At 43.7% G+C, this 139883-nt stretch overlaps 9 protein-coding genes across 15 annotated transcripts; 7 read left to right on the top strand and 2 right to left on the bottom strand.

The window, feature by feature from the left end:
* Positions 1 to 7932: 7932 nt before the first annotated feature.
* GRWD1 (glutamate rich WD repeat containing 1) lies at positions 7933 to 12931 on the top strand. The gene is made up of 7 exons (XM_007432144.4): positions 7933 to 8176; positions 8836 to 8953; positions 9221 to 9383; positions 9480 to 9693; positions 9898 to 10040; positions 11450 to 11647; positions 12267 to 12931. Exons 1-7 carry the CDS (start codon positions 7960 to 7962, stop codon positions 12576 to 12578), a joined length of 1365 nt encoding a protein of 454 aa, XP_007432206.2. The 5' UTR covers positions 7933 to 7959; the 3' UTR covers positions 12579 to 12931.
* Positions 12932 to 13054: 123 nt separating this feature from the next.
* On the bottom strand, positions 13055 to 19862 carry TSEN34 (tRNA splicing endonuclease subunit 34). Of its 2 annotated transcripts, none has more exons than XM_007432143.4 (5): positions 19734 to 19862; positions 18115 to 18371; positions 17100 to 17268; positions 16203 to 16457; positions 13055 to 15363 (listed from the first exon to the last, which is right to left on the bottom strand). In XM_007432143.4, exons 2-5 carry the CDS (start codon positions 18361 to 18363, stop codon positions 15176 to 15178), a joined length of 861 nt encoding a protein of 286 aa, XP_007432205.1. In that variant the 5' UTR covers positions 18364 to 18371; positions 19734 to 19862; the 3' UTR covers positions 13055 to 15175. The 2 variants fall into 2 exon arrangements, with proteins under 2 accessions (XP_007432205.1, XP_087998801.1); XM_088142675.1 differs by lacking the exon at positions 19734 to 19862 and adding an exon at positions 19529 to 19681.
* Positions 19863 to 19922: 60 nt separating this feature from the next.
* LOC103066761 (membrane-bound acylglycerophosphatidylinositol O-acyltransferase mboat7) lies at positions 19923 to 29360 on the top strand. The gene is made up of 8 exons (XM_007432142.4): positions 19923 to 20161; positions 22859 to 22939; positions 24888 to 25017; positions 25771 to 25897; positions 25985 to 26141; positions 27018 to 27378; positions 27813 to 27995; positions 28580 to 29360. The coding sequence occupies exons 2-8, from the start codon at positions 22864 to 22866 to the stop codon at positions 28959 to 28961; spliced, it is 1416 nt and encodes a 471-aa protein (XP_007432204.1). The 5' UTR covers positions 19923 to 20161; positions 22859 to 22863; the 3' UTR covers positions 28962 to 29360.
* Positions 29361 to 36682: 7322 nt separating this feature from the next.
* On the top strand, positions 36683 to 47478 carry LOC103066652 (membrane-bound acylglycerophosphatidylinositol O-acyltransferase mboat7-like). Of its 3 annotated transcripts, XM_088142674.1 has the most exons (9): positions 36686 to 36890; positions 38182 to 38300; positions 40519 to 40599; positions 41430 to 41559; positions 42559 to 42685; positions 42785 to 42941; positions 43943 to 44303; positions 45127 to 45312; positions 46433 to 47478. In XM_088142674.1, the coding sequence occupies exons 4-9, from the start codon at positions 41477 to 41479 to the stop codon at positions 46812 to 46814; spliced, it is 1296 nt and encodes a 431-aa protein (XP_087998800.1). In that variant the 5' UTR covers positions 36686 to 36890; positions 38182 to 38300; positions 40519 to 40599; positions 41430 to 41476; the 3' UTR covers positions 46815 to 47478. The 3 variants fall into 3 exon arrangements, with proteins under 3 accessions (XP_087998799.1, XP_087998798.1, XP_087998800.1); XM_088142672.1 differs by lacking the exon at positions 38182 to 38300 and having other exon boundaries at positions 36684 to 36890; XM_088142673.1 differs by lacking the exons at positions 38182 to 38300; positions 40519 to 40599 and having other exon boundaries at positions 36683 to 36890.
* A 127-nt stretch (positions 47479 to 47605) lies between these two features.
* On the top strand, positions 47606 to 71884 carry LOC103059060 (membrane-bound acylglycerophosphatidylinositol O-acyltransferase mboat7-like). Of its 4 annotated transcripts, none has more exons than XM_088142669.1 (10): positions 47606 to 49276; positions 49680 to 50044; positions 53386 to 53696; positions 54526 to 54655; positions 55882 to 56008; positions 56108 to 56264; positions 57265 to 57625; positions 58479 to 58664; positions 59791 to 65678; positions 66082 to 67007. In XM_088142669.1, exons 3-9 carry the CDS (start codon positions 53528 to 53530, stop codon positions 60170 to 60172), a joined length of 1512 nt encoding a protein of 503 aa, XP_087998795.1. In that variant the 5' UTR covers positions 47606 to 49276; positions 49680 to 50044; positions 53386 to 53527; the 3' UTR covers positions 60173 to 65678; positions 66082 to 67007. The 4 variants fall into 4 exon arrangements, with proteins under 4 accessions (XP_087998795.1, XP_087998794.1, XP_087998797.1 ...); XM_088142671.1 differs by lacking the exon at positions 47606 to 49276 and having other exon boundaries at positions 49333 to 50044; positions 53386 to 53470; positions 53616 to 53696; XM_088142668.1 differs by lacking the exons at positions 47606 to 49276; positions 66082 to 67007 and adding an exon at positions 71827 to 71884 and having other exon boundaries at positions 49330 to 50044.
* Positions 65475 to 80650, top strand: LOC148215705 (membrane-bound acylglycerophosphatidylinositol O-acyltransferase mboat7-like). Its single transcript, XM_088142392.1, has 9 exons — positions 65475 to 65487; positions 65634 to 65678; positions 71827 to 71907; positions 72739 to 72868; positions 73867 to 73993; positions 74094 to 74250; positions 75251 to 75611; positions 76152 to 76337; positions 77465 to 80650. The coding sequence occupies exons 1-9, from the start codon at positions 65475 to 65477 to the stop codon at positions 77844 to 77846; spliced, it is 1482 nt and encodes a 493-aa protein (XP_087998518.1). The 3' UTR covers positions 77847 to 80650.
* A 138-nt stretch (positions 80651 to 80788) lies between these two features.
* On the top strand, positions 80789 to 98339 carry TMC4 (transmembrane channel like 4). The gene is made up of 16 exons (XM_007438805.4): positions 80789 to 80892; positions 83356 to 83590; positions 85226 to 85374; positions 85468 to 85629; positions 87587 to 87672; positions 87760 to 87905; positions 88014 to 88161; positions 89070 to 89243; positions 89615 to 89778; positions 91062 to 91188; positions 91861 to 91958; positions 92511 to 92697; positions 93804 to 93934; positions 94397 to 94552; positions 94816 to 94894; positions 96050 to 98339. The coding sequence occupies exons 1-16, from the start codon at positions 80841 to 80843 to the stop codon at positions 96101 to 96103; spliced, it is 2148 nt and encodes a 715-aa protein (XP_007438867.1). The 5' UTR covers positions 80789 to 80840; the 3' UTR covers positions 96104 to 98339.
* Positions 98340 to 100242: 1903 nt separating this feature from the next.
* Positions 100243 to 105687, top strand: LENG1 (leukocyte receptor cluster member 1). The gene is made up of 4 exons (XM_007438806.3): positions 100243 to 100479; positions 102295 to 102468; positions 103065 to 103324; positions 104207 to 105687. The coding sequence occupies exons 1-4, from the start codon at positions 100348 to 100350 to the stop codon at positions 104439 to 104441; spliced, it is 801 nt and encodes a 266-aa protein (XP_007438868.2). The 5' UTR covers positions 100243 to 100347; the 3' UTR covers positions 104442 to 105687.
* Positions 105688 to 106047: 360 nt separating this feature from the next.
* On the bottom strand, positions 106048 to 139010 carry CNOT3 (CCR4-NOT transcription complex subunit 3). Its single transcript, XM_007438808.4, has 19 exons — positions 138887 to 139010; positions 128957 to 129004; positions 127671 to 127745; positions 127187 to 127254; positions 126888 to 126962; positions 125947 to 126036; positions 123527 to 123655; positions 121344 to 121439; positions 120411 to 120630; positions 119209 to 119342; positions 118754 to 118810; positions 117477 to 117792; positions 116985 to 117087; positions 115993 to 116170; positions 114411 to 114510; positions 112782 to 112983; positions 108894 to 109026; positions 108587 to 108712; positions 106048 to 107304 (listed from the first exon to the last, which is right to left on the bottom strand). Exons 3-19 carry the CDS (start codon positions 127693 to 127695, stop codon positions 107206 to 107208), a joined length of 2151 nt encoding a protein of 716 aa, XP_007438870.1. The 5' UTR covers positions 127696 to 127745; positions 128957 to 129004; positions 138887 to 139010; the 3' UTR covers positions 106048 to 107205.
* Between the last annotated feature and the right edge of the window lie 873 nt (positions 139011 to 139883).

The following is a 139883-nucleotide window of genomic DNA, read 5'->3' as shown; positions in this document are numbered from 1 at the left end:
CATGTAATGATCAGCTGGATTTTTGTGACTTGAATGGGTAGTGCTTGTCTTAAGTAACCTCCCAGTTCTCCTGACAGACACTGATTTGTTTAGGCAGAATGAAGCCATTCTTTCATATTCTCTAGTGCAGTGTTGTCCAAACTTGGCCACTTTAAGATGAGCGGACTTCAACTCCCAGAATTCCCCAGCCAGCATCTTAAAGTGGCCAAGTTTGGACAACACTGCTCTAGTGCCTTTTCTGAGTACCAGCAGCACTTTAACATCCCCAAGACTGGGTTTTTCTCAGTAGAGCTATTTGAAATAACTAGGATTAAGGCTGGGAACTTCTAAGTGGGCTCTCCAACTAAGATATCCTCCAATGGATAGGTTCACACATTATCCTAAACCAATATCTGGTTTGGCTGTTTCTTAGTGTGTTGTATGAACCCAGCCATTTTCATTGGTAAACCAAATATTATGGCTTAACGTATTGCTTGAACCCAACTGTGGTTTATTTGACAAACCATGGTTAAGCAAACCAGGACTTAGTTCTATGCATCAACCCAGTCAGTAATCTTAACTGTCAATCCCTATTTCCTGTTGCCCCTAACAATTGGCCATCTTAGTTCAGGTGATGTGCATTGAAATTTAATAACAAGAACCAAGGTTAGGAACCCCTGCAAATCAGAAAATGTGCCACAAACTGGTTGTAGAAAATATCCCAAGCTGTGCTAATTAAGGAAGATGTACAAGACTTGAACCATTATTTCACTGTTTTTTTAAGTAAAATAAGGTAATTCATAGAGCAGTGAGGTGGGCTAAAAAACTGAAATCACTTTTTTCTTCCTTTTTTGTTTTGTTTTGGTTTTCTGCCGTGCAGTTTCATTTATATTCCTCTTTCAGTGCCCAGGTTGTTAACTGCTTGCTCTTAACCCAGACAAAGTTTTTCTTGGTTTACTCTAATTGGACACAGGGTGCTGTGCGCTCAAGAGAATAAGCTGTCAGCTTTAGGGTACCAACTCTTTGGAGGCCTTTTTCCCCCTTAAATAAGGAATTCATTTAAATTTAAATCAGGAATTTATTCTCATGCTTCAAAGGGTTTTGCATTTAAGGCAGGTATCACTGCAATTCTCCAAGAGAGGAACAAATCTTCAGACAAGACTGCTAGCAGCCTGGAATCCCTGGGAGTCAGTGATCTGGCGCTCAAGCAAGATTCTGCTTGCACTGGTTTGGGGATTCGAAGAGCCCAGTCAAGGGTGGCCTGGTTTATGCATCACTGGATGGGCATCAGGGTAGTGTCAAAGTCACTTTCACAGGAAATCTACCTCTCCCATTCATGTGCAGAGCTTTTCAGGAATTATAGTCGGCACACAGCCTGGAATATGATCTGTTCTTCAGCTCCCTGCTCTGCCATGTAGCACGCAGGATGACCTTGGGGAAGCACATGGCTTCTCAGCCTCGCCACTTGCCTTCGTAGGGAGCTTATAACAGAAGGACTGCAAATGCCATGCTATGCTGAACATCTCTATGGAACGGAGAGCAAAGGGGGAGCTCACCTATGAGGAACAAGGCAAGATGAAATCCAGCAAAGCCTTGTCTCGAAAATTTTGTTCATGTCTTTAACTAGCCAGTTTTTTGTTCTTGTTTTTTTACTAAGGAGTAGCAGGTGCACCACTTCCTCAGTGCAACCAGTTTCAGAACCTGGTTTATTAGCAATATGAAAAGGGCAAAGATTACCTGATATTTTTTCTACTTGGGTCCCATCTGGTGCCCTCCAGATGTCTTGGACTTTTTAAACTCCTGTCACCCACAAGCAGCCTGGTCAATGACTGAGGATGATGGAGGCTGTAATCCAATGTATCTGGAGAGCACAAGAGTAGATGGCCATGTCTGACTGAACGGCTCTCCCAAACTCTCACGGGCAGATTTCCCCTGTGACAGGAGATACTGGAAGCTTTGCGCGCGCGCACACACATGTTTATTACAGCCCTAAGGCCAGATACTACTGGAAGTTTTATCACTGTCCTGCTATTATAGGAGCTGGTGTGATTTTTAACAGCTGCCTCATAGGCAGAAATTCAACTATTCCCCATCGCTGTAATCAAACTAAGGAAGGTCTTGTCTTTGTGTGGTTTATGGCATTTGAGCCTTGCTGAAAGAAAGAGAAGCATTCCAACGGCTGAAGCGCTTCCAACCTTTTTGGTTACTAACGTCGAGCACCGTGTGACACCTCACCCTCGCTTTGCTCTCTGAGACAGAACTACCAAAAGGTGTCATCCTGGGCGATAAACTTATAAAATGACACAGTTAAATTACCTTTTAATGGGATGTAAAATCTGCCCCCACCTCGCCCCCTTTGGACGTTAGTGCCGGCATTCTGAGCTCTGACAAACAGCCACCTTCCTGTCTTCAAGGCAGGGCTGTTTTCTGCTATCGGTGTGAAAAGTAGCATGATCTCTGTGCTGCTTCCACTGCAGCAGCCCCCCCAGCCCCCTCCCCAACCTCCTTCCTCCCTGGCTGTCGCTCTTTCCCCCTCTTTCCACATACCCCCACTCTCCATCGCTGGCTTACTATCGCGCCATCCAATCGTTGCCGCCAATGGCAGACAGCTTCGGCTGCCTGCCATCAGAACCCGCCCGTGTGCTGCCTGCTTTTTCACATTAGGGGATGCAACCCTCCCGCTCGACTGCACATGGAAAGTCTCTGGCTGAGCTGCAGCAGCCGGCAGGCTTCGAGACATGCTTGTTAGCAATTTATGATCCTGCTGAGGATAGATGGCAGCCTGCAGGGCTAGGATTCATGAGGAACAGGCAGGGCTGTGATCTCCAGAACAAAAGCAGGAGGGAAAGAATTGTCTTCGGGAAGCGTGGGGAGCAGATGGTTCTGCAGTGGAAATATTTAGTCAAGATGGAAATTGGATTCAAAACAAGGAGCCATGGGGACTGGGAATTCATCTACCTGGGTGTGTTATACACGCGTGTGCATTTACACGTACCAAACATGAATTCTTGTTAGTACATCTGTATGTCGTTATTCTCTAAGATGCCTATATTAGTATTAGCAAGGAAATTATGTGGAGAGACTTGGCTCTAGGAAGGATCCAGGAATGCTGGGACAAGAATTCCAGGGGAAGTTTGTTCTTTAGTACAGTTTGATAAGCTACACAAGGGCCCCAAGGTGGGTCCAGATGTAGTTACGTTTAGAGTAGATTTGTTGAAGGAAAGAGGTAATGTTAATAGGTTGACTCAAAATATGATTAAATCTGGAATAATCCCTGACCTCTATGGTCTGTAAATTCTTGATGAAATGCTGATGGTGAGTTAGGATCACCAGCAAAGCCCCCAGAATTTTTTTAAGCTAGTAGACAGTAGTTAATTTGGATTTTCCCCCTAACCCTAAATGGGTATACTACATCTGGGCTATAAAAATCAGGATGATCATTGGCAGAGATACAGAAAAAGTGCTTTGCTATGTAATGGCTGTTCAGATCTTTGCAGCCCAGATATAAAATGCCTATCCTAAGAGTTTGAGGAAAGGCATGATATTTTAGTAGGCTATGAATTCTTATGGACTTATTGGCAAAGGTGTTTTATTATTTATGAATAGGATTCATTATGGTATACAATTTTCCTCTGAATTATTTCAGTTGAGATTGGAATACGTAGGGGAAACCAACAAGTTCAGGGACTTGCAGAACTGCAAGTATGTCCCTATTTTCATCTGTGAAATGTAGGATAGGCAGTTTGCCGCCTACATCCAAAAGACAGGAGTTGGAGGAAGCAGCTGCTGTCTTCTGCAACAAGGAGCTCTTCCTATGTGGCTTTCAGCAAATCAGCTGAGAATTTGGGGAGTTGCAGTCCAAAATGTTTGAAGATACCATATTGTGGATAGCTGAACATATATTTGGTCACACAGCATGAACATTTTATGTTGCCATCTTTCTTTTTATTGGCAAATATTCCTTGTGCCTTTAACAGTTACATGACAGGGAGATATTCAACAGGGCCAGCTTTCCCCATCACTGAATTGTAAAGAAAAGCTGTCCCTGATTAATGTTTCCCTGTCGCACAGCTGTTAAAGACATACAGATTAGGGTTTGTTCTGTATGATCCGCTAAGCATAGGCATGAAACACCTCAGCAGATGCATTGAGAAAGCTTGAATGGATGACAGCAACCTCGACTCACCTCTGTCTTGACATGGAGATAGCCTTCCTGCTCTGCTTCAAAAGCTGACTTGGGTCAGCAGGAGTCCAGCCATGCAATTTCTCTGCCTTGCTTTAATTTGATCTAAGGAAAGCCTGCCCTCCTCTTGGTCACTGTACAGAGCTGCAGGCATGTCCCCTTCCCTCTCCTTAGGGGTCATCACCCTCCATGGTAATTTTTGGATGTTTCTGTCCAAGGAATATGCCATATAAAGCATTGCTGTGTTTTATGAGTTAGAGCAAGCAATAGCTGGTCAGGCAGACCAGTGAACGATTAGTCTTTTTCCTTCCAATGGTGGACCAGTGAAACCAGTCTTCCTTCTCCTCGTCCTCCTTATTCACAAGTTCTGTCAGTTTTGCCTTCCAGGCCAAGTGACAGAAAGGGAGACAAAACTGTGGTGTGTGTGCACACTTTTTCCAGTTAACCCGCTGGATGGAAAAATGTGAAGTATGAGGGGAATCAACAGAGGGTGGCTCAAACAATGGAATCCAGGGGTCCCCAAAGACTGTCCCATGAAAACAATTGTTGCTTGCTTTCCCAGCACAGGTAGGTGGGTAGTGGTCAACATTGTTGCCAAAACAGAACAGGTTATCTTGACCACGATTCCTTAAGCTGGCTTCTTTTCCAGCTGGTCTGAACAGTGGAGACAACTGCTTGAGGCTGCCATATAGAAGAGTCCTTGGTACAATGAGAGCAAATTCCTACTTCTCTCATTCCTTTTTGTGCCATTCCAATTTGCCATGTTTCTCTTTTTGCCAGGTCTCCTGCCCTCTTTTTATTTATAAATCTGAGGGTTGTTTCAATCCCCCAAAGTGCCTCCAAACCACTATTTCTAACGGTTGATGATAATTCACCAGGCTCTACATCCAGCACCAAGAATGTTTAATGTCAAGAGACAGAAGGTCTAATTCAGTGTTTTTCAACTTTCGCAACTTTAAAATGGGTGGATTTCAACTCCCAGAATTCCTCAGCTAGCATGAGAAACACTGCTCTAATTCTATGTCTATAATTCAGCCAGGGTTAGGTGGTCATCCAGAAATATGATTAACATAACATTGTCATGAATAACCTCTAAACCCCACTACTTATACACAACCCTAATCACTGGCAACGTGTTAGTTTCCTAATATAGCGTAGCTCAACAGGGAACAAACCACCTCAGCTGATATGTCCTGCTTGAATTCACAAGATGGATCTCTAAACAAGAAAGGGGGAAACACTTGTCAGAGACTAACATAGCATATACATCTATAAGAAGTAAATGCCATCAATCAGGAGAGCTCACTCTTGGATAAATTGCCAAGACTGAAGCTTAACATGGGCTTTATAGGAAAGAGGATAGCTGTTCTTTAGATCAGTGTTTCTCAACCTCAACAAGATGGGTGGATTTCAACTCCCAGAATTCCCCAGCCAGCATGCTGGCTGGGGAATTCTGGGAGTTGGAAGTCCACACATTTTAAAGTTGATAAGGTTGACAAACACTGCTTAAGATTTTGCTGGAAGTAGAAAAAAATGAGCATTTTCCCCCTTGCAATAGCAGCTTCATTTCTCAGAAGATAATAGGGTGGGTTCAAGCTTTCACTGAAAACACATCCTTCAACCTTTCTCTCCAAAATATCTGGAAATTGTGGTTGTATAGGGACACACTGTACAGCATATATCCGGGGACACATATTCCCCCATTGCTGCTCATGTGCATTATGAAGCTTTTTGTCTCTTCCATTGATGCAGTTTGCTAATTTCGTCTTTCTGTCCCAATGGTTTGTACACGTGTAAGAAATCTTGGCAACCCCTGCCCCTTTGATCTGGGCTTTGCTGTTGGACACAGAACAATAACCAAAAAACTAGCCCTTCGCTTGTCATACTATACAATTGGCTGCCTTGTCAGAATTGCATTTCGATATCTATTATATTTTATATATAGCATTTTCCGTTCAGACCCGGAGAACTAGCTTAGAAGAAAGGAAACCGCTGCAAGATGATGCTAAAGCAAATAGAGAATTTCTGGTGTTATTAATGCAAAATGTTTAGCTGGAAAACATTAACAGCTGAGCCTGAGAAGAAACGTCTCAAGCGGGAGATACCGCAAGCCATTCGGCAGCCGTTTTAAACCTGATTGATATAGCTGACCCGAACTCTCCGTTACCATGGAGACTAAACCAAGTGCGCTTCTCGGGGGTAGCTAAGCTGCGGTGGAATCATCTGCCCTTTCCAAAATGCCGTTTCCTGTCTTTGCCCACATTGAAAATGGCCTCCTTGAATAATTATCGGGTTCTTTTTTTGTAAGAACAGCTTTTTTCAAAGATGGCCGCCTACTGCCCTTTTCTAAGATGGCGGTCTTCCAAAACGCGGCAGGCTCCACCTGCCCATAGTCAAAATGGCGGTAGAGCTTTCAAGGTTTCGAAAATGAATGGGAAGTATTCATTCCAGGAGGAACAGGGCGATGTCTTTTTGAGGACCGTCCTATGCTTTCCTTGAACGAAGATCTCTGCTGTGCGAAGAGCTTGCCGTAAGAAATAGGATGCTCTCGCTCTTTCTTTAGCGACTGCTAAAAGCACAGCCTTCAAAGTAAATGTACCTCCTTGAAAGCCTTAATTGGAATCTCGGGAGGGAGGGAGACGAAGCGATGCTTTATTTCCCTTCTCCAAAATTTATAGACAGCCATGGGTTACGTTCAGAGCGGTTAATTCCGGGGATCGGGGATGAAACCCGCGGGGAGGAACAGCGCAGGAGTTCGGGGTGGGGGGCTGAACCGCGTCTCCCAAACTGAACGAGAGACTCAGTGGCCCCGCGATTCAGCTCCGCGGCTGGGTCGGAAAAGCCTCCGGCGCTCGTCCGCTGCAACTCGAGCTCCAGCCCGTCTCGGTTTATGGTGGCCGCGTGAGGAGGCGGCCGGGGAAAGGACGGGGCTCCCGGCCTCTCTCCGATGGGAAGAGGCGCTGCCGCCCGGGGCTGGCGCGCTGGAGCGCCGGAGGGACGCCGCGAGCGATGCCGACTCCGCCGCTCGGGCTCCGACACGAGAACCGGCGTTCAGGATGCAAGGAGCGGGAGCCCCGGCCACGCCCGGACCTGCTCAAGTACGTTCAAGTGGGTGGCCTTAAAAATCACCCGTGAATGCACCCGCCCGTCTAATACTACAGGGTTTTTTTTACAACACACACACACACACGCACATACAACAATAATACTCTGTGTGCGTGCGTATGTATACATACATATATACATAGACACACACATATATATGCATATGTATACACATACATATATATACACATATATGCATATGTATACACACACACATATATATACATATGTATACATATGTATACGTATATGTATATACACTGTATGTAACATTTATATACAGTATTGTATATACATTCCATATCTCCCTCCCTCCCTCTCCTTCACTGGCAACAAAATCGCCACTTCAAAGGACTTTCCACAACTCGGGGACTTAAAAAAATTAGACGCGCCTCACCCTCCGTTCATCGCACTCCCTGCGTTAATCCCGTTTGTCAGGGAAAAGAGGAAGCTAATATGTCCTTTAAAGACTTCATCAAACCTTTGCACCTCTATTGTGAAATATGCTGTATAGCTATCTTGCGGGAGCTAGTACTCCCTCTAAAGTCCTGTAGACTCTAAGCCTTCGTATCTCGGTGGTCTGTATTCCGTCCCTATTTGTTGTTATTCTCCAGTGCGTCGTATCGCTGCGTTGTTCGGGATACTGAAGTCAAAGCGCGACGTGACTAGGAAGAGCCCTGCCCTTTCTCAAGATGGAGGAATCCTGCACGTGGGAGAAGGAGGACTCCGCTTCCAGCAGCGGCGGCAGCAGCGATGAAGCGGAGGACATGGACGTGGAGGAAAAGGAGAAGAAGCAAAGAAAGGCTCAAGGAGGAGCTTATGTGCCGGGAAAAGGTCCCCCACCAGCCCCCGGAGAAGAGCTGGTGATGGACGAAGGCGCATATCGGCTCTACCATCGCGCAGGCACGGGTAGGAAGAATCCGGCAATACCGACGTTAGACTGGAGAAGGGCGCGATCGCGGGCAAGAGAGAAGAGGAGGGCGTGTGAACCGCTAGCAGTGCAAACCGAGGACTAGGATTTGGCACTTGCTAGGAGTCTAAATGTAGGAATTTAGTTTAGGGTTTTTGTTTCGGCCCCAAAAGAGTTGGTGATAAATATGTCCATGACCCTCCTGAGAAGACTGGCGCTTACAATAAAATTTAGCAGCAGGGAGTGGTCCAGAACTGATGATAGTTTCCCCAGTGCAATGGCCTTTAGATCTGTTGGACTTCAGCTCCCATAATGCCAAGGAATATAGTTTTGGATTATCCTGGCTGGTAATTACAGGACTTGAACTCCAGAGCATCAAGGAGGAATCAGATTGGAAAAGGCAGTGATAGAAGTTCCTTAATCCCCAAGTATCAGGCAGAGGGTAGGGTAAGTGCTTTCCAAATGCTTTGGAAGATATAGAAATTGCATATAGAATCTGAGAGCTGTTTTGCAAGACTACGCGCCCTCATGTGTTTGATAAAACGCAACCAAATGTTTGCCTATTACAAAGGAAGATGAGGTTAAGCTATGAGCAGGACAACAACAATGAGAAGGAAAAAGCTAGATAAATGAGGTATTTCTGTTGCTATCTATTCAGGGGCTCCTTGCTTGAGCTTCGACATCTTGCAAGATGCCCTTGGAGACAACCGAACTAGCTATCCACTGAGTCTCTTCCTTTGTGCGGGAACGCAGGCTGAAAGTGCCCAGGCCAACAGGTGAGTGCCTGGGATGGGTTGGTATTGTAGGCTAAGCTGAAATCAGCTGGATGAGTGTGGAAGAAAATCTTCGCTAGCCCAATACCTTCCAGAGGTGTTCGATTTCAACTCCCGTCTTGCCCAAACTGGCATGGCCCATGGTACGATGGGGTCTGAAATCCAGCACAACTGGGAAGTTCCAGGTTGGGGGAAGCTAACTTAAACTTACCAACCCATTTAATAACATCACACTTTTTCTCCTCCCTCCCCCCCATAATAAACCCACAGGCTGCTAGTGATGAAAATGCACAATCTCCATGGAACCAAAGCAGCTTGCAAAAATTCTTCTGGATCAGAGAGTAGCAGTGAGAGTGAAGGTGAAGATGAAGAAAAGAAACCCCAGCTAGAACTGGCCATGGTTCCCCATTATGGAGGGATCAACAGAGTGCGGGTAGGGAATACTTCCTGCTGGTCCTTCCAATTTTTGCTCCCTTTGATAAAACGATCTTCCCCTTAATGCTGTCCTGGTATTTCCCTTTTTTGATAGGTGACGGATCTGGGTGAGACTCAGATAGCAGCAGCATGGTCTGAGAAAGGACAGGTGGATATATATGATCTTCAGCGCCCCTTGGTGGCTGTTTCTGACCCCCAAGCGATGGCAGTCTTCTTGCGAGAAGAGCAGGCCAAGATCAAACCCATCTTTTCATTTACTGGTCATATGTCAGAGGGCTTTGCCATGGATTGGTCCCCCAAGAATCCAGGTGATGGGAGAAAGTAGGGGAAGGGAAGGGAAGGGAAGGGAAGGGAAGGGAAGGGAAGGGAAGGGAAGGGAAGGGAAGGGAAGGGAAGGGAAGGGAAGGGAAGGGAAGGGAAGGGAAGGGAAGGGAAGGGAAGGGAAAAACAGGTACAGAAGATGAAGACAGATGGAGTTTACTTCAGGATATTTTGGATCTTGTTTGTTGTAGGCACTCTTTTGACTGGTGATTGCAATAAAAATATCCATCTGTGGACACCCAAGGAGGATGGCTCGTGGTTTGTGGATCAGCGGCCTTTCACAGCCCACACAGCATCAGTGGAAGACATACAGTGGTCCCCAAATGAAGCTACAGTACGTGCAAGTTTGCAAATAATCTTGTGTGTAGGGAGGAGGAATGTTCAATAGACTTTAACCTGCTTTAAGAGACACTTTAATCAAAAGTCTTTTAACTGATTGGTTAAGCCATTGTTTTCCCACCTCATCAATTTTAAGATGTGTGGACTTCAATTCCCAGAATTCCCTAGCCAACATGGTTTAAGCCTTTGGTCCTATAGATTTTTACTTGGGAGTAAATACAACTGAACACAGTGGGACACATTTTTGAGTAAGAATGCATAACTCGGCTGCTTTATGTTGTAGTTTTATTTCCCCCTTCCTTCCTGAATAAACTTCCTAGTACACACCAAGAAGGTGCAGTTGATATGGGCCAACAATTAGTCTATCTTATTGTTGTATAAAACTAATACACTAATCCATTGAAATTAGTGGGTGTAGTTTTAAGATATTAAGGACTACCTACCAGAATCAAGTTGGATTTTTTTCCCATTTGTGTGCAATTTCTCTTTCCACTCCACAATCTGTTATCAGAAATCTCAGATTCTGCAAACACTTGAAAAGTTTATGTTTACAGTACAGGAAGAAAGCTGCATCAGTGTGGTTTTACATCTAGGGGAGGGGAATGGATTTAGATTTAAAGGCTGGATCCAAACCTTCATCTAAGCCAGTGGGCTTGGATGGCATAGAGAGTGACATCATAAAATGGGTTCTGTAAAGCCCCCCGCCATTAACATTCAGTGAGGAAATCCATCCATGCCTCCCATAACTGGGGAGGACATGTCAGATGAACTAGTTCATCCTGGAGTCACCTAACATGATCTCTAATTAGGGAACGTGCTGAATACTTTCTACATGATTCCACTGCAAAGGTAAATCATGGGCCATGAGCAGGGTGGTCTAGGGCCTGCAAGAATCTGGGGAATGGGGAAGGAAAAGAGCAGTGGAGGAGGGCTACCCTTTCTGGGCAGGTTAGATCTGCAGCTGAAAGTTTCCTCATCACTATCTTATGTATTTTTTTCTGGCCTATGTATTTCTTTCTGAACATGGACATCTTCTCATACATAGTAGGGAGATTCATACTTCCAACCAGTGTAACTGGTCTGATTTGGAACAATAGGGCATCAGTTTTAGTAATAGGTTCTAAAGGAGGAAATGGACCAGGTTAGATGTGCAGTGGCAGTGTTTTTCAACCTTGGCAACTTGAAGATGTGTGGACTTCAACTCCCAGAATTCCCCAGCCAGCCTGCTGGCTGGGGAATTCTGGGAGTTGAAGTCCACATATCCTCAAGCTGCCAAGGTTGAGAAACACTGTGCAATGGCCTTCATAATGAATGTTTTTGAATATGCAGCAGAGAAAGCCTATTGCAGGCATAAGAGGACCTAGCCCCCATTTTTGAGAAACATTTATTTTATCCATGGGTTAGGTTTTTGCTTCGTGCTCTGCTGATGCCTCCATCCGGATCTGGGACATACGGGCCGCACCAGGAAAAGCCTGCATGCTGACCACCAGCCAGGCGCATGATGCAGATGTCAATGTGATCAGTTGGAACCGAAATGAGCCCTTTATTGTCAGTGGTGGTGATGATGGTATCCTAAGGATTTGGGATCTGAGGCAGTTCCAGGTGAGCCAACAGATTTCTGCAGTCAGATGGTATATGGGATACTCATGACTTACCCTGAGGCACCTGGTTGGCTTAGCACAGTGTGAGAACAGAACCATTATAAAAATGATGTATGGCTTAGAGCGGTTTTTCTCAACCTTGGGGACTTCAACTCCCAGAATTCTGGCTGGAGAATTCTGGGAGCTGAAATCCATAAGTCTTAAAGCCCCCAAGGTTGAGAAGCACTGGCTTACATTCTCCAACTGCCCCACCCCCACACACACACACACCAAGCGTGTGCACTCCAAAGTCTGACCTCTTGAATTTGAGGACTTAGGACTTGCAGTTGCCACTGTACTGATTTTGCTCCTTAAAACGCCCAGAGTGGGCCCCAGCCCCACCACTTTCGGAGTATGGCTCTCAATGTGTCCCACGAAACCTGGTGCGGCCCTCAAGCTGACGGAAGGCACATTCTTGGCTTAAGTGTGCTATGTGATCCCAGAGTAACTCTGGGTTATTTAACGAGCTGTACTTCAGCGAACCGTGGCTTAGCACAGCATGAGCGCCCTTTCCCCCGCATTCTTCCTTGTGATCTTTGGCCTTTTTTTTACTCAGTGCTACCATGTTCTTCTTCCCACAGAAAGGTTCAGCTGTTGCCACCTTCAAGCAGCACACCGCACCCATTACATCGGTTGAATGGCACCCCACCGACAGCGGCGTATTTGCTGCCTCTGGGGCAGATGACCAAGTGACTCAGTGGGACTTAGCCGTGGAACGTGACGAAGGAGGAGTGGCTGAGGACCCAGCGTTGGCTGCCATCCCACCCCAGCTGCTCTTCGTTCACCAGGGAGAAAATGATATCAAGGAGCTGCATTGGCATCCACAGTGCCCTGGCACCCTCATCACCACCGCCCTATCAGGATTCAACATCTTTCGAACCATCAGTGTCTGAGGGAGGCTTTCAAAATGGTCACCTCCAAAATTCAGGTGGCATTTGCAGGGGTGGTCAAAAGAATCGAGATGGTGCCCACCGCCATGCCATGGAAGCCCTGCGCACCCTTTTACATGTTGCACGGGCTGTACGTGCATAGAGAAGCTGTCATTCTGCTGTGGAAAAGAGAAAATTCGAAACAGGCTTTGGGTTTTTTTCTATCTATGGAACTGCCCCAGTGAATTTATTTCATGAAGCTCTTATAGCTTTCTGTATCACGTCTAGTATATCCATAATGGGCAACAGGAAGGAAGCGATTTTGAAATAGTTGCAAAAAAGAATGTGTTTAAATATAAATTATTTTGGAAGTAAAACTGCAGTCAATCCTTCCTGAGCTGTGAGAAAGAGCTGGGATGGGTGCAATAAAGCTCCCGTGCTTTATGTTCAGAAATGCTAAGGCTGTGCACAGAAGACATTCACCTGATTGGAGAGAGAAAGAGATCCTCAGAAAAGGAAATGGGCTTCCTGCTGAAATGCTTTTATTTGGTACAGAGGATAAACACTGGCTTTTGTGCGTTACATTCCCACCCTTTGATCAGCATTAGATTCAAGCTTCTGCTTCTTGCAGCATGATCCCTTTTCTCCTATTTCTCCTATTCATTAGGTACAAAGGTACACTTTAAAAAGACCAAATGTCTTTTATGTTGCTGCAGGAGTCCATCTAATCTATCTAGATCAGCCTTTCCAAGCTATTGCCCTGGAAATGTGTTGAGCAATGTCTCTCTTTGTTCACAACCAGCAGGAGTCATGAAAGATGGGAGTTGTGGTCAAATAAGTGGTCAACTTGGAAAAATTGCCTCCAAGCAGATCTACCCTTCAGATCAGTGTTTCTCAATGTTAGCTATTTTAAGATGGGTGGACTTCAACTCCCAGAATTCCCCAGCCAGCCATGCTGGCTGGGGAATTCTGGGAGTTGGTCCACACATCTTACAATGGCCAAGGAATTCTGGGAGTTGAAGTCCACACATCTTACAATGGCCAAGAAGTCCACACATCTTACAATGGCCAAGGTTGAGAACACTGTTCTAGATCTTGTGGACTTCAGTGCCAAGTGACATGGAACAAGGGATTGTAGGAACTGTAATCCAAAATACTGGGAGGCACTAGGCTGCCTACCCCTCTATTGTAACATTTCTGTTCACACAGATAGTAGTGCTGAACCTGAAACATTTCTGATATTGTTAATGGAGAGCAACACTTATTAGTCTAGTAGGAACTACTTGGAGCTGTACTTCAGCAACATCTTTAGGATATCATATTCCTAACCACCATGCAACACAAATAACGTATACTGAGATAGCTAAGGATACTTTTATAATTGATATGCATAAGTGTAATGTCGATTATAGGTAGTCCTTGGGTTAAAACCACTCATTCAGTGACTGTTCAAAGTTATGACGGTGCTGAACAAGGGGTGCTTATGACCAGTCCTCAAAGTTGTGGCTGCTGCAGCTTCCCCATGGTCATGTGATCAAGATTTGGGTGCTTGGCAACCATCTTGCAATTATGACAGTCACAGTGTCCTGTGGTCACGTGATTGCCATTTGTAACCACCTCTGATGTTTTCCCACAAGCAAAGTCAATGGGGAAACCAACAGGAGGTTGCAAGTCGCTCCCACCGCTTTTTTGCCCACCCACATTCCATAACATCCATCTGCAGCACCTGCCCATGACACCCACCTATGCTCTGTAGCACCCACCTGTGGCACCTGCCCACCCATGCTCTGTAGCACCCACCCATAGCTCTTGCCTGCTGGCCTGGGACTCCCGCTTCTTCCCACGTTGTGGTCACGTGAGGTCCTTGCTTAGTGACCTGCATGGTCCTGGGGTTACGACAATAAAAGGGACTGCTGGGATTGCTGTCGCTAAGCAATGCAGTCATGTGACATCATGCTTTACAACTGCATCGCTTAGCAACAAAAATTCCGGTCCCTACTGCTGTTGTAACCCAAGGACTATCTGTATTACCAACCTCTGGTAGTCCTCAACTTACGACCACAATAAGGGACTGGAAAGTTTGTCAAGCAGTGTGGTTGTTAAGCAATGCATCACATGACTGCACCTGATTTTACAACCTTTTTTGCCGCAGTTGTTAAGCAAATCACATGGTTCCCCATTGACTTTGCTTGTTGGAAGCCAGTGGAAAGATTGCAAATGGTGATCACGTGATCCCGGGATGTTGCAACTGTTGTAAATAACATGCCAGTTGCCAAGCACCTGAATTTTGATCACGTGGCCGCAGGGACACTGGGATAGTCATAAGTGCGAGGACCAGCTGCAAGTCACTTTTTAGCACCATCGTAACTTCAAATGGTTGCTAAACGAATGGTCGTAAGTCAAGGACTACCTGCATAACATCCTCAATTCAGATGTATTGAAACTACAACTCCCAGAATTCCCAGTACTTTTACTCATGGTGGCTGAGAATTCTGGGAACTGGAGGATGCTGAGCTGATGAATACGAGACAATAGTTCTTGTCAAAGAATATCCTAGCAATTCCAGACCTCACCACAGCTGGAAATAGGAATCCTAGGGCCTGTGCCTTTCCTCCCTGTTCTCACTGCATCCCGCTCCACTGTAAGGATGTATATGCTATAGTTCCCCCCTGGTCCACTGAACAGAGCAAGACAGTCTTCTTGACATTGGTGCCAAGGCGTCCAGCGCTGATGATGTCACACAGAGAGATGGGTGCATCTTTAGAAAAACAGAGTGCGATGTAGTGGGCGTGGAACCTCATGGGGTCACCTATCAAAAGAGGAGAGTGAAGAGTTAGCGCGGCAGTAAGGCTGGTCTCTTTTTTAAGACATGGTGTCCTCAACGTTTGCTCATTAGTCTGGAAGAAAACCTGTTTTATATACTTCCCATCAAGAGAAAAGCAGAAATTGTTCTCTAGGTATTTGCCCTGCCAGGAAAAATGCTGCAGCAGTTTGCTGAGGACCTCTTCATACAGTCTGCATGTGCAAACCCATTCTTAAGATGTCTTGGGGAAGCCCAGTTAAATGGGCAACTTTTAGTATCCGGAGACAGGTAAATTAAAGGTGGGTGTCCTTTAACACACGAGCTTTGGGGAATCACCTACTCTGAATATCTTTATCTGACAGCCATGTCCACTAGAAGATTATGAGGTCTCGGACATCTGGGGAATACCAAATTCAGGAAGACTGATAGAAACAGTCTTTGAGGAGGCCTATTTTACTCCGTTTGTAGGACAGCCTCCCTATCCCCCATTCCCACCTCAATCTTCTTTTTGCTTTTCCTGTCTGTACAACTCACATACAGAATGAGAATAACATATCGCAATAAGCCATAATGTGGTTCTGGCTTAGCATGTTGTAGTTTACAACCCGTGTGCTGTAAACCATGATTTATAGCTCAAAACGTTATATGAGCCCAGGATATCATGGCTTCACACTTGGGCCAGAGACAACAGAGAAGGGACACCTGTTTAGCTGTATTTAACTTCCTTTCCTCACGTATACAAAGCTTAAGCCATCATTCTTCACTTGAAGAGGCTCCCTCAACAGACTCAATACTGCTCCAACACACACACATTCTTGTAGAGTTCCTGAGAAGTCTGCCTCCACCTGGATAAATGAGGAAGTCGCCTCCGAACTTGCTCCCAGTTGTGACATAATAGCCTCTTTCCCAGAGGTCTCGGAAAATGCAGTAGCGCATCTCATGGTTCTCTTGTCCAGCATAAGGCCAGAGCTGGGATGCTACGTGCCAGTTTACTTCCTCTTCCTCAGTTCTCTGAGTCTGTTCAGTGGGGAGCTGGATCATCATGGATTCTCGCGGAAGTACAAAACTGGAACCTGACTCTACAGGCTGTACAAGGGGATCTGGAAAAGGAAGAAGGGGTGATCTGATTTACTTTTGCACATGAATATGAATATGTAAATGAACAGGCCTCCCCACAGACAAAATAGGCTAAAAAAAATTTTTTCCCCAGGATACAGCTGAACGAAGTCCCTAGAATGTCCACAATTATATTTTTCTCTCCATAGAGAGTGATTTTTGTTCAACCAAATATTGAAAAACAAGAACTTGTCACTCCATATAAATAAAATTCCACTTTGCATGCCCAGCTGTCTGCCACTTAAATGCAAGGCTAGCAATAGTGAGATCAAATAAAAGAAAGCGTGGGCAGAACTGTAAAGCAGGAGGTTCTGTGATATTATTAGTAGTAAATACCAACAGCTAAATTTAATCTTGGATCTATTGCTGTTATGATTCAGAGGATTTTCCTGGGCATGAATATTATATCACGCCACTCATAATGCTAAGAACTATAACACCTCAGGAGCATAGGTTGGGGGCAGAAATATTTAGGCACCTCAAGCAGAATCCTTGGAACAGCCTACTCTACCCAAGACCCTGCTTCTTTCCAGCAATGGAAAAATGATTTGGGATTGGTCCATCCTGTCCAAATGGTTTCAGGGTTTCTAAACATAATAATAGCCAAATAACACACACTAGCTCACCTCCTCCTTCTCCCTTCTGTTGCCATTTCTTTGCTCGGCCCTGGGCTATACGGTCTGCAAGAGAGTCCAAGACGATCTTCCTCTGTTCTGCAGAGAGTCTCAGCTGCTCCTGGTAGTTCTCCTCTAGTTCTTTCTCGTAGGCGGCCACTTTCCCTGGGAATAAGGGATCCTGGAGACACGAGGCAGCAAGCTCAACGTGGGCAACATGGGCCCACAGTGAGGACCAGACAGGTTGGCCATGCTGGTAAGGGGTACTGGGAGGGGACCGGATTGGCAAAAGCCACCTAGAACAACCTTCCTATCTCTGGGCTCCAGAATAATCCAATTCAGAGCTCTAAAATAAACCTCGCCTTATCTGCAATGAAGTGAGATACCTCTCAAACACACCTACACACTCAGGATCATACATGGAAAAATTCACTGCCAGCTGAAAAGTAACATAAAATCAAGGGGCTCTACTGAAATTGCTTTGGTACTTTTTACTAACTTCGTTTTTTCCCCAAAACACAAGAGAACTTTTGGAAAGGATAATTCCTATCAGCAGTCTGAAGTGATACACCCCCATCAGCATTCCAGTACTCAATTCTGCTGCATGTGTAGGCCAGGAAGAGAGACTACAGAACGTAAAACCAATGCCTACTTCCTGGATTCTCCAATTGTGGAGTTACAATGATATCTGAACAGCCTAGGGAGGAAGGGGAAGAAAAAAGGGACATGGCTGTTTAGAAAAGCTAATACTAAGTCATAATTTTGTTGCTGGAAGAGATTAGATCAGGGTTTCTCAACCTTGGCAACTTTAAGACGTGTGGACTTCAACCCCCAGAATTCCCCAGCCAGCAATTCTGGGAACTGAAGTCCACACATCTTAAAGTTGCCAAGATTGAGAAACCCTGGATTAGAGGAATGCCTCAATGTGTCTTGCAGACTATTGATCTCTGCACTCTGCAGAGTTTGGGAACAAGGGAGCATATCCTCTACTTTTAACCCAAGAATCAAAAACCAGTTAAACCATTACCTGGCTCCTGTCATCGCCAAGGGACTGGGATGTTGGGTTCTTAACCAAGGTTGCCAACCCCTTTTCCAATAACAGCCGAGCCTCTTCAGGAAGCAACTCTAAGGGAAGTCCAAGCCGCACATTCTGCCGTGGCTTCCGAGGCAATGCCCCCACCAGCACACCGACGATGCGATGTTCCTCTCGGATTCGCCGCACATCTGTGTAGTTCCATACAAAGGCCTTTCCCTCCAAGGTGTAGATTCGGATCATGCCTGAGCCTGGGACATCAGAAAAGGATTGAGGTTAACAGGCTATTCGCGTATCTTTGAAAGGGTGGAAGGCTCAGCTATTCCTGGGGACTTCCTAGTAAGCTTACAGGCAGATGGCCATTTTTAACACAAACAAGGACCTCACATTCTTCTTTCCACTTGCAAGCTCACTAACGGGGCTACAGATGACCACTGCGGTCTTGAGACTTTTGCTAAGGAGGCCTTCAAACCCAGGTTAGGCTTAGCTGAGCTAGACTGGAGTCAGTTGTTCTCAGCGCTGCCTTGTCGAAAGTTCTTTTCTGAGAAATAGGCAACAGATATTTCAAAGGGAGTCCACACATTCCACTAAGGGCAAACCACGGTAACAGTCTTATGGATGGGGGTTGCACCAGATGGCTTGGTTGCACTGCTAACCTCTAAGCAGGTAGAGGAGGAGGAGGAGGAGGAGGAGGAGGAGGAGGAGAAGAGTCTGCAACTAGATCGTCCCAATTTGCACATTCACCTGAAAGTAGGGCCCACTGAACTTTGGAGTCTGACTTCTGATTAACTGTTTGTAAGACTGTGCATATATTTGCTTGTTAGCCATTTTGCAAAATCAGTCAATTCATCCCTGCATCAGCTCCAGTTTAGATGGGACTTTAGTAAACTCTACTAAACAAGCAGGGCATTCTTTCCTTCCCTGTCTCATCGCCATCACGCAAAGAGCCTTACCCACCCTGTTGCCCTCCAATAATCCAACCCTTGTGGTAAAACTACCTTCCCAATTCCTGTAAGAGAACCCCAGACCCCTCGTTCCTCCAGGCCCAGCTCAAACCCTAAGCTCCGCTACACTTACGGTGACCATATCTCCTTTATTATAAAGGACAGTCCTTTATTTCAGAAAGCTGCCCTTTAATTTTTTTTCAAAAGCTCACTCTGGCCCTTTATTTTGGTCCTTTAATTTCTACCGTACAAACGGTGCCACATAATGCACACTTGTGTAATGCACAATTGCAGAACCCCTTTTTAAAACTTGCTTCTTATAACTTCACAGCTTTTTATGCTTTTCTGCTGTTTTTATCGGAATATGCGTCTTTGTAAAGTTTTTCTTGGTTTTGCTCTTGAATTCTCCTTTGCAAAGCAAAGTTATTATAACCATAAACATTTTTTTTTTTACTCTTATGCACCTCTTTCGGATTTGCCCCTTTTTCCGGTTTGTCTTTTATTTTTTTCCAAGAAAGGAGGGTCACCGTCGCTAGGCTCTCCTCTCTCTCTTCCCGTTATCTCAAGCCTCTCCCGCGCCGATAACGCAGGCTTTCCGCGCGTGCAAGCCGCAGATCCCGGCTCTGTCCGATTCCCGCCCCCGCCGAGCTAAACAGATCCTCCAATCACCTTTTAGCCGCCGGCCGGGCGGGTGGAAGGATGTTTCCGCGAACCAATGCGCAGTGCAAGAAAAGGCCGCTGGCTTGCTTCGAGAGGCAAAGGAGGGTGCAGACGAGAGAGGGAAGTGAGCGGGGCGGAGAGAGAGAAAAATACAGACACGCTCACTTCCAGGCACGCTCACTCGCGAAGCAAAGGAAGCAGTTGCGAGAGAGACAGGAAGCCGGGAGGCGCGCAGGCAAGCGCGCGAGGGAGGGAGACCTTCGCGCGAGGCGTGTTGATTCTGGCCGGGGAGGCGGGTCTCGCTCTGCCCGTCCTCGCAATGGATGTCGCAAGAAGCTGAGCCCCCCCGACCTCGCTTGCCCCCCCTGCCAGCTGCCCCGCTCCATCCTCCCTTTGGGGCAGAGCTTGCACGTGGCGGAAAGGGTTCCTCTCGAAGGGTGAGTGCAGGCGCGGCGGGGAGATGAAGCAAGGGGAGTGCGAGATAAACAAGATTAATGGCTGGGAGTGGTTGCGGGGTGGGGTGGGGTGGGAGGCAGCCCGGATTCCTGGGTTCTCTTCGGCCGGGGTGGTAACGCTGGGGGACGGGGATGGTATGGGGCCCGGCGGCATAAGATCCAGGGGAGGGATGCAAGCGTCGGGTTGATTTAAGCAGGCTTCCTCCAAGTACCCAGCATCCTCCAGGTGTGATGGATTACAGTGCCCTTCGTCCCCAGCCAACCAGTGCGACGGGAGGGTGCCAGATAGACTCCAGAGAGTTGCGTTGGGCATTTTCATGTAATCTGAGGTATAAATTTGGTTACTTAAAGGGATGGGAGGGCCAAACCAGCTTATCCCTGCTAATTTTTTCCCCTTCTTTCCTCTCTGAGGATTTTTCAGCAATAGAGCCCTGTAACTGGTGGGTGACATCTTGTCATGGTGTCAAGAATTTTGTTTCAGAGGCTATTATTCCCTAAGATTTGCCCTTTGTTCCAGTGTCACTGGGTTGTTTATTGTGAAAAAAAAATGCATTCTGCATCTCCTCAGAGGCTATAGATCTGAGATCCTAAGCACCGTCTGGGTGGAATGGAAGCAGGCAGGAAAGAATTTGACAGGCCTTAAATTATGCTCATTTTTACAGCGCTGCCCTTCAACACAAAAACTACACATCTATTTCTGATGGAGCTTTATAAGGCTGCACAAAATTTCCCTGAAGGGTTTTGCTAGTCCTATTATTAAAAACTCTTCTGGTGTTACTCAAAATTCCTAGGATGTTTAACCTGAAGAGGAAATTCTCATTTTACTTTCAATGTCGCCTTTGGGCACTTTTCCTTAACAACATTAACTCAGTGCTTTCCCTTAACCTCTGTGCCCATAACTTGCACTTTTTTGCATCATTACAAAGTCTCTTTCCACACACATTTTGTGTTCTCTGTCTGTACTACAGCAGTTCCCCCTTCTTCCTTGTTTTTTTACATTGGCAGAGCTCTTCAGAGCCAGCTGGAGAAAAGCTGGCGTGAAAGGGTGTGTATAAAATCTGTGAGTGACTCACAAGAGGAGTTGGGTCCTTGGCCTTTCCTTCATCTGAATTGCTATCTACTTGGGGAGGGGTAGAAATTAGGGGAAGGTATCCTGGATTCTCTGGAGCTCTGATCTGTGTATGTGAGTACATTTAGTGACAACCTTGCTTTTAACACAAGTCAAGGAGTCTGACTTGTGGTGGGGAGAGAAGCAAAGGTTTGAGAAGACAGATGTTTGCAGGGAACAGCTGGGAGATAGCAGACTGGAGGTAGACATGGAGTGGCTTGTGCAACACCATGCAAAAGGGTGTGATTACTTTCCACTACTGAGAAAAGAGGACTTTTGTAAAGCTTGGAATGCAGTTATACAGGGAAACCATTTTTTTTAAGGGTTGCAAAAATGGGGAGAATGTTGCTCATTTGTGTCTGTTCTCTTGAATTCCATCTGACTTTTAATGTTCAGTAGCCTCTGCTGCTGGTACATCTGCGGTTGGCAATGTGGTCTTAAACTACTTGTATTCCTTCCTTTTTTAGCTGCTTGCTCCCCCCGTTTCCTCTGGTGTGTTGCTTATTCCTGAAATACCTTTCAACAATCTTGAGAAGTGAGATGTCTAAGACAAATAGATGTGTTTCCTCTTAATACCCTTAAGTTATCCTTTTGTATTTAATATGGCAAGAGCAGTCTTGGCAAAGGTGTGCTTCAGGCTAATATTTCAGTTCAAAAAGCACATATTTCCCTTGGTAGCATACCCTTTTCCCTTTCCTTATTATTACAGAATTTATTACTTTGCTGATTCATTGTTAAAAACAATCTCAGATGGTTTCTAAGCAGGCAGAAGTGTGTAACAGGAGATGTTGAACTTTTGCAGGCCTGAAGTGATAAAAAGAAGCGTTGCCTAGATTTCATTGCTGGTTTGAGAGCCACTGGAGGTGTAGAAGGGGGAACAATCAATCAGCAGCCTTCACTTGAGTCTTAGATGATTTGTCTTAGTCTTTCTCAGTTGGGACTGCAGTATTTGTAGCTGGTTCTTCTTCTCAGGATTGATAGTTGCTGGTTGCCTCCCTCACCGAGCAAGGTGGAAGCAACTAGCTTGCTTTGGTGGATTCCGAAATGCTATAGAGGATGAATCCTGATTAACACTTAGACAGATGGGAGGCAACCGGGTAGTCTGAGAGCTGTAGGCTAGGCTGGGAAGTTGAGGTCTATCTCAGAAGAGATCTCAGTTTGAATGAAACTTTAATAGCCTTGCTCAACTTGCTTAGTTGGCCTTTACGACTATCTAGGCCAATAATCACCACATCTTGCAGTGCAAATTAAATTAACACACATTGTGCTGAAAATATTTGTTTGGCCAGTATTGCTTTTTAAATCTATTATGAATCTGCTGTATCAAAATAAGAACTCCTTATCCCTGCCATCAAGATCTTCAGACCCCAGGTGTTCTGGCCTACCTGCTTTATGTTTCTGTGTCATGTGTACATGCAATCCAAAACCACTAGATCCCTTCCTATTTCCCCCTTCATCCTTTCTTTCACAAAATTCAAGTGCAGGGGCAGTATCACAGCCCTGTGCTCCATATTTTCAATATTTCTCACTTTGATCAATGTAGATTGACCCAACTCTGTATTTCTTGCCAGTTACAATGTCACCTGATGAATTTGTCTACTTGGCGGTCCTTCTCATCTCTATACCTGTTGGCTTCCTCTTCAAGAAAGTGGGTGAGTATGAAACCTGGAGAAGGAAATGCTGCTGTGCACCTCGTAAGAAACTGTCTTGAGTTTTATGTCAGAAGGCTTTGCCTCTAACTCAGCTCCTTGAAGGGCTTCCTGGTTTGAGCTTATAAGCAAGTTGTAAGGAATGCATCTCCAAAGAAGCTCTGAGAAGATGGGATGTGAGATGGGGCTGCTATCAATCCTTTTAAATGGGGATGGTGAGGAATAACAATACATGGGATCTGCATGTAGATACATCCCTGGCTATTTGTCATGATCCCTGTTCATGATTTCTGCAGTTTAAAAGATACTGGCTTCAAGATAGTTATTGAATTAACCTCTTTTCTAGGTTCACACAATACGGTGAGCCATAAATTAGTTGAACTGGCTCTGTTTGCCTGAAGGGTTTGCTCAAATTTTGCAGCAGAGGTTCAGATATGGATATGGGACAGAAATGGCATTGATCACTCTTGTGGATGACCTCTGATAAGACCTGGATGGAGGGATCATGGCTCTCCTGGTCTATTCAGTGGTCTTCAGTACCACTGACCATGGTATCCTTCTGGATCACCTGCCAAGTTTAAGGACTGGGGGCTCCGTTCTGTAGTGGTTCTGCTCCTTCCTAAGTGAGATATTTCATATTCATGGGCATGTGCAAAATGCAGCAACCTGTATGCTGGTGGGCAGGAGCCAATAGAGCAACACCACCCAATATTATGGATACTCCAGATGTCAGAGAGTAATTTCAGATGCGTGCTCTTGACAAATTTTGAAATGGCTTCATATGATAAAATGAGAAAATGGAATGGTATGGTTCTATATGGTATAGACTTAATAATATGTTAAAGGATTGAGTAGTTGTATATCAATATTATACAGATCTTTTTCTTTATAAGTTTGAGGTGTTTGTGTATGTATGTATATCATTATTGCATTGGTTTTATCTTTGTTAAATTTCACTAATAAAATAACATTTATTTTTGGAGAAATGGGTGCTGCATTGCTTACCACCATGGTTCCCCTAACTGTGCACCACAGTGCCCTGGGGCATCACAGTGAATTTTTCAAGGGAAATACAGCAGTACTCTACATTTTTTGGACTGGGTGCAAACTACTAGCCTAGTATCACTGGGTTTCCCTTGAAAATTTAAAATATCCCCCAGCATCCCAGTGAGTTCACTGTTACTGTAAACCCACAGTTCCCAAACTACATGCTATAGCATCCTGGAGCACTGTGATGCAGATTTTGGGAACTGTGGAGCACCATCAAAAAATTACTGAGACAATAAGGGTGCTGTGAAATGAGAAAGTTTGGGAACCTCTGAGTTATCAGTTTCTTCTAGGGTATAGTTCAAGGTGCTGGTCATTACTACAAATTCCTACATGCTACTTAGAGCAGTGTTTCTCAACTTTGGCAGCTTTAAGATGTGTGGACTTCAACTCCCAGAATTCCCTGCTGGCTAAGGAATTCTGGGAGTTGAAGTCCACACATCTTAAAGCTGCCAAGGTTGAGAAACACTGACTTAGAGGACCATCTCCTTCAGTGGGAACCTACCTGTCCCAGGAATCAATCCATGAAGGGAGCACTGGGTTCCCCTCCTCATCCCAGAGACAGGCCTTCGCAAGTGCAGTATTGTCCCTATAGAATATACTGCCCGTGAAATCCATATGACCCCCACATTCCCATCTTTCCACAGAGCTATAAATCAAACAAACAAACATGGATTGTCTCTATTCATCATATGTGTTGATTTTCCTTACTTTTATTATTATTGTGATAATTATGGTATGATGATTATGTTGTGAGTTTTATTTGGATGTAGCTGCCTGGAAACTCTGGAGCTGGGTGGGTTGTACAATCAGGCAAGCAAATAAATAAATATGCCTCAAACTCACAGCCCAGGGTATGGATCTTTTGACAATGGAGAAATGTGTTCCTCTCTTTTTTCTGTAGGTTGGAAGACCAAGAAATTTGGGGGAGCTGCTGTAGGACTTGTGCTTATACTGGCCACTTGCCAGATCCACATCCTTCACTCCCTTGTCACCATCCTGGGCACATGGCTTATTATCAATATCGCACCAAGGTAAAGGGACCTAACAACTATGGTGGCTGCAATGTGATCCGATAGTCGCAAGGAAATGGTCTGAATATAAAAAGCAAAAATGGAATTACAGGTTTCCTAATTTTCCTAAGTTCCAAAATCTAATGAACTGTGTGTGTGTGTGTAGGTGGGGGCAAGGACTTTGGAGAAAGGAACCTTAGCTTGTTAGGTGTTGGCGTGATTCACACATTCTGCTAAGCAGTTGTTTGCATAATGATAGCCCATAATTGTTTGGGATTACATAAAAACATCGGCCACGATCCCTATTTTCACAGACTATGCTAAACCAAAACCAAACAAAGCACATTATGGCATCTTAAATGTTAGGATGTCTGGATTCTAAAGGTTATCTGTACCCTCCTTAAGTGGGCAGAACCTTGTATACTGTCCCCAGCGCTGTTCAGATAAACTTGGCTCAAATACATTGTGTGGTTTCCACTCGCCAATTTGGCCATGGGGAATTTTCCCCTTCAATCCTCTGAAATGCATATCAGGTTAGACCAGTGTTTCTCAACCTTGGCAACTTTAAGATGTTGCCAAGGTTGAGAAATGCTGGCTGGGGAATTCTGGGAGTTGAAATCCACACATCTTAAAGTTGCCAAGGTTGAGAAATGGTGGATTAGAAGATTAGGCAGTATAAGTGGGAGAATCAGTGCAAGGATACCTATGTGTGCTTTTGAAACTGATGCAGAAAAAAGATTAATAATCATAGCCTCTGTTCTTTTTTAAAAACAGGACTTGTCACTACCTGACACTAGGATGGACATTTTCCTACTTACTTTTTTTCCGCACAGTTACTTTCTTCAACTTTCCACAGCCAACACCATTCACCAACGCTGTGCAACTTTTGCTTACTCTTAAGGTATCAAGTTGTGCTTGGGATATGGGAAGGAAGGGTGCTTAGCTTGAAGGGGAAAAAAACCCCTTTTCTGTGATTTTTGTTTCCCAGCTGCTGAGCTTAGCCAACGAGGTGCAAGAATTCATTCAGGCAAAGAAACAGGATGTGACGACATTCACCAAATCTTCAGTGATTGGTGTGATTCCCCAAATGCCAGGACTGGTGGAGATACTGTGCTACAGTTATTGCTATGTGGGGCTTATGACAGGTAGGTGAGCTACCTAATAGAAAGTGAAATATGCCTACAGGTATAAACACCTGTGATGCATCTTCCCTTTGACAGCCTTATGAGTGGTGGGTTTGTGGAGATTTTAAAATATTGGTGTCTTCCCACCACATATATAAGCATCAATAAGAGAAGACCCTGGCTGAAGATCATCTCCTTCCTGGTACAGTTTCTCTTTGAAGGAAAAGGTAGCTAAGAGATCAGACCAAGGTGAAAAGAATAAAGCCCACCCCAGCTTTGCTCTCTCGTCTGCTGTTCACATCAGCCGTCTGTGGATCTTGGCGTTCTGCCTGGTCATTGTGTGGAACCACGGGCTCTCTTCTTTTTGCAGAAGTGTGTTTGAGACTACCTTGCTTATCAAAAAAAAAAAGGTTATTCTTCCTGCTAGTCTGTATGTCTTTCGTCAGTTTTTCACTTTTACAGCTTCTCCTTTTTTGTTTTGTGAGAATTGCATGGAATGGCCATATGCTGCTGCTGCAGACATGAGGGTAGAAAATTACAGCAAAAAGTAAGAGACCAAGGGTTATGTTTCTGTTGCCAGAATCTGCAGGAAACCACAGAGTTGCACAACTAGCAAATCTTTGCATTCTTCCTAAATCACACACAACCTTAACAGAGCCTTTCCAAAACAGAAGCTCTCCAAATGTGTTGGATACCCTCTTCCATAACCCCCCACCAAGTTACTGGCTCTGGATTAAGGGAAATAACATGAACGCAACTGGAGGAAATCAGGTTATGGAAACAGTGTCTCAAGTAATTTGACCTCTCTCCCTGGCCTTGTTTTATTTTTCCACAGGCACTCTTCTCCCTCTGCTCATTGATCTTATTTTTTTATTTTTTTCTGTTTTTTGTACCCAGGGCCATTTTACCGCTATCGTACGTATCATGACTGGTTGAGCCAGCTCGACCCTTCTGTTATTCCTAGCTGGCAGCCACTGCTTTCCAGATCCAGAATGATCCCCGTCTTTGGAATGTTTTTTCTGGTTGTCTCCCACTTCTTTCCCCTTGAGTATGTCCGAAGCGATGCCTTCTACGAGAGAGGACTGCTCTTCCGCCTCTTCTACATGGTGCCCGTCTTTTTTGTCTTCCGCATGCGTTTCTATGTTGCCTGGCTTTGTGCTGAGGGCGCCTGCATTGCCGCTGCGTTTGGTGCCTACCCGGCTAGTGCCAAGGCTCGATCAGGCGGAGGACCTACCGTAGAATATGAGCCTTTGAGTCGGTGAGTCAAGGACCTGCTCACTTCTTTGGCTAAGAAAGTTCCTTCTCAAATATGAAGTGGGCTAATTCAAGCATGAGAATGGTATATGCATTTCTTCTCTCAGGATGCTGATCCCTTCCTAGTTCATCAATAGCTGAATATAAACTTGCAGATTTTTATTTAGTGTATGTCTATACTGCTTTCCCTTCCAAAAGGCAAGTTCTTCAAAGCAGATGGCAGGTTACCCCATTAATGAACACTGTAGGAAGAGAGCTGTGTTGGTGTGGGATAGCCCCAAATCAGAATTGGTTTATTTGAAAAGGTACTACCAGATTCCTTCTGTTAATTGACACTTTCAGTCTTTTAAGGTCAGCCCCATACAGAAAACATTTTTAAAGCAGTTCTGGGGATTAAAAATGCATGAAGGATGTGGTTTTCTCTTCTCTTGCAAGCAGATCAGCTAATGGGGAAGCATCCAGTATTGCCTATGATTATGAGACAATCAAAAACATTGATCCACACAGTACGGACTTTTGTGTCAAAGTGAAGGATGGCATGCGCTATTGGAACATGACTGTCCAGTGGTGGTTGGCGCAATATATCTACAAAAGTGCACCTTTCCACTCCTATGTCTTGAGGTGGGTCAAGTGACATTGGATTAAAATAAAGTATCATTCAGAGCAGGAAATAGTCTTTGAAGATGAAATGACAGGCTTGGCATGAGGGTGAACTGGGAGGCATGAGATAAATCGGGTAGACATGAGAATAGGCTGTAGAAACAAGTCTTGTGGAATGAGGATTCTGGAATAGGAGCTGCTTGTTTTGAAGGCTTAGGGTGAACACTGAGCAGATTTGGGATGAGATGGAGCAGTGACCTGTCATCAAAGGAAGTCAGAATATCTAAGTGGAGCTCTTGCTTGAAATAAACTCTACAGGATTGTGAGACTGACTGAAGTTGCATAAATCATCCTTTCCCATCTTCATGTACTCTAGAGATATTAGATTTCAGCTCCCATTATTCTCAAGCCAGCATGGTTTTTTGGAGGGTTGGCTGGAACCTCAAAGTCCAACACTTCTGTAAGTTGGGAAAGGCAGCTAAATTTAACAAGAGCCATGACAAAGTTAGGAATGATCGGGGGGATGTGAAGAACTCTGGGATAGGTGGTGCTTGAATTGCCTTGAGGGGATGATTGTAGGACTAACAAGACCCTTTTCTTCTTAGGACCGCCTGGACCATGTTTATCTCCGCCTACTGGCATGGGATCCACCCTGGGTACTACCTCAGTTTCCTTACCATCCCACTCTGCCTAGCAGCTGAGGGGGCCATGGAGAGTGGGTTCTTGAGGCACCTCTCCCCGTCTGGGCGTCTTTTTGGTGACTGGGTACAGTGGTTCCTGAAGATGAGGGCCTATGACTACATGTGCATGGGCTTTGTGTTACTTACCTTTGAGGATACCATTCGCTACTGGAGCTCAGTCTATTACTGCATCCATGTGGGAGCTCTGGTTTTCTTCGTGCTGGGAAAAGTGTTGGGGGCCCAGAGGAAACAGGGCTCCCTGAAGGGCAAGCAGGGTGCTCCAGAGACCCCCCAGCAGCAGGAATGAGAAGGCCAAGTGATGTTGCCATAAGCCCACAGCATGGAGTGCTACCATGGGCCCTGGAGGCTAAGGGAATAAATAAGACTCAGCGTAAGACTAGTTTTGATGTATATCATGACTGAAACTATAGTTGGGAATTGAAGGAAGTAATCTGAGATTGAACTCAGAAATCCCTACTTTTCATCTGCTTTGTGACAAGACGAAAGATTTTAGGAATCCTAAAAGTATTGCCACCTATGCTTCTCTACTCAGCACCAGGGGATTCTGAGAGAAGGAAAAATCTCTAAACTTCTAATCCTTTCCTTTGTTAGCTTTCTTTCTAGCTCTCGCTCTACTTCTATAACGCTCAGGAATCTTACTTTTTACTCCTCTCTACTCCTATTTTTCTTTCCTTTTTTTTTTTTTTTAAGTCCAAACCCCAGCCATTTTATAGGATAGGGCAAAGGAATTATGCCCCACTGCATACAGAACTACAACTCCCATGAAGTCCAGCCAAATTTGACAATGATTACAGGTGCTGGAATTTGTACTACAGCTGCACAACATTTGGAGGACCACACATTCTCTGTCCTTCACCCAGTAGGAATTTTTAATCAATTGCATTCTGTAACTTACTGGTCCTCATCTCTCACTGCCATTTTTATTTTCTTTAAATGTCATAGTATCCTTGAAAATATGTGGATTTATAGTATTCTTGAAAGGATGGATTTGGGAGTTTGTCCTTGGGTAGAAAAGAGGTGGGAATGTAAGCCAACCAGATTTGGGCTGCAAAAATCAGGATGGGCACTAGAGGGCAGCAAAGAGATATAGAACATTCTAACCCTTTGCTCCCATTTAATGGTCGTCCATATTTTTGCAACCCAGACCTAAGATTTAACAAAAAAAAGCTCTATCCAAATCAAATGTTTTTTATCACTTCTACAGTGAGATGTGCAAAAATGTGTTAGGACTCACAAAATCTTGAATCGGTGACCCTTTTGCTCAAAGAGGTGAGATTCTGGGAGGTAACGAGGTTTTTACAGGGCTGGAACCTGTTACAGCAAAAGTGATGGAATCACAAGGATTGTTTTTTTAATGTAGTGGTACAGGTGGGGCTGGTGAACTAGCGGAGAAATCAGATGTTGCACACAAAGACTGCCATATTTAAGTATGTTAATGTTGAGTAGAAGGAACTAATGCATGTTCTACACGTTTGATTTTTCACCTATGATATTTGGGGGGCTGAAAAAAATTAAAACATTTTAGGGCATACAGGGCTGTACTTTATGGGGCCCAAAATGTATACACTGAGTATGAAAAGGTGAATTTTAGTTTGCAAAACATAAACAAATATTGTAACTATCGGAAAAATGATTGCTCAGGTAATATGTTTTTGTCTTAAGGAAAACTACAAATGAACCTGCTTGTGTCTGCATTCTTTTTGGTCCAGGACAGTATCATTTTATTGGAAAGCTTATTTGGAAAATAAAATGTTTTTTTTTTTTAAACAAAACAAAAACATTAGTCTTTTACAGAGTCACTTCTTGCTTCTTGCTGAACAAAGCAGCAGAGGACATGTTAGGCGTCAGGTTAGATGAAAAGTAGAAGCCTCTCCCAGAAAGAAGCAGACAGCATAGGCTCAGATTTTGGCTGTTACTGTAAGGGTAACAAATCATTAACTGTTTATTGTTTATGAGATTATCCAGTTTATGTACCAAGATACTTTGGCCCCCCGGGATTTTCAAGTCAGTTTGTCCCAAGGGTAGCGCGAGGGCTAAGTTCTCTGGGCTGAGGACTACCCAGAGGAAGCTTTTGGAGCCCCTAGTAAAAAAGGAAGAAGAGTATCACCATTAAGTGTAAGTGTGTGAAATAAAAAACCCTAAGCTTACTCTACTCTAGCCTCACGTCTCATGAATGAAATCCAGCTCTGAATTAGATAGGGATCCCGCCCCCCACATGCCGCATCCTTCATTCATTTAAATCTCTCTCCTCAAATGTCAAACCCCAGAAACAAGGTATTTAAATATATTAAACTCTGCAATTTTTCTGCATGGATATATGAGCAAAGACCAGATTAGGAAATTAAACATCTCCCCTAAACACGAATCAAATGTGCTACAACTTTCTGCAGTTCCACTTTGATCTTTCACCACGTTCTTTTCGTCCCCTCTTTTAAATGAGGTTGTTTGGAAGAGATGCTTTTTATTTCAGAGCAGTTTTTGCCCGGGCACCAACAAACCTCATTCCCAGAAATACTGTTATCTCTGCTGCCTGAAGAAGAACTAGATACTCCGGAACGGTATCACAGCAAAGCTCAAAGTGAGAAGGAATAAACAGAAGTTCAAAGAAGCAAGTCCCCGGGCGAAGTCCAGCTTCCTCTGGACTACATTTCCCAGAGTCCCATTGGCGATGCAAAAAAGTGTCGATTGGGTGGCATTCCACAAGCAGCTGATCAAAGCACTCGCTCGTGTGGCATGGCTCGAGGGCTTGTTCGGGCAGCGGAGCTAATTAACTTGCTGTGCGCTGATGCTGCAGCGGGAGGAAGAAGAGCAGCAGCCTCCACAGATGATAGATGCCATTTGTCCCTTTAAGGTGAAGGGATCAATAACTAAATTGACAATATTAATTGCATAGCTTTAGAGTAGGCGTCGAGTTTTTTATATATAATCAAGCTTCAATACTAATAGCAATTAGCAAAATTGTAAGAGGAACAAAGCTCAGATAACAGGGAAGACTCCTCCCGAAACTAAGTTAGAGGCCTGATAAGGAAGGAGGACCCCAAACAAGGGTCTGAAGGAACTGATAAGATAGAAGGGTTAGGGGCAACTCCTTTAAATTTAATGTAAGCAAACAAGGGCGGGGAATAATGTATTCTCTTTAAGTTTCTTTGACTGGCTGTAAAACTCACCTTCATTATAATGGTACTAAGTTCTGCCTTTTTAAAAATACTATAAAAGGGCAGTGTTTTTGTCTCCAAAGTGTGCCACCCTGCTCTCTCTTGGTGCATGGTGTGGGCACCCAGGCTTTTGCTTGGCCAAATAAAACGCTGCTTAGAGAAGTCCCTGCTTGAAGTCCTTTATTTTGTGCTGCTGATTGATTTCAAGTTTTCTGGGTAGCCGTGAACCTTACATTTTGGCACCCAACGTGGGGCGGGAAGGCAACGTTCCTTTGTGGCAGCCTGGTCATCAGGCCCCCACCTCAGAGCCCCGTTGAGGTTCTGCCTTCGGTGACGACTCACAGGGGAAACCGACCCGGACCGGTGATGAGATCATGAGCGCTCCTGGACCCTTTGTTTCCAGCGACCTCGCCCCAGGTGGGGCCGGCAGACCCTGATTCGAGTCTGAACCTGAATGTTAAGGGACTTCTTAATCTCCATTGGACAGGCTGTGAGAATCCCTTTGGTGACACGGTAGAGGTTTTGGCGCCCACGGTGTAAATATTTTGGGGAGCTGGTTAATACTTCAGAGGGAAGTATTGGGGAGTGCTGAGTGAGTGCGTGTGTCTGAGACGTGGGAAACTTCCACTAGGGATCTGCCTGCGATGTGAATGTGGAGGTCTGATCCGAGGTTTCACTGTTGGACCCAAGTGAGGCTAACGTGGCCGGAGACGACTGAAGCGAGAGAGATTTGAGTGTCTGATGAGAAACCAAAGCTCCATGTGGATCCCCATATAGGAGAGGACCTGGCCAGTCCCAAGTCCGTCAGATTGCTCCGAGAAATCCTCCCTGCGGGTTGTGGTTAGCCAGAAGACAGCCTTTAAAGTGGCCAGCGCTTGCTGGGAGACTCTGGCCCCCTTTTTGGCTGTCAGAAATCACGGGTGGGAGGGCGTTGGTGCCTCGAGTCAGGGAAAAGGTCCCGGCCTGAGAAATCCCTGGAAAGGGAGAGCATTTGAATGCCTCGAATGCAGCTGTTGTAAGTGACGCGTAGAAATCTCCTGGGGATCATGAGGACTCTTGGCCTGAGAGAGGGGTGTTATGCAGAGTGCAGCTAGAATCACAGTTCATGCCAAAAATACACACCAGTGTTAGAGAGATTGAAAGAATGCAATGTCCTTATCTTGTTCTCCAAAGAAATCCAGCCAGAAAATATAAAATATCTGGTGGTTTATTGAGAAAAGTAAAAACTACATAAAATACAAGTTTCATGCAAAACATAGAAAAAATCACTTCTTCTCATATATGTGGCATCCAAGACTTATCCATTACACAGGTTTAACAAAGTCTCTAGCCAAAAACTCTCAGAGAAGAGGTACACTACTTAGTTATTAGTTACTACTACATAACCCATAAAACTGATTACATGATGGCTAAAATTCTACTGAGCAGCTGGGCATGTAATCCTCCCATTTTATTGCCACCCCTTGAGTAACTAACATACAGACGCCAATAGGTGGCAGTAAATAGCAGTATATGTGCACACGAACAACAATTTGCAGCTGAGCCTGACTTGTTAGTGGTAACAATATGTTTGAAGATAGCGAGATCCATTTCTTCCCATGAGAAACTCGTAACAAGGGGGAGGTTTTTGACTCGCTTAGTCTGGATCTTGCCAGTCTTTAAGCAGCCAGTGCCTGCTGGTAGACTAGGGTATTTTAATTCCTGGAGTGGTGCCTTTAAATGGCCAGCGTCTGCTGGCAGGCTGTCACAGCCGAGGAAGAGAGCAGATCTGGGCGAAAAACGACTCCTCTCCCGGTGGCCAATAGTAATAGTCACGATGGGAAATGAAAATGCCTGCCTGTCCAAAAGTCAGGGCCCAAGTGTAGGGAAAAAAAAAAAAAATTATGTACCCCCTTAGAGTGTGTCTTGTCTCACTGGGAAATCCTAAAACCTCAAGTATCTGTTACAATCACTTTTCAGAAAGACAAACTGAAGACCTTTTATAACTCCCTTTGGCCAACATACTTCTTGGGATTCAGGCAACTTCCCCGGCCGGTCAGAGGGACCCTGAACCCGGAAATTTTAACTAAATTGTCTAATTTTTGGCCACGGAGGGGAAGGCAGAAGAGGAAAACTTTCAGAGACTCCCTGGTGAAAGCTACCAGCCTTGCCTTGCCAGAGCAGAGCCAGGGTTTTGAATTGTTTGTTACAGAGAAGGGGGAAAAAAGGCTGTGCTCTTGGTGTGCTGCTTCAGAAGATAAGCCCTGAGAGAGTTCCTGTTGCATACCTCTCTAGGACAGGACAATGTTCAACTCCACCGATGCGAACGGCTAAATCCTGCCCCGCCCGGACCTAAAATCCGAGCCCTTTCATGATGCAGAACTCCAACTTTGGACTGATGGTTCCTTATTTTTGAAAGAGGGATGCTGCTGTACTGGGTTTGCTGTTGTTACCAAGGCAGGCCCCCTCTATATGCAAAAACTCCCTAGCCACTATTCGGCCCAAACTGCAGAACTTCTAGCCCTCATTGAGGCCTGCTGTCCCAAGACCTCAAGAATAGTGACACAGGAGAGGAAAACATCACTCAGTATTTACTTAATCTGGTGCAGGTATTGTCTTCTATTTCAAAACAGGCACAGGCTGCATTACCTCTGGTTACCGAACAGCCACCGCTTGCCGAACCAGGAGAATGGGTCCTAATTGAGGAACTGTCACCCTCCAGTGTCGAGCCAAAGTGGTCATCGCCAAAACAAGTTTTGCTTAGCACCCCAACGGCCATGAAGGTTGAGGGTGTGAAAGCGTGGGTGCATGGTTCCCGTGTCAAGAAGGTCCACAAACCTCCTTCTCCAGAGTGGCAAGCCCAGCAGCTGGAAGGCCTGAAACTCAGATTGCACCGTACCCAAGCATCTCCCAGAGACTTGTTCCCTCCTGACTGATGTGAACTGGACTCTTTTGGGAATCACCTGCCTGACAGTCCTTCTTTATTTTGCAGTTCTGTGACTCTGTTGTTATGTTTTTCCTCCGGATGGGTCTAATCTCTATTTCAGGGAGAATGCCTGCCTTAATGCCCTTGATCCTTGAGGAAAAGCTCCACAACGCTTGTCTGAAAAAGCTTGTTCTATGCTTACTGGTAATTGGATTGTCTTTGCTCACTGATATTGAGGCTGGTAAGTCTCCTCACAACGAAAAGATCCAAAGACCGAACCCGAACCCTCCATTGACGATTCCAAGGGTGCCAAATCAACAAGACACCAAGGATTTTACTGCTCGCCTTGGAAAGAGCACCTACATAGACAAAACCCTGAATCTTTCTTATAGTTTGCTTAAACAGGGCATCCCTAAGGTGGCAAAAGATTGTTGGGTATGTTTGCCCATGCCAACAAAGATCCATCAAGCTTCTTCCCCCGACCCTAGTAAACCAGCAAAAGTAATGACCTTGCAAGCCATCCCTATAGAACACATTCCCCTTTTCGGGAACATCCAAAGGAAATGTATGGCACCTTTTATTTCCCAAGTCTCAATAAAGCCAAATAAAAAGACTTGAGACGAGGCTTCTTTAAGATAACAGATGTATTTTGATTAAGACACAGCTGGGTGACCCCAATCAACACATTCAGAAGAGATGTTGATGAAATCACACCTCACAAAACAACATCAAAGGCTTTATAGACATGTAAATCTGTAATCAGATAGTACATCCCCTCACACCCATACAAGGGATTTTTGGGACGGTCTGAGCAAGTGAAAGGTGGTTCTTAGGAAGGTAAACTTAAATGTAACTTTTTCTTCTGGTTACCAAGAGAATGGCATACAAGATTTTTCTTATCTTTTCTCTGGAATGTAGGGCCCCACAACTGTTGCAAAAGCTTGGTAAAACAAACAACTTGTACTCAGCTAATTGCTTATTCGAAGACACGGGCATTCAGCAAAGAGATAAGGGGGGAAGAAAGAAACCAGTGCTCTTTACAAAGCAAAAGCAAGTTAACCCTTTAGAAATAAAATAGAGTGCACTGTTACAGGTATGGTTAAACATTATGTGAAGCATATATATACTGTATATATATAAAATATAAAATTGTGTATATATAGAATATAAAATTGTGTATCAAAATAATGCCCTTCAGAAACAAAAAGCATTTTGTGATGTTTTGAAAGAGGGGAATGAAGGGATCAATAACTAAATTGACAATATTAATTGCATAGCTTTAGAGTAGGCGTTGAGTTTTTTATATATATTCAAGCTTCAATACTAATAGCAATTAGCAAAATTGTAAGAGGAACAAAGCTCAGATAACAGGGAAGACTCCTCCCGAAACTAAGTTAGAGGCCTGATAAGGAAGGAGGACCCCAAACAAGGGTCTGAAGGAACTGATAAGATAGAAGGGTTAGGGGCAACTCCTTTAAATTTAATGTAAGCAAACAAGGGTGGGGAATAATGTATTCTCTTTAAGTTTCTTTGACTGGCTGTAAAACTCACCTTCATTATAATGGTACTAAGTTCTGCCTTTTTAAAAATACTATAAAAAGGCAGTGTTTTTGTCTCCAAAGTGTGCCACCCTGCTCTCTCTTGGTGCATGGTGTGGGCACCCAGGCTTTTGCTTGGCCAAATAAAACGCTGCTTAGAGAAGTCCCTGCTTGAAGTCCTTTATTTTGTGCTGCTGATTGATTTCAAGTTTTCTGGGTAGCCGTGAACCTTACAAAGGTTTAAAAAGAGAAAGGCATTCGATAGTCTTCTAGCCTTCTTGAGGACGCTCATACAGTACCTGTTTATCCACCTGTATGCGTGCCCACACGCGTCTGTAGGATTCAGAGCGAGCGAGAGGACAGCTAGCCTGCTCCCCTTCTCTCTTTTTCCGGACTGCATTCCCCACCAGGACCGGATCAGCTAGACCACACTTCCCGTGGCTGCGCCTCCTCCCTTCTCTCCTCCTATGCTGTGCTAAATATAATCGCCTTCTTAGCAGAGTTTGGCCGGAGGAGGCTGTGTGTGGATTCGCGCTCACGACCCCGTCGCCCACCCATCGTCCACGCTGCAAAGATGGGCGCCGCCTGGTCAAGCCTGTGGGGCCAGCTGGGGAGAGGTGAGCAAGGCGGGGGGTGGGGGTTAGACCAAGAGGCGCTGGGGCTTAGATCTGCTGGCTTCTTCTGGGAGACTCCGATTCCGCTGCTGCTCGTTCCAAGGGATTTCCATAAAGGAAGAGGAGGAGGATTGTAGCAGCAGGAATATTAGCGTCAGGTCCCACACGGTGGGGCAAGATCCGGGAAGCAAGAATAACGAGAGTTCTGAGTCTTTAACGCTAGTTTTAGGGCTGGATGCAGAATCTTGGAAAGTATAAGAGGAACTTCCCAACCTTGTTTATTACTGAGTTTATTAAGGTAGAGACTTTTGAGATACAGCACGTTGAACTGTTTCTCCTGGAGCTTCTTGCCACCTGGATTTAGTTCCCTGTTTATGCGACGAACTAGCAAGAAGCGTCTCTTCTGCCTTTTGGTGGTTTGCGTCTAACCTTCTTGCCGTAACTCTCGCCTCCCCGCTCTCTCTCGCAGAAGAGCAATAATGCGCAGGACGCTAACAAGATAGCAAAGGCTTAAGACATAGATTTAAAAAAGAACAACCAGGGTTGACGCTGAATAATAGAAAAGGGGTTATATGCTGATTTGGGGCTTTGCTTACAAGAATCAGAAAGTGAAAGCGAAAGTGGCACAGCAAAAGCACTTGGAGACGAAAACAGCAGTGGTGATGCAAGCTTTTAGATCCCAGCTTTTTATGAAAGCTTCAGGAAGGAAGGGGATGCATGTGGAATATCTGTTTTTTTTTCTCAAGTCAAATATTGACTTCTGTCTGTTCAACCTGGGTTACCTTGAAATGAATCCTCTTTGGTTGGATCACTCTGTGGTTGTACAGCTGTTCATGACGTATCCCTTGAGATATTTTGAGTATTACCTTGGGGCTTTTCTAAGCTACATAAATTGTTCTGTGAACTGGGAGGCATTTTAAAATGAGCTCCTTTTCCCTGACTGTTGATTGCCTTACTTTTGGATAGGCAAATGATCTGGCTAGTGCAGTGTTTCTCAGCCTCAGCAACTTTAAGATATATGGACTTCAACTCCCAGAATTCCCCAGCCAGCGTTCTAGAAGTTGAAGTCCCCACATCTTCAAGTTGCTGAGGGTGAGAAATAGTGGGCTAGGGATTATATCTGCAATTTCCAGCGGGTTTTGTGAGTGCTGTTATTAAAAAAAAAAAAAAAAAAAACTGCCCTGAAGAAGAGATCTTCCCTGTCTAGTTGGCCATGCGCAGAAGGACAATCAGAAAGGACCATGCTTCTTGCCAATGCCACCCACCCCATTCAAGATGTTCTCTCTCATCCCAGCTGCAACAGGCGGGGACGCCATCAGGAAAAGAAAGCATTTGTACACGGACAAACTTGGAATGTGAGCTAGAGAAGGACAATCCATTTCTAGGAGCTGCAGAAGGAGACTTTTGCTGCCGGTAACCATCCTGCTCTCTTGACATCTGTTTAATCTGTAGGCTGTGGTAGCGTCCGCAAACTCTGCTGTTGGCAGTTCGCCTTGAATTAGCTGTGCAGTGTCCCTTTCCCTTTTTGCTGTTTCTCCCTAACTTATAGGAAGTTATAACTTCCCTTATAACTTTCTTAAAAAGAATAATTTGATTGAGCTTTAAAAGCTTTAAAAAGCATTACCTAGTAATAGGTCGCATTATATGAAAACTGTATAACTATATTACTTTTATAGAAAAAGCTATATGGGAAAAACCCTAAACAACTACATAATAAGCTGTTTGACTAAAAAAAAAAAAATCACAGAAGGAGAGAATTCCCCAAAAACCTAAAAAAAAGTAAGAAATAAAACGGAACAAAAAAAAAATTAAAAATAACAATTGAACAAACAAACATTATATATGAATTATAGAAGGGGGGGAAAACTTTAGAGTCTGGAACCCAGGAATTGTTAAACAAATACATAATTACCTTTTTTGGAACTCTCCAAACATGATATATCCAGAATTCTTAATACAGTAGATTAAGAGATTCCCAGTTGACACTTTTGATACTTAATTGCCTTCCAAGAATGTGGTTCACCATAGTAATAATATCAAATCAACTAGGATTCATGAGCAGACGTACCCATAAAGTACCAAAGTTTCTTCACCTTCATTACGTCCATATAGAAAGGGGGACAGCCGACCCCTGTTAAATAATCTGTGAGGAGTCCAATAATCTGAGAAGAGATGTTTCTGCTGAAATAACTGAGTTTCGAAGTCAAAAGAAAGATATCTAACATGTGTTAAAGCCCAAAACTAGGGCTTGGGATACTCTGGTTCTTTATTGTGAAAATGTCTTCTATACTGTCCAAAACGTTTAACTTGCATCCCGTATTCCTGCTCTGGTCAACCAAATGTCTTTCACCAGTCCCAAGAAGCAAGACGTATCAGATAAACAGGTGTGCTTCCTTTTAAATAACCTTTAAGTATATTTCTGAGCTTAATATGGAAAGAACAAACTCATCTGGCTTGCCAAAGGTGTGCTTCAGGCTAACGTTTCAGCTCAAAATGCACATTTTTCCCTGGCTAGTGTTCCCTTTTCCCTTTCCTTATTATTATAACATATATTATCCTTTTGATTCATTGTTAAAAGCAATCCCAGACGATTTCCAAGCAAGCAGAAGCGTACTTCTGTCTAGTAACAGGAGATGCTGAACTTTTGCTGTCTTGAAGATGACGTGATAAAAAGAACTGCCTAGATTTCATTGCTGGTTTGAGAGCCACCAGAGGGATGGAGGAGGACAATCAATCAGCGTTTGAGTCTTGAATGATTTGTCTTAGTTTTTCCCAGTCGCGACTGCAGTGTTTGTTGTAAATTCTTCTTGTCACAATTGGTGTCACTGACTGCCTTGCTCACCCAGCGAGGTGGCAGCAACTAGCTTACTTTGGCTGATTGCAAAAAGCTGTAGAGAATCAGCCCTGGTTAGCCTTTGAAGATAACCAGGAAATATGTAGGCTCAGCTGGAAAGGTTGTAGGCTAGACTGGGAAGTTGGCTAGCCTCTATAGCAGTGTTTCTCAACCTTGGCAACTTGAAGACTTGTGGACTGCAGCTCCCAGAATTCAACCAGAATCCCAGCCAGCATGGGGAATTCTGGGAGTTGAAGTCCATACATCTTCAAGCTGCCAAGGTTGAGAAACTCTACTCTATAGGTTGTAGGCTAGCCAAGGAAGTTGAAGATCATCTCAGAAGTAGATGATGGCAACTCCTTTCTTAGCATTGTCAAGAAAATCACACAGGTGGAAGAATGTAGTCATCTGGAACTCAAAGATTGTAGCTAATCATTAGCTCTTCTAGCAGCAAATGAAATTAACCACATATTGTGTTTGAAAGATTTGGGAGGGGAGGGAGGCAGCATGGCTGTTTGAATCTATTTTGCATTAGTGCATTAAAATAATAGCCCCTTATCCTTCATTGGTCCATCAATATCCAAGTTGTTGGATGCAAGACCGGGGATGCAAGACCAGTGTTGACCAACCTGTTTTGCAGATCTGTATCATATGTCTGTGGAGTCCATAACTTCCTATTTTCCACTTCACGAAAATCATCCTTAAGGCCAATGGTGTGGCTCGTGGTCCTCTGTCTAGTACCTTCAGCATTTCTGGGTTCGATCAACATAACTCTCTTCACTCTGTGTCTTTTGGCAGATACGGTTTCATCTGATGGAATTGTGTACACGGCATTCCTTTTCGTCCCGATTCCCATTGGCTTTTTCTTCAAGAAAAGGGGTGAGTGCTGACATCACAACACTCCTCATAGGAAACCGTCCTGAATTTTATGCCTTCAAGGACTGCCTGATCGGAGCCTCCGAGCAAGTTTCAGAGAGCAGCTCTGCCAAGTTACAGGAGCTTGGACGATGGAGGATCGTTCTTTGGATTTGTGATGGGGCTGGTTCTGGGGAAAAGGGGGCAATAATAAGAATTCCAGATGAGACTACAGTATGGCCAGATTTATTCATACTCAGCAAAGACTTGTTTTAACCATGGTTAACTAATTAAGCCACAGTGGTGATGTTCGTGCATTATGCAGAGTTATAGGTCTTCCATCTAACTTTGTTGAATAAACCACATCAAGCTAAACCATAAAGCCTGGTTCACAGGCCATAATGGCTGCTTTCGTATCACACAGAGCACATTCTGGCCATAATCATATTATCATTTCTTATAACATGTGAGCCCGCCCTATTTGCTTTCATCTTGACCTTAGCAGTGGATTGTCAGGACTTGGAGAGATTTTTTTTCCCATCCCAGGTACTCAGACTTCTTTAAAGGGGATGATGAAGACTGAGGATGGCCACAAGCTCTCCCCATGAATTCTGCAGTCTCTACATTTTACAGATTATTATTTCAGATAATAAACTGAACCGTTAACTAATCGGACTCTCTGGGTTTCCCAGCCAGCTAAGCCACCCAAAGAAATCCAAACTTGCAAGAACAAACCTGTTGTGTAAATCTGGCTGTTACTTAGTTCCTAGTTTTGAAACCCACAACCTTAAACTCTCAAATTGGTCCATGGATACTTGATGATAGAAGTTTCTTTCTTTTTTCTTTTTCTATAGGATTGAAGATCAAGAAATATGGAGCAGCTGCTGCGGGACTTGCACTCATGCTGGCTGCTTGTGGCATCCACACCATTCACTCCCTGGTCACCATCCTGGGGACATGGCTTATCATCAAAATCTCACCAAGGTAAAGGGACCCAAAAAAAAAAATCTGAACTGGCAGAATATTGCAGGGAACAATATGCTTTTGCTGTTTGTACGTGAGAGGCTGGGAAGATTTGAAAGCTTTGGTTGTCCAGAAGAGAAGAGTAGCGTGCAGGTCAGGTGCAGGGAAATGATCTGAGTCTTAAGTGCAAAAATGGGATTTGGTTTCCCAATGTTCCTAGTTCTAAATTCTAATAAATGTAATTAGTAGAGAGCCTAAGAAACATAGAGGCAGGGATTTTGGAGAAAGGAGCTGGTAGCTCTTTGGATGTTGGCCTGTGTGTCAGGATGAGTTGCCATGATGAATTGGGATGATGCAAAGGTCTCAAGGTTAAAGGGTTTTGGCGGGCGGGGGGCAAACCAGGCCTGGTGTCACATGGAGACTGACAAGCTTAGCGTTTAATTAAACACCTGCCTTGCATCTACAAATACGTAAGAAAGCAGAAGCATTAGGTAGTGGAGGAGGAGGAGTTGTTGGGAATCCCTAAAGTTGTTTTTGTATGGCGTGGACTGGCATGCTGTCTGTATCAAGGGGGAGGAAAGTTGGAAATCCAGCAAGATCAAGTACGGCCCAAAACAGATCTGCTGAGCGAAGGGGCTGGTGGAAAGAAATGCAGTTTTGGAGAGAAGAGACCAAGACGTGAGCAAGAGCAGCTTAACAAAGGGGCTGGCGTGGCAGAAGCCCAGAAAAGAGTTATTTTTCCCTCCTGTTCTCTTCCTAGGATAGAAGTGAACTTTGAAGTGAGAGCACAGAAAGCCTTGCTGGGAAGGAGGAAATGAAAGAAACCAGACCAAACAATACACATTATGGCGTACCCATGTATGAACCCCACCTTAACGTTAGGATTTCTGGATCCTCTGAAAATGCATATTTGGTTAGAATATAGGTCAATACAAGTGGGACAGTCAGTACAGAAGCACATACTTAAAACTGTGATATAGATAATTTATTAATCGTTACATGTTCACTTTTTTAAAATAGGTATTCCCACCATCTGACGTTAGGATGGACCTTTTCGTACCTGCTCTTTTTCCACAAATTTACCTCCTTCAAGTTTCCCCAGACAACACATTTCACCAAGTCTGTGCAACTTTTGCTCATCCTTAAGGTAGCCGGTGCTAAGATGTGGTCGGTTAAGGCTAGGGTAAGAGTCCTTGGGTGAAGGGGAAGCAAGTCATTGTCTCATACTTTAATTGGTGTTTCCCAGATGGTGAGCGTAGCCGATGAGGTGCGAGAATTCATTCAGGCGAAGGAGCAGGAGGTGACATCGTGCCCCAGGTCTCCAGAGATTGGTGTGATTCCCCAAATGCCAGGACTGGTGGAGATACTGTGCTACAGTTATTGCTATGTGGGGCTCATGACAGGTAGGCGAGCTACCTAATAGAAAATGAAATATGCCTATAGGTATAAACACCTGTGATGCATCTTCCCTTTGACAGCCTTATGAGCGGTGGGTTTGTGGAGACTTTAAAATGTTGGCGTCTTCTCACCGCATATATAAGCATCAATAAGAGAAGACCCTGGCTGAAGATCATCTCCTTCCTGGTACAGTTTCTCTTTGAAGGAAAAGGTAGCTAAGAGATCAGACCAAGGTGAAAAGAATAAAGCCCACCCCAGCTTTGCCCTCTCGTCTGCTGTTCACATCAGCCGTATGTGGATCTTGGCGTTGTGCCTGGTCATTGTGTGTAAGCGTGCAGAAGTGTGTTTGAAACTACCTTGCTTATCAGAAAAAAAATGGCTGTTCTTTCTGCTAGCCTGTATGTCTTTCATCAATTTTACACTTTAGAGGTGAATATGTGTAGCTCAGGGTTGACCTGTGGAGGCCTTGGGGTTCTCTGACTTTGTTTCTTTTCTTGCAAATGTTTCATTACCCGGCTAATGAAACGTTTGCAAGAAAAGAACCAAGCTCAGAGAACCCCAAGGACTCCACATTTTACACTTTTAGCACTAGTTTTTGTTTTGTGAGAATTGCATGGAATGGCCATATGCTGCTGCTGGAGACGTGAGGGTGGGACAGGACAGCAAAAAGTAAGAGACCAGGGATTATGTTTCTGTTGCCAGAATCTGCAGGAAACCCCAGAGCTGTGCAACTAGGAAATCCTTACGTTCTTCCCAAATCACATACAACCTTAACCAAGTCTGTCGAAAAAAGAAGCTCTCCAAATATGTTGGATACTGTCTCCCATAATCTCCAACCAAGATACTGGCTCTGAATTAGGGGAAGTGATGCTGACATTTATGCAGGGTACCTGGTTATGGAAAGAGCTGTCCTAAATTATCAAAATGTGCATCTTCCCTTAGACAGATATGTTTCATTGATCTTGGTTTGTTGTATTGTTTTCTCTTGTGTGTTTTTTAATTCCAGGCCTATTTTATCGCTATCGTACATATCATGATTGGTTGAACCAGCCCGATCCTTCTGTTATTCCTACATGGAAGCCGCTGCTTTACAGATTGATAATGATCCCTGTCTTTGCAACTTCTTTTTTGGCTGTCTCCCACTTCTTCCCCCCTAATTATGTTGAAAGTGATGCCTTCTATGAGAGAGGACTTTGTTTTCGCCTTTTCTACATGATGCCCGTCTCCTTTGTATTCCGCATACGCAACTACATGACCTGGTATGGCGCTGAGAGTGCCTGCATTACTGCTGGCCTTGGTGCGTATCCAACCAGGGCCAATTCACGACCAGGCAGAGGACCCACTGTGGAATATGAATCTCTAACCCTGTGAGTCTAGAACCCGCTCTCTTCCTTGTCTAAGATAATTACCTTTCCAGTATGGAGTGGACTAAGGATCCATTCTGGCAGCTAATTTAATGGCACAAAAGAATGAGTATAATTTGTCCTGTCCCATCAGCTGATTTTTATTCTGCCTGATAACAAAACCAGCGAATGGGGGTGTCCTAATATATTTTCCTTAACTAGTTCACTTTCCTTAACCTGTCCCACATTCGGTGGTGGACTTTGTGCAGGCAGGGAAAAAAACCCACCAGTCACTCTTCTTAATTTGGGCTGGAGCTGGATATGAGTTTTGGTACAGATGGCTACACCCATGGGTTTAACCAGTGGACAGGACTTGATCTGCGTGGGGGCAATGTTGGAAGAGCATTGGGTTAAAGTTAAGCAGCCTGAGCAATGGGTTGGGGGTTTCATGAGAAAGACTGAATCATGAGGACGTGTCGCTGTGCTTTAGATGCCTAAGATATCTTCATAGTGCAGTTAGGGGGTTGTGTGAATGAACCCTAAATTTAGAAAAGCATTATTTATGGGAAGGAGATAGCATTCCTGCTCTATGGATGCATATGGTTCTTCCTGGTTCGGATGATTGTGGGTAATGGACTATAAGAATGCAGATATTAATATAAGAGATCTGCACCCTTTTCCTATCCAGAAGATGAGCTGTTCAAATCAGATGACATCTCTCTTCATTTATGTACTAACTGAACATTTCAGGCAGTCTTTCTGGTCAGCCCCATGTAGAATGCATATCTCTAGCCAATTCCAGAGGTAAAAAAAATCAAAAAGGATTTTCTTTCTCTTCTTTTACAAGGAGATCAGCTGATGGGGAAGCACCCATTGTGGCCTATGATTATGAGACAATCAGAAATATTGATCCGTATGGTACAGAATTTTGTGTGAAGGTGAAAGACGGCATTCGTTGTTGGAACATGACTGTCCAGTGGTGGTTGACACAGTACACCTACAAAAATGCGCCTTTCCGCTCCTATCCCATGAGGTGAGTCAAGTGATACTGGATTAAAATAAATTAGGGTGGGCAAGAGCTAGGAGTGAAGATATACCATGAGGTGTGATGTAACCCGCATCGACGCAAAAGCCGGTTTTAGTAAACTGTCTTATGGAGAAGATGGAAGGAAGGATTCTACCCCAGTGTTTCTCAAACTTGGGTAACTTTAAGAAGTGTGGTCTTCAACTCCCAGAATTCCCCAGCCAGCCATGAATTCTGGGAGTTGATGTCCCGACATCTTAAAGTTGCCAAGTTTGAGAAACACTGTTCTAGACAGCGGTTGGTTGTTTTGAAGGTAAGCATGGGAGGCCGTTCAGGGATGCAGATCTGAAGGGGAAAAGGGGATGCAGAGCATCACATTTGTCAGCCCCTTCTTACAGAAGCCGCACCTTCTTCTGGGCCTGCATGGCTAACACTCGTGTGATTTAAGGGAGTGCTGACAGGTGTAACGGTCATCTGCCTCAAGTCACCTTTTCTCTTTCAAACCCAGATAGTTACACAGCTGCACAAGCAGGCGTAGAGGATTGTGGGTCTGACTGGGTCTGACATGAATAGGCAAATGAGAACTGGGGGAAGCAGCCATAAGAAATGTAGCAGTGGGGCAAAAATATGAGGACTGGTTTCAGTAGTATGGAGCAACTATGAATTAAGGGGATGAAGAATGAGGTAGTTGACGGGGATGATTATAAAACAGAGGGTTAATATGGACCGTGCATGGAAGATGTGCATAAGCACATAAATTTGGGGTGGGAGGTGAGCGGCAACCTGTAACTGACAAAAGAGAACATTAGAAAACATAAGTGGACCTAAGAGAACTCACAAAGCATTATGGGATTGACTGAAAGTTGCACCAATAGTTATTTCCCAGCCTTAGATCTTCTACTTATGTTAATTTTCAACTCCCGTTCCTGATTTCTGGAGAGTTGACTGGGGGCTTCTGGGTGTTGACGTCCAACACTTCTGTAGGTTGGGAAAGACTGAGCTCGATTTAACAAGAGCCATGACAGTGTCAGGAATGATTATGGGACATGTGAAGAATTCTGAGATAAGTGGATGCTTGAATTGGCCTGAGAGGAAGATTGTGGGACTGACACGGCCCCTTTTTTCTCAGGACTGCCTGGACTATGTTTATCTCCGCCTACTGGCATGGACTGCGCCCTGGGTATCACCTCAGTTTTCTTACCATCCCGTTCTGCCTAGCCGCTGAGGAGGCCATGGAGAGTGGGGTCTTGCGGCACCTCTCCCCGTCTGGCCGTGTCCGTAGTGACTGGATACACTGGTTCCTGAAGATGAGAGCTTATGACTACGTCTGTGTGGGTTTTCTCTTGCGCACCTTTGAGGGTACTATTCGCTACTGGCGCTCAGTGTATTATTGTGTCCATGTGGGGGCAGTGGGTTTCTTTGTGGTTGGGAAAGTATTGGGGTCCCAGAGGAATCGGGGCTCCCTGAAGGGCAAAGGTGGAACTCCGGAGAACCGCCAGAGGCAGGAATGAGAAGATGGTGGTCTGTTGTCTTATGCACACTGTGTGGAACACTCCCATGGCACTCAGATTGGGAATAATAAAGGGGAGGTTCTTTGTTTAAATTCAAAATGGCCTCAAAAAGAATTTGGCTATAATTACATCATAATAGTAAAACAGTACAGGTAGTCCTCAACTTACGACCCCAATTGGGACTGGAATTTTTGTCACTGAGTGATGCAGTCATAAAGTGAGATGTCACGTGACTGCATCGCTTAGTGACTGCAATCCTGGCACTCCCCACTGCCATCGTTCACCGAGAATTGCTGGTCATTAAGTATGCACCCCAATCCAAGCCATTCCAGGCTTGGTCCGTTCCAGCCCCACGTCTCAGTAAGGTAAGGGAGCGCCTCTCCACCTCCCAATCTACCCTTTTGGCTGCCCTGCACCCTGCCTTGCGGGGCAGCAAGCAGCCCCAGAACTGCACAGCTCTTGGGCTGCTTGCCACACCCCTGGGAACCATAGCTCCTCCCGCCCAGCTGCAGTCACCCTCACCATGCCTCGTTAGCAGTGGGAGCAAGAACATGGAGGTCAGCTGGGGTGGTGGAGCACAGGGAATCAGGGGGCCAAAAGGGTGTGTGTGTGTGTGTGTATATATATATATATATATATATATACACACACACACACACATACATACATACATACACACAGTGTGTATATATATATATATATATATACACACACACACACACATACACACACACACACACACACAGACACACACACACTCATATATTCGTAAGGGGGAATGGTCAGATCGATACTGTGTACCATGTACAACAATTGAATTTCCAAAAAGCCTTGCTTCAAACACTTGTTCACGCTTTTGTTCCTGAAGTTACTATACTTTTCTGAATTATATTAAAGTAGAATCTTTACAGCTATACGCACTTCCCTGGTTCCAACATTGGGGTAAAGTTCCTAAAAGAATCATTAATTCACGCTTAGCCTTGCCTCCTACTTCCGTGTTCCCTCTGCTCACAATGAGTATGAAATGCATGGAATGATACAGCTGGATAATTGCAGCCATGGAAGAGGATTTGAGGAGATGAAGTAAGTACCTGGGCACGTTCTTGGGCTGCTTTGATCTGGGAGGGGCTGAGGACCAAAAGTCTCCAGCATTTTCTTTTCCTTTAGCAAGACTCCACCACCACCACCACCACCACTATCTTCTCTGATCTTGAATTATGCTGTCTGCGGACAGAATCCTAGGAAGTGACCGTTCTCTGATTTTGATTAAATGTGAAGAGCTCTGTTGCATGTACAATTGCAGAGCAACTTTTTAATAACATGGGGAAACCTGTTTGGAAATTGTCCCATTTGGATGTCTGAATTCTTTTATGTGGAGATGTCCTAGAATGTGATGGTTAGCAAACCCAAGTTACAATCACTTAACGTAGAGTGGGCAACACTGGATGACAGCACAGATGGGGAGGAGATAGGGAGCACGGTGAAACACCTCAGGCAAGGTCAAGAGACAAACGTGGCTGAGGTCAGGATCTTTCAGTGACTTAAACAATACCCATCTGAGGGTTACACTACTCCTGGGGTTGTCTAACTGGGGGCCATGTGCAAATTGGGGTGGGGTATCAAAGCTCTGTGTACGGGCTCAAATGTGCTGCTTCCTTCTTCAGCTCTTGCAGGAACGACTGCCACCTTTTCCACCCATGTCTGTGAAATGATGCCAAGCCAGGGTGTTGCCTGTATTAGATAAAACTGATTCTGATGATAATTCATCCCAACTGTCAACACCACATGACAGCAAGAGCACAGCACAAGCAGTCGTATGCACACAAGATGTAGAGGAGACAAAGCATTCGTGTTGCCTGGAGCAGGAGTGCAGACTGAGGGCCACAACCCAGCACATTGGCCCTCAGGAACCAGCTGGTAACGCCCGTCCTCTTGTCAAAAGAATTGGTCTTCACGTATTGAGCTGCAAAAGTGACCCCAGTTTCACCCAAAAAACACTTTACATTCCCCGTGAGATAAAGCGTCCAAATGTTTTGTCAACCATCATTCAGCTCTGATAATATGTATGCATTTATCACATTGACGCAGCAAGAAATATACAAGGATATATATCCAATGACCTACGGGCGGCCTCTCCAGGACTGAGGGTACCATTAAGCAGATACTGAAGTCCTAACGAGGGCAACCTCTGGGACGTTTCTCAGTGTTAGAGAAGGAAGCTGTTCGCGCTACTCAACTTGCTTTTCACCCTGTATACAATGTTGCTGCCCAGTAGGTGGGACAGTGGGCACCTCTGTACGGTATTGCTATAAGAGTCAACGGTTTGTCCTGTTTGCTTTGGTACAAGGAATCGGGAGCACGGCAGCACTTTGTCCTTTCCAAGGCTACAGAAACTTGGGTGGTCTTGCACTTTTGAGGGAAGAGCATTCTGCGCACTAAGAGTTCTCAACTCCATAGTAAAAGTAAGTTGCATCAAAGACTTATTCCTGTCAAAAGTGACTGTATATAAAAGCAGGTCAGCCTAGGGCTGTGAAAGCATCTGATACCCCTATACAGGCAAATGTACCAAGATATTTGGCCCCCGGGGTTTTCAAGTCAGTTTGTCCCAAGGGTAGCGCAAGTCTGGCTTCCTCTGGACTACATTTCCCAGAGTCCCATTGGTGGCGCAAAAAAAGCGTCGATTGGGTGGCATTCCATAAGTAGCTGATCAAAGGGTTCGAATGCGCGCGCTCGCTTCCTCGCCTGGCGTGGCTCGAGGGCTTGTTCGGGCAGCGGAGCTAATTAAGTCGCTGTACGCTGATGCTGCAGCGGGAGGAAGAAGAGCAGCAGCCTTCAAAGATGATCGATGCCATTTGTGCCTTTCAGGTTTAAAAAGAGAAAGGCATTCGATGGTCTTCTAGCCTTCTTGAGGACGCTCATACAGTACCTGTTTATCCACCTGCATGCGTGCCCACACGCGTCTGTGGATTGAGAGCGAGCGAGAGGACAGCTAGCCTGCTCCCCTTCTCTCTTTTTCCGGACTGAATTCCGCACCAGGACCGGACCAGCTAGACCACACTTCCCGTGGCTGCACTTCCTCCCTTCTCTTCGCCTACGCTGTGCCTTCTTGGCAGAGTTTGGCCAGAGAAGGCTGTGTGTGGATTCGCGCTCACGACCCCGTCGCCCACCCATCGTCCACGCTGCAAAGATGGGCGCCGCCTGGTCAAACCTGTGGGGCCAGCTGGGGAGAGGTGAGCAAGGCGGGGGGTGGGGGTTAGACCAAGAGGCGCTGGGGCTTAGATCTGCTGGCTTCTTCTGGGAGACTCCGATTCCGCTGCTGCTCGTTCCAAGGGATTTCCATAAAGGAAGAGGAGGAGGATTGTAGCAGCAGGAATATTAGCGTCAGGTCCCACACGGTGGGGCAAGATCCGGGAAGCAAGAATAACGAGAGTTCTGAGTCTTTAACGCTAGTTTTAGGGCTGGATGCAGAATCTTGGAAAGTATAAGAGGAACTTCCCAACCTTGTTTATTACTGAGTTTATTAAGGTAGAGACTTTTGAGATACAGCACGTTGAACTGTTTCTCCTGGAGCTTCTTGCCACCTGGATTTAGTTCCCTGTTTATGCGACGAACTAGCAAGAAGCGTCTCTTCTGCCTTTTGGTGGTTTGCGTCTAACCTTCTTGCCGTAACTCTCGCCTCCCCGCTCTCTCTCGCAGAAGAGCAATAATGCGCAGGACGCTAACAAGATAGCAAAGGCTTAAGACATAGATTTAAAAAAGAACAACCAGGGTTGACGCTGAATAATAGAAAAGGGGTTATATGCTGATTTGGGGCTTTGCTTACAAGAATCAGAAAGTGAAAGCGAAAGTGGCACAGCAAAAGCACTTGGAGACGAAAACAGCAGTGGTGATGCAAGCTTTTAGATCCCAGCTTTTTATGAAAGCTTCAGGAAGGAAGGGGATGCATGTGGAATATCTGTTTTTTGTTTTTGTTTTTCTCAAGTCAAATATTGACTTCTGTCTGTTCAACCTGGGTTACCTTGAGATGAATCCTCTTTGGTTGGATCACTCTGTGGTTGTACAGCTGTTCATGACGTATCCCTTGAGATACTTTGAGTATTACCTTGGGGCTTTTCTAAGCTATATAAATTGTTCTGTGAAGTGGGAAGCATTTTAAAATGGGCTCCTTTTCCATCTGGCTAGTGCAGTGTTTCTCAGCCTCAGCAACTTTAAGATATATGGACTTCAACTCCCAGAATTCCCCAGCCAGCGTTCTAGAAGTTGAAGTCCCCACATCTTCAAGTTGCTGAGGGTGAGAAATAGTGGGCTAAGGAGTATATCTGCAATTTCCAGCGGGTTTTGTGAGTGCTGTTATTAAAAAAAAAAAAAAAACTGCCCTGAAGAAGAGATCTTCCCTGTCTAGTTGGCCATGCGCAGAAGGACAATCAGAAAGGACCATGCTTCTTGCCAATGCCACCCACCCCATTCAAGATGTTCTCTCTCATCCCAGCTGCAACAGGCGGGGACGCCATCAGGAAAAGAAAGCATTTGTACACGGACAAACTTGGAATGTGAGCTAGAGAAGGACAATCCATTTCTAGGAGCTGCAGAAGGAGACTTTTTGAAATCTGTTTAATTTGTAGGCTGTGGTAGCGTCCGCAAACTCTGCTGTTGGCAGTTCGCCTTGAATTAGCAGTTCACTGTCCCTTTCCCTTTTCGCTGCTCCCCTCTCTTCCTAACTTGCACCCCTTATAACTTTCTTAAAAAGAATAATTTGATTGAGCTTTAAAAGCTTTAAAAAGCATTACCTAGTAATACGTCACATTATATGAAAACTGTATAACTATATTACTTTTATAGAAAAAGCGATAAGGAAAAAACCCTAAACAACTACATAATAAGCTGTATGCCTAAAAAAAAAAAAAAAAATCACAGAAGGGGAGAATTCCCCAAAATCCTAAAAAAAAGTAAGAAATAAAACTGAACAAAAAAATTTAAAACGAACAATTGAACAAACAAACATTATATATGACTTATAGAAGGGGGGAAAAAAGTTTAGAGTCTGGGACCCAGGAATTGTTAAACAAATACATAATTACCTTTTTTGCAACTCTCCAAACATGATATATCCAGAATTCTTAATACAGTAGATTAAGAGATTCCCAGTTGACACTTTTGATACTTAATTGCCTTCCAAGAATGTGGTTCACCATAGTAATAATATCAAATCAACTAGGATTCATGAGCAGACGTACCCATAAAGTACCAAAGTTTCTTCACCTTCATTACGTCCATATAGAAAGGGGGACAGCCGACCCCTGTTAAATAATCTGTGAGGAGTCCAATAATCTGAGAAGAGATGTTTCTGCTGAAATAACTGAGTTTCGAAGTCAAAAGAAAGATATCTAACATGTGTTAAAGCCCAAAACTAGGGCTTGGGATACTCTGGTTCTTTATTGTGAAAATGTCTTCTATACTGTCCAAAACGTTTAACTTGCATCCCGTATTCCTGCTCTGGTCAACCAAATGTCTTTCACCAGTCCCAAGAAGCAAGACGTATCAGATAAACAGGTGTGCTTCCTTTTAAATAACCTTTAAGTATATTTCTGAGCTTAATATGGAAAGAACAAACTCATCTGGCTTGCCAAAGGTGTGCTTCAGGCTAACGTTTCAGCTCAAAATGCACATTTTTCCCTGGCTAGTGTTCCCTTTTCCCTTTCCTTATTATTATAACATATATTATCCTTTTGATTCATTGTTAAAAGCAATCCCAGACGATTTCCAAGCAAGCAGAAGCGTACTTCTGTCTAGTAACAGGAGATGCTGAACTTTTGCTGGCTTGAAGATGACGTGATAAAAAGAACTGCCTAGATTTCATTGCTGGTTTGAGAGCCACCAGAGGGATGGAGGGGGACAATCAATCAGCGCCTGAGTCTTGAATGATTTGTCTTAATTTTTCCCAGTTGCGACTGCAGTGTTTGTTGCAAATACTTCTTGTCACAATTGGTGTCACTGACTGCCTTGCTCACCCAGCGAGGTGGCAGCAACTAGCTTACTTTGGCTGGTTACAAAAAGCTGTAGAGAATCAGCCCTGGTTAGCCTTTGAAGATAACCAGGAAATATGTAGGCTCAGCTGGAAAGGTTGTAGGCTAGACTGGGAAGTTGGCTAGCCTCTATAGCAGTGTTTCTCAACCTTGGCAACTTGAAGACGTGTGGACTGCAGCTCCCAGAATTCAACCAGAATCCCAGCCAGCATGGGGAATTCTGGGAGTTGAAGTCCATACGTCTTCAAGCTGCCAAGGTTGAGAAACTCTACTCTATAGGTTGTAGGCTAGCCAAGGAAGTTGAAGATCATCTCAGAAGTAGATGATGGCAACTCCTTTCTTAGCATTGTCAAGAAAATCACACAGGTGGAAGAATGTAGGCACCTGGAACTCAAAGATTGTAGCTAATCATTCATTACCTTTTCTAGCAGCAAATGAAATTAACCACACATTGTGTTTGAAAGATTTGGGAGGGGAGGGAGGCAGCATGGCTGTTTGAATCTATTTTGCATTAGTGCATTAAAATAATAGCCCCTTATCCTTCATAGGTCCATCCAGATCGAAGTCGTTGGATGTAAGACCAGGGATGCAAGACCAGTGTTGACCTACCTGTTTTGCACATCTGTATCATGCGTGCGTGTAGTCCATCACTTCCTGTTTTCCACTTCGCAAAAATCATCCTTAGGGCCAATGCTGTGGCTCATGGTCCTCTGTCTAGTACCTTCAGCATTTCTGGGTTCGATCAACATAACTCTCTTCACTCTGTGTCTTTTGGCAGATATGGTTTCATATGATGGAATTGTGTACAGGGCATTCTTTTTCGTCCCGATTCCCATTGGCTTTTTCTTCAAGAAAAGGGGTGAGTGCTGACATCACAACGCTCTTCATAGGAAACAGTCCTGAATTTTACTCCTTCAAGGGCTGCCTGATCGGAGCCTCCGAGCAAGTTTCAGAGAGCAGCTCTGCCAAGATACAGGAGCTTGGACGATGGAGGATCATTCTTTGGATTTGTGATGGGGCTGGTTCTGGGGAAAAGGGGGCAATAATAAGAATTCCAGATGAGACTAGAGTATGGCCAGATTTATTCATACTCAGCAAAGACTTGTTTTAACCATGGTTAACTAATTAAGCCACAGTGGTGATGTTCGCGCATTATGCAAAGTATTAGGTCTTCCATCCAAGTTTGTTGAATAAACCACATCAAGCTAAACCATAAAGCCTGGTTCACAGGCCATAATGGCTGCTTTCGTATCGCACAGAGCACATTCTGGCCATAATCATATTATCATTTCTTATAACATGTGAGCCCACCCTATTTGCTTTCATCTTGAGCTTAGCGGTGGATTGTCAGGACTTGGAGAGATTTTTTTTCCCATCCCAGGTACTCAGACTTTTTTAAAGGGGATGATGACACTGAGGATGGCCACAAGCTCTCCCCATGAATTCTGCAGTCTCCAAGTTTTACAGATTATTATTTCAGATAATAAACTGAACCGTTAACTAATCGAACTCTCTGGGTTTCCCAGCAAGCTAAGCCACCCAAAGAAATCCAAACTTGCAAGAACAAACCTGTTGTGCAAATCTGGCTGTTACTTATTTCTTAGTTTTCAAACCCACAGCCTTAAACTCTCAGACTGGTGCGTGGATACTTGATGATATAAATTTCTTTTCTTTTTCTTTTTTTGTAGGCTTCAAGGTCAAGAAATACGGAGCAGCTGCTGCGGGACTTGCACTCATGCTGGCTGCTTGTGGCATCCACACCATTCACTCCCTGGTCACCATCCTGGGGACATGGCTTATCATCAAAATCTCACCAAGGTAAAGGGACCAAAAAAAAAAAAATCTGAACTGGCAGAATATTGCAGGGAACAATATGCTTTTGCTGTTTGTACGTGAGAGGCTGGGAAGATTTGAAAGCTTTGGTTGTCCAGAAGAGAAGAGTAGCGTGCAGGTCAGGTGCAGGGAAATGATCTGAAATGCAAAAATGGGATTTGGTTTCACAGTGTTCCTAAATTCTAATAAATGTAATTAGTAGAGAATTGAAGTAACATAGAGGCAGGGATTTTGGAGAAAGGAGCTGGTAGCTCTTTGGATGTTGGCCTGTGTCAGGATGAGTTGCCATGATGAATTTGGGATGATGCAAAGGTCTCAAGGTTAAAGGGTTTTGGCAGGCGGGGGGCAAACCAGGCCTGGTTTGACGGACAGTGACAAGCTTAGCGTCTAATTAAACACCTGCCTTGCATCTACAAATCCATAAGAAAGCAGAACCATTAAGTAGTGGAGGAGGAGGAGTTGTTGGGAATCCCTAAAGTTTTTGTACGGTGTGGACTGGCAGGCTATCTTGTATCAAGGGGGAGGAAAGTTGGAAATCCAGCAGGACCAAGAACGCCCCAAAACACATCTGCTGAGTGAAGGGGCTGGTGGAAAGAACTGCAGCTTTTGGAGAAGAGACCAAGACATGAGCAAGAGCAGCTTAAGAAAGAGGCTGGCGTGCCAGAAGCCCAGAAAAGAGTTATTTTTCCCTCTTCCTGGTCTCTTCCTAGTATAGAAGTGAGAGCATAGAAAGCCTTGGTGGGAAGGAGGAAATGAAACAGACCAGACCCTATAAAAAGCTTGTGTGAAATTGTATAGAACCATGTATACACAGTTTGTGAAGCTAAGATCATTGTATAACTGTGTGTGGCTGTGAGTATCTGGGAAGTTCCTGGCCCTCTTTCCCATTCTCTGGCAGCTGGGTTCACACATTGCAGTAACCAGTGGTTTGGGACTCATTGAATAAGTCATGGTTTCTTGGGTTCACTTAATACACCAAGCCATAAACCGCTGTTTTAACAAACCATGCTAAGCCAAAACCAAACAATACACATTATGGCATAGCCCATGTGTGAACCCCACCTTAACATTAGGGTTTCTGGATCCTCTGAAAATGCATGTTTGGTTAGAATATAGGTCAGTAGAAGTGGGACAGTCAGTACGGAAGCACATACTTAAAACTCTGATATAGATAATTTATTAATCGTTACATGTTCTCTTTTTTAAAATAGGTATTCCCACCATCTGACGTTAGGATGGACCTTTTCCTACCTGTTCTTTTTCCACAAGTTTACCTCCTTCAAGTATCCCCAGACAACACTTCTCACCAAGTGTGTGCAACTTTTGCTCACCCTTAAGGTAGCCGTCCTAAGATGCGGTTGGGTAAGGCTAGAGTAAGAGTTCTTGGGTGAAGGGGAAGCAAGTCCTTCGTCATGTACTTTACTTGGTGTCTCCCAGATGGTGAGCATAGCCGATGAGGTGCGAGAATTCATTCAGGCGAAGGAGCAGGAGGTGACATCGTGCCCCAGGTCTCCAGAGATTGGTGTGATTCCCCAAATGCCAGGACTGGTGGAGATACTGTGCTACAGTTATTGCTATGTGGGGCTTATGACAGGTAGGCGAGCTACCTAATAGAAAGTGAAATATGCCTATAGGTATAAACACTGTGATGCATCTTCCCTTTGACAGCCTTATGAGTGGTGGCTTTGTGGAGATTTTAAAATGTTGGTGTCTTCTCACCGCATATATAAGCATCAGTAAGAGAAGACCCTGGCTGAAGATCATCTCCTTCCTGGTACAGTTTCTCTTTGAAGGAAAAGGTAGCTAAGAGATCAGACCAAGGTGAAAAGAATAAAGCCCACCCCAGCTTTGCCCTCTCGTCTGCTGTTCACATCAGCCGTCTGTGGATCTTGGCATTGTGCCTGGTCATTGTGTATAAGCGTGCAGAAGTGTGTTTGAAACTACCTTGCTTATCAGAAAAAAAATGGCTGTTCTTCCTGCTAGCCTGTATGTCTTTCATTATTTTTACGCTTTAGAGGTGAATATGTGTAGCTCAGGGTTGACCTGTGGAGTCCTTGGGGTTCCCTGACTTTGTTTCTTTTCTTGCAAATGTTTCATTACCCAGCTAATGAAACGTTTGCAAGAAAAGAACCAAGCTCAGAGAACCCCAAGGACTCCACATTTTACACTTTTAGCACTAGTTTTTGTTTTGTGAGAATTGCATGGAATGGCCATACGCTGCTGCTGGAGACGTGAGGGCGGGACAGGACAGCAAAAAGTAAGAGACCAGGGATTATGTTTCTGTTGCCAGAATCTGCAGGAAACCCCAGAGTTGTGCAACCAGGAAATCCTTACGTTCTTCCCAAATCACACACAACCTTAACAGAGTCTGTCAAAAAAAGAAGCTCTCCAAATATGCTGGATACTGTCTCCCATAATCTCCAACCAAGATACTGGCTCTGAATTAGGGGAAGTGATGCTGACATTTATGCAGGATACCTGGTTATGGAAAGAGCTGTCCTAAATTATCAAAATGTGCATCTTCCCTTAGACAGATACGTCTCATTGATCGTGGTTTGTTGTATTGTTTTCTCTTGTGTGTTTTTTAATTCCAGTCCTATTTTATCGCTATCGTACATATCATGATTGGTTGAACCAGCCTGATCCTTCTGTTATTCCTACATGGAAGCCGCTGCGTTACAGATTGATAATGATCCCTATCTTTGCAACTTCTTTTTTGGCTGGGTCCCACTTCTTCCCTCCTAATTATGTTCAAAGTGATGCCTTCTATGAGAGAGGACTTTGTTTTCGCCTTTTCTACGTGATGCTCTACTCCTTTGTCTTCCGCATACGCAACTACATGACCTGGTATGGCGCTGAGAGTGCCTGCATTACTGCTGGCCTTGGTGCGTATCCAACCAGGGCCAATTCACGACCAGGCAGAGGACCCACTGTGGAATATGGAGCTCTAACCCCGTGAGTCTAGAACCCGCTCTCTTCCTTGTCTAAGATAATTACCTTTCCAGTATGGAGTGGACTAAGGATCCATTCTGGCAGCTAATTTAATGGCTCAACAGGATGAGCATAATTTGTCCTGTCCCATCAGCTGATTTCTGTTCTGCCTAATAACAAAACCAGCGAATGGGGATGTCCTAATATATTTTCCTTAACTAGTTCACTTTCCTTAACCTGTCTCACATTCGGTGGTGGATTTTGTGCAGGCAGGAAAAAAACCCCACCAGTCACTCTTCTTAATTTGGGCTGGAGCTGGATATGAGTTTTGACAGATGGCTACACCCATGGGTTTAACCAGTGGACAGGACTTGATCTGCGTGGGGGCAATGTTGGAAGAAGATGGAGAACACCATTTGAATATGGGATCAGATAAATACAAAGTTAAGCAGCCTGAGCAATGGGTTGGGGGTTTCATGAGAAAGACTGAGTCATGAGGACGTGTCGCTGTGCTTTAGATGCCTAAGATATCTTCATAGTGCAGTTAGGGGGTTGTGTGAATGAACCCTAAATTTAGAAAAGCATTATTTATGGGAAGGAGATATGCATTCCTGCTATATGGATGCATATGGTTCTTCCTGGTTCGGATGATTGTGGGTAATGGACTATAAGCATGCAGGTATTTATATAAGAGATCTGCACCCTTTTCTTATCCAGAAGATGAGCTGTTCCAAATCAAACGAGATGTCTCTTCATTTATGTACTAACTGAACATTTCAGGCAGTCTTTCTGGTCAGCCCCATGTAGAATGCATATCTCTAGTCAATTCCAGAGGTAAAAAAATACAAAAAGGATTTTCTTTCTCTTCTTTTACAAGGAGATCAGCTGACGGGGAAGCACCCATTGTGGCCTATGATTATGAGACAATCAGAAATATTAATCCGTATGGTATAGAATTTTATGTCAAGGTGAAAGACACCATTCGTTGTTGGAACATGACTGTCCAGTGGTGGTTGACACAGTACACCTACAAAAATGCGCCTTTCCGCTCCTATCCCATGAGGTGAGTCAAGTGATACTGGATTAAAATAAAAGAACAATTAGGGCGGGCAAGAGCTGGAAGTGAAGTTATACCATGAGGTGTGATATAAACCAGATCGATGCAAAAGCCGGTTTTAGTAAACTGTCTTATGGAGAAGATGGAAAGAAAGATTCTACCCCAGTGTTTCTCAAACTTGGGTAACTTTAAGAAGTGTGGTCTTCAACTCCCAGAATTCCCCAGCCAGCCATGAATTCTGGGAGTTGATGTCCCGACATCTTAAAGTTGCCAAGTTTGAGAAACACTGTTCTAGACAGCGGTTGGTTGTTTTGAAGGTAAGCATGGGAGGCCGTTCAGGGATGCAGATCTGAAGGGGAAAAGGGGATGCAGAGCATCACATTTCTCAGCCCCTCCTTACAGAAGCCGCACCTTCTTCTGGGCCTGCATGGCTAACACTCGTGTGATTTAAGGGAGTGCTGACAGGTGTAACGGTCATCTGCCTCAAGTCACCTTTTCTCTTTCAAACCCAGATAGTTACACAGCTGCACAAGCAGGCGTAGAGGATTGTGGGTCTGACTGGGTCTGACATGAATAGGCAAATGAGAACTGGGGGAAGCAGCCATAAGAAATGTAGCAGTGGGGCAAAAATATGAGGACTGGTTTCAGTAGTATGGAGCAACTGTGAATTAAGGGGTGAAGAATGAGGTAGTTGACGGGGATGATTATAAAACAGAGGGTTAATATGGACCGTGCATGGAAGATGTGCATAAGCACATAAATTTGGGGTGGGAGGTGAGCGGCAACCTGTAACTGAAAAAAGAGAACATCAGAAGACATAAGTGGACCTAAGAGAACTCACAAAGCATTATGGGATTGACTGAAAGTTGCACCAATAGTTATTTCCCAGCCTTAGTTCTTCTACTTATGTTAATTTTCAACTCCCGTTCCTGATTTCTGGAGAGTTGACTGGGGGCTTCTGGGTGTTGACGTCCAACACTTCTGTAGGTTGGGAAAGACTGAGCTCGATTTAACAAGAGCCATGACAGTGTCAGGAATGATTATGGGACATGTGAAGAATTCTGAGATAAGTGGATGCTTGAATTGGCCTGAGAGGAAGATTGTGGGACTGACACGGCCCCTTTTTTCTCAGGACTGCCTGGACTATGTTTATCTCCGCCTACTGGCATGGACTGCGCCCTGGGTATCACCTCAGTTTTCTAACCGTCCCGTTCTGCCTAGCCGCTGAGGAGGCCATGGAGAGTGGGGTCTTGCGGCACCTCTCCCCGTCTGGCCGTGTCCGTAGTGACTGGATACACTGGTTCCTGAAGATGAGGGCTTATGACTATGTGTGTGTGGTTTTTCTCTTGCGCACCTTTGAGGGTACTATTCGCTACTGGCGCTCAGTGTATTATTGTGTCCATGTGGGGGCAGTGGGTTTCTTTGTGGTTGGGAAAGTATTGGGGTCCCAGAGGAATTGGGGCTCCCTGAAGGGCAAAGGTGGAACTCCGGAGAACTGCCAGAGGCAGGAATGAGAAGATGGTGGTCTGTTGTCTTATGCACACTGTGTGGAACACTCCCATGGCACTCAGATTGGGAATAATAAAGGGGAGGTTCTTTGTTTAAATTCAAAATGGCCTCAAAAGGCAGTTGGCTATATTTACATCATAATAGTATAACAGTACAGGTAGTCCTCAACTTATGACCCCAACTGGGACTGGAATTTTTGTCACTGAGTGATGCGGTCATAAAGTGAGATGTCATGTGACTGCATCGCTTAGTGACTGCAATCCCAGCACTCCCCGCTGCCATCGTTCACCGAGAATTGCTGGTCATTAAGCGAGTATCCACCCCAATCCTGTGGGAAAAATGCAGGCAAAACTCACAGATCCTGTGTTCCTAGATGGACACGTGGAAGGAGGCGGTGACTCTGTGAGGTCACTTCCCTCTTCCTCCTCCACCATGCTAGGAAGAAGAAGCACATGTCTGAGCTCTTAAGCTCAGAGATAAAGTATGGCGTAAAGTATGGCCTAGTCTTATAAACCAGTTAATAGTTTAAATTTGCTGTTTATTTATTTCTTGCTACTGTAACTGCTGTTCTGAAAAGAAAGAAAAGTACTTCATGTGAGTAAACTTTATTTCTGCTTTTCTTTACAAGAAAAACTGAAATCATTATTTTGGGGGGAAGAAAGGGGTAGCACCAGTTTTAATTCCATGCCCACAAATCCAAGCCATTCCAGGCTTGGTCCCTCCCAGCCCCAAGTCTCAGTGAGGTAAGGGACCGCCTCTCCACCTCCCAATCTACCCTTTTGGCTGCCCTGCACCCTGCCTTGCGGGGCGGCAAGCAGCCCCAGAACTGCACAGCTCTGAGGCTGCTTGCCACACCCTAGGGAGCCATAGCTGCTCCCACCCAGCTGTACTCACCCTCACCATGCCTCGTTAGCAGTGGGAGCAAGAACATGGAGGTCAGCTGGGGTTGTGGAGCGCAGCCATCAGGGGCCAAAAGGGCATAGCTGGGGGGAGATAGGCAGGTGGGGTGGAGTTGAAGCATCCCTGCAGTCGTAATTGTGGGCGGGCTGCGAAGTGCAAAATTTTGATCATGTGACTGTGGGGGCACTGCAGTGGCCATAACTTCAGGATGGGTCGTAAATCCCTTCATTCTGTGCTGTCATAATTTTGAATGATCGCCGCATGGATGGTCGTAAGTCAGGGATTACCTGCATTTTTAGAAAATATGCTGCCATCCTTAAAACTGATAATAGATTTATTCAATATAGGTTTAATACATGAAAGTTATATATGGCTCTTTGAAAGCCAAATACTCTCTTAGGCTCGTTGTAGAATTTGGGGGTCCTCCTAGACTTTTGACTCCGTCTTGAAGAGCATGTGATGGCTGACTTCATGGCAAGTTAGAGGTCGTTTTTTGAACGTGACAGTGTCTATAGCAAATGTGACTGGATGAAGGATCCGAACCAGCAAAGTTTCTCCAGAGCAAGGAGAGAGCGTGAGATAACCCATGTGTACTCCGTATAGCCGCTCCTTGTAAGTAGATCGCAGGAACAGAAGTTTTTGCGATCAGCTTCTGAGTTGAGTGGCTAGGAGTCAGGGATTCCATCGTAGCTCATAGTCGTAACGCAGCCTGTTTTATGGACAAAAAGCTCAACTGAGTCTCATCTCTTAATCATGTTTGGATATTTTTTTTACTCTTTTTGAAACATTAAGAACCTTCGGAACGGCAACTCTTTATTGCATTCACTGGGTGAGTTTCTTTCTTTGCAAAAGAAGTTTAGCATTTGGATTAGCATAAGGATTTAGAAAAATAGTTTTTTTTAATAAACAGCAAAAGGAGGTTTAAAGTGATGATTTTAGAAAGTTACAAATAGACTAAGGGTCCAGATGGTTCTGAAATGAGAATTTGAATTAAATATAATAAGCCTTCCTGTGGGAAATTCTGATTGTTTTGGTTTGCTGGAAAGATAGTATGATAAGAAGAGACTTTGAATGTTGGACATAGAGGGAACCAGAGGAAACTAAAGATTACTTAAAGGAGAAGAACACTCAGATTAGACATGTGAGTACAAAATGGAAGAAAATATTTCGATGGTGGGTGCTTTTATGGAGATTTGGGACTAATGGACTGAGAAATCAATTTGAAGAATATCTAACATCATAGATGGATGGTGGTCAAACACTGATACAGAAGAAGAACAAGTTATACCAGATAAAATTGAAATTGATTTGAATGTGGATTTAAATATGACAAGCTATAAGGTTGATATGCAAAAAGGTGATATAGTGGATATACAAATGAAACTGATCTATGTCTTGATATTTGAAAAGGACATACAAGCATTAATTGAGAAGAGTTGTTCATTTTTTTTTTTTTTTTGGTACTGGATTTACAAAAGAGATCTGTTAAAGCTTTGAAGGATTCGCTGAGAGGAGACAAAGAGAAGATCAAAAGAAATCAAGTTCGAGGACATTATTTTAAGGCATTAAAACCTTAGATTGTTAAAAGTGAGGGGAAGTAATATGGAGTCGGCTTATTTGATCAAGGTTAAAATAGTTATGTAGTTTTTTTCTGGTAGTTCTTAATGGACTTTTGCTGACTAGGAATGAATGATGAGGCTTTAAGATTTTGTTAATAGTTAAGAGATGAGTTATGAGAAGAAGAGTGCATTCGTTGTATGTTAAAAGATGGTGATAATTTACTAAAATTGTTTGTAGTTGTGATGAAGGGGAAAGTTACTTCTTTATTCTTTTCAATTTTTCTTTTTACTTCTTTTTTTCCTGCTCTTTCTCTATATATATTTCATATTTTTTGTAGTTTGTATTAGTTTTTACTTTTCCAATTGTAATCAGTACAGTTATTTGAAAAATAAAAAGCATGTGACAGGCTAGGAGGGCCCTTGCGCAAGTTCATCTCGTGTGGCAATTGCAGTTGTTTCTGGAGGAGGGTGGTGCTACTCATTGCTCATACCTCTTGCTCGGACTGTTACATCTTCTTTGGACTGTTGCAATGTGCTGTACATGGGGCTGCCCTTGAAGGTCACTCAGAGGCTAAAGCTGGTCCAGAATGCAGTAGTACAGTATACGTCATTACGGGTGCACCTAAATATGCCATACATCCATGCCATGTATTTTGTTGGAGATGTAATAAGGACAATGCCTCTTAAAAGCATATGTTTTTACAATGTCCTATACTTACCAAGTTTTGGGAGAAAGTAGAATTAGAATTAGAAATTAGAAATTTTAAAAAATCTTCCCATAGCCTAACTTTTACCTATGTACTATCCAAAAATGGTCATCTTTTCAGTCCTGGTTCAGCAAAAAGTCTATTAGGAATTACTAGAGATATCAGGCAAACAGTTTATCCCGTTCCTCACTACAAAGAGCTGGATTTCAGGTGTCTTTTTCTTCCCAAAGAGCTAGTCGTCATCTTTCAAATCTCAAACCTATAAACCGGTTCTTATTTCCTTCAGCCATCTCACTTCCTGCCTTGTTCAATAAATCGAACCAATACCAATATTCATCGCCATTTTTGTCTGGCTCAAACCAAATCCACCCCGCTCAGATCTTTCATCCTGTTCAGGCCACCTTCCTCCTCCTGAACGCCAGCAGAACCGTTCCTTTGCCAAGCTGAATCCATCTCAGATACGCCATCTGGCTGGTCGTAGGGTGACCCCATCAGGATACGTGTGATCTTCTGAGGGACACTTCATGCCTTCATTATCAAAGCCTGTGGGCTGCTTCACACACAACCCCCATACCCCAACAGCGTTTAAATGTGCACTGAAGAATATAAAGTGTGAATGGCACAGAAAACAGAAAGAGAGCTCATATATTCGTAAGGGGGAATGGTCAGATCGATACTGTGTACCATGTACAACAGTTGAATTTCCAAAAAGCCTTGCTTCAAACACTTGTTCATGCTTTTGTTCCTGAAGTTGCTATACTTTTCAAAAGAACAGTCTTAAAGTGGAATCTTTACAGCTATACGCACTTCCCTGGTTCCAACATTGGGGTAAAGTTCCTAAAAGAATCATTAATTCATGCTTAGCCTTGCCTCCTACTTCCGTGTTCCCTCTGCTCACAATGAGTATGAAATGCATGGAATGATACAGCTGGATAATTGCAGCCATGGAAGAGGATTTGAGGAGATGAAGTAAGTACCTGGGCACGTTCTTGGGCTGCTTTGATCTGGGAGGGGCTGAGGACCAAAAGTCTCCAGCATTTTCTTTTCCTTTAGCAAGACTCCACCACCACCACCACCACTATCTTCTCTGATCTTGAATTATGCTGTCTGCGGACAGAATCCTAGGAAGTGACCGTTCTCTGATTTTGATTAAATGTGAAGAGCTCTGTTGCATGTACAATTGCAGAGCAACTTTTTAATAACATGGGGAAACCTGTTTGGAAATTGTCCCATTTGGATGTCTGAATTCTTTTATGTGGAGATGTCCTAGAATGTGATGGTTAGCAAACCCAAGTTACAATCACTTAACGTAGAGTGGGCAACACTGGATGATAGCACAGATGGGGAGGAGATAGGGAGCACGGTGAAACACCTCAGGCAAGGTCAAGAGACAAACGTGGCTGAGGTCAGGATCTTTCAGTGACTTAAACAATACCCATCTGAGGGTTACACTACTCCTGGGGTTGTCTAACTGGGGGCCATGTGCAAATTGGGGTGGGGTATCAAAGCTCTGTGTACGGGCTCAAATGTGCTGCTTCCTTCTTCAGCTCTTGCAGGAATGACTGCCACCTTTTCCACCCATGTCTGTGAAATGATGCCAAGCCAGGGTGTTGCCTGTATTAGATAAAACTGATTCTGATGATAATTCATCCCAACTGTCAACACCACATGACAGCAAGAGCACAGCACAAGCGGTCGTATGCACACAAGATGTAGAGGAGACAAAGCATTCGTGTTGCCTGGAGCAGGAGTGCAGACTGAGGGCCACAACCCAGCACATTGGCCCTCAGGAACCAGCTGGTAACGCCCGTCCTCTTGTCAAAAGAATTGGTCTTCACGTATTGAGCTGCAAAAGTGACCCCAGTTTCACCCAAAAAACACTTTACATTCCCCGTGAGATAAAGCGTCCAAATGTTTTGTCAACCATCATTCAGCTCTGATAATATGTATGCATTTATCACATTGACGCAGCAAGAAATATACAAGGATATATATCCAATGACCTATGGGCGGCCTCTCCAGGACTGAGGGTACCATTAAGCAGATACTGAAGTCCTAACGAGGGCAATCTCTGGGACGTTTCTCAGTGTTAGAGAAGGAAGCTGTTCGCGCTACTCAACTTGCTTTTCACCCTGTATACAATGTTGCTGCCCAGTAGGTGGGACAGTGGGCACCTCTGTACGGTATTGCTATAAGAGTCAACGGTTTGTCCTGTTTGCTTTGGTACAAGGAATCGGGAGCACGGCAGCACTTTGTCCTTTCCAAGGCTACAGAAACTTGGGTGGTCTTGCACTTTTGAGGGAAGAGCATTCTGCGCACTAAGAGTTCTCAACTCCATAGTAAAAGTAAGTTGCATCAAAGACTTATTCCTGTCAAAAGTGACTGTATATAAAAGCAGGTCAGCCTAGGGCTGTGAAAGCATCTGATACCCCTATACAGGCAAATGTACCAAGATATTTGGCCCCCGGGGTTTTCAAGTCAGTTTGTCCCAAGGGTAGCGCAAGTCTGGCTTCCTCTGGACTACATTTCCCAGAGTCCCATTGGTGGCGCAAAAAAAGCGTCGATTGGGTGGCATTCCATAAGTAGCTGATCAAAGGGTTCGAATGCGCGCGCTCGCTTCCTCGCCTGGCGTGGCTCGAGGGCTTGTTCGGGCAGCGGAGCTAATTAAGTCGCTGTACGCTGATGCTGCAGCGGGAGGAAGAAGAGCAGCAGCCTTCAAAGATGATCGATGCCATTTGTGCCTTTCAGGTTTAAAAAGAGAAAGGCATTCGATGGTCTTCTAGCCTTCTTGAGGACGCTCATACAGTACCTGTTTATCCACCTGCATGCGTGCCCACACGCGTCTGTGGATTGAGAGCGAGCGAGAGGACAGCTAGCCTGCTCCCCTTCTCTCTTTTTCCGGACTGAATTCCGCACCAGGACCGGACCAGCTAGACCGGGAAGTTGGCTAACCTCTATAGCAGTGTTTCTCAACCTTGGCAACTTGAAGACGTGTGGACTGCAGCTCCCAGAATTCAACCAGAATCCCAGCCAGCATGGGGAATTCTGGGAGTTGAAGTCCATACATCTTCAAGCTGCCAAGGTTGAGAAACTCTACTCTATAGGTTGTAGGCTAGCCAGGGAAGTTGAAGATCATCTCAGAAGTAGATGATGGCAACTCCTTTCTTAGAATTGTCAAGAAAATCACACAGGTGGAAGAATGTAGTCACCTGGAATGACTACAGGCAAATGGTACAGGCAAATGTAACTCTCGCCTCCCCGCTCTCTCTCGCAGAAGAGTAATAATGCGCAGGACGCTAACAAGATAGCAAAGGCTTAAGACATAGATTAAACGAACAAACAAAAAAAACCAGGCTTGACGCTGAATAATTTTCTTCTTTTCCTGCCACCCCGCCCACCTTCAACTGGGCTCTGCCAAGAGATCATGTGGGGGTGGAAGGAAGGATCAAGTTGGGGGAAGGAAGATGTCCCCTGCCAAGGTTTGCATGAAGACCATTTATGCATCCTAGAGAAAATGAGTAGATTAATCTGCACTTTCTGTTTTCTCTCCATCATCTCCATTGTATAACATTAGTTACTATCATTTACATATTATTTCATTAGTACTTACATTCTTCTTATTGTTTGTGTAGCTTGCAATCCAGCATTGATGAAAATATTATCTATGTTTATGTTATGTAAACACTTTTGCTCATCCCTGCTGTTCCATTCCTGCTTTCTATTTTGTCATTTGAGTTATTTGAGCTCCACAGGGCTGGGGGAAATCTCCAGGACTGGTTTCAGCTGAAGTCGGCGATCCTAAACAAGGTATGGAAGGTGACCATTACACAGGATTTATGTTTTTTTTTTCCTCTATCAACCCTTCCTTTTAAAAGGAATTTACTAGGGCTGGCTGGTTGATGACTTCTGTTATGACATCTAGTATATTGGTAAGTTTTATTTGTGAGGGTAGAGGGGTTTGTAATGCAAATTCACTTATTATTCTAGGGGATCAGAGCACACAAATTTTGAGAAGCCCTGAAGTACACAGTTTTTGTGTCCCCCCTTTTTTATAGCACTTTTATTAAAGATTATAATTACAATAGTAAAAACTAATACAAACTAAAAGAAAGATAGAAGAATAAAAAGAATAGAAGGTGCAGAAAACAAGAAGAAGAAAAAATAGAGAACTGGAAAACAAAGAGTATAGTAAAGAAAAGAAATATAGGTAATCCTTGACTTATGATCATTCGCTTAACGACCCTTCAAAGTTATGATGGTGCTGGAAAAAGTGACTTATGACTGGTCTTCATATGACCACTGCAGCGTCCCCACAGTCACATGATCAAAATTTGGGCACTTGACAACCAGCATGTATTTATGATGGTTGCTATGTCCTGGGGTCATGTGATCCCCATTTTCAACCTTCCCAGGGGGCTTCTGACAAGCAAAGTCAATGGGGGAAGCCAGATTCGCTTAACGACCATGTGATTTGCTTAACGACTGTAGCAAAAAGGGTTGTAAAATTGGTGCAACTCACTTAAGGATTGCATTAGAAGTTCCGGTCCTAATTGTGGTCGTAAGTCGAGGACTACCTGTATATAAAGAAATGACTTCTCACCATCACAAGAAGTATAAACAATTTTAGTAACTTATCACCTCCACTGAAAATACAACAAAATGTCTATAAATGGGTGTTGTTGTATTGTTGAAATTTGATGCTGTGGTTAGAGGAAGCTGTCGGAATTACAGAAAGGGGGTTATATGCTGATTTGGGGCTTTAGGTTATTTAGCCCTGCTTACAAGAATCAGAAAGTGAAAGAGAAAATGACACAACAAAAACGGAGACGAAAACAGCAGTGGTGATGCACGGTTTTAGATCCCAGCTTTTTATGAAAGCTTCAGGAAGGAAGGGGATGCATGTGGAATATCTGTTTTTTGTTTTTGTTTTTCTCAAGTCATATTGACTTCTCTCTGTTCAACCTGGGTTACCTTGAGATGAATCCTCTTTGGTTGGATCACTCTGTGGTTGTACAGCTGTTCATGACGTATCCCTTGAGATATTTTGAGTACAGTGGTATCTCTACTTACGAACGCCCCTACTTACGGATTTTTCGAGATACGATCAGCTCCGACCCCAAAAATTGACCTCTACTTACGAACTCGCCTCGACTTATGAACCGGATCCGCGGCCATTTTCCGCCCGTTCCACGTGGTCCACGGCCATTTTCCTCCCGTTCCACGTGGTCCACGGCCATTTTTCCGCCCGTGCCACGTGGTCCGCGGCTGGTTTTCCGCCCTGCCGCGTGGTCCGCAGCCATTTTCCGCCCGTTCCACGTGCTCCACGGCCATTTTTCTGCCCGTTCCACGTGGTCCGCGGCTATTTTCCGCCCGTTCCACGTGGTCCGCGGCCATTTTCCTCCCGTTCCACGTGGTCCACGGCCATTTTTCCGCCCGTGCCACGTGGTCCGCGGCTGGTTTTCCGCCCTGCCGCGTGGTCCGCAGCCATTTTCCGCCCGTTCCACGTGCTCCACGGCCATTTTTCTGCCCGTTCCACGTGGTCCGCGGCTATTTTCCGCCCGTTCCACGTGGTCCGCGGCCATTTTTCTGCCCTGCCGCGTGGTCAGCGTATGCCGGAATGGATTAACGGTAATCACATTGAACCTTATGGGAAAATTTACTTCGACTTGCGACCAACTCGACTTGCGATCAGAGTCACGGAACGGATTAAGTTCGTAAGTAGAGGTACCACTGTATTACCTTGGGACTTTTCTAATCTACATAAATTGTTCTGTGAAGTGGGAGGCATTTTAAAATGAGCTCCTTTTCCTGGACTGTTGATTGCCTTACTTTTGGATGGGCAAACGATTTGGCTAGTGCAGTGTTTCTCAGCCTCAGCAACTTTAAGATATATGGACTTCAACTCCCAGAATTCCCCAGCCAGCGTTCTAGAAGTTGAAGTCCCCACATCTTAAAGTTGCTGAGGCTGAGAAATAGTGGGCTAGGGAGTATATCTGTAATTTCCAGCGGGTTTTGTGAATGCTGTTATTAAAAAAAAAACTGCCCTGAAGAAGAGATCTTCCCTGTCTAGTTGGCCATGCGCAGAAGGACAATCAGAAAGGACCATGCTTCTTGCCAATGCCACCCACCTCATTCAAGATGTTCTCTCTCATCCCAGCTGCAACAGGCGGGGACACCATCAGGAAAAGAAAGCATTTGTACACGGACAAACTTGGAATGTGAGCTAGAGAAGGACAATCCATTTCTAGGAGCTGCAGAAGGAGACTTTTGCTGCTGGTAGCCCTCCTGCAATCTTGAAATCTGTTTAATTTGTAGGCTGTGGTAGCCTCCTCAAACTCTGCTGTTGGCAGTTCGCCTTGAATTAGCTGTGCAGTGTCCCTTTCCCTTTTCGCTGCTCCCCTCTCTTCCTACCTTGCACCCCTTATAACTTTCTTAAAAAGAATAATTTGATTGAGCTTTAAAAGCTTTAAAAAGCATTACCTAGTAATACGTCACATTATATGAAAACTGTATAACTATATTACTTTTATAGAAAAAGCGATAAGGAAAAAACCCTAAACAACTACATAATAAGCTGTATGCCTAAAAAAAAAAAAAAAATCACAGAAGGGGAGAATTCCCCAAAATCCTAAAAAAAAGTAAGAAATAAAACTGAACAAAAAAATTTAAAACGAACAATTGAACAAACAAACATTATATATGACTTATAGAAGGGGGGAAAAAAGTTTAGAGTCTGGGACCCAGGAATTGTTAAACAAATACATAATTACCTTTTTTGCAACTCTCCAAACATGATATATCCAGAATTCTTAATACAGTAGATTAAGAGATTCCCAACTGACACTTTTGATACTTAATTGCCTTCCGAGAACCTGGTTCACCATAGTAATAATATCTAACCAACTAGGAATTATGAGCAGTTGTACCCATAAAGTACCTAATTTTCTTCACATTTATTACATCTCGAGCATAGAAAGGAGGACAGCCAACCTCTATTAAATAATCTGTGAGGAGTCCACTAATCCAAGAAGAGATGTTTCTGCTGAAATAATTGAGTTTCGAAGTCAAAAGAAAGATATCTAACATGTGTTAAAGCCCAAAACTAGGGCTTGGGATACTCTGGTTCTTTATTGTGAAAATGTCTTCTATACTGTCCAAAACGTTTAACTTGCATCCCGTATTCCTGCTCTGGTCAACCAAATGTCTTTCACCAGTCCCAAGAAGCAAGACGTATCAGATAAACAGGTGTGCTTCCTTTTAAATAACCTTTAAGTATATTTCTGAGCTTAATATGGAAAGAACAAACTCATCTGTCTTGCCAAAGGTGTGCTTCAGGCTAACGTTTCAGTTCAAAATGCACATTTTTCCCTGGCTAGTGTTCCCTTTTCCCTTTCCTTATTATTATAACATATATTATCCTTTTGATTCATTGTTAAAAGCAATCCCAGACGATTTCCAAGCAAGCAGAAGCGTACTTCTGTCTAGTAACAGGAGATGCTGAACTTTTGCTGGCTTGAAGATGACGTGATAAAAAGAACTGCCTAGATTTCATTGCTGGTTTGAGAGCCACCAGAGGGATGGAGGGGGGACAATCAATCAGCGCTTGAGTCTTGAATGATTTGTCTTAGTTTTTCCCAGTTGCGACTGCAGTGTTTGTTGCAAATTCTTCTTGTCACAATTGGTGTCACTGACTGCCTTGCTCACCCAGTGAGGTGGCAACAACTAGCTTACTTTGGTTGACTGCAAAAAGCTGTAGAGAAGCAGCCCTGGTTAGCCTTTGAAGATAACCAGGAAATATGTAGGCTCAGCTGGAAAGGTTGTAGGCTAGACTGGGAAGTTGGCTAGCCTCTATAGCAGTGTTTCTCAACCTTGGCAACTTGAAGACTTGTGGACTGCAGCTCCCAGAATTCAACCAGAATCCCAGCCAGCATGGGGAATTCTGGGAGTTGAAGTCCATACATCTTCAAGCTGCCAAGGTTGAGAAACTCTACTCTATAGGTTGTAGGCTAGCCAAGGAAGTTGAAGATCATCTCAGAAGTAGATGATGGCAACTCCTTTCTTAGCATTGTCAAGAAAATCACACAGGTGGAAGAATGTAGGCACCTGGAACTCAAAGATTTTAGCTAATCATTACCTTTTCTAGCAGCAAATGAAATTAACCACACATTGTGTTTGAAAGATTTGGGAGGGGAGGGAGGCAGCATGGCTGTTTGAATCTATTTTGCATTAGTGCATTAAAATAATAGCCTCTTATCCTTCATAGGTCCATCAAGATCCAAGTCATTGGATGTAAGACCAGGGATGCAAGACCAGTGTTGACCTACCTGTTCTGTACATCTGTATCATGCATGCGTGTAGTCCATCATTTCCTGTTTTCCACTTCGGAAAAATCATTCTTAAGGCCAATGCTGTGGCTCGTGGTCCTCTGTCTAGTACCTTCAGCATTTCTGAGTTCGATCAACATAACTCTCTTCACTCTGTGTCTTTTGGCAGATACGGTTTCATCTGATGGAATTGTGTACATGGCATTCCTTTTCATCCCTATTCCCACTGGCTTTTTCTTCAAGAAAAGGGGTGAGTGATGACATCACTACGCTCTTCATAGGAAACCGTCCTGAATTTTATGCCTTCAAGGACTGCCTGATCGGAGCCTCCGAGCAAGTTTCAGAGAGCAGCTCTGCCGAGATACAGGAGCTTGGACGATGGAGGATCATTCTTTGGATTTGTGATGGGGCTGGTTCTGGGGAAAAGGGGGCAATAATAAGAATTCCAGATGAGACTACAGTATGGCCAGATTTATTCATACTCAGCAAAGACTTGTTTTAACCATGGTTAACTAATTAAGCCACAGTGGTGATGTTCGCGCATTATGCAAAGTATTAGGTCTTCCATCCAGGTTTGTTGAATAAACCACATCAAGCTAAACCATAAAGCCTGGTTCACAGGCCATAATGGCTGCTTTCGTATCACACAGAGCACATTCTGGCCATAATCATATTATCATTTCTTATAACATGTGAGCCCACCCTATTTGCTTTCATCTTGAGCTTAGCAGTGGATTGTCAGGACTTGGAGAGATTTTTTTTCCCATCCCAGGTACTCAGATTTTTTTTAAAGGGGATGATGAAGACTGAGGATGGCCACAAGCTCTCCCCATGAATTCTGCAGTCTCTAAGTTTTAAAGATTATTATTTCAGATAATAAACTGAACCATTAACTAATCAGACTCTCTGGGTTTCCCAGCCAGCTAAGCCACCCAAAGAAATCCAAACTTGCAAGAACAAACCTGTTGTGCAAATCTGGCTGGTACTTAGTTCCTAGTTTTGAAACCCACAGCCTTAAACTCTCAGACTGGTCCGTGGATACTTGATGATATAAATTTCTTTTCTTTTTCTTTTTTTGTAGGCTTCAAGGTCAAGAAATACGGAGCAGCTGCTGCGGGACTTGCACTCATGCTGGCTGCTTGTGGCATCCACACCATTCACTCCCTGGTCACCATCCTGGGGACATGGCTTATCATCAAAATCTCACCAAGGTAAAGGGACCAAAAAAAAAAAAAATCTGAACTGGCAGAATATTGCAGGGATCGATATACTTTCTTGTTTGTACGTGAGAGGCTGGGAAGATTTGAAAGCTTTGGTTGTCCAGAAGAGAAGAGTAGCGTGCAGGTCAGGTGCAGCGAAATGACCTGAGTCTTAAATGCAAAAATGGGATTTGGTTTCCCAATGCTCCTAGTTCTAAATTCTAATAAATGTAATTAGTAGAGAGCCTAAGAAACATAGAGGCAGGGATTTTGGAGAAAGGAGCTGGTAGCTCTTTGGATGTTGGCCTGTGTGTCAGGATGAGTTGCCATGATGAATTGGGATGATGCAAAGGTCTCAAGGTTAAAGGGTTTTGGCGGGCGGGGGGCAAACCAGGCCTGGTGTCACATGGAGACTGACAAGCTTAGCGTTTAATTAAACACCTGCCTTGCATCTACAAATCCGTAAGAAAGCAGAAGCATTAGGTAGTGGAGGAGGAGGAGCTATTGGGAATCCCTAAAGTTGTTTTTGTATGCATGGACTGGCATGCTGTCTGTATCAAGGGGGAGGAAAGTTGGAAATCCAGCAGGACCAAGTACGGCCCAAAACAGATCTGCTGAGCGAAGGGGATGGTGGAAAGAAATGCAGTTTTGGAGAAGAGATCAAGACGTGAGCAAGAGCAGCTTAACAAAGGGGCTGGCGTGGCAGAAGCCCAGAAAAGAGTTATTTTTCCCTCCTGTTCTCTTCCTAGGATAGAAGTGAACTTTGAAGTGAGAGCGCAGAAAGCCTTGCTGGGAAGGAGGAAATGAAAGAAACCAGACCAAACAATACACATTATGGCGTAGCCCATGTATGAACCCCACCTTAACGTTAGGATTTCTGGATCCTCTGAAAATGCATATTTGGTTAGAATATAGGTCAATACAAGTGGGACAGTCAGTACAGAAGCACATACTTAAAACTGTGATATAGATAATTTATTAATCGTTACATGTTCTCTTTTTTAAAATAGGTATTCCCACCATCTGACGTTAGGATGGACCTTTTCCTACCTGTTCTTTTTCCACAAATTTACCTCCTTCAAGTATCCCCAGACAACAGTTTTCACGAAGGCTGTGCAACTTTTGCTCATCCTTAAGGTAGCCGGAGCTAAGATGAGGTTGGTTAAGGCTAGGGTAAGAGTTCTTGGGTTAAGGGGAAGCAAGTCATTTATCTCATACTTTAATTGGTGTCTCCCAGATGGTGAGCGTAGCCGATGAGGTGCAAGAATTCATTCAGGTGAAGAAGCAGGAGGTGACATCGTGCCCCAGGTCTCCAGAGATTGGTGTGATTCCCCAAATGCCAGGACTGGTGGAGATACTGTGCTACAGTTATTGCTATGTGGGGCTCATGACAGGTAGGCGAGCTACCTAATAGAAAGTGAAATATGCCTATAGGTATAAACACCTGTGATGCATCTTCCCTTTGACAGCCTTATGAGCGGTGGGTTTGTGGAGATTTTAAAATGTTGGTGTCTTCTCACCGCATATATAAGCATCAATAAGAGAAGACCCTGGCTGAAGATCATCTTCTTCCTGGTATAGTTTCTCTTTGAAGGAAAAGGTAGCTAAGAGATCAGACCAAGGTGAAAAGAATAAAGCCCACCCCAGCTTTTCCCTCGCGTCTGCTGTTCACGTCAGCCGTCTGTGGATCTTGGCATTGTGCCTGGTCATTGTGTGTAAGCGTGCAGAAGTGTGTTTGAAACTACCTTGCTTATCAGAAAAAAAATGGCTGTTCTTCCTGCTAGCCTGTATGTCTTTCATTATTTTTACGCTTTAGAGGTGAATATGTGTAGCTCAGGGTTGACCTGTGGAGTCCTTGGGGTTCCCTGACTTTGTTTCTTTTCTTGCAAATGTTTCATTACCCGGCTAATGAAATGTTTGCAAGAAAAGAACCAAGCTCAGAGAACCCCAAGGACTCCACATTTTACACTTTTAGCACTAGTTTTTGTTTTGTGAGAATTGCATGGAATGGCCATATGCTGCTGCTGGAGACATGAGGGCAGGACAGGACAGCAAAAAGTAAGAGACCATTGATTATGTTTCTGTTGCCAGAATCTGCAGGAAACCCCAGAGTTGTGCAACCAGGAGATCCTTGCATTCTTCCCAAATCACACACAACCTTAACAGAGCCGGTCGAAAAAAGAAGCTCTCCAAATATGTTGGATACTGTCTCCCATAATCTCCAACCAAGATACTGGCTCTGAATTAGGGGAAGTGATGCTGACATTTATGCAGGATACCTGGTTATGGAAAGAGCTGTCCTAAATTATCAAAATGTGCATCTTCCCTTAGACAGATATGTCTCATTGATCTTGGTTTGTTGTATTGTTTCTCTTGTGTGTTTTTTAAATCCAGTCCTATTTTATCGCTATCGTACATATCATGATTGGTTGAACCAGCCCGATCCTTCCGTTATTCCTACATGGAAGCCGCTGCGTTACAGATTAATAATGATCCCTGTCTTTGCAACTTCTTTTTTGGCTGTCTCCCACTTCTTCCCCCCTAATTATGTTGAAAGTGATGCCTTCTATGAGAGAGGACTTTGTTTTCGCCTTTTCTACGCGATGCTCTACTCCTTTGTCTTCCGCTTGCGCAACTATGTGACCTGGTATGGCGCTGAGAGTGCCTGCATTACTGCTGGCCTTGGTGCGTATCCAACCAGGGCCAATTCACGACCAGGCAGAGGACCCACTGTGGAATATGAATCTCTAACCCCGTGAGTCTAGAACCCGCTCTCTTCCTTGTCTAAGATAATTACCTTTCCAGTATGCAGTGGACTAAGGATCCATTCTGGCAGCTAATTTAATGGCACAAAAGAATGAGCATAATTTGTCCTGTCCCATCAGCTGATTTCTGTTGTGCCTAATAACAAAATCAGCAACATGTTGCTGTGCTTTCGATGCCTAAGACATCTTCATAGTGCAGCTAGGGGGTTGTGTGAATGAACCCTACATTTAGAAAAGCATTATTTATGGGAAGGAGATAGCATTCCTGCTCTATGGATGCATATGGTTCTTCCTGGTTTGGATGATTGTGGATAATGGACTATAAGCATGCAGGTATTTATATAAGAGATCTGCACTCTTTTCCTATCCAGAAGATCAGCTGTTCAAATCACACGAGATGTTTCTTCATTTATGTACTAACTGAACATTTCAGGCAGTCTTTCTGGTCAGCCCAATGTAGAATGCATATCTGTAGTCAATTCCAGAGGTAAAAAAATACAAAAAGGATTTTCTTTCTCTTCTTTTACAAGGAGATCAGCTGACGGGGAAGCACCCATTGTGGCCTATGATTATGAGACAATCAGAAATATTGATCCGTATGGTACAGAATTTTGTGTGAAGGTGAAAGACGGCATTCGTTGTTGGAACATGACTGTCCAGTGGTGGTTGACAGAGTACACCTGCAAAAATGCGCCTTTCCGCTCCTATCCCATGAGGTGAGTCAAGTGATAGTGGATTAAAATAAAAGAACAATTAGGGCAGGCAAGAGCTGGGAGTGAAGATATACTGTGAGGTGTGATGTAACCCGCATCGACGCAAAAGCCGGTTTTAGTAAACTGTCTTATGGGGAAGATGGAAGGAAGGATTCTACCCCAGTGTTTCTCAAACTTGGGTAACTTTAAGAAGTGTGGTCTTCAACTCCCAGAATTCCCCAGCCAGCCATGAATTCTGGGAGTTGATGTCCCGACATCTTAAAGTTGCCAAGTTTGAGAAACACTGTTCTAGACAGCGGTTGGTTGTTTTGAAGGTAAGCATGGGAGGCCGTTCAGGGATGCAGATCTGAAGGGGAAAAGGGGATGCAGAGCATCACATTTGTCAGCCCCTTCTTACAGAAGCCGCACCTTCTTCTGGGCCTGCATGGCTAACACTCGTGTGATTTAAGGGAGTGCTGACAGGTGTAACGGTCATCTGCCTCAAGTCACCTTTTCTCTTTCAAACCCAGATAGTTACACAGCTGCACAAGCAGGCGTAGAGGATTGTGGGTCTGACTGGGTCTGACATGAATAGGCAAATGAGAACTGGGGGAAGCAGCCATAAGAAATGTAGCAGTGGGGCAAAAATATGAGGACTGGTTTCAGTAGTATGGAGCAACTATGAATTAAGGGGATGAAGAATGAGGTAGTTGACGGGGATGATTATAAAACAGAGGGTTAATATGGACCGTGCATGGAAGATGTGCATAAGCACATAAATTTGGGGTGGGACAGGAGCGGCAACCTGTAACTGAAAAAAGAGAACATCAGAAGACATAAGTGGACCTAAGAGAACTCACAAAGCATTATGGGATTGACTGAAAGTTGCACCAATAATTATTTCCCAACCTTAGTTCTTCTACTTATGTTAATTTTCATTTCCCATTCCTGAATTCTGGAGAGTTGACTGGGGGCTTCTGGGTGTTGACGTCCAACACTTCTGTAGGTTGGGAAAGACTGAGCTCGATTTAACAAGAGCCATGACAGTGTCAGGAATGATTATGGGACATGTGAAGAATTCTGAGATAGGTGGATGCTTGAATTGGCCTGAGAGGAAGATTGTGGGACTGACACGGCCCCTTCTTTTTCAGGACTGCCTGGACTATGTTTATCTCCGCCTACTGGCATGGACTGTGCCCTGGGTATCACCTCAGTTTTCTTACCATCCCATTCTGCCTAGTAGCTGAGGAGGCCATGGAGAGTGGGGTCTTGCGGCACCTCTCCCTGTCTGGCCGTGTTTTTGGTGACTGGATACACTGGTTCCTGAAGATGATGGCTTATGACTACCTGTGTGTGGGTTTTCACTTGCGCACCTTTGAGGGTACTATTCGCTACTGGCGCTCAGTGTATTATTGTGTCCATGTGGGGGCAGTGGGTTTCTTTGTGGTTGGGAAAGTATTGGGGTCCCAGAGGAATAGGGGCTCCCTGAAGGGCAAAGGTGGAACTCCGGAGAACCGCCAGAGGCAGGAATGAGAAGATGGTGGTCTGTTGTCTTATGCACACTGTGTGGAACACTCCCATGGCACTCAGATTGGGAATAATAAAGGGGAGGTTCTTTGTTTAAATTCAAAATGGCCTCAAAAAGAAGTTGGCTATATTTACATCATAATGAAGGAAGGAAATTCCAAATTTCAAATTGTGAAAGCATTTTAGCTTAAATGCATGATGTCTTTAATAATGGAAGGTCTAAATAGATGGTGGGTCAAATTAGAAAATATTAAGATAGTGCTAAATATTTAAGTAAAACAGTACAGGTAGTCGTCAACCTACGACCACAATTGGGACTGGAATTTTTGTCACTGAGTGATGCGGTCGTAAAGTGAGATGTCACGTGACTGCATCGCTTAGTGACTGCAATCCCGGCACTCCCCGCTGCCATTGTTCACCGAAAATTGCTGGTCATTAAGCGAGTATCCACCCCAATCCAAGCCATTCCAGGGTTGGTCCCTCCCAGCCCCAAGTCTCAATAAGGTAAGGGACCCCCTATCCTCCTCCCAATCTACCCTTTTGGCTGCCCTGCACCCTGCCTTGCGGGGCGGCAAGCAGCCACAGAACCGCACAGCTCTGAGGCTGCTTGCCATACCCCAGGGAGCCATAGCTGCTCCCGCCCAGCCACAGTCACCCTCACCACCCTGCACTCCAAGCTCCCTGCCACCCTGCGTTTTTTTTTTTTGCTGGGGGGGACACGAAGCCCTGCCCCATCCAGGAGCTCTTTGCAAGGGAGCTGTTTTGAGTTTCCCCCCCGCCCCCCACAGTGCAAAGCCCAGCCCCAGCCCTGCCCAGTAGCCAGGCTGGGCACGCCTCGTCAGCAGCGGGAGCAAGAACATGGAGGTCAGCTGGGGTGGTGGAGTGCAGCCATCAGGGGGCCAAAAGGGCATAGATGGGGGGAGATAGGCAGGTGGGGACGAGTTGAAGCATCCCTGCAGTCATAATTGTGGGCAGGCTACCAAGTGCCAAAATTTTGATCATGTGACTGTGGGGGCGCTGCAGTGGCTGTAACTTCAGGATGGGTCATAAGTCCCTTCATTCAGTGCTGTTATAATTTTGAATGGTCACCGAATGGATGGTCGTAAGTCAGGGACTACCTGTATTTTTAGAAAATATGCTGCCATCCTTAAAACTGATAATAGATTTACTCAATATAGGTTTAATATATGAAAATTATATATGTCTCTTTGAAAGCCAAATACTCTCCTAGGCTCGTTATGGAATTTGGGGGTCCTCCTAGACTTTTGGCTCCTTGAAGAGCATGTGATGGCTGACCTCATGGCAAGCTAGAGGTCCCTGTTTGAACGGGACGCTGTCTACAGCGAACGTGGCTGGATGAAGGATCTGAACCAGCAAAGTTTCTCCAGAGCAAGGGGCGGTTCCACCTGCCTTGAAGGTTTCTCCTGAGTAGCTTTCCAGGAAACACCTTGAAGATTTCAGATTGTTACCATCATCTCACTGTTATAATTTCATGCATTATTAAAACAAGTACATAGGACTGTTTATTTGGGGATATGGCTTTTCCAGAGAATGCATTCATTACTAACAAAAATATAGAAAAATATTTAGGACTTTTTTCATTATTTACTGGGAAGAATACAAGCGTGTAAAAAGCACTTTTATTAATAGCTGCTAGATTAGTAATAAGAAATACTGGTGAGATCTAGTAGGAGCATTTAAGAAAAAAAATGGTATAAAGTATGGTCTATTACCTGAACAAAAAATTTATATATTGAAACCAGTTGAAGAAAATAATCTTTTTTTTTTGTATGGTATGGTTTTATAAAATATTCTAATAATTATTAATGTGGTGGTAAGGTGGAAATACTGCATATTTAAGTATATTCAGGGTTATAGCCTGAATATACATATACGTATGTGGGTTGGAAATCCAGAAAGGTGGATTTTAATTTGCAGAACCAAAAAAATTACTATTCAGGTAACTTACTGACTTTTAGAGTTTACATAGTTGCCCATTTCCGCCTTGTGTCTCTGAGTGGCTACAAAAAAACATAACATTATGAAAATAACAATACAATGTAGCCAAGGCCCCTAAAAGATGATCTTCCAATCAAACCCCATAGATGTGGGTTCTACTAACAGCCTGGCCTGGGGGAACAGCCTGGTCTCCACGTCTTCATGAACACAGAGTTACCAGAGATATCAGACAAACAGTTTATCCCGTTCCTCACTACAAAGAGCTGGATTTCAGGTGTCTTTTTCTTCCCAAAGAGCTAGTCGTCATCTTTCAAATCTCAAACCTATAAACCGGTTCTTATTTCCTTCAGCCATCTCACTTCCCGCCTCGTTCAATAAATCGAACCAATACCAGTATTCATCGCCATTTTTGTCTTGCTCAAACCAAATCCACCCCGCTCAGATCTTTCATCCTGTTCAGGCCACCTTCCTCCTCCTGAACGCCAGCAGAACCGTTCCTTTGCCAAGCTGAATCCATCTCAGATACGCCATCTGGCTGGTCGTAGGGTGACCCCATCAGGATACGTGTGATCTTCTGAGGGACACTTCATGCCTTCATTATCAAAGCCTGTGGGCTGCTTCACACACAACCCTCATACCCCAACAGCGTTTAAATGTGCACTGAAGAATATAAAGTGTGAATGGCACAGAAAACAGAAAGAGAGCTCATATATTCGTAAGGGGGAATGGTCAGATTGATACTGTGTACCATGTACAATAATTAAACTTCCAAAAAGCCTTGCTTCAAACAGTTGTCCACACTTTCATTCGTGAAGTTGCTGTACTTTTCAAAAGAACTGTATTAAAGTGAAATCTTTACAACTACGCACACTCGCAGGACTCTTAACATATCCGTTGCCTGGTTACAATCTTGGGGCAAATCACCTGAAAGAATAATTAATCCATGCCCGCCTTTGTATCCTATTTCCTTGTTCCTTGTTCCCTCTGCTCACAACACAAATCTGAAATGCATTGAATGACACGGCTGGATAATTTGCAGCCATGGAAGAAGATTTCATGGAAAGCAGTTTGAGGAGCAGAGAGGATGAAGCAGGTACTTGGGCACGTTCTTGGGCTGCTTTGATCTGGGAGGGGCTGAGGACCAAAAGTCTCCAGCATTTTCTTTTCCTTTAGCAAGACTCCACCACCACCAATGCTGTCTTTTCTGATCTTGAATTATGCTGTCTGCAGACAGAATCCTAGGAAGTGACCGTTCTCTGATTGTGATTAAATGTGAAGAGCTCTGCTGTATGTACCGTTGCAGAGCAACTTTTTAATACCAATAAAAAAGATTTATGTGTAGCTCAGGGTTAAACTATGGAGTCCTTGGGGTTCTGTGTAAACAGAGAGCAAGCCCCACTCCTTTCTAGCACTGAAGATGTCATCTAGTTGGGTAACAAAATGTCTGCAAGAAAACAACCAAGCTCAGAGAACCCAAGGACTCCACACCTTTTTAATAACATGGGGAAACTTGTTTGGGAAACGCTGTCCCATTTGGATGTCTGAATCCTCTTATGTGGAAATGTTATAATCAGTGAAATGCAAAATTTGGACAAAACTCTCAATGATCAACAACCACACTTAACTTGCAGTGGAGGGGGACAAAGACTGTTGTGGAGAGGATGGTGAAGCACCATGGGCAAAGCCAAAGCACAAGATCTTTCAGGGTCTCAAAATAATTTTGTGATGGGTTGGTATTTTATTTTGTTTTTCACACTCTGTTACACCTATTTTAGGTCTACGTTACAGGTTTGTTTCTGTTTCCCATATTAAGAAATGGAACGAAATAGTGCTGTCTTTGTCTAGCACTTGTACTACAGTACTATAATTTGACACCATGGTTAGAAGAGGCTCTGGAAAGTATAGAAAAAAGAGTTCTGGGGTCACATATTGAGTTAAGACTATAAGTTGCCTGGTCCTGCTTACAGGAATCAGAAGGCAAGGGGAGAAAGACACTCAACAAGAGCATTTAGAGAAGAAAATGGCAGTGGTGTCACAAGCTTCTACAGTAGGTCCAAGCTGGGACCTAGAGAAAGAAGAATAGGATGTATCTGTGAAATATCTGTTTTCTTCCAAACCAGATGGATTGCATCTCTCTGTTCAGTGTGGCTTACTCTGAGATTAATTCCTTTGGTTGGGAATTGTGTACAACTCTGTGGTTGTACAGTTCTTTATGAAGTAGGTCTTAATAAGCTTTGGGCCCTTCCTCATCTGCTTAAATTGATCTCCCAAGTGAGATGCATTTTAAAATGGAAATGAGGCATTTCTCTGTGGCTGGTGTTTGCCTTCCTTTTGAGTAGGCAAATATTCTGGGTCAGTGTGTGTATTTGGAATTATCAGAGAACATTGTGGATGTTCTTACCAAAACAACAACAAAAAACCCAATCCCAGTCCTCAAAACCCCTTATGTGTGGAAGGGATCGTAGGTATGCACAAGACAGTTGGGCGCGTCCAGAAGAGCATCTGAGAACATACTTTTCCCCAAGGACAAATGAGTGAGCTTATTTCTTGCCAACATTAACCCCTCAAGATCCTCCCTACCTCCCCAGCTTGTCTTTTTTCCTTTTTCCTTTTTTTTTTTCTCGTTTTGCCTAGGCAGATAGACACACTATAGAGCAAATCACTCACCTGCAACTTCTTTGTTTTTTCAGAAAGTTTTGGATCCCCACATAGGCCTCAGAGGTGTTTTTGTGAATAAAGATAGTGCTGGGGGTTGGCAACTTGTTTTAGTCTATGCCATCTTTCTACTTTTGAAAGTAAAATAACCTTTTAGAAATACTAATTTAATGTTCATGAGCACTGCATTGCCTCCTATTATAGTATATATTTATACAAAAGTTCATCAATGGATAATCTAGCTAACCATTTTGGAGCCCTTAAATCTATAGTCTGTTGTGTCTCAGTTTGCAGATAGGCTATGTTAAATCATCTGCGGAACTTAAGAGTTCAGATTGTTTCATACAATTTTGGGGCTGGCAGGAAATCCATCACAGCCTAGGTTTTCACAGACCTAAAATGCCAAGGCCAGGTTCAGTAGGAAATATCTCTTGCTAATACAAAGTTCTGTTTATATTGCCAGTCCCAAGTGGTGGATCTGCTGCATGACCTGGTTCCTAGTTCTTTGTGCATTCATCTGTGCAGGAAAATACCCTCGAGGTCCTGAGTTCCTATTATCTAGATTCTGATGAGGACAAAGCGTCCTTGGTCCAAGACTGCTGAATGTGTGGCTTCTTTGCTACGCCAGCCTTAAAGTTATGGCAGCTAGCCGTCTGAAATTGATGACAAACAACAGTTAAAAAAATGTCTCACTTAGCATGATGAACGCTCTGTATTAACCATAAAGATTAATGTTGATTCTGTCTTGTTCTGTAAACATTTGGAACAGCGTATGGGTGCACATGTAATCAACCTGAACTTGAACAAATAACTGTAGTTTATATTCAGGTCTCCAAATGCATATGAAATGCTCAAGATGACTTACTCTGGACTGATGTCTTACTTTGGATCCTGCTGGCAGGGTCCAGCGGGGGCCTCCAAGTCCCCCCATCTCTCTTTCTCCAGCTACCAAGCAATCAGACGCTACGTTTTCGTGGCAAAAAGGCAGCAGCTTGGGGAGCAGCTTGGGAGGGGGCATCGGTGCCCACAGCAGACCCCCACCGAGTGGTCCCAGAGGTGTTGCTGGAAGAAGAAGGGAAAGAAAGCCACCTTCTGAAGGAGATGCCTCTCTGCCTGGAGGAGAAACGCAAGGTCAGGTAGGAAGGCTCTTGATTCTTGCCACAAGGCTGTTGTGGAGGGGAACATTGAAAAGAGTGTGATTAAAATGCCACCCCCCACTTGGTGTCCTCAGATAGCATAGTGATTGCTAATTATGGGATTTGTAGTCTGATGTATCTGAAGGGCACCATCTCAAGAGAAACATACAGTGGACCCTGTCGTTTCTGGAGGCTCTTGTGGAACAGAACAAAGGCAACTGGGAATCCAGAAAATTTGGGAAGAGATCCAAAGATATAGTTCGGGGGGGGGGTTAAGGGACTTAGTGGGATGGCACAGAGGTTTCTAAGCAAAGTGCAGCCCTATTGAAGAATATCTTGATCAAAGAAATTAGGAGCCCTACTTTGAATATTTTTCTTAAACGTGGATTGGATTCTTCCATGGAGATGGAAGGTTTTATAAAAGCTGAGGGATTGTAGAGTCCTTGGGGTTCTCTGAGCTTGGTTCTTTTCTTGCAAACGTTTCATTACTGGGCTAGGTAACATCTTCAGTACTAGAATGGGATGGGGTTTGCTCTCTGTTTATATATTGTGGCATGCCCTGCCAGTGTTGGGGTGGGGGGTTTGTTTTGTTCCTCTGGTAGTTCCTTGATTAGGGTACTGTTTACTGCTTGATTGTGTGCCTGGTGGTAATCTCTGCTTATCTGGGTGATGATTGCTGGTGAGGAGATGTTCTGGTCTTTTGTTTCCTTTTCTATTGTCTCTTGAATAGTGTGTAGATGCTGTTTATCTCTATGTGTCTGTTGATTGCTGCCTTGTCTGAATACCAAGCTTCCAAGAATTCTCTTGCATTTTTGGATTTAGCTTGGTCTAAAATGCTGACAGTTTCTCAGTTAAAACTATGGTTCAGTCTGTCCATGTGTTGTGAGATTAAGGAGTTTAAGGAGCTAGTTGGTGTTCACGGATGTGTTCTGCAAGCTTTCTGCCCGTCTGTCCTACGTAGTGGTTGTTGCAGTCCTTACACTGTATGTTGTGCTACGAAGATGCCATGTGGTTGTAATAGTCTGTTGGTGGTTTCTGAGATGTTTCTGATGTATGGCAGTGTGATCCTTTTCATAGCTGAGACATCAGAAACCACCAACAGACTATTACAACCACATGGCATCTCTGTAGCACACAAACCAACTAAAGCCCTCCAAAACATCTTAAGTAAACCAAAAGACCCAGTAGCACAAGAAGAAAAAACAGGAGTCATCTACAACAACTAGCAGTCAGAAGACATGATGAAAACTCCTTAATCTCACAACACATGGATTCAGACAAGGCATTACCACCAGGCACACAATCAAGCAGTAAACAGTATCCTAATCAAGGAACTACCAGAGGAACAAAACAAAACCCCCACCCCCATCAACACTGGCAGGGCATGCCACAGTATATAAACAGCAAGCAAAGCCCACTCCATTCTAGTACTGAAGATGTTACCTAGCCAGGTAATGAAACGTTTGCAAGAAAAGAACTAAGCTCAGAGAACTGCAAGGACTCCACAGTTCAACCCTGAGTTACACATATTCAGCTGAGGGATTGTACATAATTTGGGAGGGGGGAAGCAATGCTACACACTTTGTTTTAAATTGCAATGATTTAGCTTCTCATTTAACCACTCTTTACTTCAAGAATGCTGCAGAAGCAGGCTGTCAAGCAGCTCAGCGGTTGGCAACTTTGGCATGTAGAGAAGTTGAAGACACTGCGCCGTCTCCAGAGTCAGGCGGGCATCGCCATCTCTTCTGCTGAGATGTGGCGGGGCACTCTGCACCACATTGAAGGTATGGGCATGGCTCATAAGGACCATTTTGGGGAGAGTGATAGGATAGGAGTTTGAGTTTTGCCTTTTGACCATTTTTATTCTGTTCCCAAAGGCCATTTTGGAACAGGGATCCAATCCTATTTTAATTTCTTGCGTTTCTTGGTCCTGATGAATTTTGCTGCTTCCTTGCTGGTGGTGGGATTTGTGATTGCTCCAAACGCTGCCTTTGAAGCTCTGCAACTCAACTGGACAAGCCAACCAAACAGTAGTTTGGGTGAGTGAGTGACCCAAGACATCAGACCATGTATTCTGAGCAATCAATATAAAATATATTGATTTTATTTCTATCCCATTGCAATCAAGAATGACTCTCAATGGCTCTCACAGAAAAAAATACAATATAAAACAAGTCCCATATGAGGCCCACTGCTCTTCAACATTTTTATAAATGACATAGTCAAGGGGTAGAAGGGACGCTCAGCACAAAGCTGCGGTGGGATTGGTTACACCTCGGAAGATGGACTCAAGGTTCAAAAGGATCTTGATAGACTTGAAGATCAGGCCTTTTCCAACAAAACACAGTTCAATGGCAAGAATTGTAGGGTTCTGCATTTAGGTAGGAAAAATCAGATGTAGAGGTGCAGGACAGGTGGCACATAACTGAGCAGTAGTTCTTGTGAGAAGGATCTGGATGTCCTGTTACATCACAGATTAAGCATGAGCCAGCAGTGTGCTACAGGTGCCAAAAATTATGGGATGTGATAGTTCCACTGTATGCTGCACTGGTCAGTATTCCAGGTGTGGTCCAACCAGTGCAGCATAGAATGGACAAGTCTCTTACCATGATCTCAACATTATACCTCTGTTGATGCAGCCCAGTGTGCTGAGAAAGAGAGCACAGAACAGCAAAAAATGGTGAGGGTCTTGAAGGCTGCATTCTAAGAAGAATGAATGAGTGGAAGCTTTACAGAGAGAAATACAAACTTGAAATATGGAGGAATTTCCTAACTGTGAGAGTTATGAGGCAGTTGAACAGCCTGCCTTTTGGAGTGGTGGCGGCTCCATCACTGGATGTTGTCAAGCAAAGCTTAAGCAACCATTTGTCTGGGATGATCTGAGGATTCCCGCCTTGGGCAGGGGGTGGACTAGAAGACCTTCAAGCTTCCTTCCAACCCTATGATTCTATTATGGACTAGAAGACCTTCAAGCTTCCTTCCAACCCTATGATTCTATTATGGACTAGAAGACCTTCAAGCTTCCTTTCAACCCTATGATTCTATTATGCCTTGAGTAGGAGGCAGAAATTCAACAGGTGTAGCAGACCAGCTTGCCTCTGAAAATGCCAGCCACAGTTGCCGGCAAATGTCAGGAAATGTGTTGTCTAGACCATGGTCACTAATCCCTGAAGCCCAACACCGCCCAACAATACTAGCTGTGAAAGCCTACACCAGTATAAGGCATAGCTTTAATCACACTGTATTTGGAGGAGGGAGAATCTTACTGAATTTCTGCTTGCCATGTGGGCTCTTGTGAATAAAATGTTTCTGTAATACTGGCAGGGAAGAATTATACAGCAGATGTGCAGGGTGCTCTTGTAGAAGCAATAAGAAATGTACATTTACCACATTTTGAAGTAAATAAACTCAGTTTTGAGGTACAGCATACAAATGTTTAAAACATCCATCCATCCATCCATCCATCCATCCCTCAGTCAGTCAGTCAATTAATTACTTTAATTAAAGTAATTGCATTAATTACTACATTTTGAAGTAAATCAGATAATTACCCCTTGCTTTTCAAAGAGCTGGGATGGGGATATAAGACTCTTTGAAATGAGAAATGTTATGCACTGCCATCTAAAGGAGGAATTGCTATAAAAACCGGTAAGATCAAAGACTAACGTTATCTAAATGGCATCACTAAAAGGCTTGTTAGAAAAACAGGTTGCAAATATACTCTGAAGGAGAATTTAGATGAGTGGGTTGGAAAAAGCTATTTCATCATACATTCCCCACCAAAGGAAGCAAGGCGCATCCATTTTTTTTCCAGGAATGGTGCTAAGAGCTCATGCTATTTTGTCCATATTCTTAATTCCGCCCCCCCCCCTTTTTCTGAGCAGGACTAGGTTATGTGCTGTGACCCAACCTTGCAAAAATCAAGGGCCTACATGCAGCCCTTGAGCCCATCCATGTTGGAAAGAAAGCTAACTCTTGCTCCCTAATTCCTTCCAGTGAATGCACTGTGTCAACAATACAACCCCAACCCTCAAGGCTTGGTCAGCTACTTTTCCTATATTATGGATCTTCTGTCAGGCAAGGTAAGAAATTGTATACCCGAGACAAAAAACTCTGGGAAGTGGCCATGGTGACCAGCATGTGTGATGTGAATGTATGTCTCCCTGCAGGGATTCATAGAACAAACCTACCTGTTCTACGGCTACTATCCAAATTTGGCTGTCAGCTTTGTCAGCTTCTCCTATGACATCCCCCTTGCTTACCTCCTCACCACGCTCTTCTACCTCCTCTTCTGCCTAGCCTGGATTGTTCGGAGGTGAGGACCGTTCTGGTCTTTATAAGCAGCCTTCCACCCCAGATGGACCCTCATGTCAGGAATCTCCTGTTTTAAGTACCTGCCTTCTTGTCTTCCATCCGTCTTCAGGTCAGTCCTCTGTCTCAAACAAAGCCTGGTTAGTGAAGACACATCCCTTGCGTCCTACAGCAACAAAGTCTTTGCTGGCTGGGATTTCTGCCTGATGCAAAAGAACATGGTGCAGTTAAAGCACAAAAGCATTCGCTACGAGCTACGGGTAAGGACAGATGGTAAAACCAGAAGTCTTACAGCATGTGGAGCAGACTTCCCCAGTGTGGCACTCTCCAATGGGTTGGGCCAACCAATTTTCCCTGCAAGAAGGAAGAAAAAAAATTATCCTGAACTAATGTGGCTTCTAATAGAAAAATGATTCTCAGACCCAAATTCTAGTGGGACTTTTTTTCAGACATTTATCCACCATTAGCTTAAGAAAGCTGACCTGTCAACCTCTCCAATACAACCTCTTTCAGCCCTCCCTGTTGCTCTAATCAGCTGGTCACGAAAAAGGTAATTAGATTATCCAAATTTCTCTCTCCTGCACAACCTCTATGGCTCTAAGCAACTACAGGACTGAAATCCAAGGGGTGAAAATATACTTTTGGATTACTTTCAACAATTGCTACAGCTGCCCCCTCCCCCCAAGATACAACTTTTAGCATTTACACGAGAAGTAATAGGGATCCTTTTCCGTTTTGTTATTTTCCAAGGATGGGGGATTTCTGACTTGTTGGGAAGGTGTGAAGGGAAAAGCTAGAGCATTGCTAACTGTGTTTTAATTTCTGGCATGGTTGCTTTGCTATCGTAGGATAATGTCAGTAAAGACGCTTTTTTTTTTTTTTTATTATGACTGGGTCCACATACAGTATATAGAACTAGGCCTTGGTTTCTTTTAGGTTGTTGGGAAAGCCACAGTTGATTGGGTTCCCACATGGCTTAAAAACAACCATTGTCAAGGTCACAAAGCACCATCAGCCCAGACAAAAAAATGGCTCTGTGCAATGTGCAACTATGACTCTTCAATCAGGGTTGGGGCAAAGCTAATCTTTCAAGAGCTGCAAGCTGCTTTGATTGTCCTTTGTTCTGGGCTGCTCCAGATGCTTCTCATCCCTTCCTCCCCGCTTCCAGATGGATCTGGAAGAAGCCGCTTTCCGCAAGCACCAGGCAGAGTTGACCACGTCCCAGCGAGTCAGCCTCTATGTCTTGCGAAGCCTACTCAACATCCTGGTTTTAGTGCTTTTGGGAGGCTCCTTTTACTGCATCTTTCTGGCGACGAACTATTCCCAGGGGCTGCTGGGAAAGGTAAGTGTGTGGCCCTCAGTTACACTTTGGTAGATTGTGCTCCCCCCAATACTTAAGGCCCCACCCCTTTCTGACCAGTCCCCCATATTGTGGTGGAGGCATTTGGGTTGTCACAAATCTGGTGGGTTTGGACAGCAGTTGTAGTGCTGAAAATCCAAGCAGAACCTTTGTGGACCAAGGACTAGTCTTAGCCAGCTGCATGACAGTTCTGTCAGCCATTGCCTTGCTAGTTAAAGTTCTGCCCCTAAGAAGCCAGTTCTCTCTCTGTCTCACAGGCCTCATTTGCCAAGGAAGCAGCTCCTATTTAATAATATATTTTTCTTTCTATAACTTTCATGCCCAGATAAAACTTCCTCTGTCTTTTGGTACAGACAGATTCTCCCGTCAAAGGTCAGTACTTCCTGGAACTGCTGGTGGCTTATCTCCCATCCATTGTCATCACGACTGCCAATCTCCTTGTCCCAATGATCTTTGAGGTCCTTGTTCCACTCGAGAAATACCCACTCAGCTTTCAAATCAAAATCACACTTCTCAGGTACAAAAAATGCTAGGTGTGCCTGCTGTATAGGGAGAAAAGTAAGACTATGGTGCTTTCTTTTCATTTTTAATGGGTCTACAGTGGACACACCAGATGGGAAGATATCAAGTACAAAAAGGATTCAGCAGAGGAATGCTGATAAAAAAGGTCTATCAATGTAAATAAAGCACTTGTCCTCAAAAACCTCCCCACAGAAAGAATAGCTATTGATGCTTGCTTTCACAACAAAGATGGGAGGGATAAAGAAACAGGAGAACCCACCAATCAGGGGCCATAGTGGAAAACAGGCCAAAGTGAAGGAAGACACCAAAATCTGGAAAGACACTTCTTAAGCTGACTTCATTTTTAGCCAGTTTATGTACAAGCAAGCTCCTTCCTCACCAAGGCAGATGTGCTTGTTTTGAGTGATAGGCAGGACTAGTTAGATCCATTGTATTCTAAAAAGTTCCAGAATGGAATTATTTTTCATAGTGCCATTATCAATTCCCCTTTGGAAGCAGTCGGAAACCTATCCTTTAGCTCAGAGGTGAAGGACTAATAGTTTTCTAGGTGCTAATGAACCACAAATCTACACATCCCTCACCAGTACGGTTGTTGGGTTGAGGGCATCTGGGACTTGAGATTAAGCAACATGTTGAGGGGCACTGGTGGTCCCCCATGTCTGCTGTAAATTGATTGGTGTGATCTCCTTTGTTTCCTGCAGTCCTGGAGAGCCTTGAAATTTAGGAGCTAGAGAGCAGACCTGATCAGTGTTTCTCACTCTTGCACATTGTGGAGAGACTGAGAACTGTGATGGAATGGAATTATGAAGCCAAGCTCAGGGAGATAAGCATTTTCTTAGCTCACCGGAACCGTGTGAGAGGAACAAAAGGATGAGACTGACACCTCCCTGAGGAATTCACACTGTTGTGGCTGGAGGACTTTGGGAACTGGGGTTTTAGCTTGGGAAGATTCTTGCTAGAGGTTGTAGCTAATAAACATAGCTGGACTGAATTTACATGGTCTCTTGGAGTTCCTTGGGCTAGGCCTGACAGAACTGAGTCCAGGGATGTGATGTGTATCACTGACATCTTCAATTGGGTGCTCTAAGTTTGCACCTCTTGATGCAGGTGGAGGTGCAAATGTTAAACCATATCTATTTCCATATCTATCTCCAGCAGCATCCTTTGTGGACTCCTATGCATCCAGCTGCTCTTCATGGGCTGAGAACAGCTCACATGATTTTTTTTCTTCCCCTCTCTTGGTTATTAGGCAACCTGACATGTCCATCTCTTTGACAGGAATGTTTTCCTGCGTTTTGCTAGCCTAGCTGTGCTCCTCATCACACTGTGGGGCCAGATCACCTGTCATGGGGACCTGCAGAATTCAGAGTGTCAGAAGTGTGGTTATAATAATCATCTTCATCCGGTAAGATTAAAAGGGAAGTAGTGGTTTTATGCTGGAGGTGGAAACTTCTAGAATAACTAGCCAAAACAAACTGTGCTACTATTTAATATTTTCCTCAAAAGATTTCCTGTGGAAAAAAAGACTGGAAAAGCCATCTATGTGGGAGGGATAACAAATGATTCCCATTTCCTAAATGTCCTACAATTCAGAAAATGAAACTGTAATTGCATAATTAAAGACAGATCTAGGCATATTTGGAATACAACTATTGAAATTAATGGAAGTTAAATTATACACTTAAATTATGAATGAATGAATAAATAAATAAATAAATAAATAAGTTGTTAGGTATGACTAATGTGAGCCCCATTGATTTCAATGGCTTCCGGACTGCAGCGAGGTTTACATAACTTTACATCGCACAAAACCCAACCCAACCCAATCTAATCCTACATCTAACTCTAAACCTGACCCGTATTGTAATACTAATCCTAACCTAACCCCATGATGAATGAACGGATGCAATTCAGATTCCTTCATTCTCCTAAGAAGAACTAAAATTTAAATTTGAAACTAGGTCCTGGATTATTTGGAAGAGATATGGCTCTCTGGAATATGGGCAAATGGGAAATGCGAGTTTTTACGGGCAATTTGGTATAGAGGAATCTGAGAGAAACTTCTCTGTCCCTCCAGTGCTGGGAGACTTCGGTGGGCCAGGAAATGTACAAGTTGATGATCTTTGACTTAGTGATCACACTGCTTGTGACATTGTTTGTGGAGTTTCCCAGAAAGTAAGTCATTAAGTTTTATCATGTCTGATGATGGGCGGGGGGGGAATGATTTGTTTGGGTTCCTTTCCTTAATCCAGCGGCTGAGATATTGCTTCAACATCTATACTAGTTCCTGAGTATAAAAGTAATATTTTCTTGTCAAGTCATGTTGTGGCCATTTATTTGGGGCTTTCTTTTTTCTTCCAGGAAATTCCTACCTTTAATCCATTTTCGTACATGTCTATAGCTATTTTTTTTAATCTGTATACATTTTTAAATAATTAACCCACTATAACTCACTCCAGTGGAAAGTTGGGTAAAACTGAGGAGTCTTTGATCCAAATTCTCACTTAAAACTGGTGGGTGACTTCCAACTCATTCTCTCTTGGCCTAAATACCTCAAAAGGTTGTTGTTTAGACAAAATGGAAAGGAGAGAAGTCTGTGGGGGAAGAGCAGAGTATAAAGGAATAAATGAATGACTGGAAAAACACGTGGCTATGTCTGGGCTTCATATGAAAATCAGAGGTCACCAGCAAAATCCATACTTTTTCTCCCTTTCTTCCCTCTTCTAGGATGCTGGTGACTTACTTGCCCACCTGCCGCTTGATCAAATGGTGGGGGGAACAGGAATTCATGGTGCCTGGCAACATTTTGGACCTGGTGTACGGGCAGACCTTGTGCTGGACAGGAGCTCTTTTCTGCCCTCTTCTGCCAGTGCTCAACACCATCAAATATATCGCTATCTTCTACCTGAAAAAGGTGATTCTACAACAGGTCTGACAGCAAAAATAGTCCTGAAGTATAACTACAAGGTGCAGCAGAGAAAGGGCAATGGAAGTTAGGGTCCTGGTTACTGTGGGAGAATCAAGCATTGGGGCTTTCCAATTGTTTTCTGTCTTCAAGGAAACCTTTCCATGTGGAATGCTCTGCCAGGGACTTGGTGCAAATGTTGATGGGATTGCTAGATTGAAAGCTGAAAGATATTGTAATGGGATGTGAGAATAGCCTTGAGGAACAGCAGGAAGAGTGGCAGCCAAGACAAGGGTCAGATAAGAGAAGTCTGAGGCAGAAATGTAATTTGAGAAAACGTCTCAGGCCTGACCCTCTCTAGTCCTCTTTAGGAGAAAGGCAGGGAGGGGAGGCACATTCAGACTTGCAAGATTCTGTTACTGTAACCTTATAATAAAGTAAAATTAATATCCATAACTTGTGGTCTGGTGTACCTCAAAGGGCTGATATCAATCCTGAAAGTCTGAACATACCTCTCCCTTCTCTGCCTTTATCCTGCTTCATTCCACAGCTCCACCACATTGACTAGTCAGCTGGGCTATTTTTGGACACAGATCAACTGAAGGCCATAGACCCATGTTCAGAAATCGCCCAAGTAACAGGATACCAAAATAGAGCGCCTTTACCCCAGTGAGCTATTGCACGGGCAACTTTAAAGATAGCTAAAAAGGAAAACAACAACAAAACAACATCAATAATTTTAAAAACCTTGAAGAAAGAGTAACCTTACAATTTTGCAAGGATTAAAATGATTGTTTCTATACCCTTTTGAGTGTACCTGTCTAAAATAAAAATTTAAAAATAATGATGATCCAGTCTCAACGTTATTGAGATAGTGAATAAAAAGACACCAGGTGGTTTCCAAGAGCTTGGGAGTATTTTCAACAGAAAAAGGATGTGATCCAAGACTCTAGTGCAGTGTTTCCTAGCCTCAGCAACTTTAAGATGTATGGATTTCAACTCCCAGAATTCCCCAGGCAGCATTCTAGGAGTTGAAGTCCACACATCTTAACGTTGCTGAGTTTGATAAACACTGCTCTAGAGCTTTGGCTGGTTTTCTCCCCTTCTTCTTCTAGTTCACCCTTTATGCCAACTGCCGTCCAGCCGAACGCACGTTCCGCGCTTCAAGCTCCAACTTTTTTTTCCTTTTGATTTTGCTTCTGGGTCTCACAATATCCTGTGTCCCAGCCCTATACAGCATCTTTGTGTAAGTATTAGAGTGCCCTCTAACCTTAACAGGGAGCAAACTCCAGTAAATATATTTGTTAACCTTCACCTTTGGGGCATCTTACGATTTATGTATGGCAACCAGGAATCTATATACCCCACAGGTGTAGCAATGCTGTCAGGACCTCTAAAAGTAGAAGAATAAAAGGGTGGGTTCATCCGCTGCTAAGCCAAAGTTGCTTAATTATAGTTTATTCAGTAAACCCCACTTGGCTGCCTTTAGGCAAAAGAGTAAGCCTTAAACTATGGTTTACACCCCACAGTGACTGCATTCACAGAACACTCTTGGTTCAAAAACAAGCAAACCATGTTATGTTTTGATGAATCAGAGCAAAATGGGTGGCTAATTTGAGGAAGAGCTGTATCACATTTGAGTGAATAAAGTGTGTTTTGAATTCCGTTCCCTGCTGGCTACCATCTCACTCCCAGTTTTTCCCCACAGCCTGCCCCCTTCAAAAGCATGTGGCCCGTTCCGTGATGAACCCACCATGTGGAATGTAGTCAGTAAGGCTGTGTCAGAGTTACCTACTGGTACCCGAGACTTCTTGAGATTTGTGGGCTCGGTCGCCTTTGCTGTGCCCTTGTTCCTGCTTCTGAGGTGAGGAGTTGAGTCTTCTAAAGGGGTCTGGAGGATGGGGCATGGGAAGGAAAAGGGGCCTAGCTTCTAGGCCAGGGTTTCTCAACGTTGGCAACATTTGACATGTGGACTTCAAGTGTTGAAATCCGCATGTCTTAAAGTTGCCAAGGTTGAGAAATACTGCTCGAGGCCTAGAGTCTTGCATCCTAAGGATTGTAGCATCTGGAGTAATACCATAACTATTTATTTTTTCTCTCTCTGTTTGTTTCCATCCCCTCTTGAAGCATCCTCATGTTCTATCTCAAGGCACTGGCCAACTCATACAGTTCCACGGTCAAAGGTCTTAAAGGACAGCTCCGTCTGGTGAGTGATTCATTAAGAGCAATCCAAGAGTGGGTGTGAGGTGGGTGAAAAACTAACTCCAGGATTGGATGGTTCAGGATGGGCAAAGGGCATACAGAAAAGATGGGGAGAGGGCAATGATATATTAATCATGGTTTGGCAGATGCAGGTTCATTCTCTTCTATTATAGTAATTGTTGGAAAGGACCTCAAAGATCATCCAGCAGAAATGTGCGTTTAGGGCTTCCGAGAATAGTAGTCATTATGCCACAGCTTAAAAATTTCTAATTTTTCTAATCTTCTGTGCAGGAGTAAAATAGTGGAGGTTTAGCTCCTGTCTTGTGAGACTGTGGAAGCCAGTCAGAGTAAACAGTGTTAGCTAGCTAGAGAAATGATCTGACTTCTTAAAGATATGCTTCCACTTTCCTGTCATTTTAAAAGCATTTTTTAAAAATGGAGAGATGGAGAAAAGAATGCTAAATTCATACATGACATTACATCAGGATTTTTTAAATTATTGTCGGCTGAATTAGTTATAATGGCCTGGTTTGTGCAGCATGCTAATCTACAAAGCTTTGGTTTACTCATCATTTTTATTTTGATTTTTTCGTGCCTTCGAGTCCGTGTTGACTCCTGGCGACTGCCTGGACAAGTCCCTGCAGTTTTCTTGGCAAGGCTTTTCAGAGGTAGTTTGCCCTTGCCTCCTTCCTAGGGATGAGAGAGAGGGGCTGGCCCAAGGTCACCCAGCTGGCTTTGTGCCTAGGCAGGACTAGAACTCATGGTCTCCTGGTTTCTAGCCTGATGCCTTCACCAGCTCTGCAATGGAGTTGAGCAGCTCAGGGGGAGATGTCATGACATAGCAGGAGGCTGGTAGAACAGCAACAAACCCAACCGCTCGCTAGAGCCCACCTTCAACCACAAGATGCCATGTCCAGTTATCTGCAGCACTGCATCTCTGAAAGGTGGTAGGGCTTCACAGATGACAACTGCCACCTTGCTCCTCTACCCCAGGGTTGCGGCTGATGCCCAACTCAGACCCAGGTGGGTACATCTCAGAACGGGGAAGACCCCCACTCAGGCTCAGCCTGATCTCAGTTATATATGCCAGGCCAGCTGCCTCATCCGCTATCAAATGGTGGGAGAGACTTCATTGCTTTCATTGTTCTCTTTCTCTCAGGAGAGTCAGGACAAGCTCTTCCTCGTGAAACGGATTTCAGAATTGAGTCAGTGAAAGAAAAGAAATATATTCCACCTTTTTCACCTTATTCAAAAATACTTCAGGATATCACCAATGCTTTTATGTTACGGGTTTTTAAATTGTACTGCAGAATACGCTACCGTGGCCTCCAGGTTCCTCTGAAAATTGCTGCTCCATTATAATCTCTAAAATGACAGAAGGGAAAAATTATTAAATGAGGAGCAATTATATAATATTTAATTTTGGCTTTAATGAACTGGCAGCTGGATGACTTTGTACTCAGAAGTGAAGTGGGGTCAAATCAGTTCAGCACTTAGAAAGGAGACCTCTTGTAGAGATCCTTAACTTTGGAATACTGGAATCCCCTAAAATGATAATTTGTGCGACTCAAATAAAATTAATGATTTCCTCAGGATTTGGACTGGGCAAGACATAACTATGTCACTTATTAAATGATACCATATATACTTGCATATAAGCCCATTCACAGATAAACCGACTCTTGAATTTTTAATCAAAATACCATGAAAAATGTGCCACCTGCGGATAAGCCAACTCTTGAAATTCTTGTTTGTTTGTTTGTATATCCTGCAAATATATATGGGATATGCGGGCCCTTTAAAAAAATACAGTGGTACCTCGAGTTACGAACGCCCCTCCTTACGAATTTTTCGAGATACGACCAGCTCCGGCCCCAAAAATTTACCTCGACTTGCGAACTCCGCCTCGAGTTACGAACTGGATCCACGGCCATTTTCCCTGCTGCCACGCGGTCGCGGCTTCCTGTGGGCGAGATCGTGGTAGCAAGGAGACGTTCGGTGAGGCTTGTGGTGTGTTTTGTGGCGTTTGGAAGGTGTTTGGTGTGCTTGTCAGCATGGCTCCAAAGAAAATGCAGAGCAGGCTTGGCAAGAATAAGGCTTTGAAGAAAAAAGTGACCATCGAACTTAAGAAGGACATTATAGAAAAGCACGATCGTGGTATTTGTGTGACTGATCTGGCCTTGGAGTACAAGATGGCGAAGTCGACCATCTCGACTATTTTCATGTTTTTGTGGTTTAAAAATAAAATGCATATGTTTCAGAACTGTTTAACGTATGTATTTACATTGAACCTTATGGGGGAAATTTGCCTCGTGGTGCGACCAAATTCGGAGGGCGGATTAGCCGTATTTACATTGAACCTTATGGGGAAATTTGCCTCGTGGTGCGACCAAATTCGGAGGGCGGAACGGATTAATCGTATTTACATTGAAACTTATGGGAAAATTTACCTCGAGTTGCGACCAACTCGAGTTGCAACCAGAACGGATTAAGTTCGTAACTAGAGGTACCACTGTATTACCAGATATACTCATGGATAAGCCTATCTGCAGATAAGCCGAACCCAATTTTGTGGGTATATTTTGGCATCTAAAATTCTTGGCTTATCCATAAGTATATACGGTATGTAACTTTCATCATACTGTCTTGACCTAGGCTTACTTTTATCAGCCTACTGATAGCTGGATCATCTTTAACTTTTCTCTTACCACTCAACAAAGTTTTTCTATCTGAAAGTTTAGAAAAATAATGGCTAAAGATACGGAACTTGTATAGACCCTCCAAAAACAATGAATATACTACTACAAGTCATGCCAGGAGCCACCAGCTGGTGGTAAAACATCTACCAATCACAGCACCGCTATGATCTGTAGATGTTTTGAGAGGTGGCTAGACCTGTGGATTTAGCCATCTTCCAAAACTCGCTCAGGGCTTTGTTCCTTTCTTTGCCTGGGCAAAGCATTCCCATGCTACCTGTGAAAGTCTGAGCAGCCTTTAAAAAACATGATCTCTCGAAGTTGCTCATGACCCCATGGGGGATTATGGTCTACACTTTGGGAACTCCTACAACAGGGAATTCCATACTGGTAGACTAGACTGGAAAAGTGGGGGAAAAAAAAGTATTCCAGGAAGATCATTTCTGTACTGCATTGATATAGGCATCAGGTCTCTAGGAAACAAGCTCCATTTGAAGGAGTCTTTATTTCTTAAATTAAATCAAATCTAGTTAGATTCTCTGATTCTTACCCACCAGTGCTGTTCCTAAATGCTTCAGCCACCCACTCTTTCACAATTGTATGAAAACAGGTTTCTGGCCAAATTCTGTAAAAAAGATATGATTAGAAAGAACCAGAATTTGTGCCATAATTTACATTTGTAATTCTCCTATTTGTATTTTTTTTTCATGGCTAGTCTGTTAAAAGTAGCTTATGCATATTGTGACTGACTGACTGAATAAATAATTATAAAAAAATATTGTTAAGTCTTTGTATTTTGAATTAGGATGCATCATCACAACCAAGTTTAAAACTATCCAAGCTTCACAAACTGGGTCAATGCAGCCACAAACAAGCAGACAAATAAAACATGTTATTTATAACATATCCCCTACTCTAGATCCAATTAAAAGTGTTTCACTGACACAGCTACAGAAGAGACTCACATCTGAAAGACACTTTTAAGGATGCATTAATACTCCAATCTCAGGGATGAAACTCAAAACTTGGTGGCAAAACATTATTCTTTAAATTTCTGCCAATCCATAAATTAGAAAGCTCCCGCTACTTGCAGACATAATTTGTGACTGTATGCATTGTTATTATGAACAAAGGATTTATATCCAAATATATGCATAGAATCAAGCTGTTCCTGGGGGGCATTTGTTCCAATTTAATCTTTGTCATGGTTTCACTGTGTGGCTTTGGACAGATTATTATTTTCAACCTTCACATCCCTGAACAGTAATATATGGACAATATAGACTTGTTTGCAATACTATATAGTTTAAGGATTAGGAATACAGTAAATCAAGCCAGAATGTATCTAATAAGCAATCAGTGTTGGTTAGATGCAGAGGGAAGAATGCTCGGCTAAATAGGCCTTTGATCTGAATCAGCAGCATTTCTTTCTTACATTTAAACATAAACTTTAAATATTTAAAGTTAACCCAAATCATATACCCCATTCAGCAAGTGGGCAAGAACATACGAAGAGCATGAAGGCATGAACAGCACAGCTTTGTGGAGGCTAGAAACTGTGAAGACATGAATTCCCTTCCATCGCTCCAAGGATCGCGTGTCTAGACCAGGGTTCCTCAACCTTGACAACTTTGAGATGTGTGGACTCCAATTCCCAGAATTCCCCAGCCAGCCACGGGGCCCATCATTCTCCATACACTCTTCTGGAAGAGGTGTTTTCACCAACTTCTGGGAAAGCACTAACCTAGTCCTCAAGGGGGATGCTATTCTATGAAATAAGGGGTGGAACATCGAAGTAAAATTTATGAGCCCCCAAAGGGGAACCATTAACATTTTTTGTCCAGAAGCATGTGCTGGATGGGTCAATTCCACTAGGAGAAAGTGGTACTAAAACACTTCAAACTGCCCCTGGAAATCTATTGGCGGCCAATTCAGGCCCTACGGCACAGATGTCACATGGTTTACACAATTTGTGTGTGCCAGTAAGGGGATTGCTGCATCCTGGGTGGTCTTCCAAGGCAGCCCCCTGTAGAGTGCATTGCAGTAGTCCAGTGTTGTCCAAACTTGGCCACTTTAAGATGAGTGGACTTCAACTCCCAGAATTCCCCAGCCAGCATGCTGGCTGGGGAATTCTGGGAGTTGAAGTCCACTCATCTTAAAGTGGCCAAGTTTGGACAACACTGCAGTAGTCCAACTGTGCAGTGAAGAGTTACTGTACTGATGCCAACGTCCCTCGCTCCACACAGGGCTGCAAGCGGCACCCCAACCTAGCACATGGGGAGAAATGCTAAAGCATGTTTTAAAAAGCAAACGCCACACTGAGTTTCACTTAAATGCAACCACGGAGAGATTTTTCAGCATTCAACAAACATCATTCCCTACTCGAGGTACCGTCAGTTCAAATCAGTGTTTTTTTCAAACGTGGCCACTTTAAAATAGGCGGACTTCAATTCTCAGCATTCTGGCTACGGAATTCTGGGAGTTGAAGTCCACACATCTTAAAGTGGCCAAGTTTGACGAACACTGGCCCAAACCAATCAAATAGCCGGAAGGAATAAACACGGCCAATGAGAACACCGGATGAACAGGCCGCCTGAGCTCGTGCAGGCGAACGTGGGTGGATGCAATGAAGTACGTACGGAGGCAACGGCAACGCCCCCAAATAGAGTAAAGGGGCGGAGCTGGATGGCACCCGGCGAAGAGACGATTCCGGAAACGGAGGACATTTGTGGCGTTCTTAGCACTGTCATAAACTGCGGGGATGAATATTCTTCCCAAGAAGTCGTGGCACGTCCGGAACAAGGACAATGTGGCTCGCGTGCGACGGGACGAAGCGGAGGCTGAAGCTCAGCGGCGAAAGAGGGAGGCCCGAGTCCTGCTGGCTGAACAGGAGGTAAGTAGTCATGAGGGCGCATGCGCGAAAGAGACCCTGTGTGTGGAACCATTGCGCGTACGCTCTTCCAAGCAGTGGCCGCAAAACGCTCCCTACTGCGCATGCGGGCTCTCTGCTTGTGCTCATCCGTTTTTCGCTGGTGGAAATGTCTCAATTGTGGGGGAGGGAAATGAATATCGAATTTCTTTATTTTTTTAGTATGTGCGTTGAACCAGATCCACAGAAGCCAAATGCTTCCAAGTGGACAGGACTAGCTCCCTAGTGTGGAGGTGAGGACAAAATGATTTCCAGGAACTTAACCCCTATTTGGTTACTGTTCAGAAAGAGTTGCTGTGTTAAAGCTGTACATGGGATCTAAGCGTAGCTGGATTCTATCTCCTTGTGCATTCTGCATACAGAATGATCTTGTATCCGTCTCTCTGCACGCATTAATAAAGAAACCATACCAAACCTGAATTTTATCCAGACTTTTAGAGAAAACCTGAACAAGGTGGCATGCAGTGAGGTTTTGACAACAATGGAGTTCAATACAGAAGCATCCTCAGTTAAGAAAAATAACGCATTTGAGTAAACGGTCACATCAGAAAAAGACTTAAGCCCCACAGTATCTTTGGATTACATACTGCAAGAAAGGGATTTCTTTACATTTCTGTGGGGAAGTTATTAATTTTATTTAATCAATTTCTATAGCTGCCCATCTCGGCAACGACTGAGTGGTGGACAGTGATAAAAATAAATCACACACACACACACAAATTAAAATACACAGCAGCTGAGAAAACCAACAGTGATCCACCTAGGCAGGAGACGAGTCACTCCACACACTCGGAGCTCCGGCTTGAACCCAGAACCGGCTCTTTAGAGCTTTATGAAGGGCAGAAGTTATATCCTCGGTTATAACTGGTGGCTAATTATGAATGTGAAACAGCATGCAGTATCTGGGATTCTTCTGTGCCTGCGGCCTGAATGGATGAAATCTGAAGAAAGCCTGATTTAAGAATAACCAGTCTGAAAGGCTCTAGTTTAAAACTGAGGAATTAAAATTCTTTGGCAAAACTGATTCTACTCATCTGGGATTTGACCGAAAGCAGGATTGCTGCTGCTGCTGTTAAATCAATGCAAGATAGATGAAAACTGATAAAGTGTCATAAGACTATTTCTGTTATTCCTCTAAATGTTCAAAGATCCCATTGTTGCTTCCTTTATGCTGAAGCTTAAACTAATATGGAGGGAAGCAGTGAATGAGATGTAAAGCTCTATATGTTTTACTAATGAGCCTTTTTTTTGGACTTCTCCCCCACCTATATCTCATCATTCTTTTAATATTTCTTCTTTGCTCTCTCTTTTTCTGACACAGTCTGTATATCCAGAATTGAATAAATTTATCCTTACTATAACAGGAAGTCAATTAGCTTGCAGTAAATTAAATAGTTAAGACTGATGTGAGAGATTGAAAAGTTAGAAAGGCAGTTGTTGACACATAAAGAATATATGACAGGACAGGAACAAGATACATTTTCAAAACCAGGGTTCTGCCATTGTTTGTGTGCTTCTTGATTGTATTAGTCCTATCACCTAAGGAGACCTGGCACAGCCTAATTTGAATGGCAGCTGCCTCATCCTCATTCCATTTAAACACAGTAATTAAATGTAGATTCTGTGGCTCGGACATCTTTAGTTTGTTTTGATTACCACCTTGCTTGATCTTAACTTGCAACACTCAGAGGCTTCCACGCTATTCAGGACTTTGCCTTGGGCAAATAGAGGTATTGACCTAAGTACAAGCCTTGGACAAATCTCTGCCTTTGATTCTAGGCCCGGACTGAATTCTTACGGAAGAAAGCACGTCTGTCAGCTCCAGGAGGTGATGAGAGCGGCTCAGACCTTGTTTCTTTGGGTTCAGAAAAACCCTCAGAACATCTTAACCTCTTTCAGGGGTTGCAAGAGAGTGGCAACAAAGAATATGAGGAGGAGAAGAGGCAGGAGAAGGTAATGGTGGGAAGTCGGATTGGAGCTTTCCAAAAGTTTGTTTTCTCTAGTCTATATACATGGGCACTGAAAGCCTTTGAGACAGGCAGACTCCTGTTTATGCTTCTGAGAACAAAGCACAGACAGTAGCATTAATATTCAGGTACGGACCTTTTAAATATATTATTATAAATGAATCTGTCTGTTGATAGATGAAATCCTAGTTTAGCCGTGTTTTTTTTTTTACACTGAATGCATTTTTCCTCCCTGACAATCTAGACAACTTCAGGCTAACTTTTGTATTCTAAATAATCAGGAGCTTGTACCTTAAACAGAGTAAGCACAATGCATATTGGTTACTGTTAGCTAACTATCCTATTGTAAAGGAGGTGGTTTCCAATTTTTCAGTGAAATCTGTTAGGAGAAGATTATAATTTGTTAGTGATATTCTGCATTGGATTCCAGGGAGTCCACTGAAACCACTGTAAGCAGTTTGCTTTAGAGAGGAAAAATAGGGAAATACTTCTTTGGATAGAATTATATACCTGGAGCGCCCGTGTGTGTATATATATAAATATATAGCATGAATAATTTCCTTGGGCTTTTATTCCTCACAGGAGCGAAAGGAAAAAGCTATGGGTATCCTCACTTACCTGGGCCAAAGTGCAGCAGAGTCTCAGACAAGTTGTCCCTGGTACCAGGAGCTGCCGGATCGTAGTAAAACCGTTGCCAAGGATGAGAAGCTTAAGGGGAAGTTGGACCCCCTGGCTGTGATGGGAAAATACTTACATAAGAAGAAATGCTCTCATAAAAAGGAAGAAAATAAAGAAAAAGGAAAGTGGAGGCAAAAAGAAAGCAAAGGAAACCTGGCAGCTAGGTGGGCATCCTCTTTGTTGCGCACTCTCAGGAGCGCTAAGTGTCAACATAGAACAGCAAATCGCTGTTCAGTGACTGTGATGAAGTATTGACCCGACTTGTTTTTTCAGAGCATCCAGAGTCAACTGCTAGGTCTTTGCCAGACAGCCCTGACTTCTGGGGAAGAGGCAGGGAAAAACTGAGTGGACACTAAACTGAAGCCCTTACTTGATGTAGATAGAATATCAACCTGTAGTTGCATGCTGCAAGAAGCAAACTAGCGTTAATCTTTAGGGAATCTGAGTTTTTTTTTTTGCTGCTGTTGTTGGAAGAGACAACACAGTCACCGCTCTGGAAAGCAGAATAGAGAGTGGGGAGCCTACTGATATTTGAGGATTAGATCAGATTTTGTATGTGGATGTCAAGCTACCATCACTAACACACCGGCCTCATAAGGCAAACTGGGCTGCATCTTTTGCTTGTCTTATGTAAAGCCGGCTATGTGTAGCTGCTGTAGAATCACAGGGCATGTGCTGAAGGCACGTGACAACATCAACCATGTTGGAGTCAAGCTGATTAAATGAATAGCCACTCTGATTCTGCAGTTAGTGAGAATGCATTACATAGTAGTTCTGATTCTATGTATGCCAATATTACCCGCTAGTATATATATTTAGCTGGGCCCTTTGGAATACAAAACCAGACCTATACTACTGAGCTATAATGCCTTCCCTAAAATTCATTGCAAATCTAGAGAGCACAAAGGTCCTGATCATCGAGGAGACAGAATTTAGGCAAACCGTATCTCCACCTCCCTTCAAGTAAAAAGGCAAGGACTGATGAACTTTCTTGGGTTCCATGTCTTTTCACTCTCTTTCCTCTTGGTTTCCCATTTCCTTTACAGGCCTCCATCTTCTTCTACGTCATGGTCTCTAGAACAGCTGCGCCAGGAAAGGTTGCACCGTGAACAGGCAGAACGAGCTCGTACAGAATCTCTTCTTGCCCAGAAATCTGGAATGCGTCCAGTCAGGGAGGAAGAAGAGGAAATGGATGAAAGGAAACGTGGCTACAACTCACAGTTCAACCCCCAGCTGGCAAGAAAGAGAGTAGTGAAAGACAGCAGAATTGAGTGGGTGTAGAGAAAGTGTGAAATCTGGTTAGTCAAACCCAATTTTCTTCAGCTGTTAACCAAGCAAAATAGTATTGTTCAGTGCAAAGTACTTTATGGAATTCCTGGCCTGCAAAATCAGGCTGAAAATGACTTGTCATATGGCTTCTAGGACAACTTTTACTCAGTTACAACTATCATTTCTCAGAACACAACTTTGAGCCAAAGTTGGGAAATCAGCCAAGCAAATCTGTTTTTGCTCTTTGCCTTGGATTGCCAAAAAGAAAAATTGCACAAATTTGGGTTGATAAAGGATACTATTTCCTGCCTGTTAACCTGCTCCAGTAACTTACCTGCCTTATTCTTTATAGCCTTCCTGAAGGAAAATAAAACTTGCAGCTTCTCTAGGGCCCCACATGGACAATTCTGAACTTCATTTCCATGGACCCTTCAGTAGTAGCAGCACAAATCCTTCTCATGAAGCATGGAGAGAATTGATGCAGTGCCATGTACACCTGTGCCAAGGGATGGACCAAGGTACTAGTTGTCAAAAGCGTTCACAAAAGGTATTTTTCGTATAAACCTGGGATACGCCTGAGAAAAGTTCCTCAAGAATGAATGTTGGGGTGGAAGATCTTGGAGGTGGTGAGGGGGTCATTCTTCATTACTTGTTCACGGTCCATTTAGTTACTTGACAAAATTAGTATTGCTAGTCTCCTTGCTGTTATAATTCAGTGCTCCATCCTTGCATGTGATCTACCACTAGAGAAATGAGCATGAGGAGGATTTTGGCCTGCTTTCTCCTTGTAATAAGGGCAGAGACAATTGTTACAATATTATATTATCTAGACTGTGTAAGACTACAGTACATCATGTTAATGCAGGCCCAGTGGCGTAGGAAACGATATCATGTGCTAATTTGCTAAGTTATGTAAAAACAAGGTTGCGTGGATTGCCCATCTTTTAGGACTGTGCGAAAGACCAGATCTTACAAGGACACCTCCAAAACAACCGTGTGGTTTTGCTTTGTTTATTCCATTGAGAGACATTAAGATTGGTTTGTAAGTCATGACTTAACGCTTAGCACACTATGTACACAGTCATGATTTAGTTTGCAGGTTACTGCAGGATTCTTCCAGATGATTGTGAAATAAGTGGGAATGAGTTGCTTCAGATGTTGCTGGGAATCTGGCTGCTTCTGCATTATCCAAATAAACATTCTTTTTAATATATTCTCATTCTGATGATGTCCTGGTCAGCCATAAGCTGTATTATTTTGGAGTATAAGAAACTGTCAGAAACTAGCAACTGGCCTTGCTCCAACGAGCCCTTTGAAAACACAAGGAAATCTACTTCTAACCATATTTGTAAAAATAAAGTTTCTTGCTTTATAGAGAAAGGTAACATTACTACCCCTGCATGTATACATCTTGTACATGAATGTGGCTTTCAGCCTTGAAATAGGCTCAGAAGGGTAGCACTGGAGGAGTATGTTCTAGGTAGCCTTGAGGCATGGCCTGTATATATTATGCTTCATTCTGACTTGCAGTTCTTACCCCAAAGGGTTATGGATTCCTTTGTCCCACCCCCGGGTTTGGTGGTTTTGTCTCCCTTTCCTGTACAACAGAAGAAGAACACTCATATAAAACTATTTATTCATAAATATTTTCCAAAATGAAAATAGGCTTACGAAAAAATATCTTAACAGCGGCGTGGGCAGGATGCTCCAGTTCAGGGGGCTGGTTGAGAAGAGAGATCAGTCCCACCTCCCCCCAAAGTTTCCCCAAATCTCTCCCTTTCCAATTAGGAATAAATTGCAAGTCATGGGGGGGGGGTGTCTTCCTGTGGGAGGAGCAGCAGATTAGATACAAGCTCATATCAAATTTATGGTGGCAATATTTTGGAAGGTACGAAAGGAGAAGCAGCATTGGGGGTGGGGCAGAAGGTAGAATCCCTAAAGTCATCGTTCCAGTCAGGAAAGGAACTCTTCCATATGAGGAGGACCAAGGGTATGACGACTGTAGATGGCCTTCACATGTCTCCTTAGAACTTGCAAAAAAGCAAGTCAAAATTATGGCAGCCAAGACTGATAGGGGCCAATCCACCAGAATTTCTGTTGTCACAGGGAGCCTTTGCAACCTGAGGTTGATGCCTCCAAATTTGTAATCCTATCATTTGCCAATTTGCCATTTCCAGCAGTGGCAAGTGGACAAGGGATCGGAGAAAGGTCACCATAAGGTTTATGGGACCTGATATTGCCAGGGTCATACTTAGGCATCTGACGATTGCCAAACAGGGGATGAAGTCTGCACCAAGAAGTTTGGGAAGGGATGGCAAAAGGCAGTGGGGTGTTTGTGTTTGCTGCAATAAGTATGGGGCTGAAATGCTCTTATTTAGAACACACAAAAAAAAATGGAGATGGGGGAAGTCACTCTTTTGGTGGGATTCTCAAATTCTTTTTTTTTTTTAATCTCCATTCTTGCACCCAAAGCTGGTGCGCGTGAAGGGCATTTCCCCCTGTTTCTGACCTCTTCACAGGCAGAAGAGAGCAAGGAAAAGGCAGAGGAGAAGCCTGCCACTGCCGCTGCCCCTCCTCCTCCGTCCTGCGGTCATTTTTAAAACTTGCATGCATTTTTTTTAAACGTGCGGCTTGCCCCCTCCCACCCCAGTTGTGATATGGGGGGAAGATGAAGAGAGGTGAGGGGTAGGTGGGTCTTCCTTTGCCGCTGCCCCCAGCACTCCGCCACAGCTGTCTCTGGAAGGAAAACTTGGCACCCCCTGCTGGCCCCGTGGCATCACTGCAGGTCCCGGTCTTCCAGGTAGCGGTATTCAAAAGTAAAACCCTCCTTTTTACGCTGGCCCCATTTCTCATAGTCAAAGTAGATGTAAGTGCCCTGGGCAGAAACAGGAAAACACAACAGGATTAGTTACCTCTTGCTTGAATGAATATGTTAGCTTGTACTTATGTCCACATGCTTTCTAATGTTGGAAAGCAAGGAATCCTGGACTTTGTTGCCTAGATGATACCTTCCCTGTAGGACTCCTGTGGCTTTAAGTGGTTCCATTCCTTCTCTCGTAAGAGTCCCACAGACTACTTGAAGTCTACAGCCCTGGCAATTTATGAGGAAGAGGTTCCTTAATGCCTTCCACTGTGTGAGGGAAAAGGAGTGAGGCATTTGTACATCAGACACATAAGGTATGGAGGAATCAATAGCATCCCGTTTCTGTTTTGGGTGATGAGGAAGTGGCATGGTCACGTTTTCTGTGACAGATGGCATCAGCCTCAGAAGAACCACCAACTTGTCTTTTTTAAGGTGCAGAAATGTGAAACAGAGCTACCACATGAGTAATTTACTGCATTTACCAGCATTCATCCACATAGATGACTACAGCAGAGAAAAAAGTGGGACCAACTCATTCATAAATGTATACATGGAGTCACAGTGGAACTTGCACAGCCTACGCTTATTATAATATACAAAAGCAACCTTTAAATCTAATGGAAGTACAGTTAATTAGCTGAAAATGTATCTGCAGAAGCCACCAGAGTTTTCCAAACAGAACCCTGATTTGGGTAACTTTTTTTCTCACTCTTGCAATGCCCAACCATGTTCCCTATTCTGCTCACAAGAGGTATGGGAAGCATTTCATTTTTAATCTTTTTGAGTACAAAACAACTGTTTCAAGTGCAGAAAACATGATTATGACCTTAAACAGTGCCTTGAGCTCTACAGGGATATTTGGAATAGTTATGTCCTACCCCTGCTATGTCAATACCCAGAAAGAATTGTTTGAACCTCCTTCTATTTCAGATAAAAAACAAAGACCCCTATTACCTGTATGGTAGCTAAATCTTGCATGGCTGTCATGAATACAAGGCAATAGCTGATGTAAGTCTGAAACTGTTGTTTCCCCCTTTTTAATTGTTTTCATGTAATTTATTATTGATCAAAAGAAAATTGACTGACTGTGCCTTGACCTCAGAACTGCTTAAAGTCCTTTCAAAGTCCTCAAAACAGCCTGTTTCACATACAAGATGCTTGTGTGAAGCTCTGTGCTCAAAATGGACACATACATGCGCTGTTGCATTCTTCCTATGACGAATGGACCATCAGCCTTTCAAAACATAGGTAAAACTATATCAACGTGCCATTCTTCAGTTATCTTCACTCTCACCTGCTCAAACTCATCAGTGATGGTCTTAGGTTCTTCGTGCCGCTGAAACCACATCATATACTTCGTATGGAAGCGCCACGATTGCTTCTTCAGTGCCTTTGCTGCCAGGTATTGTGCCTTCGTACCCTTTGAAGTGAAAGAGGAAAAGCAGATCAGGGCTGTGGGATTTACAGTCAAGGGCAGAGATGAACTGATTACCGCACGAGCAAGGTAGTCCTCGTGAATGACCCAGTGTGGACAATAGAAGAGAGGCAGTACGATTCCTCTTAAACGACCAAAGGGGATGGAGGCAGGGGCTGTTTGTTACCTCCAGATAGTAGAAGATGAAGAAAAGAGTCTCTGTGGAGAGGCGCTGGTAGAATTCCACAGTATCGGAGTGTGGAGGAGGCATCTGGTGGTGGTATGGAGGAGTTGGACAGGGATTCCGAGGCAGATATTGCCTGTGGGATGGGATGAGAAGGGAGAACAAGAGCAGAAAAGAGAGAAATAAGCCTACAAGAAAATCTGGGAATTCACAAGTTATCTGCGAATTCTCCCCTGCACACAGACAAGACTCCTAAGAGCAAGGAATAACAATATTCAGCCTCAATCTTTCCTCAACCCTTGGTAACTCTGGGTACTGCAGGGGTCAGGCTCCATTCCCTCCCTCTTCCCACAAAGGCCTGGATTTTCATTCAGGACAGCAGGAATAAGTCTTCCCAAACAGGCCAGCCCACCTGGGTTTTAGGAAGTGGCCAAAGGAAGAAAGAAGAATGCTTTGTGTTGATGAAGAGAAGTGCGGCAAGTTGAGGTAGTTCTCAAACTCTGGGTCATGACACTGGTGGGTGGGGGGACACACTTTTGTGGGACTTGAGCAAGCAAAGATTGCTGCCAGAACTTGCTCCTCCTGTGTCTGGACAAACATTTGTCAAACAGAGCAAGGTTGTGGTTTGACAGAATCCAGCTATATCCAATTAACCCAATATCCAAAGGCCAATCCACGTTTCCTCGCCTCTAGCGCAGTGTTTCTCAACCTTGACAGCTTTCAGAAGCATGGACTTGCTGGCTGGGAATTCTGGGAATTGAAGTCCATGCTTCTGAAAGCTGCCAAGGTTGAAAAACACTGCTCTAGCGTGTTATTTGCAACCTCTCCCTCCACCAGCCACAGATATAAGGCTAGAACAAGGCTTCTGTAGCTATGTTCATAGCCTTCTAGGGACAGCCAGAATATTATAGTCATTACTCTGTGTTGGTTTGTCTACCTGAATGCTCTCTATACACTCATCAGCATTCCTGACTGTATGAATAAGAATGGCAACTGGATCCGTATCAGAAGTATAAATAAAGTCAGGGCAAGGAGGGTCAGAGAGTTGCAGACTCAAGGACTGAATGCTTGAGCAATGACATAATTGAAGGGCCAACCCTGATGGCTTACACACCCAAAACTGGATCACTGTAAGGGTGTGCTGTGGGCTTTCCTTTCCATTTGCTTGTCCAGGCAGAACAGGAACAAATTCTGATAGGGCTCCAGCTCCAGATTCAGAAGCCTCATGGCATGCACATCCAAAGCTGAGTTGCCACCAAAATTAGCTCCTGTGCTGCCTGGACAAATCATTAGTGAAGTCCATATTTTTTTATACACATTGTTATAAAGAGCAAATAGCAGCAGAGAACAGGAAGCAGGAGCGATTTGCTGAAAAACAAATATTTCAGGAACTATGTGAAGCTAGCAAGCTCATCCTTCTGATTAAAAAGGTGGCTTTAAATGTGACAGTTTATTTCCAAACAAAAGGTTTTATTTTATAAAGTTGCGAGGTTCTATCATTGTTTTACCTGATACTTGGATTCAATTTTAGTTATTAAAGATGGTATATTTATTTCTTGCCTCACCCCATCCTCTATGAAATCAAGGGATCACACAAATATGTTTATTATTTTAGGGGGTCATGGCACTGCAAAGTGTAAGAACCCTTGTCTTGGATGCGCACTTGCTAATGCTCTGACCTGCTGCTGCATCTTCCCTTGCCATGGAACTACTGATACTGGGTTTCCCAGCATCCTCTGGGCTCTTCTGGGAGCACATGATCAAGACAACAGACACAATACAGTAGGGACACGCAACCGTTCTTTGTCCAGTGGCCACATTCTACTTTTAAGCTGTGCTGAAGCCAGGTTCCAACAAATCAGTAGGTCAAAATGCATACAGTGGGGCAAAAAAGTATTTAGTCAGCCACCAATTGTGCAAGTTCTCCCACTTAAAAAGATGAGAGAGGCCTGTAATTTTCATCATAGGTATACCTCAACTATGAGAGACAAAATGAGAAAAAAAATCCAGAAAATCTGTCTGATTTTTAAAGAATTTATTTGCAAATCATGGTGGAAAATAAGTATTTGGTCACCTACAAACAAGCAAGATGTCTGGCTCTCACAGACCTGTAACTACTTCTTTAAGAGGCTCCTCTGTCCTCCACTCGTTACCTGTAGTAATGGCACTTGTTTGACCTTGTTATCAGTATAAAAGACATCTGTCCACAACCTCAATCAGTCACACTCCAAACTCCACTATGGCCAAGACCAAAGAGCTGTTGAAGGACACCAGAAACAAAATTGTAGACCTGAACCAGGCTGGGAAGACTGAATCTGCAATAGGCAAGCAGCTTGGTGTGAAGAAATCAACTGTGGGAGCAATCATTAGAAAATGGAAGACATACAAGTCCACTGATAATCTCCCTTGATCTGGGGCTCCACGCAAGATCTCACCCTGTGGGGTCAAAATGATCACAAGAACGGTGAGCAAAAATCCCAGAACCACACGGGGGGACCTAGTGAATGACCTGCAGAGAGCTGGGACCAAAGTAACAAAGGCTACCATCAGTAACACACTACGCCGCCAGGGACTCAAATCCTGCAGTGCCAGACATGTCCCCCTGCTTAAGCCAGTACATGTCTGGGCCTCTCTGAAGTTTGCTAGAGAGCATTTGGATGATCCAGAAGAGGATTGGGAGAATGTCATATGGTCAGATGAAACCAAAGTGGAACGTTTTGGTCTAAACTCAACTCGTGTTTGGAGGAGAGAGAATGCTGAGTTGCATCCAAAGAACACCATATCTACTGTGAAGCATGGGGGTGGAAACATCATGCTTTGGGGCTGTTTTTCTGCAAAGGGACCAGGACGACTAATCCGTGTAAAGGAAAGAATGAATGGGGCCATGTATCGTGAGATTTTGAGTGAACACCTCCTTCCATCAGCAAGGGCACTGAAGATGAAACGTGGCTGGGTCTTTCAGCATGACAATGATCCCAAACACACCGCCCGGGCAACGAAGGAGTGGCTTTGTAAGAAGCATTTCAAGGTCCTGGAGTGGCCTAGCCAGTCTCCAGATCTCAACCCCATGGAAAACCTTTGGAGGGAGTTAAAAGTCTGTGTTGCCCAGCAACAGCCCCAAAACATCACTACTCTAGAGGAGATCTGCATGGAGGAATGGGCCAAAATACCAGCAACAGTGTGTGAAAACCTTGTGAAGACTTACAGAAAACGTTTCACCTCTGTCATTGCCAACAAAGGATATATAACACAGTATTGAGATGAACTTTTAATATTGACCAAATACTTATTTTCCACCATGATTTGGAAATAAAATCTTTAAAAATCAGACGACGTGATTTTCTGGATTTTTTCCCCCATTTTGTCTCTCATAGTTGAGGTATACCTATGATGAAAATTACAGGCCTCTCTCATCTTTTTAAGTGGGAGAACTTGCACAATTGGTGGCTGACTAAATACTTTTTTGCCCCACTGTATTTGATTTAAGCTACTTTTAAATTAAGTTCACTGTTACTCTTCATGTGATCACTCCCAATGTGTTTAAGAACTTCCTTTTGTCCCATCAGAACAGTCATTTTTGGAAGGACTCTGGTAGCCATTCCCAAGGTTTCTCTTGGGGTTTGCGGTTCTGCACTCCTGGATTAACAGCCTTTAACCTGCTTGTTACATTTGATAAAGGAGAATTGAATCTACACTTAAAAAACACTAAGAGGTGGTGTTTCAAATGTTGAACCAATCTGAAAACTACATCAATAATATAAATTTCAGAGAACTACAAAGTCTAGTCCTGCCATTCTGTCCCCCAGCTTCCCCCTTTTCTCAGAGGATACAACATTCTTATTGTTTCTTCAATCCCTTCATGTAGCCACAATTTTTCCCACAATCCCTTACCGGATTCTTTCTGAATCAGAAGGGTGAGGCATGTGGTGCCAGGCGGCCTCTTCCATGGCCTGTTGGTACAGCTGCTCCTTAATGAGAGGCACAGGCCCCAGAGGGCACACCCCAAGAGAAAGGGGGATGTTCACCTCCGATAGCTGGATGGGGGGCTGGTTGGAGGCTGGCTGAGATGTTGTGCTAGTAATTAAGATATCAGCTGAAACAAAAAAAGAGGGACGAACCACTCAGAAAAACCAGTACTGAGGTTACCTTGCCAATTCCTCCTCCTCTCCAAGTTTCTAGATCAGTGTTTTACAAACTTGGCAACTTTAAGATGTGTGGACTTCAGCTCCCAAATTTCCCCAGCCAGCACGCTGGGTTGAAGTTCACACATCTTAAAGTTGCCAAGTTTGTCCTAGATCCAACCAGAAGGATTTCCCTGGCAATCATCTCTTAAGAGCAACCATAGGTTAAAGCATAAATCAGCCTTCTTCAGACAGAAACCTGTAATTCTCAGCGTCTGTGCTGGGAATAATTTAAGGAAATCGCAACCCAACCTAACCCATCTGGAGCACACCAAGGTGGAGAAGGCTGATATGGGGGCAGCAACAGCCTCCCTTTTTCTGAAAACCTCCATTTTTCTCCTCCAAATCCCCTTCTCTTTAATTTCCCTGATCCACAGTTTCACCAAGACTCTTTATTTTGCTGTGCACAGAAAGTCAGATGTGAACCTCTTTGTTTTTAGAATCCAATGGAAAAAACAAACAGCAGCGAGCAAGTCATGGGCCAACCCCTGGTCCAAAGAGATTTATTATTTTGATTGATATCCTGCTTTCCTTCCAAACCAAATGGCTAATGGTTCCTGAATTGCCAACACAATGGATGGCCGGAGGAAGAAACATCTGGGATTTCAGGAACAGGGAAGCAGAGAAGAGTTTACGTCTGAGGCTTTACTGGGACATGTGTGTATGTGTGCGCACGTGCGCACGTGCAGGGGTTAACTTTTGGTCACCAGGGCTATATTTAACTTGTTGGGAGTAGATGGATCCAATTGCAGTGAATGGGGCTTCATCCTACATGTAGGCAGGCCTGGGATTTTCCAAGGGGTGTGTGTGTAATTTGGCACTTTTTAGCTGCATTTACTTCAGGATTTAAATTACAGTTTTGTACGCTTTCTGTTTCAACATACAGGTAGTCCCTAGTTTAAGAACTAATTCCGTTCCCAAGGTCTGTCCTTAAGTCAAATTTATATGTAAGCCAGAACAGTATTACTGTATAATACTGTATAAATAGTATTGTGTAATTAACTCGAACCCCTGTGTATTTAACTCAAATTTTGCTACAATAGCCTCCGTTCTTAACTATGGGTTGTCTGTAAGCTGGGCGTTCTTAACCTGGGGACTACGTGTACTGGGAAATGAAGTCCCTGGATTTCAGCAGTATGGGATCACACACACACACACAAACACGGGCTCAGACCTGCACAACTTCCATCCATCAGGGCCCTCCAGGAACTCTGGTTTCTGATCCAGAATCTAGCTTACGACACCCAGGCTAGCACGGGTCCTGAACCGCAGACATTTTCCACTGGTTTGGCCCTGCCCCTGAACCACAGCTTGAGGGAGATGTCCTCTTCTCACTTACCCCTTTCAGCAAGGTGAAGAGATGGCACGGGGTCTTCTACGCTAGAGCTGATTGCTGCCCTCTCAGCCATGGACTTCAACGTACTTAGAGGTTCGGGTGCCTACAGAGCAAACGAGACACCCACAGGAAGGGAGGCAAAGGAGAAAGGAGGTACAGATATGTGTTTAAGAACTCTGCTTAAAACAAAAAGGAATAAGCAAAGCTTGTGGAAGAACTCAAGGCAGTCATGGTTCCTCTGGTTAGCATATCTTACAGAGCTGCTGAAAGGCTAATGGAACAAATGTTCCTCTGTGTACTAGCCCTGGTGGTTCTTTTTCAAAAAAGTAAAAGCCACGCTGAATCAGAGCAAAGGCCTATGCAATGTCCCCAAGATCAAACCAGAAATTTTCTGAGAAGGTCTCCGACAGACAATCGGAACGAAAGCGCCCTTGTGTTCCCCAGTAATTAATACCCACAGATATACTGTTCCTGGTTCTGGAGGAAATACATCTTGGTATCATGGCCAGCAGCCACTGACACATTTACCTTCTTCTGTACATTTGTCTAATCCAGCGTTTCTCAACCTTGGCAGCTTTAAGATGCGTGGACGTCAACTCCCAGAATTCCCCAGCCAGCCTTGCTGGCTGGGGAATTCTGGGAGTTGACGTCCATGCATCTTAAAGCTGCCAAGGTTGAGAAACACTAATTTAACCTCTTTTAAAGCACTACTACATTTTATGGCAGTCAATTCCACTATGCACTGATTCATTTTTAATTCCTTTTGTCCTGTGTCTCTTACCACTCAGCTTCACTGGAAGGACGTATTTTAGTATTATGGAAAAGAGATAAAAGATTTTTCTCTATCCATTTTTCCTTATGTCTTGTGGAATTTTATACATCCCAACCGCGCCCTCCCCTTACTTGCCTTTTGCCTCTCTGTGGTTTAAAAAAAACAACATGCTATTACATTTCTCCTTGGAAAAGCTGCTCCAACCCCTCTATTTATTTTGGTCATTTCCCTTTTCTAGGATTGAAATATCATTTTCAACCCGATAGCTAGAAATGAACACTGTATTTCTAATCCAATGACACCACAGAATTATTGAGGAGAATTCAGAAATTGGCAGTTGAATACCTAATTTTATTCCTAGCGATGCCCAACATGGAATCTGGCTTTTTCAGAGTTTCACACACAAACATTGGATCGACAGTTTTATCTAGCTGTCTATCGCAAACTCAACCTGTTTCCTAGTCAACCATCACCAGCTCAGTTCCTGCCAACATGTGCATGACTAGGATACTGTTTTCCTCAATATAAAAGGATACATTTGCTATTTTATTGCCCATATCCCCAAGTTTCCCTTGGAACTTTGTGCTGTCAATCACCTAAACAATTGGACGTTTTTTGTTCACCCTAATACCGGTCCATTGATTAACAAGTTAGAAAACTCTGAGTCCAACGTAGGTCTTGGTGTTCCCACAATGCATTTTTCCAGTTCTGAAAATTCTCCCGGTTCAGCCATCCTCCCCATGGGTCACAGCAATGCTTTGGAACAATCTGTTGGGTGAATGTATAGCAGAAGAGAACAGGAGGGCTTCTGACCTTGATCTCAGGCGTGGAGCTGAACTGGGGTGGCCCATTGAGCAACGTCTGGGCAGATTTGCTGTCAGAGAAGCTGGGTGTGGGTGAGGCAGGTGGGTTGGCAGTCAGAGGCACCAGGAGGCTGGATCCAGTGCTGTTGCCAACACTTGATGGCTGAGGAGCTGCACTGGGCTCTTTCCTATCAGAATGAGGCAAGACAAAGATGTTTCTTGGGGTAGCCTGGCCCCCAAGTCTTTTGAGAAAAGGCGTCAGAAGAGCCAGAGCTTAAAGGTCTAGCTGTCAGTTTTTTAAGGAAATACCTACAGCTGCAGATTCCTTCCTTAGCATGGATCCATGGAGGAACCAAACTGAACAACCACAACTTAAACATAATCCCTCTCTTTTTATAAAGCAAGATATCATTTCTTTTCCCGAAGTTATTCATGTTCCAGGCTGCACGCATGCTACAATTTCACATGAGGGTAGAAAACTCCTGCATTTCTGAGGGATAACTGGCACGTTTGCCCAATCATGCCTTTGCAACAATCTGGCACAAACTGACTCTGAGGCTATTCAGTCAGTTTACCATAGATTTTCTTTAGTTATACTAGCTTACAAAACTTAAACCAAGAATGAATGATTCCCAAACTGTAGGCTGACATTGTTAAAAAGCAGATGGCTTTTGAAAACCTGTCTAGAATGGGAATTCTGGAGTGGGTGAGTGTTGGGACTCTACAGGTAGTATTTTCAGAGGTGACAGAAGAAAGAAGCAAAATATTCAAAACTGTTTCTCAGTTCCTAAAAGGCTAATACAAGAGAAAATTACCTTGGACTGTCTAGAACTTAACACAATTTAAAGCTGAACCTAAACATGGAAAAATAAGTGGTAGTGTTGGTGACTGGAGTTACTGGGTCCAGCTGTCAGACGTACAGGGAAAACAGTTACATTGACAGGAAGGGAGAGGAGAGAACCAAAGGGAGGGTACAGAAAAGCCCAGGAAGAAGATACTCACGTGGAAGCACTGGGTGGGTGTGATGTTGTCTGGTTAGGCAACGACTGGTTGCCGCTGCTTAGTGTCGAATCTGAGCTGTTGTCGGCTACTACGGAGCTGTAACCTGACGGGAGACAGAAAGGCTAAAGTCTCTCTATCACAGAGCTCTGGATCCCTCCCCTTTATTTCTTGCTTATCCCATGCCAGCTTTTTCCACAACTGGCTGCCAAGCCTGACAGGACTTACGGGAGCTGAATCCCACACATCTGGAGGATCCCAGGTTGCAGAAGACTGTTCTAAGCTATAACAACAGCCCACATACTAAGGTCACTGTGTAAGTAATAGCAGTGATATATAACCAAAAGCTCAGCCATGTGTCTTAATAGCGACAAGGAGCTTCTCTAAAGACCAGGCTCTGCAGCATGACTGCAGGTTCTGCACCCCAGGAAGCTTGGAAAACCTGAAGCAACCGCCACCCTTGTGCCCCGGGGCCCATCTGCAGCACAGACTCACTGGTTGCACCATTCTGCTTGCTGGCGTTCTGCTGGGTGCTAGGAGGCCGGGGCTGCGAGGCGTTGGTGCTGGGGGGTGGGGGCGCCACAGCCTGTGCGTAAGGGGTTGGGGTAGTAGGTGCGTGCCCTGCCGGAGGGTTAGCTTTGCTGCTTGCATTCCCGCTGCCAGCAACGGCCCCGTTGCTGTTGGAGCCAGGCCCGTTCCCCAGGGAGGACGATGTGCCAGAGCTGCTGCCCATCGGGTAGCTGGGAGGGATGGTGGGAGGTGGCTGGTGGTGGTTGTTGTGGAGGCCTTTTGAACCGTTCTTTGCTGGGGACTAAGCAGAACAGAGGATGGAACAGAGGAAGATTTATTTTTATATGTTCACACCACGAAATCCCACCTCTCTGATCAAATGGGGCCATTTATATCTCAAAAGCAAACACAAATGGAAGAGATAAAAACAAATCAATTGCTGATAGTCCTTCCTTACCAACTGCTTATTCAGCAACCATTTGAAGTTATGACAGTGCTGAACACGTAGATTAATGACTGGTCCTTGAACTAGTGGTCATCACAGCGTCCCTGTAGTCACATGATCATGATTTGGGCGCTTGGCAACCAGCATGCATTTATGACAGACACAGCTTCCTGCAGTCACAAGATCGCCATTTGCGACCTTCAAAACGGGCTTCTGACAAGCAAAGTCAGTGGGGAAACCAGCAGGAAGTTGCAAGTCATGGTCACGTGATGTCATGCTTAATGACCATGGGGATTCGCTTAACAACTGCAGCCAGAACTGCCGTCAATAAGTTGGGTGCAGTCACGTTTCACTTTACAACCACATTCCTCAGAAATGTCCATTTTCTGACTCCCTTGGCCTTTCCCACAAACAGCCAACTGAAGCATTTCAGTCTTATTGTGGTACAGCCCTCCTACAGGGCCGCACATCCTTGGAATTCGCACATGGAATTGCTCACATGAAATGCATTCCCACATTAATATCACCTTGCTCATAAAAGTGGTTGCAAGTAGGCCCGAGGGAGAAACGGTGCCTGAACATGCAATGTTTCTGCATGCAAAGAGATCTGATGTGGATGTTGTCCTCAAAGCAATTTCCCTGCGCTAATTCAGGAAACGGCTCAGTCATTAAAACCAGATCATATGGTATCAGAAACAATCCACTGCAGTTAGCTTCCTCCAAAAAAGAGCCCAAGAGTCCTGACACCCTTTCCCCGGATGGTTTCTAGCCTCTCCCAGAAAGCCTTTATAAGATGAATCCAGAGCTGCAAACTCACTTGGCTGACTTCACTGTCTGTTGACCGTCCCCGTTTCTTATCATCCTCAGAGTTCTCCTAAAATGCAAAAAATGTTGAGTACTGCAGCACAAAGCACCATCTAACCAACTTTGTCTGATCTAAGAAGGTAAGCAAATTCAGCCCTGGTTCATATTTGGAGGGAGACTGCCTGGGAATTTGAGGTGACTGGGTAGACTGGTAAAGCAGAACAGCAACCCAGAAGGTGGCAATGGCAAAGCGCACCTCTAATGCTGCCATGTGAACTGGGTGGATGCAGCCAGCAGGCCCTGAGTGCAGCTCAAGGACATCTTTTTACCTTAAGCATCGCTACAGGAAAAGCTGTGAGTAAATACGGCAGTTGGGCTCATGAAGTTCACATTAGTACATGCTTGTATGCTTAATTCCCACCAACCCAAGGATGCTCCCTCACCCCCTTAATGAAAGAGCCTCCTTACTGTTGTGCAGTTTGCAGGGCTGGGTGGGATTGGGGAGCTGGACGTGGTGGACGTGGGCGTACTGCTGGACTGGTTGAACATCTCATCTTCCATGTGGCTGTGGCTGGGCGGGGAAGTGGCTACCAGTGCCTGTGCTAGAAGACCAAGAACAAGAGAAGCTTGAGAGAGAGTTTTGTGCAATCAGGCAGATACACTCTGGCTAGTTAAGGCAGGCTCAGAAAACTTACCTTAATATCCCTGAACTCTAGATGCCCAAGAATCCTGTTGGCTTTTGTAAAAAATATAACAAAGAATCTTGTCGCACCTTAAAGATTAACCAATTTCTTATGCAAAGTCTTTCACGGATCACACTTACTCTTATACACAAGAGTGAAAGGGAAGCTAATAGCAGGAATCTTGGTTGCTTAAAGGAAATCCCACCATTTCTTGGAGAAAAAACAAATTAATTCTGACATATAAATCAAAAACCATTACAGCCACTTGTTTGGCAACTACCTCAGTTAGCGACCATTTGCAAATACGATGGCAATAAATGGTAATAAAAAAATTGTTTTCCCACTCCTGTGCCTGAAAACAAAAGCCTTCAATGTGAAACTGATTAAGGTCTGGTCAGTTTCAGGTTCTAATCAACTAATTAAGGTCACAGTTGAGCTTGTTAACTTGCAGTTAGCACTTTTTAAGGAAGCAGAGGGCTGGGGACAAAAGCAGCTCTGGAAGAGATCTCTTGTTTAAGCAATCTCTCCACCCTGCCAGGAGGCAAAAAAAGGAAAAAGAAAAAAAATGGGTCAGGCACAGGACACTGTACTAGAGAACTTTATTTGAATGAGACAGCATCTCTCTCTCTCTGTCACATGTTCACTTAGTGACCATTTTGCTTAATGACCAAGTTGCTGGAATGAAACGTGGTTGCTAAATGAGAAGAGGGTGTATAGTCATTATTTCTGGCATATTGCTTGGGCAGGGGGAAGGCTCTGAGATAAGCAAAGAGAAGCAAAATCTCCAGCTGAATGACTGTAGTTCAAGAAGTAAAAGAGAACCATCTGCCAGTAAGATTGAGAGAAATACAGTGGGCTTTAAAGGCGGATTCTGCCCTTGCACTGACAAGGTCCTGAGTTTTATGGGGAGGGATCATTTTATTGCAATCCATTCAATTGTAATGGATTTCTCCCAGCAGAAGTTGCCCACCCAGAGATGATACTTACGAATGTCTTCTAAGTCGAGGTCATCATAGAGGAACTCATTCTCCTCAAAATCGGGGTCCTGCGAGGAATCTACGTAATACTCCACATCATCCTTGATTTTGCGGATAGAGTCCACGTTGATAGAGTCGTTGTCCAGCATACGCAGGATTGTCTCCAGCATCCGGATGTGGTACCGATGCTTCTCAATGTGCCGCTTCAGACCCTCGATCCGATCTTGCTTCTGTTTCCGTGGGAAGGACAGGTATCACGCTAAGCCATAATGCGGCTTGTTGGGTTTTGACTTAGTGAATTGCCCAGACTCAGTCTTTGGGCGTGGATGTGCAAATGTGCACATTTTATAATGCAACCTTTCCCAACCATGGCCCTCCAAATATGTTGGTGCTGCAACTCCCGGAAGAGGAATCCTATCCCAACACAGTTGGAAAACACAACGTTGAAAAAGGCTCTACTAACATTGACTGCTCAAGCTTTTGAGAAAAGCAGGCAGTGTGTGCCCTTGAAATAACTGTCAACTCTGGGTGTTGAAACGCTGATTAAGCCCAACTCAGACGTGAAACTTATGCTACTTCTTGCAATACAAAGTGATTCCAATTCACCACTCAGTTAACTTGTCTCTGAGATTGGATTGATTCCAAGGAGACCCAGTTTCTAATCCACCCTCAGCCATGGGCCAGTCACATTCTCTCAGGCCAAGCTACCTCACAGGGTAGTTATTGTTGTGGGGAAAAATAGGAGAAGGGAGCACTTTGTACACTGCTTGAGCACCTGAATGAAAGGCAGGATTGGATTAAATTAATAAAGGAGGACAAATCTTCAGATGTCCAGATTTTCACCATTGAAACTTCTTACTGCATAAAGCCACAGGACTACCCCACTCATGAACTCCAATGCACTGTATGCACAAGCTTCTAAAAAGAAATTTCATCAACTCACATCCTTGTCTCCTTTCTTCTTGCGTGTCTGGACCGAAAGTGACTCCACTTCGCTCTCAAACTGATCCACCTGCATGTTCAAGGTGTCTATTGTATTCTGGGAGCAAGGGAGGAGAGAGGAAGCAGACAGACAGATCGTTATCCAGTCAGACACCGGGACAGGAAAACATACTTACAAGCCTATCTAGCTAAGCAGGAAGAAGGAACTAACTATGGTAGTAATAAGAACTAATGGAATATACATATGACCTTGTGTCAATGAAGTACATCACTGCAGATCACCCAATGGGAAAAAACAATTAATCCCCCAAATTCTACAGCCTGGGATTTCCTACAGAAATCTCAATCACAGAAATTCAGGGAGCTGTTGTTTGAAAGATCAAGAGCACAAGAGGCTATGTCCTGTGTGTCAGCCAGAAGTTCTACTTTCTTCAGAACTGCAATTGTGCTAACTTCCTGCCTTCCATCTATTTTTCTAAAAATCTTTTATCAATACCGTTTACTGGGTAATCTAATACACTCTAAACAGTTTACAGCAGCCATTTGTACAATACAAGGACTCTTGTGGCATCTTAAAAAGACCAGCAGATTTATTTTAAGAATAACATTTCCTGGGCCACAGTCCATATATCTGATGAAAGGTTATCCCGAATTGCAGAGGCGGTTTCCCAACAAGGCTTCTGCAGGGCAACTGTTCTGCTTTGAATACTAGTGACAGATCTTTTATTTCTAGTCTATTGTTTTCTACCATTTCTGCTTATATATTTTTTTTTAAAGAGAAAAAGAAAAATACTGAGATCAGAAGGAAATCAAATGAAGAAAGCACAGATGGTGACAATTAGATATTACTAAAAGCAGCCAGTTCCCCAAGCAGTTGCTTGTGATGGTATTCTTATCAAACTATGTGCATTAATTAGCTTGCCAATGTCAGGATCTGAGAGCTATAAACCACCATTTGGCCAACTTGGCCCTTCCCAACCAGTATGCTCCCATTATCTGTAGCCAGAAGGGCCCAATATTAACTGGAGATGTTCGGAGGCTGGATAATATAATTGTCATTATCAGTTCTTGTTGCATATTCATTCCTTCTGACTCTACTTTTATTTCTTCTGCTCCATTAACTTTGGCTGTAAACTGTCTGGAGTCATGATTGAGTTGGGTGATAATAGAAATGAGTAAACAAATAACTCTGCATGTATGTGCACAAGAGCTGCACCCAGCTGCAACTCAAAGTTGTATTTCCTGCATTTGATGAAGGATTTACACAAACTCGTGTGTGCTTGCTAAGTCTTTAACTGGCACGGCCATTTGGCTGCAACACAGTAAAATGCCCAACACAATGGTAAACCCCACTGGTCACCACCTCCACAGCCAAACGCTTCAACTTTCCCAGTTTCCAAGCCTGAACAGAAACCAGCCCTTGTAAACTCTAATAAATGCATCTTAGCTGTTGGAAAACCAGACCTGATAGATTGTAACTCAAATCACCACAACATCATTATCATTCCTATTCCAAGCAATTTCTTTCTTACAAAAGAATCAGTGGGACAAGAGATGGAGATGCGCATCTTCTGTGAACAAACTGCCATGTTCCAACAGCATGGAACCCCAAACTTATTCCCTGAACTACATGCATTTGCTCACTGACAACTGATATGAAGTGAGGTGAAGAAACTGCCTCTGGACTCACAGCAGAAAACAGATCTAGGTGGCCAACTTTAACCTCTGTTTTGCATTCAATGAGTTCAGAGCTGTGGTCATATCCTTCTCATCACACAGCTTGGCTCTTTCTATTTTGCCAAGGATCATCATCACCAGAACTTCTTCCCTACCCAGGCAAGAGAGCACCTTTTCAGGTTGTCATGTGACTCTCGGCCACCAAACAACCAAAAATATCCACAAGAGCCCGATGCTTTGAAGAACGAACCTGGGAACTTCTGTCTTCCACCTCAGAGGAAGGGATGGGGGAAAGGTCTCTTCTGGACCTTAAGTCCACCAACCACAGCAGAGTTACAGAGTTTCAGGCATGTTCTCTGCCCTACCTGGTAACTTCTGATAAATCATATAAGTAACTTCTTATATGAACCCTTTACATTTTGAATTTGAAGGTGGGGAAATTAGATCTCCTCCCCACTTTCTCCAGAAGCTGCTTTGCCGTCCAATCCAGCCTTCCCTGGTTCTCACCGTCAGCCACTGCCCAACTTCCTCTTTCTCCTTCTGGGCTGGGTCCACTTTCTGGGCCAGGCCCAGCCCCTCTTTGGAGTAGGCTTTTGTCTTGGTCTCACGTTCCACTACCTTGAACCGCTCCATTTGCTGGAAAGACAGATTACAAGGACTCGGTGAGTTAATGCAGAGCAGGAAACAGCTCCAAGGACTACTCATAACCCAGCCCCTAGCAAGCGTTTTTCAGCAATAATCTGAAATGTACGCCTATTCTGCAACAAATGATACCCACACTCAAAAATTAGGTGGTGTGTTGAACATAACTTCACCCACAATTTTTGACATGAAAGTAGGGTGGGAAAACCCTGATTGCTTACTGTCAAACCTTAGGGCCCTTCCACGTGCAACATCTGCGCCACTCTTGAGCTGTTTTGGTGCCTGTGTGAACATATACTACTGTCCATACCGGGCAGCAGACCCAATTAACTTCTGGCTCTACTTCAGGGTAAACAAAGTCACCATGAAGAGAGTTTTGCAGAATGAATTCTGGAGTGAGGTGGGTGATTGCATCTCATTGCATCTCTAACAATCTCCCCGTCCTCAGTAAAGTTTAAGCCACTAAGATACCACTAAGTTGCCCTTTCATTTTTCTTTTACAGCTGAACAGCTCCCCCCTCACGGTGACCAAGTCTGGTTGTTTGAAAATCACTGAACAAATGGGAAGAAATGTTGGGATATGGGGAGGGACACAGGATTAGTCGGATGCTGATTTTTGCAGTCTCCCATCAGTTGGCTGGAGAGATCAGCTCATGTGAGGCAGTATATTGAGAAAAGAGAAGCAGCCATGAGGATGTTTGCAGAGCAGATTAAAGCACTTGCCCCAGAGTTGGGGAGTGAAAATGGCAGCAGTGAGGAAGCACCCCTATATCTATAAAGAACACAAATGGGGACCTGCAGTTTGTAAGCTATGAGGGGGTCTTTTTTGGTTTATGAGAAAAACTACACTGCACCATTATTGGGGACTAGAATATTTTTCTTCTGCTGTGTTAATTTTCTGTAAGTGGGAAGGAGGATCTGAGACCACTTAAAATGGTCCTTTTCCTTATCTGCATCTTGGAAGAGATAATTTCACTTTTTCACCAGAGGATTCTAATATTCTATTTGATTGCCATTTCATAACTTTCCTCCTCCTAATACTGGTTGGAGATAATGGAAGTTGGGACCAACATACCAGAAGGGAATCCTGCTGAGGAATCCTGTCCTGAGATAAATTCTGCTGCCTATCCTATTCTGCATCTTAGTCCCCTAACCATTCCTAGAGATTCACTGTATTTCTTCCTATCCAGAAATCCTGGCTCCTCAACTGTTGTGGTAACTTCATTAACCAATTTCACAAGCCTGTTTTGTCTCCAGTGCTGAATTATTAAAATAAACAAGCCAACCCAAACTAGTGAATCTAATTAACATGGTGCTATTACAGTGGGATTGATTTTTTTCTAAATGAAAGTATCAAAAGAATGGTTTTGCTAGGCACATTTTAATTAAAAAATTTTAAATTAATATTTTAATATTTAACTGCATCTACAGAATATTGATATTTATGGTTATATGTGCACAATCAAGGCACATAAAGGCATTTTCAATCATAAAGTGAATAAAGAGGAGTAGGCATTGTCTGCAAGTACCCAAAGCAGTATCACATGCAGCCATTTAACGCACAGAACAGCTATGAACTATGAACAATGCAGCAAATGTGCATTTTTGTCCCTGCAAACAGACACTGATGATCAGCAAGCATAAGTGCTTTATCACAGTGCTTGGATTTTATCACAGTGCTTGGATCTGATGCTCCTGCATTAGAAAAATACCAAAGGTGAGGTTTGTAAGAGTGCATTCCCCCCTCCAAAAAGAAAATGTATAAAATGTCTGATTCAGGTTGCCTAGGAAATACAAGATACAGCTTGACCCTTGCAAAGGCCACAATTTCAAAGATTCCTGTCTCAAAGCTCAGTAGATCTTCCACATGTGCTACCACAGTTATACTGTTAAGCTGAGAAGGTCTCACCATTTATCCCATGTTGTCACTCTAAGGAAGGCTGTGTGGAAGAGATCCTGGGCTCCCCACAGAACCCCTTTCTGTTGCTTACTCAGCCTAAGTAATGAGATGGCCAGGTGGCTCACCTTTATGACATCACACTGCCTACCAGCCAATGGCAACATTGTTAGGGAGGAGCTAAGCATAAAAAAAATCAAGAAGTCTTTAAGTGCAAAAACTGATCAAGCTAGTAAAGCTAAGAACTAGCCTAAAACTGCTGAACAAAATTAAACCTGTTTCATTTAGACCTCTGGAATCACACAGCTTCCTTGAAAAACATCAGTTTCACCTCTCAGCACTGACACATAATGGCTAATAGATTCTTTTCTCCCAGTCTGATTTTTACCGTCTCAATGAGTTTTCGGTTATCTATTAGCTGCCTTTTGTCCTTAATCTCATTGGATGCAACCCATGTCTTGATCTGGTCCCTCAATCTCTGTAGAAAGAGAAAAGTAGTAAAATGTCAAATTAGCTCCCTTTATTATGAGATCCTTCCAGCAGAGACTATTCCTAGAGTAACATTCATAATAGTGAAGCTTTTTAGAACAGTCTTCCCCAACTTAGTGCCTTCCAGACATGTCAAATTCAAATTCCGTAATCCTTAGCCAGCTAAAGGTCATGCTAGTTAGTGATTATACAAAATTCAACACATCTGGGGGTCACCAGGTTGGGGAAGGCTTGTGATTAGAGCAATGGTCAAACAGAAAGAATGAGTTACGGATTACTCTTAACTATAACTCTGCTATGCTATAACTACTGGATTTCACTTTCATCTATTGGAAGCCAAGCAATCAGCAACTCAACATAGCTTGCTACCTTTTCCTTTCCCTGTCACTCAAATTCTGCTTTTTCTTACGTAGTTGTCTTGAATTCCATGAAAGGTGTGTGGAGTGATGATTTTAATGTATGTTTCCCTCAACTTTAAGTATTTATCTGTATTTTTTATTATTAGCAATTCTGAGTTAAAAAAATAATGGTGGAGAACAGTGGGAATGGTCATATAACCTTTTGGAAGGCAGAGTTTGGAAAAAGGCTGGATCCTTTGACAAACTGAGGAATTCTGACAGTCTCAGGAGAGGCATGTAAACACTGCATCGCAACTTGACAACCCCTCACATCCTCAAATGGTGTTGGTGAAGTATCGCTAGTTCTCCTCTTATCTAACAGAAGTCTTCTGGGGACAACATTTCCCACTTGCCTCTCCTGGATTTCAGGCTATTCTCAATATTTAATCTAATCTCTCCTGAGATTGCATGTCAAAGAATATTGAAGCTGGCTCATTCTTACCTGGAGCTTCTTAATCTCTTTTTTCAGATCGGCTTCATATTTCTCCTTCTGATTGGCATTAGCTGCATTATGGAGCTGTAGCAAGGAGAATGAGAAAGAACAAGTTGTGATAAAGGCTGGGGTTTCCAGGGTCATGGAGGAACAGGAGAGCAAGATCAAACTGTATAAAGGAAAAGGAGGAGCCAAATGGACTTCTCCCCTCCTCTCCCTGCCCCCCCCAAAAAGGATGAGAAACTACATGGAGTAGAAATCAAGGAGTTTGGACCAAACTCAGGCGGAGAGATGACAGCAGCCCTCACCTTCTGCCAGATATCTTCAAACTGCTCCACGCCTTCTGATACCTTTTTGAGACACCGATCAATCTCACCTGCAAGATGGGGCAAAAAATAAATTACTGCTGAAAGCAATCACAGGGACTAATTGGTTCATACCTTCCCTGCGACCTAAACGGGGGAGAAAGAAGAGAGGAGTTTTGAAATCCTGCCTCTTTTTCCTCCTTCCCAAATTCAAACACCTCTGCCCCCATTTTACTGATTTCCTAAATTTGTCCTTCCACCAACAGTAAACCTAACTCTTCGCTCTTCCCTAATGACATTCCATACTGGTTTGGAAAATACAGCATCTAATCCCAGATATTCTAAGCTCCAAAAGTAGAATCTTGTTTGCCTTTTGCCCAATTCATCTCCTCCTCCTGCTCCTCTTCCTTCTATGCCACTCTAGGTGAACAGCCCTGCTGTTCCTCTGCTAGAGAACCCAGGTTCCTAGCCCAGCCATGGAGCTTACCTTGTAGCTTCCTCTTATCTGCCATGTTTCCTTCACTATAGGGGGGCTCTCTTCATACTTTATACAGCGTTGACACTTTCAAGGAGAACAAGCAGAAAAATCAGTTACAAGAGATAAGGCAAAGAAAAAAGCAGGTACCCTGTAGCCATTTCCTCCCCAAAAAAGTTGCTTTGACACAGCAGCATAAAGTAGAAAACCACGGGCGAGGTATTTTTCCCTTTCTATGACCAGAAAACCTTTCTCCATGAGGTTTTGCCAGTTAAAGACACAGAACTTCTAATTGCAGAAAAATAAAACCCATAAATCTAGCTGAATAATGGAAAAATTTGCAAAGAAAGGGGAAAAAATATCAGGAGGAGCCTGGTAGCACCTTTTCCGACTAATGAATGTTATTAAAAAGCATAAGCTACAGCTCACAAAAGCTTATGCCTTTTAATGAAATGTGTTAGTCAGAAAAGGTGCTACCAGGCTCCTCCTGATTTTTTGCCACCCTAGACTAACATGGCTCCCCTCCTACAATGTCTGCAAAGAAAGGGAGAGAGGGTAGGAAGAAAGCACAACTGAGAGGGGTATTTCAGAGACCCTGAAGGCATTTCTTTTCTCCCTTGGAAACAAGAACCCACATGGGAGAGGCCAGAGAATGACACTCCTGGGTGGGAGAGATTTGGAGACAATTTTGACAGCATTCTCATTTTTATCTGCTCCCTCCATTTTTTTCTAATGGTGTTTGTTCTAGAACAATTACATTCAGCTTCTTGGGCTGATCTCACATCATAACCCATCCTGAGGTTTTGGAGTGGGAGACAGACGTGTTTTCAGAAGCAGAAATTCAAGGAGGACCCCCCCCCCATGTTTCTGTTTCAGTCACGGTAGCCAATTTTGGGCCTTAAAGGGAGACAGCCCCTTTCTCAGTGCCTCTATGAGCCACTGGATCAAAACAGAGGCCCTGAGTGGAGAGGAGGCTGTGCCATTGGCCTCTGTAGCATCTTCCAGGCTGCATTCTTAATTAAATCTCACTTGTCGTTTAGAAATTGCCTCTCAAAAGGCCAAATCATATGGACAGTTGCAAGGCTCAAATATCTTCCTCGTTTTCTCAATTGGAAAACCAAAACAAAGGACCAAAAGAAAAATGAAAGGAATCTTTACTAAAAGTCATACCTTGGGTACATTTACAACCGGAACACAAGAGACATCTTAAGGATGTCAGGCAGCTGTATTTCTAGTCTAAGTTATTCAGCAGAAAAGCTGGGGCCTTTTGAAGAAAGCAGGGTCAATCTTGCACTTACCTAGTGGCCCCTGGGCACTTGCTGTTTGCCTGCTCTCCAGCCAGATTCCTATAAAGGTGAGAAAAATATGTGGCTAGGAGGAGGAACAAACCTCACCTTCTTCCATACCAGACAGGTTTAGAGAAAGCTCATACAGACACCCATGGTGGGTTGGGTTTGCCCAATGTGCTATGTTAAGTGGTTGCTATATGGTTCAATGTCCTGTGCAAACTGAACCAATGGGGGGCAGGGGGAGATGAGAGATCTACAATATATGTTTCTGAGACATATTCATCCATAGTTAACTGAGCCATGGTTTATGAATTTAACCCAGTTTTTCTGGGATTACATAGAGACTGGACTATGAATTACCCATGTTTTAGCCCAGTGTTCTGTAAAAACCCAGCTGTAACAGAACTGGGCAGAGAATGGAGCAGAACACAAATAGTAGCTCACTCCCCCACAAGATAGAGTTGTTCTGGCCTAGGTCACCATCCCTCACGACCACAGTATGCTTTTTTTTTCTTCCTGTGGGGTTTCAGGGCCTTTAAAAGCTACTGGCCATGCCAAAGTAAGAGGTTAAGCTTTCCTTGCAGAAAAGCTAGGCAGAGAATAAAGCTGGCAAGCCTTCCAAATCACTAGTGTGAACAGCTATTTGCTTTCTTGACAGTGATAAGAAAAAACCTCCAGGTGATCACAAAGGGACATTTCTCTCTCTTTTTTTCTCTTTCTCCTAGACCAATGTTCCTCAACCTCAGCAACTTGAAGATGTGTGGACTTCAACTCCCAGAATTCCCCAGCCAGCATGGGTTGAAGTCCACACATCTTCAAGTTGCTAAGGTTGAGGAACACTGTCCTAGACTGAAGATATGCTAATAAAGACACTGGTATTCCTGTGCAAGAAAGGCTAGTAAATATTATGGACTAATTCACGTGGCTGAACTAGTTTTTGCTTTTGTTTCCTCAAAATATGATGGGTGAAGCCCATGTTTTCATTCTCATTTTAGAAAACTCAAGAGTCTAGCTTTCAGAACTTTGCTCTAAAGCCTATTGCATAAATGCAATAGAATCCTGAGGTGATGAACTGAACAAGTTTATACTTGGTGAGATATTATATTAGGTGGATCCCCATACCATTTTTTTAAAAAGTCCCTGAATGTAAATGGTAGTATATAAAAAGAAAGATACCAACCCAGTACGCGCCTTGCTTTGCTAGCTTTCAAATTTGATGGAATTAAACACACACAGGAGACACCATTAGCAGCCCAGCCCATCACTTTGTTCTTCTGCTTTGTAGACCAGATCTGGACTGCTAGATTTCATTTCTTTCCCCAAATTCCCTACTTGGCTTTGTATAAATTTCCTGAGATTGTTCTTTCAGGCAACTTGCTCTTGTGCTTTTTTGATAATAACTGCTGAATCCCATCACAAACTTGCCAAGGAAACTGTGAGTCCAGAACCGGTCTCCCATCTCTGTCCCCATACCATGCAGATAATTCTTCCTTCATGAAAATGAGTTTGTGCACAACACATGAGGCCAAAACAGAGTTTGATTATAGCTTAGTATGTGGTGTGAACCCAGCCTGTTGTGGTTTATTCAAATTATGGTTAAACAGTGGCTTAGTACAAAGACATGGGTGGTCCAAGGAAGATATGGCTAAGCCATGGTTTACTAATTAACCAGACTGTCTAGTTTGAGCAATATAATGATCCATAAATAAACCACAATGACTGGGCTCATACATTTTAAGCCACAAATTAGTCAACCACATTTTAGCCTAGTGATCCCAACCTCTGATAATGAAAGATCTAGTTGCATTTGGAAAGCATACAAGGTTGTTTTCATTCATATCTACTCAGAAGCAAATTACACTATGTTCAAAGGGAAAGAATGTATAAGGAAGCAAGCAAGGCTATGTTGACACCCCATTATACCTAATGGACTGCTTAACCCTGGTTTACTAAATAAGTTACTACTATGCAGATTTATCCAACCAAGGTTGCAAACTTTCCAGAAATTTTGAAAAATGAAAACCCTATAAAACAATTCAGAAAGCTTTTCCATTTTTTGGAGGAGGGCAAATATATGAAATACTTACGTTCAGTACACCTTACAAGTATAGATAAATGGACGCTACCGCCAATGTTTACCCCATTCCCAGTGTTTTGAGGATTAGTGAAGGACAGGCCATAATTCAGCAATCTCTACATCAATAAGAGGAAGGAAGCCCATTATCAAAGACAGGCTGAGCCCTTCCTTCTCTTGTAAAAATAAATGTCAATGCCTCTCACACTTGGTATTTCAGAGTTATACTCTCTAGTATAATTGTATTGTATGATAATGTGAATAGTCTTACAGAGAAGTCTTACTATATAGTTTTCATAAATCATTTGGGAGTAAAGATTAGGAAGCAACATATGAACATTATTTCTTTTAAAAAAATCAAGCAAGGAAAACAAAAAGCACACTAAGAAAAAAAAAACAGGAAAGCCTCCCCCCCCATTGTTTTGTCCCCCCTTCACATGGCTGCACCCAACACATTAAATCAAGAATGGGTAACCTGGGGTCCCAAGGCTTATGCGGCCCCCAAGCCCTTTCTTGGTAGCCCCATGAGTCACCTCTGACCACAGTTGCCAGAAAAAGGTATCATGGCTCTCTCCCATTCTGAGGTGGGAAATAAATAATACACACACACACACTAAATAGGTAGAACACAATCCTGATTCCAGCTACTGTGTCTCATCACCTCGCCCAATGTAGCCCCAGGCATGAAAAGGCTGCCCACCCCTATACTGAACCATAAACCAGTTTTGCAAACCACATTGCCTGGGTTCATCCAACACACTAAGTCACAAATAATGGAACCTTGTTTTAGCTCAGTGTGTTCTGTGATCCCAGCCAGAGAACTGCAGCTCCCAAGTTGCCAGATTTCCACTGGAGAAACAGTCTTTATACCTCTAAAATCAGTCTTTGCAAAGGAAGAACCTTCGAGCTATGTTTCAGCCCACATGGGCACTCTCATTCTGAAAACTCCTCTTCTTGCTCTATCTGCTGAGAGGCAGGATTAGATTCCTGCTAATTACAGGAAGCTGGGGTGGAGAGTGAACCACAAAATGTGCCACTGGAGGAACAGAGCTACACTTTTATTTTTCTTTTACCTCCTCAATAGTTGTTCCAGACCATTAAGAGCAGCTTCATTTGCTGTCATTAGCAAGTGGTGATGTCTCTCTTCTCCCAGCTTCACCTGCCAATTTCCGCACATCACTGCTGTTAAAGGTTCACTAAGAAGTCAGGTCAATTCCTCTGAGTTAGTTTGTAATCTTAGGTTAACATCACAAACATTTTAGACTTCAACTCCTCAGCTAGTATGGCTACTGCAGAGAATTCTGAGAGCAGTTCAACACTTTGGAAGGGCTGGGGAAGGCTGATCTACATTTTTTTAACTAGCTGAAAAGAGAATTCTGTTTGGAAAACTGAGGGATTTGTCCATCAACAGGCAGTTTGGTTAGTACAGTGTTTTTCATGGTGGCTGGGGAATTCTGGAAGTTGAAGTCCACACATCTTAAAGTTGCCAGGGTTGAAAAACACTGGGTTAGCACATAGTAGATACTATGAAAGGTATATGCCAACACATCTGGAGGACACCGGACTGCAGAATGAGACACAATGGGATAAGCCCTATAAAGTACAGGACTTCTCTGGGATTTTGCTACAGATTTCCAATTTGTTTATCAAAACAGCTAGTTACAACTTTATTTCAAATTACTTACATCTGCTTCATTGATACAATTTAGTGGTTTCCTGATATTTTAAATTTTAATGGAAAACTTACTTGTTAAGGAAACAGTGCATGACCAAACCATTCTAGGATTTACCCAAGCCCATGGATCCACCACTGAGAGTTAAGTATAAAGCAGTGTTTCTGGCAGATGAACACGTAATAAAATTAAAATGCAGGGTCATTCTGAGTACTTAGACCAGGAATTGGTAACTACAGTACTATCAGACTCAATTCCCAGATCATTTTGCAGAAAAATCCCTTCCTGGTTTTCATCAACCAAAGCAACAGAAGGGAAAAGCATTTTAACACTTGTTAGGTTGTGTTCACACAATATGCTAACCCATGGCTAACTGAACTATGGTTTACTGAAATGACTGAGTTCACCCTTGCTAAACTAAAATATAATCAATTAATTTATGGATCAATGTGCTGTGCAAATAACTAGGTTCATTCAATTAAACATGGATTGTGTTGTATGAACATCCAGTGAGCCACAAACTTACCAACCACATTTTAGCCTACTGTGTTGGGCAAACCCAGCTTTCATTCAGCAACTAGGGAACTATAAATCCTTCCTGATCTACAATAAATTATACAGAGGACACTCCAAATGTTTCAAATTACCTCCTGCCTATCCTGTTTTAGGATCTCCCTCAAACCTTACTTGAGCTAATGGTGACTTAAAAAGCAGCTTTCCTTCACTTAGAAAGTTTTCTTCTCACTTTTTAAAGGAAGAGTTCCTGACCGGTTTCTGAAAAAACTTCCCAGAATACAAAACTGCATCTAAATCGTGGGCCTTTATTTACTGTGTAGGTACAAATGCTTAGTTTATCCTGAGCCAAAGTGGACTGATTTTAAAACAAGGCAATTTAAATCAATGATTTAATTCGCCAAGTAACAGGGCTAATTTAAACCTTATTTCCAACTCTTTTAGAGTTAGTTCTAGGTACACCTCTGAATTCAGAGGAACAAACAAAAAGGCTTGAGTTGTTCTTTAATGTGCATATTAAATAGTTGCTAGAGCTACTGAAAGGTATCTATCAATACACACAAAGAAGCATAAATCCACACTTCCTGTTTGTGTAAGCCTTATGCCTCTTTTGCATATGGATTTTTGTTACTTTACAGAAAGTTGGTGTCTGCTTGACTGTTCTTCTATATACCAACATACCTGCTTGAAAATATAAGCATGAAGAAGCATTCAGAAGAAAATGCTATTAATTACTGGGCAGATTAGTGTTTCACCAAGGGAAAATATGTGCTATCTGGCTAATAAGCCAACAATGCAATCATAGTTACTCAGAAGTAAATCAAGTTGTACCCTAAACAGAGATAATTTGCACAATATTCAGAAAGTGCATGATCTATTATGTGGATATCTAATTTCTATGTTTTGCCCTAGTTCATTCCCTTATACAGAAAAACAGCCTTTTAACTATAGCAGGAAGAGCTCATTAAAAAATTTTAAAAATGTGATTTTATATTAATCAATTGTCTACCATGTTGAGAGCTCAGATAAAGTTCCCTTCATTATTTTGGAGATAAGAAAAAGGATAGATGGAGATTACCCACACAGTCTTGAAGATGTTTTATTTAAAAGAAAATACAGGGGGAAAAAGCACTCTGAGAGGGCTGCTTGTTTACAACTGCAGAAGAGAACCAACAGAGAACAGTAAAAAACAGCTAGTGTGTTTATAATATCTGACCACTGATTAAGGGGGGATACCAGCATGACTGGACCACAGGCATATTCCCATTTTTTAAAGTCTCAGTGACTTAGAAAAAATCCTGCACAAGTTTCCCAAAAATAAGTGGGAAGCAAAAAGGAAGCTTAAGTTGGATAAAATCGCAATGCCAGGCCAGGAAGGAACAACCTGGTAACCTCTAAAATATTTGAAATCCAACTCCCATCAGTTTCAGCCAACCAGATTGTGGGAGTTGTAGTCCAAAAGGGCAACAGGTCCTCTGTTCCTGCCCCAAGCCAATAATAACCAGTGAAGCTGCTGTTGGACTTAATTCCTGTAATATCCAGCTTGCTGGCTGGAAATCATGGAAACACATCTGAAAGGCACCAGACTGGAAAATGCTGCAGTAACACCAATAAATAGCGAAACAAGTAGCAGAAATAAGTGGTCACAGATGTACCTGATAAGCCTACTTCCGCAGGTTACTTTGTCTGATTTTAAAATTCTACCTCTGTTATTGGCCATTGCCAAATCTTGTGGTAGGAGAATCTGAAAGTTTACTACTCTGTTGTATACAGAAACGCTTCCTTTTCTCTATCCTGACTCTCCCACCAATCAACTTCCCTACTGAGCAGCTGTGTGTTTACGGTATAGTGTTTTAAGAATCTTGTTCTATCTATCTTCTCTAGACCAACTTATTTAACCCAATCCAAGAAGCTGGTGGCTTGCTACAGGATACTGTCCTCCAAGTCAGAAATGCTTTGCACAGGATTGGAGTCAGCCTGTAGTGGAATATCTGGAAGAAAAAGATGCATGACTGGAACAGTTCTATAGCTGGACTGTATGTTTTGACTAAGAATCTGTCCCATTTTTCCCAGTGGGAATTGATTCTAAGGAAACAAGCTTAGGAGTGTAGCTTCAGAAATGATGACCACTCTAGCTGCCACAAAAGGATGTCCCAATATCATAGTAAGTCCAATTTGGACTTCAACTACATTTTCCAAGCTCACAGTTCATTCAGCCTCAATTATACAGTGAAATAGAGTCTTCTACAGATTTGGCCATTGCTGCATTGACCCACAAGGACTTACAAAGTGCACTTCAGCCAGATTTTTATTTTTATACAGTCCTCCATATTTCTCTCTATACAGACACCCTAAGCAACCAACACAGGATATGGATATTGGTGGGGGCTTGCTGCAGCACATACCATGAATACAATAACAAGCAGGATGACAAACAGGCCTGAATCACTAAGACTGAATGAAAAGTGCCGTTTGCAGAGAGCAGGGTAACAACATGGATGTTGAGAAGGGGGACTAAGGAAGAATTGTTCAACCAGAACCTAATCCCCATAACATTCTTCCATATTTTCCTATATTGGCTCCCATATACACAGCAGCATTCAGTGTATACCAGCCTGTATTTCACTGGCATATGACCTCTCAGTAGAGTTTTTCTTGATGCAAATAGCCTCGCTTCTCTAAGTGCACCGCAGCAGCTAAGGGACTGAGCTGTGGATTAAGAATCTAGCTTTGAATCTCCTCCCTGTTATGAACTCACTAGGTGGCCTAATAGAAAATGCTTTTTCTTAGGCTCCTCCAAGATGTGGGGATAAAGATGTAAAAGGAAAGAGGGTGAAATTGACAAGACTCTTCCCTTTTGAACAGAGACCCCTGTAGGAAAGAGCCATACACAAAGGTTCAACACTATATCAAACAGGATAGAGGCAGTTCACAGAAATAAGGAGAAGGCCTTGCTTCAAGGAGGAGAGCAGCTTTTGCCAGTATCTAGCTGTTTTAACACTGTTCTTTCAAAGAGCCAGAGGAGCACCACTGCAACTGAATGGAACCACGTCAGAATACCCAGACAGATGCAATCCCAACATATCTACAGGCTTCCAGGATGTCCAAGCAGAGGCTGAATAGGCATTTGTTGCAGATGCTTAAATCTAGACTAGTAAATCAGATGGCTTGCTGGACTCAATTGTCTAAACAGTCCCTTGCCACCTTATTTTCTATAAAGGCGTCTCTAAAGATTTCACAGCCAAAGAAAAGCTTTAGCTGCGGCATGGGGTGGGGGTAAACTTATAGGTTCATACAATGGGCAATGCCTACAGCATTTGAATCAGCTTCTACATTCAAGGCACAGCTGCAAATAACATTCTACATGGAAGGGAAAACAGGGCATTTCCCCTAGCTATATGTTTTGTGCGGATAAAGTGCTACAGTACTTTCCTGTAATGACACTGTAACTTCAAATAACATCATTGGGATCCTATGCTTTGATAACATATGCATCTGGAAATATGCTCTCCACCTCAACGGAATCAAATCATCCAAGATTATTATTGACTGTATCTTTTAGTGTAGACCAACTTTCTGGGTAAAGATATTAGAAACCATCAATAAGTTAGAACAAATGGTCCAGTCAACCTGGGAATTCAAATCCCACCATAGCCGAGGCTCTGTGTATCCCCACAGGCAACTCAGTATATTGAACAGCCTGGTTCTTGTCTGCTAGCATCAAACATATTTAAGCTGCCGTATATGAAATGAGACTACTGGCTCACCTGTCTTTTCTGGCCTCAAGTGGTGGTCCTTCTGAAACCCACATGTAGAGATCCTCTAACCCAACCTTCCCTAATCCAAGTCCCTCCAGACTTTTGTACTACAACTACCAGACACAGTTAGCATAGACAACATCAAGAATGATGGGAGTTGTAAGCAAAAGTATCAGACAGGGTTCAGACTGAAGACTCCTGCTTTAACTGACAGTGTGGGGACTGAAGCTGGGACATTATGAACTTGTCTAGCCATTCAGGTCCCTGGAGAGGCCTTTCTTTATGAACTCTTCTCATCAGAAATCTGCCTGGTGACAATATGAAAAAGTCTTTCTATGCAACAGCAGCAGCCAAGTTACAGAAACATAAGAGGTCCCCATTATTCCTACACTGACACTATTTATTGCTTCTCTTTAAGCACAGAACAGAGTTTGTTTTTAAGTGTTTTGCTATAAACTACTTTTGTGGGTGGATATGAGCTGGTAAGCAAAATCTAGAATAAATACATGAAATAAAAATATTCATATACCAGTGTGTGTTTGCTGAAAGAATCTACTGTGCATTTGAAACTAAGACTCAGAAAATTTAGCAGGGATTGAGTCTGTATAGCACCACCCTGTTGATATTATGTACAATATTAATGATCTATTTATTAAAAAGGAGGAGAATTTCTTAGATTAAAACCATTTAAACATCAGCCCCGAGATATAATTTGAAAGAATGGAAAAAAATTCTTGCATCATAGCTTTAATTTTTAAGCAACAACACTGTTGAGACTTTCCCCCATTTTTTCTTTTCAAATAAATTTTGTAAAGATGATAAAGAGACTAAGAACATAAAGTACTTTCTATATTACAGGCAAATGCTATATACTACAGAGGTCTTCCCAAGTCTGGTATCCTCCAGATGTGTTCAAACCTAAGTCCCCAACCAGCACAATCATTTCTGATAAGAGAGGTGAAATCCAATACATCTGGATGGGACAGGTTATAGTACTGTTATTTACATGCAGAAATCAGGCAATGAGTAAGAATTCTGCATTAAGAACTGTAGAAGCAAGTTTCTAGCTCTTGAGGTTGTAAAGCATGGGGGCAAAGCCCACTAAAACCTTAACCATCTGTACACAAGGGGATGTATCCTCATTCTACTGCACGCTGCCTTTCAGTGGCAGACTTCACTGGAAGGAATAAACAAATAAGGGTCTATGTATTCTGTGTTATTTACGTATTTCACTGAAGTTCCACTTACACATGCTCTTACTGCCCTGAGCTTCTCACAGTTAGAGGGATCTGTGCCCTGCCAAGGCTAATGGGCCTACTCCAAGCAAGGAAGAATACTCTGGGGAGAAAATTCCTACACACTTCTCTCCCAGACTGAAACGGGCTAGGGATTGTTCTGAAAGCACCCTCTCTCCAGAGGGAGCATCTGGCCTTCGTACAAAGGTTGTAACTTTGGTGATTTCGCTGCCCCCTCTTGCACACTCCCCAGACCCTCCATGGGCTTCCTCAGCATCACCACTGGAGAAGAGGACGAAATCTCCCACACAGAGCAACGCACAGTCCACCGCATCCCGCCCCAGGCCTTTCCACCAGAGGCTGCCAACCCACCTCTGCCTTGCCCATGGGGCTTAGGGGCCCCAACGCCTACAGGTGAGGGGCTCACCTTTGGAACCCCAACCCTGCCAGCCCCGCTCCAGGGCCCCATAAATCGCCGCCCCACGAAACTCGCGGGACCCTGATGAGCTCCCTTTCAACGCCAGAGACATCCTCTCCCCAACTCTTATGGGAACAGCATTGCCCTAAACATCACCCACCCCCTATGGAGCCCCCCACAAACACTTTGGCCCCGCCCCCTACGGAGCCCCGTAGGCACCTAGAAGCCCCGCCCCTAGGTTAGGCCCCGCCCCTTCCCGCTGTCTCACCGGCAACTCCGGCGTCTCCGGGTCTCTCTCACTCTCCCTCTTTTTCCCTCTCTCTTTCTCTCGCCCCCGTCTCTCGGGCTCCGCGGCATCCAAGATGGCGGCAGCCTCCCCCCTCTACTTTCGCTTGATCCGCCCTCCCCTGAAGTGCATTGGCTACTTCTCCCGCTCCTCAAGCATCTTACCATTTCGATTGGATAATCAGGAAGGGGACGGTAGGGGGGACGGGGGGTGGGACGACGCGGCGCAGCCGCAGCTGTCATTAATAGGAATGCATGGGGTCTATTTGTCAAGAGGTGGTGTCCTTCAAAGCGCTCTTGTACTACCATTGGCTGAAGAGGCGCAGATGGAGTAGTAAGCATGGCTACGCCTACTACTCCGCGAAAAACAAGCCGAAAGGGCGGAGTTTACGTCAGAGTCTGCCTTCTAATGGGCAACAAAAATGTCCCTCAAATCTCACTCTTACATGATTGACTATTACTTCCTGTACACGAATACTGGCTAGAGTAAGAAAGGCTATTGGATAGTAGCCCTGTCATTCATGACTTGGTCCTGCTGTTTGGGTGAAACTGATAAAAAGGCGGTTGTGAGAAAGCTTTTGAGGCTGTGCCTCCCCATTGGCTGTAAACAAGCAAACCTGCACATGTTGTCTCCTCATTGGACGGCTGTGCCGCCCCGTAGAACCTTCTCCTTTTGTATTGGCATGCACGTTTTGAAGCTGGTTGTATTAAGGTAAAAGGGGGCGGGACAATCTGCTGGGAACTCTTAATGGCAACCTGTCAATTAAACACACGTTATCCAATCAGGGAAGAAAGAATGACCCCTTTTCCAGGTAGATGTTCCATTGGGGCTGTTCGTTTATGGTTTAATAATTTATTTCAGCGCTTCCTATCTAGCTCCTATTACAAGGGCTCGTCACAGATTTACGTGGGCACAGCAGTATTCACGAACTGATCAAATGAAAGTACTTTGCTGCTGTTGAAATACGTGCAGAATCGCA

Source organism: Python bivittatus, unplaced genomic scaffold, assembly GCF_059951505.1.
Source record: "Python bivittatus isolate LINGU-HERP-01145 unplaced genomic scaffold, Pbiv_v1 ctg000440_np1212, whole genome shotgun sequence".
Classification (NCBI taxonomy): Eukaryota; Metazoa; Chordata; class Lepidosauria; order Squamata; family Pythonidae; genus Python; species Python bivittatus.
This window is presented reverse-complemented; position numbering and strand designations above follow the sequence as displayed.

Bases quoted from the DNA above. Each gene is read 5' to 3' on its own strand.
- GRWD1 (XM_007432144.4), top strand. From the start codon at position 7,960: ATGGAGGAATCCTGCACGTGGGAGAAGGAGGACTCCGCTTCCAGCAGC. The intron at 8,177-8,835 runs GTAGGAAGAATC...CTATCTATTCAG, and splicing joins CTACCATCGCGCAGGCACGG to GGGCTCCTTGCTTGAGCTTC. The intron at 9,384-9,479 runs GTAGGGAATACT...CTTTTTTGATAG, and splicing joins GAGGGATCAACAGAGTGCGG to GTGACGGATCTGGGTGAGAC.
- TSEN34 (XM_007432143.4), bottom strand. From the start codon at position 18,363: ATGATCCGAATCTACACCTTGGAGGGAAAGGCCTTTGTATGGAACTAC. The intron at 17,269-18,114 runs GTAATGGTTTAA...TCGTGTCTCCAG, and splicing joins TTGGCGATGACAGGAGCCAG to GATCCCTTATTCCCAGGGAA. The intron at 15,364-16,202 runs GTGGAGGCAGAC...CTCTTTTGATAG, and splicing joins CGACTTCCTCATTTATCCAG to GTGACCCCATGAGGTTCCAC.
- LOC103066761 (XM_007432142.4), top strand. From the start codon at position 22,864: ATGTCACCTGATGAATTTGTCTACTTGGCGGTCCTTCTCATCTCTATA. The intron at 22,940-24,887 runs GTGAGTATGAAA...TTTTTTCTGTAG, and splicing joins CTTCCTCTTCAAGAAAGTGG to GTTGGAAGACCAAGAAATTT. The intron at 27,996-28,579 runs GTGGGTCAAGTG...TTTTCTTCTTAG, and splicing joins TTCCACTCCTATGTCTTGAG to GACCGCCTGGACCATGTTTA.
- LOC103066652 (XM_088142672.1), top strand. From the start codon at position 36,848: ATGGGCGCCGCCTGGTCAAGCCTGTGGGGCCAGCTGGGGAGAG. The intron at 36,891-40,518 runs GTGAGCAAGGCG...GTCTTTTGGCAG, and splicing joins GTGGGGCCAGCTGGGGAGAG to ATACGGTTTCATCTGATGGA. The intron at 42,942-43,942 runs GTAGGCGAGCTA...TTTTAATTCCAG, and splicing joins CTATGTGGGGCTCATGACAG to GCCTATTTTATCGCTATCGT.
- LOC103059060 (XM_088142668.1), top strand. From the start codon at position 53,528: ATGCTGTGGCTCATGGTCCTCTGTCTAGTACCTTCAGCATTTCTGGGT. The intron at 54,656-55,881 runs GTAAAGGGACCA...TTTTTAAAATAG, and splicing joins ATCATCAAAATCTCACCAAG to GTATTCCCACCATCTGACGT. The intron at 56,009-56,107 runs GTAGCCGTCCTA...GGTGTCTCCCAG, and splicing joins AACTTTTGCTCACCCTTAAG to ATGGTGAGCATAGCCGATGA.
- LOC148215705 (XM_088142392.1), top strand. The intron at 72,869-73,866 runs GTAAAGGGACCA...TTTTTAAAATAG, and splicing joins ATCATCAAAATCTCACCAAG to GTATTCCCACCATCTGACGT. The intron at 76,338-77,464 runs GTGAGTCAAGTG...CTTCTTTTTCAG, and splicing joins TTCCGCTCCTATCCCATGAG to GACTGCCTGGACTATGTTTA.
- TMC4 (XM_007438805.4), top strand. From the start codon at position 80,841: ATGGAAGAAGATTTCATGGAAAGCAGTTTGAGGAGCAGAGAGGATGAA. The intron at 87,906-88,013 runs GTGAGGACCGTT...ATCCGTCTTCAG, and splicing joins CTAGCCTGGATTGTTCGGAG to GTCAGTCCTCTGTCTCAAAC. The intron at 94,895-96,049 runs GTGAGTGATTCA...TCTTTCTCTCAG, and splicing joins TTAAAGGACAGCTCCGTCTG to GAGAGTCAGGACAAGCTCTT.
- LENG1 (XM_007438806.3), top strand. From the start codon at position 100,348: ATGAATATTCTTCCCAAGAAGTCGTGGCACGTCCGGAACAAGGACAAT. The intron at 102,469-103,064 runs GTAATGGTGGGA...TATTCCTCACAG, and splicing joins AGGAGAAGAGGCAGGAGAAG to GAGCGAAAGGAAAAAGCTAT. The intron at 103,325-104,206 runs GTGGGCATCCTC...TTTCCTTTACAG, and splicing joins AAAGGAAACCTGGCAGCTAG to GCCTCCATCTTCTTCTACGT.
- CNOT3 (XM_007438808.4), bottom strand. From the start codon at position 127,695: ATGGCAGATAAGAGGAAGCTACAAG. The intron at 127,255-127,670 runs GTAAGCTCCATG...CCCATCTTGCAG, and splicing joins AGATAAGAGGAAGCTACAAG to GTGAGATTGATCGGTGTCTC. The intron at 112,984-114,410 runs GTAAGTGAGAAG...TTTTTGTTTCAG, and splicing joins TCTTCACCTTGCTGAAAGGG to CTGATATCTTAATTACTAGC.